The sequence below is a fragment of the Mesoplodon bidens genome, assembly GCF_964165515.1.
Source record: "Mesoplodon bidens genome assembly, chromosome: 8".
NCBI classification, from domain to species: Eukaryota; Metazoa; Chordata; class Mammalia; order Artiodactyla; family Ziphiidae; genus Mesoplodon; species Mesoplodon bidens.
This window is the reverse complement of record NC_138165.1, coordinates 86,421,910-86,559,567: the sequence shown is the minus strand read 5'-3', so window position 1 is coordinate 86,559,567 and position 137,658 is coordinate 86,421,910. Positions and strand designations below refer to the sequence as shown.

Below are 137,658 nucleotides of genomic sequence, written 5' to 3'. Positions count from 1 at the left end.
ATAAACTCCTACCCCCAACATCTTCTTTAAAAAAAAAAAAAGAAAAAGAAAATATGGCAAGAATATATACCCCACAGGATTGACTTAAGGATTCAATAAATTAAAGGTTGAAAATGCTTCGTAAATCTGAAAGCATCAGACAAATGCAAAGGAATAATTACTTCAATGGACCAGAATGTCAGGTTAATTACTACTGTAAGTAAGGCAGTGCAAGGCGACGGCTTATGAATAAATATCAGCTTGGCTGTCTATTTTAACTCATGTATCCAATATATTAATGTAATACCTCATGTGTGAATTTTCCAAAACACTGAAGAATGAATACTGGCCATTACTTAACTTCTTTCACATGAATTAAGGGCATGATGTGGATGATTCCAACTTCATTATAAGTGAGGAAAAGCTGACGTTCAGAGATGCTAAGTTGCTTAAGTCCACACTGGTGGTAAATTACAGAGCAGGGTTTGAAGTCATTTTGGACTGTGGGAGGGGGCAGCTCTTTCCTTAAGACTAAAGGGCACCAGTCTCTTCAACCAGTTGACCTCCGATCTATGTTGTCTCCTCCCTTGTCTTTGTTACATGAAAATCAGGCAGCATGAATCACATGTAATCACATTATATCTATTCAAATTGGGGTCTGCAAATGACAGCCTAGGCCAAATCCAGTCCTCTGTGTGGGCTAATAATGGTTTTTACATTTTTAAATGAAAAGAAAATTGAAATAAGAATAAAATTATGATAAGTGAAAATTATATGAAATTCAAATTTCCAAGTTGATCATTTGTTTACATGTTGTTCGTGGCTGTTTTCACATTACCAAGCAGAGTTGAGGGGACAGAGAAGGTATGGCTTGCAAAAACCTAAAATATTTATTATCTGGCTCTCTACAGAACAAGTTTACAGACTCCTGATCTCAATTGCTGGTTGCTTTTCATTTGCTTTCTTGTTAATAAGAAAATAGTGTCTCATCAATTGTTATCAAAAGCATTTAAAGTGAAAAACTAATGGATGTAAAACAAATTGGCAAAGATAAAAAAATTACAGTGGGGAAAATCCCTCTATTGTGGGAATAAAAAGTAGCACATGATTTCTGGAGACAATTTTGCTACATGTGTAAAAAGTTCTTATAAATCTGGATACCCTTTGACTCAATAATTCCATTTCTATAAAATTTTGCTAAGGAAATAGATATCTGTACAGAGATGTAGGAAAGGAGAATCATTTATAATAGTGAAAATTTATAAACAGACCAAGTGTCCAAGCATGTATAATTAGCTAAGTAACTTATAGTATATCCATCGAATGGAATGTAATGAAGTCATTAAAAAGAATAATGCAAACCTACATTTACTGGGTTGAAACATGTGCATAATACATGTTTAGGGGAAAACATCATGGTACACATAGTACCATGTATGTTCTTTTAGTAAAGTTATATGTTGTGGTATTTCATTAAGTGTGATCTTTAAAAATATAAAAGGTAGAACAGCAGAAAATATAGCATTTACTGAGTTTTAAGTACCCTATTAGACAAACCTAAACATTACTTCATTTAAAATTCCCAACAATCCTGTAAGCTATTCACTCATTTTTAATTTAATTATATTTTTAATGTACTTAAAATTGTCTCCATTTTATGAGTGTTGAAACTGAGGCACAAAAAATTAATTGCCCAAAGTTACATAACCAGTAAGCAGTAAGGTCAGGATTAGAAAGCTCATATTCTTGATACCCTACACCACAGTTTCCTATCAGGGATCAGGTTGAATATTTTATTTTAATAAAAATCAAACAGTAAACTTTAGTATGTTCTTTTACTATAAATGGCTAAGGCCCTTCCTGAGATACAGTCATGTTTCACGGGAAAACTGGGAATTCCAATCAGAGAGATCCATGTAATTCACTGCTTAACCATTTACTGTCTGTGTGATACTGGACGAGTTATTTAGCCCTATGAGTTCTTCTTTCCTTAAAATAAAATGGACATAATGATATTTATCTCATAGGGTTATTGTGAAGATCAAAAGAAGCAATATAAGCACATAAAAAAGCATATTAAAAAAGCATGTAGGGCCTCCCTGGTGGCGCAGTGGTTGAGAGTCCGCCTGCCGATGCAGGGGATACGGGTTCGTGCCCCGGTCTGGGAGGATCCCATATGCCGCGGAGCGGCTGGGCCCGTGAGCCATGGCCGCTGAGCCTGCGCATCCGGAGCCTGTGCTCCGCAACGGGAGAGGCCACAACAGTGAGAGGCCCGCATACCGCAAAAAGAAAAAAAAAAAAAAAAAAAAAAAAAAAAGCATGTAAGACATACTTGAAAAGCAATAAACTGATTCCCTTAAGAATGTAATAAACAATGAGTACCATAATTTACCCCTGTGTGTCTACATATGGATTTCTAAAATACTAAGCAGTGACCATGTAATTTAATTTTGCACCTTAAGACTGGTTGTCATCACTTTAGAGCTACTAATTTAGAAATCATTAGTTTGTCTTTTTGAAGGAAACGATGCTAAAGGAAGAGACTGACTTATCACAGACATAGCAATCATTCTCTGAGTCCTTGATGTAAAATTTATACAGCCCTTCCATTACAAACAAGCATACTTTACATCTAGAGATATTACTTAGCATGCCTAAGAATGACATTCGTCTGCTCAAAAAAATATGTTAGCTGGCAAGAAAAATATCTAATTCTTCAAAAGAATGACTTGGGGAATTTCCTTTCTGATAGTGTTAGGACTACAACTTAGCAAGTTAGAAAAATACCAAAAATAGAGGAATGGTTGCTATGGGATCCTCTTGTAGGTGTCATGGCTGGGGTACAGAAATAGCTGAGTACAGTCCTAGCCATTGGTTCAAACACAAGAAAACAGATTCAGTCAAGTGTCTTGAATAGGGAAAGTGGCACCTGTGATTGATACACCTTTAAAACAAGGGAGTTTCATCTTGTTCCATGATTTGTGCTGTGCCACATCTGGTAATTTTCATCTCTATTTTTCTAGCATTTTTTAAAACAAGCCAAAAGACTTCTCTTGATGTTTACTTCTTTTACTGATATCACACCTAGAATCTTCCTCTCCAGTGTATGAAACTGATTCTGTGAAACTTTGATGTCTCTGTAGAAAATTGGTGAGAAATTTCACTATAAAAATGGAATGACATTGGATGTGGCTGTGAAATTCAGGAGGAAGTATTCTACTTCCTCTCTTATATTTAATACATGTTCCATAAAGAGTGGAAGGCCCATTTATGCTCTGATATTTAATATGATTTCATTTTTTATTGGTAAAATTTTTCCTTACAAAGCATAGATAAATGCCCCATCTCCTCTTGGATTTTTCTTGAAGTTGTGTTGCTGCTAATGTGCTTCTCCAATTAAGCACCATGGTGCTTGATCCAGATGATTCCTCTGACATCAGGAATGAAAGAAAGCACAGGCAACATAATTGGGAAGAACTGCAACCCTGCTGTAAGAGCTGGCTGCAGACTGAGCCCCCTTTTTATTCCAGAGTCATCAGAAATTCTTCTCATTTCCCCAAAAATTGAAAACTAACTTAATTTTAGAATGGGCATGTCATAGAATATTTAAAGTGTGCTCACATACATATATGTGCAAAACCAGGAATGAGATCAAAATATCAATAGAATATAATTCAAAGGCGATTATGTACAAATGATTTCATGATTGTATAATGCAGTCAAGTCTATCTAGAGAAGAAATCACAATAAATTATATAGCCAAAATTAATCTAGTGTGGTTTTCCAGACTGGTCCTGAAAGCAGAGGTTTTTAAATTCATCAACTCATCATCTATTACAGTTCTAATGTTTAAATGAGAAAACTCAGTAATCTTCATCTGAGAATCACAAATCACTCTGCAAATCTAATTGGCTAAAACACAAGGACATAAAGAATTATTATCTTAATTTTTGTGGCTGAAAGGTTTGGTTAAAAGATTTAATCTAAGACCAACAAATGAAGCAGTTATGAAACAGACATTAATCTCTTCCTTTTAACCCCTGAGATCCTATTGAGATGCTTCATATACTTACAAAGTCTGTTTACTCTTTTTAAAAATTTTATTCATGCTATTATATAAGAAATAAATCTACTTATATTCATTTAGAAGCCAGTATAGAGTGAGCAGTCATGTGCCAGCAAGATAGGAAATGCAAGTGTTTGTGAATCAGGGGAAATACAAACTAGTTTTCAAAAATAGTCATCGGGACTGATAGGGTGAGTTGCCAAAGTGAAGAGAGATTGCCTTTTCACCCTTGACAATGCTGACAAATACTGTGTGCCCTGGATGAAGGGTGTTTCCAGAAGAAAACATTTATATTCAAAGTTCCCCAAGCTACGAGTGGGAAATACATTGCAGATTGCCCTTTCCGAGCTGGAGAAGATATTTCTTTGCCAATGGTTCAGTTATGTAATTTGCCCCAGGTCATATGTAAGTGAAATGAAGAAGTACAGCCCAAGAAGCCTGTTCTATCTTCAGCATCCACCATCATTCTGCAAAGTCACTGATCTATTCTAGAATTCAACAGCTTCTCATTTCTCACGTTTGGCAGCCTCCCTGCAGATTTTAACCCTATGCAACATCTACTCCTGTGGTTTCTGTGACATTTTCTCTTAGTCCCATCCCTCAAATGGCTGGTCCTCAGTTTTTATGATTACCCCCCTTTTTTTTCCTCTCTGCTTGTCCCTTAAGTATAGGAATTACACTGTTTCATTTTGGATTTTTTAACTCCTGTCTTTTGTGAGCCCAGCCTACATGAGCTCATCCATTCTCCAGGACTAATATCATCATTCGTATGTTAGGAATTTTTCAAAGCCCTGTTTCAGATTATGAGGAAAGGAGAACAAATGTCAAGCATTATGGGAACACAGCAAAATTAATAACACTGCACTGGTCCTTGCTGACATGAAGAATGTTATTTCTAGATGACTTGATGTTTCATCCCTAACAAAATAAATGGAGCCAAGGTAACTGATGTTTAATGAGTGGATATCAAGAACAAATAAAGAAGTGGAAAAAAAGACCTTTTCTCTGCTTAAGATCAAACAGTCTTAGGAGCAATGGACAAAATAAGAATTAGCATTGATGATGACACAGGAAAAGTATAAAATCACTGAACCAAGGAGGGACTGTTGCAGCCTGCATCCTACCGACTCATGATGTTTTGAAACTTAGCGTCTCTAACTTTCCTTAAAACTAGGAACATCTTCAGAGATTTACAACAGGGAAGTTGTGGACCTAGGGTGGTCACCAACACTGCATTCGTGTCAACGAAATTCACTCAACCTAAGGGATGATGCCTGAACTAAGAGAGAATCACACTCTGGGATGAATGGTGAGAGCATTGCTCATTATTGAGCAGTAAGGTCGGGTTAGAAATGATTGGGGCAAGCCACCCCCTTCCTCTTATTTACTCCCCCTGGCTTGGAACCATCTGGAAACGGGGGGGGTACTCATACACCCATCTTTGGTCATGATTCTACTTCTAAGATCCAGGTATGAATTGACAAATTTCTGAGATTTCCTAATGAATACTCCACTGACACCACGTCTTCTCCACCTGCCTACTTCATTTTTGTTGATGGCGTTATCATCCACTTGGTTACCCAAGTTATAAACCTCAAGTTTATTTCTCCTTCTCTATTAACCAATTCACATCCTGTGGTCTCCAAGTTCTGTCCCTTTTATGTTGAGAGTCTTAAGCAGCTTTCTTCCTCTAGATCTTCACTGCTGTTCTCCTAGCTCAGGCTCTTAGTCCCCTCTCCCTGGTTTTCCCAGCTCTAGCCCCTTCTTTCCAGTCCAATCTCCACACTGCTGCCAAAATTACTCTTCTAAAACTCAGATCTGATCACATGATTTCTCCTCCTCACCTGTAATGACTGCTCTAGCTTACACAATAGAATCCCCAAGCTTGTGAATAGGATAGAAGACCCAATATCTATCTCCAAGCTTTTTTTTTTTCTTGGCCTCATTTCCTCTGACCCACCTTACGCTCCAGGTACACCAAACAGTTTCATGTTCTCAGAATGTGTCCTCCACTCATGCCTTTATGCATTGCTTTAGAAATCCCCTTCTATTCCCTGCCCCTGCTGGACTCCTTTTTCCCCATAGGTTTTGTGTAAAGTTGAGTTTCTACCACTTATCACTGTTTATCCTGGGCTGTGGTGTGTCATATATGATCTGCCTCCCTCACTTGACTCTCAATGCCTTGAGGCCATTGGACCAGATGAGGATGTAGCATTCAGTAAGTGTTTGTGGCATTTATTCATTTCCTATTTAAAAAGGTATACACATTTTGAGACTACTCTAGCCGAAAGTGCAGAAAAGACAGAAGAATGTTAGAATTGGATTTTTTTTTTTTTTTTTTTGGTCTGAGAATCTACAGCGGGGCTGGCCTGACTGACAGCAGGACACAAAAGTGAGAGTGAAAAATTGTCCCTGTCCATGTGCAGATTTATAAAGGAAATGGTCTCCAGGACTTTGTTTCTGTCTGATTAAGGACACAAAAAGGGGATAGAGAGATGGATTGGATACAGGAGGTTGATGAGGGGATTTCTTTGGACAGAGATGCCATGCTGTCTGTCACACTTCTGGGGGAGGTCTGGGGAGCTGTTGCCTTCTAACCCTAAGTTTAATAAAAAGAGGATTTAAATGCTTGCAGAACATTGAAATGTGTTCCCTGATGTTGGGAGACACAGATGTTGGGAGACACTAGATTTCTACAGGCTGGAGAAATCCAGCAGCCAGAGAAGGGCTGATGGCTCTGGTTCTGGTACCCTTCAGTGTTTTTGTTTTTTTTTTAACCCTATGCAACATCTACCTTATGTGATCCCACCTCGTGGCCTGTGGGATCCTACTTCCCCGACCAGGGATTGAACCTGGGCCCTGGGCAGTGAAAGCATGGAGTCCTAACCACTGGACCACCAGGGAATTCCCTAGAAGTGCTTCTGAGTTGGGATTTGCCTCGATTCCCAGAGTAAGGAGGGTTGGTAATACAAGAGGGCCAGGCGAGGGCTGGGCGGGAGAGGGAGCTGGAGAAAGCTGTCTTAGGTCCTGTCCAGTAAGGCTGCCTGGATGGGAGAGAAGCCTCAGCAGAAAGAGGCTGGAGGTACACCACAGCCCACAGAGAAAGAGAAAAAAATCCGCTAAACCACCTGCCTGTCATGGGATGCCCAGTCTCCAATCAAGTAAGACATCTCCTATTCCCATATTTTTCCTTATTCCCCCAGCTTTATCCCTAGAGGGAGCAAAAGCAGCTTTGTCAGGAAGAAGAGAAAGTGAGTCCACAGAGAAGAAAGCAGGCTTGATGCCTGAGGCAAATCTGTGCTATAAATCTTGTAACATCAGCTTCAGAGTTCTGACTATTCCATGGGCTGTGTATTTAATTCCTGAATTGAGACTTTTTAAAAATTGAGATTCTTTTTATAGCCAGAAGAATGTTATTATCTGAGAGTGACTAAAACGTCACGAGTCCAAGTCTCCAGCTTGAGGCAGGGGAAGATTTCTTTCACTGCATAATGTTTAAAGGAATGGCGAGAGACAAAACTAAATTTGTGTTTTGATCACAACTTACACGCGTCATGCTTGTTCAACACATTGGTTACATAGGAAAAGACAAAATATTAATACTTGGGTGTCCACATAATGAATGCTTTCTGATTTTTCTACAGTTGAAGCAAACAAAATGGCTGAGGAGTTCCTCTTAGTATCTATGTGTCTTAGTTTTCTGATGTTAATGAAAATAATTTTTTTTGCTTACTCATATTAAAAGTCAGACTATCAGAAGTGTGTATTCCACATCTAAAGCTTGATCAGGCATTCTTACATTTTATGCTATGAATTGTAGGTACTTGTTTTATAAGGAAAATCTAAGTGACGTGCCATGCTTGCAATGAAAGCAAGAAATTTAATTCAGTTATTGGTGTCATAATAGAGAAAGAAAAACAGCCTTTAAGAAAGCTGCATGGCGCTGGAAGCAAGAGTAATGTTAAAATACAGTCATCCCGGGCTTCCCTGGTGGCGCAGTGGTTGAGAGTCTGCCTGCCGATGCAGGGGAAACGGGTTCGTGCCCTGGTCCGGGAGGATCCCACATCCCACGGAGCGGCTGGGCTGGTGAGCCATGGCCTCTAGCCTGCGCGTCCGGAGCCTGTGCTCCGCAACGGGAGAGGCCACAACAGTGAGAGGCTTGTGTACAGCAAAAAAAAAAAAAAAAAAATACAGTCATCCCTCAGTATCTGCTGGGGACTGGTTCCAGGACTGGCCTCGCTGCAGATATCAAAATCTGGGGATGGGCTTCCCTGGTGGCGCAGTGGTTGGGAGTCCGCCTGCCGATGCAGGGAACACGGGTTCGTGCCCCGGTCTGGGAGGATCCCACATGCCACGGAGCGGCTGAGCCCATGAGCCATGGCCGCTGAGCCTGCGCGTCCGGAGCCTCCGCAACGGGAGAGGCCACAACAGTGAGAGGCCCACGTACCACACACAAAAAAAAAACCTCAAAAAAAAAAAAAAATCTGGGGATGCTTAAATCCTCTATGTAAAATGTTCTGGTACAGTCGGCCCTCTGCACCCGCAGATTCTGAATCTGCAGGTTCTGTGGTTGGTTGGATCCAGGGATGCAGGACACATGGAAACGAAGAGCCAACAGTATTTAGCGCCTGGCACATCATAATAAATTAATATATACAATAGAAATAATGCTTTTATTCTCTAAACAATATGAATTATGAAATTGCTTGTCAAGTGATGTGTGTTTTGGCACAAATAGCTCATCCAATTTTCCTAATAATTTCCAAATATATTGGTGATTTTCAGAAATGTCTGGTTGAACTTTGCTTGGCATAGGAGTCACTCGCTAAATGATGCCTTTGTACAAGCCATGACTTGACATAGAGACGGGCAGAAAATTGTTCCAATAGTTCCCATTTAAATGTCATTGAATGACTTGCATTTATTTTTTTAAAAAAAGAAAATTTCTCTTTACATGCATGATATTGTTTAAGATCCACAATCCTGTCATTGTTTGCTGAATTAACAGCAAAATACAAACATTTTTATAGCCCTCATAATGCTGAGATTTTTACATAATATCTATTTGGTATCTTTATCATTGTCCGGAAAATTGTTTATTAGAATATTTAATTGGATCAAACCTAATCCATTAGACCAGATGAGACATCTTGGGCTGCTTAGGTTCAAATTCCAGCTTTGCCCATTAACTTTTAAACAACCTCTCTATTTTTCTCATCTGTTAAATGGGGACGCTGATAATTACAGTACTCATAGGAGTTAACATGTTTATAAGGATGCCTGTAAGAGGCAATCACTAAATAAGTATAAAATTAATGTTAAGGCCTACTCCATTTGGGCTTTTGGTGGGTTTTAGATGGAGATGAATTTCAACAGGGACCCTAAAAGGCTTTCCCTTAGGCACTGTTAACCCTGCATGGTCCCATGGGGCCTAAATGTTGCTCACAACCTCCTGCTGTTGGCCTCAGGAGCCCCCATCACCTCCTCAGTGCCTGTTGTCCGTCCCTATACTCTGGTGAGAGTTAGAAGTCTTGTGGTGACTGCAGTTCCTACGGGCAACTGTAGGAGAGGAGTCTGGGGAAAAATGAAGACTGGTACCAGCTGGCCATAGCCGAAGTATGGTTATATGAGCACCAGGTAGTCGCCTACCAGGAAGTCCAAAAGTGCTGTCTCCCCTGTAGGGTTCCAGTCTTCTTCTGACTTGGAGGACAATGCATGCATAGCAGTAGTTGAGAAAAAGCTGTGGCAGGCTGGCTGGCAGCCAGCAGGTTGGTAGAAGCCAGCGTAGACAATCTGGACTTCCTTGAACTGGCATGCACAGGCCAGTCCTCCAGAGGCCCTGAGGGGATCATAGCAACTGGTGATGCCTGGAAGGCAGGACTTTTGGGGGCACTGGAACAGGATCTTGGAAGCTCTCTGCTGTACCAAGCATTAACTTCATAGAGGCTAGGAACTGGAGGTGTCTATGACATGTGTGGGAATAGGCCTGGGTGGCAAAGGGCAGGCACTGATGAGGAGGAGGCTTGGAAAGCAAGTCCTTTAATATTATAACAACTTATTCAACTGAATAAGGTCTATGTTGACTGAAGATCAGCCCTGGGTTTAAGAACATGTCACTCGCTTGACTAGGTTAGAACATCTTTCCGCTATGCCTTTCTTCTACTTCTAAAAGTAAGAGGCAAGTATCCCATAAGTTCAGGCCTACTAAGTAAGATGATCATTTTTGCCATTTCTCACTTGACAAGGAGATTTTTATTTATCATAGCGTGGGGAAACAAATATACTCCACTGCATTCTTCTTTTTTCTCTGTTTTATGATAAAGGTGGGAGCAGGATCTTAAATGTGTTTATTACGAGCATGAAATTACCAGTTTATTTGATGGTAAATAATTACCAATTAGTTATTGTCAAATAAACATACTAGTTAAAAGGGTGTTTTTAATCTTTTTTCTTGAGACAGGGCAAAATCTATTAAATATTGATTTCTCAGGCTCCCAGTCTCCCTGAGGATTCTGATCTGACCTACCCACCTGACCTTTTCCTTCTCCCACTCTAGGATTGGGGCTTATGCTTTTGGGTTTTTGTTTCACAGAATGAGGAAGAAATTGGTAGGGAGAAACAAGTGAGTTTAGGCCAGAGGTTACAAACTCTAAATCCCACAGTAATAAGTGAAAGGGAATAATGTGGGCTGGGAGGAATAATAGGCACAGATGGGTGCTGTGGCCGAGTGGAGGCCACACGATTTTATCTCATCGTTCATGGACCAGCTCCAGCTAATTACCATGAATGCGGGCCTACTGTTGCCAAATCTTTTAACTTTTCAAAGGTCCAAATCTGGGATTTAGTGTGTATGTGTGTGTGTGAACCTTCTTTAGTTTGAAAACACCAAGGAACCAAACAAAGCACAGCTGGAGGCCACAGGTCTATTACCTCAAGGAGGCCTGGGGGTAGGAGATTTTAATGGAATTTGAGGGCAAAGTGGGAACAGCTGTGGTGTGTTTGGGATGGAAAAGGCATGAGAGGAAAAAAGGCGGCTTTAAGGGTGTGTCTGTGATGTTTCTTTAAGGTACTTAAGAAAACCTAGTGAAGGACAGTATTTTGAAACAATTTTAGGTTGCTGGAAAAAGTACTTTTGACAGGGACAACATTCTAACCTTGAATTATTTGGGTCATAGTTCTACAAGAAGGGCCACATCACAAAAGAGGAAAATTCCCCCCCCCATAAGCTACATAGAGGGTTTTCCTGCCCTCCTACATTATATCTGAGTTAATTTGTCTCTTCTTTGCCTTGTTAATTAATCATAAAAAAAGACTTTCATTGTGTCACATAGCTAATTATTAGAGAAATGCAAATCAAAACCTCAATGAGGTATCACCTCACACCTGTCAGAATGGCCGTCATTAAAAAGTCTACAAACAGCAAACGTTGGAGAGGACGTTGGGAAAAGGGAACCCTTGTACACTGTTGGTAGGAATGTAAATTGGTGCAGCCACTCTGAAAGACAGTATGGAGGTTCCTTAAAAACTAAAAATAGAACCACCATATGACCCAGCAATCTCGCTCCTGGGTATATATCTGAAAAAATTGAAAACACTAATTCAAAAAGATACATGCACCCCAAATGTTCATAGCAGCACTAGTTATAATAGCCAAGACATGGAAGAAATCCCAGCGCCTATCAACAGATGACTGGATTAAAAAGCTGTGGTATATATACAATGGAATATTCCTCAGCCACAAAAAAGAATAAGATATTGCCATTTGCAGCAACATGATTGGACCTAGAGTTCTATGCTTAGTGGAATAAGTTAGACAGAGAAAGACAAATACTGTATCATATCGCTTATATGTGGAATCTAAAATATGCTACAAATGAATATATTTACAAGACAGCAAAAGACTCACAGACATAGAAAACAAACTTACGGTTACCAAAGGGGAGAAGGAGGTGGGGAGGGACAAATTAGAACTACAGTATTAACAGATACGAACTACTATACCTAAAATAGATAAGCAACAAGGATTTACTGTATGGCACAGGGAATTATATCCAATATTTTATAATAACCTATAATGGAATATAATCTGCAAAAATACTTAATTATACTGTACACCTGAAACACAATATTGTAAATCTACTTCAATTAGCAAAAAAAAAGACTTTTATCGTGATTCCTGCTATCAGACAGATGTCTTAATCCCTTGTGGTTAAAAGACTTCCTTTAGGAAGTATAACACAGATGCTAATCTTAAAAAATTATTAAAGAAAAACTCTAATGTTTTTGGCTACATTGCTCCAAATCTGTATTATTATCAAAGGAAGAGTAAATAGAAGGTGATGACACTACTGGTAGAAGAAGTAGGTTTCAGTCAAGTGAGAATATGAGCCTGGAAAACCTTCAGTACAAAAGTAATTCTTCCACCAGTCACACGTTTCTACCACTTGAAAACTAACCTCTTCGATGTCAGAGCTGGCGACATTGTCTAAACAGTTTTAGGGGTGATTTTTACCTGTAAGTGGTCTCTGCCATAGAGCTCTTTCTCCTTAGACATGTTAGCAGCGACTGGAGGAGCTGACGCTTCTCAAGCTTTAACATGCGGATGAAATCACCTAGGGGAATGTTGTAAATTGGCCTGGGTGGAGCCTGAGGATTTGCATTTTGAACAAGCTCCCAGGTGAAGCTGGGCACAATCTAAGCAGCAAGGAGCTAAAGGATGAATAAAGATAGAGAGTGGGGCTTGTGGATGTCGAGGATGGCTGTTTTCACGGCCTGCACAGCACTGATTTCTCTCTCTTCTGGCAGTAGCAGACTGACTTGACTTTGGAGGAAATAGTTTCTCTCCATGGTTAGTTTATGGAGTTCAGACGAGGCCACTTCTCCCTTTACTCTCCACCTACCCCAACCACCTGCGATAGAGGTAGGTCTGTGACCCACCCTCGCCAATCAGCATAAGTGAGCAGGTGACCCATGTAATGCAATGATTTCCAGAGCCTGGGTTTTGGCTAATGCTGTTGGGAGAGAGGCTTCCTTTGGGAGGCTGTGAAACCTGGAACTCCCAGTAATCATAGGGAGAGAGGTGCTTGCCTGAGGATGAAGACAACATAGAGGAAGCAGAATGAAAATTTGGAAAAAGAAAAATTCCTGATGACATCTTTTGAGAGCCTAGATCCAGAGTTGAAAAAAGAAAGAGTCTTTTTTATTTTATATATTTTTTTAAATTTTCTTTTATTTATTTTTTGCTGCATTGGGTCTTCATTGCTGCGCGCAGTCCCCCTCCAGCTGCCGTGAGGAGTGGCCTCTCCCGCCGCAGAGCACAGGCTCCAGGTGCGCGGGCTTCAGCAGTCGTAGCACGCCGGCTCAGTGCTCGTGGTTCGTGGGCTCCAGAGCGCAGGCTCAGTAGTCATGGCGCAGGGGCCCAGTTGCTCCATGGCACGTGGGATCTTCCCTGACCAGGGCTCAAACCCGTGTCCCCTGCATTGGCAGACGGGCTCCCAACCACTGAGCCACCAGGGAAGCACCGAGAAAGAGTCTAAACGACATTTTTTGAGTGCCTGGATACATCCTTGCCTGAGGCAGATATTCCTGCCTAGTTGGATACTTGAGCCAGTAAATTTGCTTTTATGCTTAGGCCAATTCGAGTTTCTGTCACTTGCAACAGATAGCATCCTGTTAATACAGTAGTGATAGGGCCTGACACATAGTAGGCATTCAGCAGATAACTGTAGCCTTCTCTTCATAATTTTTCTTTGGTTGGATTGAGCAATTTGTATTAGATTAGATTAGATCATATTATATTGTATATTATGTTTTTTTCCAGAGAAGAAGAAACAATCTGAAACTATCAGTTAGGTGACAAGCAACTTTATTTTGCAAAACAATCACTATACAGCAACAAATACATTTGCAAATTTTGCTTGAAAAACATGAACTAACTACAATCAGCCATTGAAGAAATGCCTTTCTATGGTAACAGGCTCTAGAATTATCAGAAGAAAGAAACCCCCCACAGATTTGTAGCGGCATGTTGGAACCTTGGAATCCCAGCATACAGAGTATACTTTTTGTTGATTTTTTTTTCTTTTTGCTAAAGTTGAAGTAGATCTTCATGATTGACATTTTAGGAGTCTAAAAATAAGGTTTTTCCTGCTAGGGACTTGGCCTCAACCTACATACCCAGGCTAAAAATCCTAGGTGTTAAAAAACAAACATCAAAGCTGATTTTAGCACATCAGTCTTTGAAGGAATGTCTAGAATTTGCCTTTCCAAGCCATGGATCTATCTTTTCTGGCCACTTAGACCATGAATAGTTTATTTTCTTCCTTTCTGTGGCATGAAAAATAGGAGAAAATACTATACTTGCAGCTATGTCAGAATCAACCACATTGAGATTATTTCTTTAATAATATTGACATGATATTATATTTTGGCTGATGATCCCATTTCCTGCTCTATAACTATATGAGTGTGTGGAGAAGGTCAGCTACCATCAGTACATTTTTCCATTTAACCAAGTTCTCTCTTCAGCCTTCTTCAGCTATACCTAGTTAGTGTTACACAGGTGTCTTGCTTGTGGGTGGGAATTTAGCCCATCACCCTGCTGGAACTCAGCAGGAGAATCCAGAGAGAGTTGGTTCCTAAATGAACATGGCCTTCGAGACTCATCATGAACTCGGATCTCTCCTGCATCATTGTAACGTACCCAATTATTGGTTGCAGGTGACCCAGAGAGAGTGCGTGGGCCTTTTAACTCTTCACAGCTCTGGATTACTTATGTTTGCTTAAACAGGTTCTCAAAGGCTAAAGCCAGAGAGAAACTGGCATTAATAGATCTAGAATTGGAACTATGAAGCCTTAATTTCTAGATCAGCGTATGGATGTCCCCACAAGAGTGGTGTTCAAAAAGCTTAATTTGTGTCGTTAATCTTGAGTGTAAAGGCAAGATGGGTTCCACCCCTTATCCCCATAAGAAGACATTTAGCCTGTGTTTCTTTCTTTTACTTGTACAAATTATCAGGTTCATTTTGTTAACTTTTTATAAAGAATTGTATTTCCATACAAAGCAAGGGCATTTATTCATTATAATTTTGCTGTGATTTGAAGTAAACTTTTGTTTTAATGCCAAATCTAATAACTTGGTACTTTATATAATCTTTATTTTAGACATGTATTTGTAAGAAACAATTTTAATATGTAGATCATGTTTACTTATTCTTAATGCTTATAAAAAGTTTAAACCAGGTTGAAAAAAATACTTGTTTCACAGGTTAAAACTGTTCTAACCAGCTGTTAACTTCAGCTTTAATCACTATCTAACACTACCAAACACATAAGAAAATACCATAAGTTTCCACACTCCTATTCTTTCTTCTCCTATTTCTGGTGCAATTCAAGGGAAGCTGATGAATAAAATGCCCAGATGGGACAAATGAAACCTCACAGCAATAATTAGGCAGAAAACAGACACATCCACAGTCCTAATCAGTCATTTCTAAATCTTTGTCCTATAAAATAAGTGATCTATAAATAGTTTCAGAAATGTTTGCCTATGTAAAACCTCTTAGTTGAGAATGAATGGTGCACTTTTGCTCCTAGAGTTTCTTTTATGGAAGTCGCATTGGTTGTAATTTCCAACGGGTCACAAAATGGCACCCGCATCTCTGTCTTTGCATCCCTTGGCTTCTTTCTTAGATGCTACTATACTAGCTTGTTGCCTCAGTCCATGTTCATCATTTCCTCCTTTATATTCAAGAACTGATTTGGCTCAAAGGAATCAAATGCCTACTGGACCATTTGCCTTTAACTGTTCAGATCCAGCCTACCATCCCTGAGCAAGAAAAAGAACAGATAAAATACTAAAAAGCATCCATCTAGCCTGGCAACCCACTGCCTTATTCAGGCTATTGACTATTTCATTGCTTATTCATAAATCTAAGATGAATGATTTGTAAAGTGAATTAATTAACAGATTTGTGATTTCTAGACCGTATCTAAAGTCAGAATGGTATTATCTACTGACAAACAATAGTGTTCCTTTACAGAGTACAATGTTGGAGTTATGAAAAAACTGATTTAGATATCTGCACCTCCAATGTTTTATAGCTATAGCTTCTCAAAATACCGTATTTTCCCCTTCTGATCAAGGGATCTTTGCGCATGGAGGTCAAACATTTTCTATCAGATAATTTAATAAACAGGTACTATTTGGAAGAATGGGATAACATGCCCCCAAATCCCACTGTTAGTTTCAACTTTAGCAAATGGAAAAAAAGAAAAAGAAAAAGAAATCTTAAGAAGTCTGTTTCATGAATGATTACAGGAATAAAACCCAAACTATCCTGTGATTCAAAATAAGATAAATCCATAATCTTACACCAACAATCTGTAAACCCTTTTATGTATAACTGGACCCACCCCCACAAACTCCATGTTGGTGAAAGCAAAGAAAAACAAATTTTTTCTAGCATCACGGGAGAGACTTGTATCTGGCACTAAAACAGGGTTACAGCTTTGAGTTGTTACAGAAAGCAACTTCATGCTAAAACTTTTTGTGTTTTTAAACTTTTTTTTAATAGGGAAAGAACCCTGCTAACACCTACTTTCACATACCTAAAACTGCAACACCAAAGGGTGCAGGAGACACAGATGCTGTGAATAAGGAAGTATAATATTCAAGTATATGAGGAAGTATCACAAATGGCCACAGAGAAATATATATATATTTATATCTATAATACTGTATCAAACAGATGGAAAGGGAGTGTGAAACTGGTAGTGTGTACACAAATCTAGCTGATCAACCAACGTTCTAATCAGACACGAGTCCACCCTAATGAAAGTGCTTCATTCCTAAGAGATGCACTTTATACCACTTCCTCAACCACAGCTCGAATGCGTCGTAACTATTTCTTAATTAGTTAAATAATTTATTGGATTGACTTATACTCTGATATAATTATCCAGGTCCCAAATGTTAATAACTTAATTGAATCTTTCTTCCCATTTATACAAAATAACGCTTTTAAAAAAACTTATTTCTTACATGCTCTTCCCTTCCTGCAATCAGACTCCTTGATTTAATTTAACCTGTAATAAGTTACAATGGGCAGCTTTTTACCTTTTCACCCAGCAACAAAATAGTGAAATGAGCAGCTTGGATTTTAACAAGGCCTTTCAGGATGTAGTGGATAGCCTTCAGGCACATGAAAGGTAGAAATGCAATTTTTAAAATAATATTACTCCATGCAAAACAGAGCAGAGCAAAAATAATTGTCCAATTGTACTCATGTAAAGCCAGTATCTTCCTGTTACAAATGGAAATCAAGTCAATTTCTGCGTATACTATTCTTTTTTTTAATATAAAATTGTAACAATTACTACAGTTTGGGAATGAGATTATTTATTTTATGGTTTGTAAAGAATGAATATAACACCTGCTCAGAGCCCACTCCTGCCAAGAGCTCATGCCTAAATAGTATTACTTCAATGCTAAATGAGAAATATTCACAAGCCCTGCTTAGCGAGTGCGGCAGTGACGTCCTCGGCCAGGGTGGCAAGCTGGGGGGATTCGAGCAGGTTGATGCTTCCAGAAGAGGAGACGTTGCTGAGTCGTCGGGGGGATGCCACGCTGGATCTGCCTGGGGACTGTGTAATGATCTCAGCCCCGTGGTCCACACGGGCCTTAGCATGCTCTCTGAAGTTCAACTTTTGGCTGTCAATCTGTTTAAGACAAGCATCAGTCCTCGTTAACTCAAGCATCTTAACTGTCGCTTAGCTCCTCTATATCCCAGAGCTGACACTCATGTCACTTCTATTCAGCTCTTAACATCCCTACTTCTAGATGTCCAGGCCTTCAATTTGGGACCCATTTTGATGAAGAGTATTTCAGAAGGATTTTTTAAAAAGGCAAGATCGGCTCACGATCTTGTTTCTTACCTTGACATTACCACCTCCAGGTACGTGGTGAGCATTGTCAAGTGAACCAACTTTAGCTTGGGCCTTTTCTTTGAAATCCAGTTTCACACTCTCAATTTTCACACGCCCACCACCTACGTAGGAGAGGAGAAAGGCTTTTAAATGCCTTGCTAAAATTAAATCTTATATTTGTGGTGACTAGTTCCCCAAAATGATTATAGTAGGTAGACCATGGCAAACGACAAACTTAATGACCTCTACTACCCCTCCGACCATGGATGTGAAAGGAATCTTTTAGAATTTCTAGTCTATACCATTTTCCCCACACCATCTATGGTAGTGACATCCTTTTTGTACCATTACGTGGATTGCTCTACATGTTAATTCCTTTCTCCTCTACTCATGTCTAACCTAAAATATCAGAGGGGTTGTTCTTGTCTGTGTGATAAAAACTCTAAAAATAACACAATGAAAGTATCTTATGTATCCTTTCTCAAACTTGGCACATTTAGTCTCTTATTTCTAAGGGAGCAAATTAAATTGCAATGAAACTCTTCTTTATTTTTCTTAATGGTAATAGGTCACTTGTTCAAAGAACTATTAGGCTAGCAATGGAGTGCATGTGGGTAATATTACCATTTGTCAATTTTCAGCATTGATAGCTTGACTGATGAAACTGGAGTCAGGGGCTAAGTTGCTTAAGAGCTTCCATTTTAATTAGCAGATGGAGTGACAGGAAGAGACTCTTAGGAGATCCCATTCTTTTCCAGATGCCATAGGACCAATGTGACTCTGACTTTGATCTGATAATACTGAGACGGAGTTTTGACCATGCCATTTCCTTAAATGCTAATTAGTCTGAAACTCAAGGATCTGCTGATAGATGAGAGTGCCATGAGCCACACTTCTGTGGCACTCCCAATTCTGCACACCTTTCTCAGGCTTATGAATGTAAGGAGTTCTACATTGAGTAGGTATCTGTTGTCCTTTAGCCTGTTCTTGAGCCTGTCTGCTGATGTCTTTGACCTGGAAGGAAGCTGGATTAGACACCTTTACCTGTCTCCACCTAAGAGATTAGCTTTGACTTGCATTATTAACTTGGTTTTGGCTCTATGCATTTTTTTGTAAGGCCAGTGGTAAGCAATGTGACCCTCTACTATCATTGCATCTCTCTTGGGATTTTGATTTGGGAAAAATACCTGAGGGACTCTATGGAAACATGGAAGAGATTTTTTAGTTTTGGACTCTTGCTGCTTATTTATCTCTGTAGACGAGAGAAAGGTCTGTTAAAACTTTACAGGTCTCTTAGGCCTGTGGTGTTTTTCTCATGTGATACCTGGACATTTATATTAACACCCAATTACCTGGCCAGGGGCCCCTTGAAATTGTATGGTGTTACTGGATTAAATTTTGAAGATTCATTCATTCTCCTCCTGAAGGCTTAGGATGTGCATGATGTTATTTAACTCATGCTTACAGAAGACATGTAGTTGTCCTTCCCTCAAAAGATGCATAACTGCAGGAGTGTTATCCTTCCAACATTTTACTTGGCCCCATGGGTCTCACTTGTTGGTTGTTACAGGATTAGTGTGAGTCATAAAACATAATTATATTGGTTAGAGTCTAGAAGATGTTGAGCTTTCAGCTACATGAGATCAACTTTCTTAGGATCTTACTTTTCTATTTTTTGGTGGCCTCTGATAGAAATTGTCTTTTCAAGTTTTCTTTTATGGTTATATACTGTGTCTATGTAACCTTGTTAAAAGTTTTTTGAACTGTATTTTGAGAGAGAGAGAAAAAAAATAACAATGTAACATTGACCCAAAATATATTCAGAAAAGGAAGATTGAGGAGTCTATTTCTGTTGAAGTCCTACTAGGTATTTTTACGTAACTCTTAGAGAAGTCCATTTGAATTCAGACATCTCTGCCTTTGGTTCTGAAAAATTCTGGCCCCATCAGGAGCAGTAACTGCAGAAGACTATAATCCCCATCAAACTTCATATGTCCCGAAGTGAAGTCCACAAGACTGGATATTTCAATTTGTGGCTCCAGGTGTCAAATTGTTTCCTTTATTTTCTCCTTAGATATTCCACAATCCAAAGTAACTTTGTGAAAAGCTTGCTATTGTCAAGGATCATTGTGCTAATACATCTTTATGAACTTAGTCATCTGGTTCATTTATTACGAAGTAAGAGCTAGATTTAGAAAAAGGTGGGAGTCCATGACAGTAGCCTTTTATGACCAGTAAAACATACACAGAATATTTTCTTATCTATATAAGATTTTTCTGTGCATCAAGACCCCAGGTTAATTTAACTAAATGTATACTTACTGTCTGGAATGAAAGAATCCAATATTGTCTTTTGTATTCTGGAAGAAAGTAGGCAGTGTAGCCAAATACTTCTATCATACTGTTGACACAGTACAAAGTCAACTAAATGTTTGTAGACTTAAGTAATAAATGGGGGGTTGTGAAGATACCCACATGGGAACATATCCCTGCTGTTTCCTAAATGACAGAGAGCTAATTCCAGGGTAGCAATTCTGAAACCAGGAATGGAGATTCCTTACTCATAGTTTCTAACTCCTTGACTTGCCTTATGAACACCCTTTGCCAAAGAGAAGCCTGATCTCTAGATATGTTTCCAATTCATTTATCTATTTTGAAACATATCCTATCTACCTTTGTTTTTCAACTAATAAATTCTTCTTAACAATCTCCTGGTCAGAAATCTCATTGGGCTCAATTGTTTTTATACCTTGTTTTGATAACATTTGAGACAATGATTAATAGGAATAACGTATTACCTGGTTTAATTAAGATGCCAAGCATAGATGGTTAAAACCAATTGCTTCCTCTTGTTCTTCAATGGTATATATAAATTGTCAAAATATTCTCAAGAAAATTTACAAATTTGACAGTTGTCCATTATTTACATATGCACGAAGGTGGAATTTAGCAAAAATATAATACATGATACTCAGAAAAAGTGACTCATAATACATTAGAGGGAATTAAGGAGGGAAAAATCCCCAGCAAGATGAGTAGAAATTCTACCTTAGTGCATCAGTCTTATGAGATATTCTAGAAAAACAAGAAGTCCATGGTCAAATAAGTTGGGGGAAACATTGCATTCTGAGGATTCACAATACTTATTGATCTGGATCTGAGAAATTCAGCAGAAAAGTTAACTTTTTCAGCTTTGCTTAAGCACAATCTTTTTTTCACATAATGTAGAAAAACAATTTCTTGAAAACTCTTTGGAAATGCTTCTTTCAGTGCATGTATTATGTATAAATACATGGCTCAATGTATTTTATAGACTATATATTTCCAACGAGCTCCAACATGCATGTTGAGTACATAGAGATAAACGCATCTCATGTACCTTTTAATTTTTATTTATTTATTAATTTTTATTTTTTTGTCTTTTTCTCTTTTTTTTTGTACCTTTTAATTTTTAACATGTCCTATGATACGTGGCCTGTTTGTGGTAACTAAGTTTACTTGTCCAAGTGAAGATGCCTTGAAATTTCTAATGTAAATTTCTATTAATAAAAGCATGAAGTATCAGGATTTGGAAAAGTCCTTCCAATTAGATATTTCACAGCAACACAAATCTTGCTTGTCAATTTCTTGAATCCAATCTAATATCTCTCAGACTACTAAAAAGTACCGATTTACCTGGCCTGTGGCGGATGTTTTTCAGAGAGCCGCATTTGGATGTCACGTGGCTTAGGTCTATCTTCTTGGTGACAATCTGTACCTGTGTGAACCACATAAAATGTGCTTAAAATAGTTTAGACATAAACAACCCCCAAGACCATACGTCAAATCTAGAAATCCAAACTCACAACATACAACAACACATGCACACAAATGAGAAAACACAATCTTCCATAGATCCTCCCACATGTTTGGTTGGAAAGAAAAACCAAAGTGAAGGAAAATCCTAGAATAGAAGATTTTGTTAGCAGAAAACAGATCATGCCACAAGGGGATAGAAACACCTGGATTCATAAGGCAAGCTTCCACCCAGAGAACGAAGCCACATCGTGTCAAACCTTTCCATAAGCAAAGAGCCAAGTGAAGAGAGAAATTATTCTTTAAAAAGTGATTTTTACATAAAAGTGACCAACTTTGCTCATAGAAACAAGAAGCCCTACACTGCTTTAAGATAACAAGAAGAAGAAAGCTCTAAACATGCTTTTCTAAAATACTATTGTCATGTCTTGGCTAAATGGAATTTTTATTGCACACCAGATTATCAATATAAAATGACAGCATTTTTTCTTCTTTGTGTCTTACTGAAATTATTTCATCTCCCAATATTTGAAACAGTGCTTTCCAAGTGTGATTCCTGGTCCATTTGCATCAGAAATACATGGGAATTACTTAATTGAACACTGGAAATGGCGTCAGGGAATCTGCACATTTGAACAAGTGATTCTTCTCTAGGGGGAAATTTCAGGTTACTGTTTTGGAGGTTGGAAGCTCCCTTACTTACTTTAGAGATCATCAGTTATCTCAATTTATCCTTTTCCATGTAGGCGTTTTGACCAGCAGCACCCGTAGTAGAGGGCAGCTGGGTCTACCCTCTGATACCCTCAAATTATTTACTAGGACCAAGATTGCTTCTGTGAGAGTACCACATGGTGTGAGCTTACAGTCAGGGCAACAGGAAGGAGGGCAACCTTGTCAGTGTAAATGCTGAGCCTGAGGCTTAGCCCTGCACCCTGGAAAGAGCCCAGAAAACCTTGCTGTGGTCCTCCCACATGGCATATTTTCACGCCCAGTGGAGCTACTTTGAACATCAGGTGACAGCTCCTGCTAGAAGGCACTTGCTTGTCTCTCCTTTCACTGCTTGACTCCATCTCTGCCCAGTTGAGGAGCAAGGAACCAAGAGTCATTAGATAGGTGAGAATTCTGGATTTGATAATCTATAAATTACTTGAGTCACAGATGGCCAGAATCTGAAGTTTAGGTGACAGGATCTGTAGTATAGAGAGTCACCCAGTTCGTCTTTTTTGTTATTCTAATTTTACAAAGAACCATGCTTTCTTTAGCTTGAGTTTGCCTGTTTCAACTCTTCCTCAACTACATTTGAGAAACATGGATTCATCTTTCCCTTTCTCTCATAGGATGTTATTTTCACTCAATTTAAGAGACAGGAAAAAAATTCCATCATGACAGAGTATACCGGGACTTGAATCTTTTCACTGAATTACAGATGAGCCATGCTTCACCAGTTTTGTATTATTCCAAATGATAACCCAACTCTTGTGAATAATGAAGCACAAAATATTGACATTATACAGTTTGGGTACTTTCAAGTACATCAGTCTTTGCCTCAAGAGTAACTTAAATGGAGCTAGAAAAGTGTGTGCACAGCTGACTTTTGCAGGGGAGTAGAGACAGCATGAGAAAATACCTTGAAGCCAAAGGCCAGCAAACAAATTGGCAAGTGAAGTGGGTTTTCCATCTCCCCGAAAACCATGGTGTACCCCATTAGAAAAGCAAGAAATTCGCCAGTGATCTTAGAGGGAAGGATGGGAAGGCCATCACCAAAAATGCAAGGCTAACAAGCCCTCAAACCAGGGGGACGTGTGGAGCAGCAACAAGAAGGGGGGAGTGGGTTGGGAGGGAGGCAGGAAAGGAGACCAAGTGCCTGCTGTGCAGATGGCTCCACACAGTCAGGACGGCTCCTAACAGAAGCTTCTACTTACATTTCCGCCCCCAGCAGAATGTTTGATGTTATCCTTGGAACCACATCTGGACTGAACCTTGCTAAAATCAATCTTCTTGTTTAAAATCCTAACCTAAAAGGAATTGGAAGTAACTTCACTGTGCATTTTTCTTTCAGTATGCTGGGTATAGGGAACCAGAAATGGGCAGCACCAAAGAGGCTCCAAACTCCCTTCCACCTACGTAATCATTTAAGAGAAAAAACTAACACTGAAACTGAAGAGCAGATCTATCATATGAATATGAGCCCCTTTTCTCCTGCACCCTCCCCCACAAGGGCCAAATGCTTGAGAGCCTTAGATATCCCAGCTGTAGGCTGCTATAATCTGGAAACAATATAGGAAAAGAATAAAACTTGAATTTTCTGTGAGGAGGAGGCTTCTGATATTGTGGGCAATGCTGGGACTCAGGTCCACTCTATGGAAGGGCCAATAGTGTAGTGCAGCCCAGGATCCTGAAGGATACACCAGTGCCCCCTCCTCCCCCTTAACCCCTAAAGTGTCACCCATCACAATTGTGAATCACCTGGTACACTTGACTTGACTATGACTGGTCCACATAGAACAGGTGAGGTTCACATTGGTCTGGCTGAATGCTACAGGTGAGGGTTCTCATTCATCCAGGGGAAGAAGCCCTGGTTTCCCAAGATGGTCAACAAGGAGGCTCTGGGCCTCCTCTGCTGAAAGGATTTATGACTCCCTTGCTGGTTTGGCTTGGTAGCCTTTTGAAAGGCCTCTCTCTGACAACTGCTCATAAATAGCCATTATTCTTGGATTTGGTGTGAAAGCATTATTTCCATTTTTAGAGGGGAGAAGACCAAGGACCACTAGCTAGCCGACTTGTACTGAGTCATGAACAGTTAGTCCAGGCCTTGGTTGGGCCCAACAGATATGAGGTTAGGTGTTCTATTTCTATTTTCAGCAAGTCCAGTACTCACCTTGAAGGTAATAGCAAATCCAGATAACAGTAACTCCAGATCTGGAAAGATATTACTCTGGTGTAATGTAATGTGCAAAGTAATAACTCTTGTAGCTTCTTTCATGTGTTTTTGAATTGTGCATGTTTTGGAGGGCCAACAAGCAATGTAAGAATGGAAGGAAAGGTTTATTTTTGTTTGTTTTATCTTACTTTGGCTACAACTACCCGCCAATAGCTAAAGGGAAATCATGTATTTAGTGCTTTAGTGGACAATTTATCGCCTTATATATGATAAAAAAAGCTTAATAAAATTATCCTAAGGGCTTCCCTGGTGGCGCAGTGGTGGAGAGTCCGCCTGCCGATGCAGGGGACACAGGTTCATGCCCAGGTTCGGGAGGATCCCACATGCCGCGGAGCGGCTGGGCCTGTGAGCCATGGCCACTGAGACTGCGTGTCTGGAGCCTGTGCTCCGCAGCGGGAGAGGCCACAGCAGTGAGAGGCCCGCGTACAGCAAAAAAAAAAAAAAAAAAAAAAAAAAATCTATCTATCTATCTATCTATCTATCTATCTATCTAAGAATGGTATCACATCTCCTTGTATTCTCAAAAAAAAGTAAAAAATTCAAGAGCACGTTGAATCCTGACTATTTTTAACTAGACAAAGCTTAAATTGCAGCATCTGCCTAACATTGACAAGATAGCTTGCTCCTTACAGGGAAGTATCATTGACAGCTCTCATCGGCAGCCCAAGGGAAGGGCCTCTCGTCAAAATCTGAATTCAGAAGACATGATGATTGTGCCACTCTTTAGGGCATAATAAAAATTCCTATTAAAAAAACGGGGGCTATCACAGAGTCTGTATCTAGCCATATGTGTAGTTGCACTATAAGAGTTTCACATAAATTGTAGATGCAGATAAGGAAGTCAATAAGGGCCACTACATTTCAAACCTCACAGGTAAGTTAATTTTAGAAAGCAAATAATTTTGATTTGTTATTTCTAATAATAATACTTTAAATTATTCTCCATAAGGATCTATTTATTTTGGCAATGAAATAGAATTCATCTAAGCCATTTTTCTAATCCTTGGGGATATACAGAGTCTCATATTTCATTTACAAATTTTAATTTAGAGATCATAAGAGTACCAATCAAGTGACATTACCAAGTGATCAAAAGCCAAATGTTAAATCTGACTCATTTGTTGCAAAAATGGAAATTCCAAATTCAGTTACATAAATTTGTTTGACTCTAACTTTTAATCAATTGTTTGACAATTTTTATGATTTCCAAAACAAATGATTCAAACCCAAAGGGGACACATTGCTTGCATTATTTAGAGATGATTCAAATCTTAAATTCTAAAACTTCAAGGCCAACTTCAAAGTTGATTTTCCTGAGAATCATAGATTTTCTACTGAAAAAACTAGCTGGCCTTTTTTTTTTTTTTTGCGGTACACAGGCCTCTTACTGTTGTGGCCTCTCCCGGACGCGCAGGTTCAGCGGCCATGGCTCACGGGCCCAGCCGCTCCGTGGCATGTGGGATCTTCCCGGACCGGAGCACGAACCCGTGTCCCCTGCATCGGCAGGAGGACTCTCAACCACTGCGCCACCAGAGAAGCCCCTAGCTGGCCTTTTTTGATGGTAGACTATATTAACATTAACCCACGTTTGCTCAATCTGACATGCATTAATAGCACATTCTTTACATATTTCCATAATTGCAAAAACATTTTTTTTAAGAAGATGTTGGGGGTAGGAGTTTTAATTAATTAATTAATTAATTTTTGCTTTGTTGGGTCTTCATTTCTGTACGAGGGCTTTCTCTAGTTGTGGCAAGCGGGAGCCACTCTTCACCGCGGTGCGCGGGCCTTTCACTGTCGCGGCCTCTCTTGTTGCAGAGCACAGGCTCCACACGCGCAGGCTCACGCACAGGCTCCAGACGCGTGAGTTGTGGCTCACGGGCCTAGTTGCTCCGCAGCATGTGGGATCCTCCCAGACCAGGGCTCAAACCCGTGTCCCTTGCATTAGCAGGCAGATTCTCAACCACTGCGCCACCAGGGAAGCCCCATGGTATATTGCTTTTGTCTAAAATGAGGCAAAGTATGACATTCATCATGCTTAATGGTTGAGTGGACAGAAATAAAACCACTCTGGGCAGTGAATGTTTGATGTTCAGTAAGTTTTACACTCTAGCTTGACAACTTGTATCTGAGCCATGTGACTCACATTTATGCCTTAGCAAAATTACAAAATACTTCATGCCAAATATCTCTAGGATCATTGGCAAATAACATCTTAGAGAGTTAATTCCACAAATACAGGCAGTCCTCAGAAACCATCCCATAAAATAGAAAAATAGATGACTGCTCTGAAGGATAAGGCTTTATTTCAGATTAGTTTTTTTTTTTTTTTTTATCAGAGTTGAGTTTAACTTTCTGTTCTCTGTGGATAGATGAAATAAAAACTACTTTCTTTGGGAAGAAATTTTCATTGGACTTTTGTTTTCCTTAAAGCCTATGCCAAGAAAAATTATTTTAACATCTTAGAGACTGTCTAGAAAAAATATAATGAACTTCTATTTTACAAATGAACTAATTTTCTATTTGAATGATATGAAGGAAAAATTATTTCAATAACCATTATCCAACATTAACTCTAAATCACATTTTAATCTTTGTTAATTTTTTTCAATCAAAATTTTTACTTGCTCTATTAATGCAAAGAACATGACAACCTTTCCTTCTGCATACTCCATAGTGGAAGTGAAATGTATTATTGTATCAATCAACTGGATCATCCTCCTAAAATTCTGCCTTATTCAAAATTCTACCAAACTCCCTATTTCCTATTAAATACAACAAAACTTTTAGCCAGGCAACCAGGGTTTGTAGCAATTCTGATTTTTGAGTCCTCTCTTAATACTTTACATTTCATCTAGACTGTATTCTAGTCCATATTAAGGGCCTTGTTACATTTTCAGGTTCACCCCCATGCTTTCTTCATGTTATTATCTCTTGACAGAATGTCCTCTTTCCAAGTTTAGTCTGTCACAGTTCATCCTTCAAGGCTCAGCCAAATGAGTCCCTAGAAGTGGGAGGCTGGCAAAAAGGATTTTATTCTCATGCGCATACATTGATTACTTGTATGCACACACCACTGATTTTTCATTCATATAAGGGTCCTATAAGCATGAAGAGTTATAAAGAATAGGTTAATGTAATTGAATAATTAATCAGAATTATTTAATTTTAATTTAAATTAATTCTATGTATTCCTCCACAATGCTAGGAAAGAACAGAATAGTTACTTTCTGGATATTCTTGATGCGACTCTAGTTGAATTTTACCATAATGGTTCAATTGAAGTGATCTGCCACTGTACTCTCTCTGCATATAAGTTTAATTGCTCCTTTAGAGAAATGAGCTTTTTGTTTTCCCCCCCAATATGGGGTTACTCTAAGAAGGGGCAGGAATGCAAAATGCAGGCTATGCCTGTAGACAGGAAAAGATCTCTCTTACTAGAGATTAGCTGGAAATATGAAACATGAGAAATGAAAGAAAATACAATCCTAACATAGTTTTTAGTAAAACAGTTTATAAACCAGAGGCATTAATCACAGTGTCAACTTGGATTTCTTGAGCAACAGAAACTTGATTTTTTTGACACTCTCTGCTGCTGCTTATTTAAGTAAAAATATCCCCATGTCAGCTCAAGATAGCAAGATATGGAAAGTAACTGGGAGTCCAAAAGTTTGGATTCTGTTCTCAGCTTCTTTACAATCTGGTCTTCAGGTATCTTCTAGGTATGAACCTCAATTACAAGAAATTTCTTTCTTTCTCCATCCAAGGTTGTCTTAGAAAGAAATTCTTTTTGAAAGGTAGTGGACAGTGACACTCAATTGACTTCCCTTCAACTTTATGGGGAATTAAGCTTTTCCTTTGGGTTTGCATCATTTCTCAGGAAGGCTTATTAAGCTTTTCTTTATACTTGCATTATAAAAACACTCCTCTGTCTTTCTCAAAAGTACCTCCTATTCCATAACATTCAATTTTAATGAAAACTATTTAGCCTCTACCGAGTCCAGAGGTATCATATATTAAAACAAAAATGTTATTATATCATATATTCCTGAAGATTGAAAGTTCTCTGGAACAGATGATGTTCATCAAATATTCATCTGTTAACAACACTGTGCTCTGGTCAAAATGCATACAGGTATACAAACATTATAGTCCATTCTGAATTTTAATTAACTCTACCGACACTGATCAATAACTTCTTCAAAACTAAGTATATAAATATAAACAATAAGTATACTTCGATACACATTAATAGAAATAATAGTTTATGTCAAAACATACAATTCCACAGATCTCTAAGGAAAATAATATGGAAGAGGACCTATTAAGGCATCAGCCCAATTTTCCTGTGCAGACTGTCAAAAAGCACAGAAGGTAAAACCTTGTTGAGAAACCCTGGGGTGAATGCATAATGCTGAAAATTTTAGAAAGAACTTTTTGGTGAAACAGACATTGAGTTTAGCCATTAGAACCACTGTTAAATATTTTAAGTGGTCTGTCCATGGGCACTGGAAGGAAAGTTATGAATATAGCAGTCATTGTGACTCATGAAAATTAACAGATAATGAGCTTTATCTAGTTCATATGCCAAAATCTTGACATTACATTTTTTTCTTTAGTTTAAAATTTTAAGATATTTTTAAGGAATACTGGACCAAGTTGGTAAGAAAGTAACTTTTTGAGAGTCTGTTCAGTTGTTTGAAAACAACCCGAGATTCAATGCTGTTCCCATGTCCCTGCTTGGTTTGTAAGTGAACAGCAAACAAAAACAGACTCTACAGGCCGCAACTTTGTAAACCCAAAGTAATAATTTTTCCATAGTTTTTAATAATTAATATTTATGAAGCTTAGCTCAATAACTTTTCATTACCTTAGAAAAGATACCTGAATTACAGTTATAAAATTCTATTGCATAAAGACAGGGTCCCTGATCTCAAGGAGCTTTCATTTTGAGATAATGATGAATTTGATAGCAAAAAAATGCCTTGTAATGTATTTTGGTGAACAGTTTTTCTTCATGCTGGGTTGTATTTTACAGTTAATGGGGTATTTTATTACACTTCTTATTTAGCATTTATTTGGAGGCCTAAGGAGATGGAAAGAATGGCTTGGAAAAAACTTAAAATTAAATAAAGGCAGGGCACTAGGGGAGGACAAGAAAAAACAAACAAACAAACAAACAAACACTTTTTTTCTGCCTAGATTGTAGAGGCCAGTGGATGTTATTGTCATCCATTCCCCCTTTATCGTATAGTGCCCAGCATAGTCTTTGTAAATGATGAAAGAATAAATATACAAATGAGAAAAAAGATCTAAATAAGTTTCAGTCTTTCTCTCTCTTTTTTTTTTTTTTTTTTGCGGTAGGCAGGCCTCTCACTGTTGTGGCCTCTCCCGTTGCGGAGCGCAGGCTCCGGACGCGTAGGCTCTGCGGCCATGGCTCACGGGCCCAGCTGCTCTGCAGCATGTGGGATCCTCCCAGACTGGGGCACGAACCCGTGTCCCCTGTATCGGCAGGCAGACTCTCAACCACTGCACCACCAGGGAAGCCCAGTCTTTCTCTTTTTTTAATAAAATTTATAATTTGTAAATTTGACTATATATTAATAGCACTCAGTAGACCTTCACAGTGGTTAGCATCATAATTTTATATAATGAGAAAAAAATCCTGTTTTACTATAACTTATCAGTTGCCTCCAGAATTAATTCCATTTTTTCATTTGAAGATAAAATTGAAAGCAACTCATTCAAGTTAGCATGTGAAAGGCCAAAAAAGTCTCAGGATAATGCCTAAAACTTTATAAGAAAATATAAAAAAAGATTCCACTCTACGTTTCGCACATTTCATTCTCTCCTTCCTCCTTCCCATTGCTCCCCCTTCCTCAATTACACTCCTATTTCAGAAACACTGCTTTTTCACTCAACTTCAGCTGGCCCTTTGTGGCACAAATATTTATGGAGTCTATTAGAGTACCTAAATGAATGTTTTTTGATGAGCTGCAATGCAAAAACACTGTAGAATCATGGATTTGAGAGCTTAATGTATCAACATAGTCTATTTAAATGAGGTGGTACTATATACAGAAACAAGTATTATTTTGTTGTTTCTATCCTACAAATAAGAAAGTCGAGGGGTTCCCTGGTGGTGCAGTGGTTAAGAATCCGCCTGCCAACGCAGGGGACACGGGTTCAAGCCCTGGTCCGGGAAGATCCCACAAGATCCCACATGCCGCGGTGCAGCTAAGCCTGTGCACCACAACTACTGAGCCTGCGTGCGCTCTAGAGCCCACGAGCCACAACTACTGAAGCCTGTGTGCCTAGAGCCTGTGCTCCACGACAAGAGAAGCCACCACAAGGAGAAGCCTGTGCACTGCAACTAGAGAAAGCCCATGCACAGCAACGAAGACCCAACACAGCCAAAAATAAATAAATAATTTAAAAAAATAATAATAAACTATTAAAAAAAAAAAGTCGAGGACTAGAGAGGTTAGTATCTAAGGCCACACAATAATTTAGTAAAAAAGCTGGACCAAGAACTCAGCTCTTACATTCTGATCCAATATTCTCTCAGCCAAAATTCACTGTGGTCTCAGCGTGGGGTGTTTCTTTGGGAAATAACTGTAACAGCTTTAGGCAGTCACACTCATTCAACAAGTCACTAGAAAGAATGCATCTCTCGATGCATATAGTATACTACATTCATTCAACTTTCACTCAACAAATATGCCAAATACCTACCATATACTGAACACTGAGGACAAAACAGACCTCATCCCTGATTTTATGTAGCTTATGGTCTAGTAGGTGAGACAAGATAGACATTAAATAATCAATTATACAATGGAATTTATAAATATGGTGAGAAGCCCTGGCTACAGTATCGAGAGTATATCAGATAGAGAAAAGAACAGAAATATTCTACTCAATATTCTGTAATAACCTATATGGGAAAAGACTCTGAAATATATGGATATATGTATATGTATAACTGAGTCACTTTGCTGTACACCTGCTACTAGGATAACATTTTAAGTCAACTATACTCCAATATAAAATAAAAATTAAAAAAAAGAGAAAAGAACAGATGAAGGGAGACTAGTTAACAACTATTGCAGTGATATCAACAAGATATAACATATCCTGTGCTAGGGTGGTGGAGAGTGGACTGCAAGAAATGGGTAGAATAAGTGCTGTTTGGGGCACAAAATCATTAGCACCTAAAGATGGCCAGGATATGGAATGAAGGAAAGGGAGATGAAAAGAAAACTCGTTGTTCTGATTTGTGAAACCACCTCATTAGTATCTTTCAACTATCACAAGGTGCTTTGTATACTGATCTTCATAAAGCTGACGGAGAAAAAACAAGAAACCTGTCAAAACATGTAGGAGTATTCCATATAAATCAAAGTACCTATAAAAAAAACATCTGATTCACAGATAGAAAAAGTACCATTCACTGAGTTTTTGCTTAAATTTTTTATGCCTCACATTTAGAGAAATTGTTTATTTTCTTATCTTTGTTTAAATCAAGCAGCCTAGTCCTTAAAAAGCTAACACTATTTATTCTAAAATTTAGCTTTAGATTTAATGTAGATTAGGGAGCTAGGTACATTGAGATAGTTTTAAATTAATACACTTAATAAGATAGCTTTACCTATGCCTTGAGTTAAATCAACCAAGCTTACTATCTATAGTAAATCCGAGATTGCATATGTTCCTTACAGTAGAATGAATTTATATTTTAGCTGAAAAGATTAACTTTATTGCTTTCTGTAAAGCTCCTCATATCTTCAGCTAGCTTATCTATTCCATTAGGCATTGATTTGCCTCACTGAACTGAGACCTGAGCTGAGCCTCTTTGCCAATAGAAAATTGGACTTCAACAGAAGAGATAATAGCCATAAGCACAAAACTTATACATATGGAAGAGCAATAAATGTTCAAAATGGGGCAAATAATAAAGCTTCCCAACTTGGAAAGTTGTTGAATTCCTAAGACACTATATCTTTCATTATACATTTCCTCTCCCTAATATTAGTGATTGCACAAACTTTAAAACAACAATAATAAATCTTTTAAAATTAAATTATTTACATACAATTAAACCACTCTGAATTTTATGACAATAGAGTCTGTGCAGATGGTTTGAATTAATTAAATTAAGGTTACATCTACCAATTTACTCCCATCTTCACCAATAAGAGTTGTGTGACTTTTTTTCTCAATAACTATAGATGACATATGTCTATTACAAAACAGGGCTCCTACAGAAGGTATAATATTGTTTTGGTCCTCTTCAGTGATTCTGGGTTGGTCACTGTCCATTCAAATATCCTAGTATATACAATTACTATTGGGGACAACATGCCACTGGCTTCAACTTCCCCAACAGGGTGCATTTATGGATTCTCTGTCAGATAACAAGGGTCTTTAGCATATCATCTTGACAATTTCTAAGAAGCTTTAACATAAAAATTTCTCTTAGTCATTTTATAAGGTTGAACCTTTAAAATCCAATCAAAATCCCCAGTTTAACATGTACAGAAAAAGACCCTTTCCTCACTCCCTGTATTTGAGAAGATCATACACTATAAGGAGGCTTTTACGGGGATAAAGTGTTGAGTGAAATACTTTTCCTACAAAAACAGTTCAACTGTAGTGCATCTCAATTTCCCAATTCATTTTCCTGTCCAATTTAAATGCACTGATGCTATCTATCACAAAATAGAAGGCAAATATATTCCCTCCATCTATTTCTTATCTTGGTGAGGAAATACCTCCTGCTTCTCCAACGAAAGTCACTTCATAACTCCACTGTTGTAGATTTTTTCCAAGTTATCTGAAGATGCAATAGGATAATTTTGCATCAGGTTACCACTTGCCTCACGGAACAAGAGATTTTCTTCAAATGACATGCTGATTTGAGGCTATTTTTGTTCCTTCTGTAATTTTTTGTGTCATATCTTTACTAACCCTTAATTACCATAATCTCTAGGGCAGCATTAGTTCAGCTCAAACGAGTGAGACATCTTTATATCAACTTTATCAATTAACAAATATAGTAGAAGTCAATTAAAATTAGACATAGAAATATTCACAGCCAGATATCATAATGAAGTAGAAAGAGAAAATAAATAAGTCTTCATATTTTGGGCTTCGTTTAACTTAATGATTCTAGCAAAGCTGAGGCCAAAACAACTTTTTGTCTGTCTTGAAAAGTCCTTTGAATAAAATCATTTATTGTCAAATTATATCAATAATTATTCCCTTATTAGATTTTCTTTTTAGTTTCAATAAAATATCTTTGAGGTACTTAATATTCACTTGTGATACTAAGAAGAAACAGGTTCTTTTAAGTATCAATATTTTCCAGAAGATAAGCAAGTAAACCTCGCATTTAGTTAAGGACAATACCAGGACACTGGGATAGTTATAAAAAGAGAATTGATTTTAAATACACATGATAATTACCCTACTTTAGGGGGTAGATCAAAAGAGCTAAAATAATAAACTTGCAAATTGGTACTAAATTTATTTTATTCAACTACTCTTTTCAATTATTTATGTATAAATATAAAAATAATATGACATTTGGATATTTCCAAAAGGCTCAAAATATTTCCCTCTCTTGGATGTGAAAAACTATGATAAAGGCAAGAGTATGAGATTTTTCGAATTACAGGCTTAAACTTGGTAGAACTATTTTTGTTTTATGCTTAAAAAGGGTTTCTTGTAGCTCATATTTTAATGACATTTTTCTATGAAAAAGCATCTTTCTGTGACTATATTATTATAGAATGTTATAATTGTTCTGAAAATGGCACACTGAGTCCTTCGTCCTTTCTTTGGTTGATTTTTGCTTAACTCTTTGGACTTCCTTGAACAGAATCACAATGAGAAAGCAAAGAAGTCTGTTGCTAAAGGAAGAAGCAATATTTTTTGTTTCATCACTGAGTAGGAGTCTTCGACAGCCTCACGTTTTGGCAAGACGTTTCTTCTAAACCTGCTGAAAATACATTTTCTTTGGCATGAGAGAGGGATACCAGAAATCAGTGGCAGGAAATATAAGAGAAAAGAAAAAGAGTCAAAGAAAATAATATTGAGGTTAAAAAGAAAAGCTTTTTTGGTATATTGAAAGGGCATTACAAGTTTGCTAATGTATAAAGGAAATTATTGCTTTCTCTCTTCTTTCACTAATGGATGGGTGTTTTATCTCTTCATTGACAATACAAGTCAAACTATGGGTATATCAATATCACAAGGGAAATATTAAATGATATTTGTATTTGTATTGTATTAGCCCTAATTGCTTTGTCCAAACACATAGTGTAAAAGCAAGGTTCAGGTTAAGGTAGAACTCAAAGCCCTCTGGTTGGAAAAAAAATGTGAATGTTTGCTCTGAAGCTGAAGTTAAGAGTTAGTAGTAGAATTTTACTAAGAACCCTATTCAATACAATTAATCTGAAATAGATTTTCCAATAGAACCATATAGAACTGTCTATTAATTATCAACATGAATATTTGCCCTTTGCAATGTTTAGGCAATAGCAGCCAGAGAAGAAACTTGGGGAACCATGCTCTGATTTGGAAGGAACATGGGAAAATGGTAGAAGATGTCATAGGAAATCCTTGGGGAGAAGGAAAGAGATAAAAGTGGAATTACTAAAAGATGGTCAAAGGAACTCACAGTCAGGATCTAAAATAGATCACTCAAATTCATATCAGAAATGTAACTTTAATCTCTTAAGTTAAAATCCACAAGGCAATAGAGATACATTTAGAAAAGATCTGTTAGGTAGTCAACTAAAAGATTCCCTTATATGGTTAAATCAATTTTTATCTAGTAATAACCACAAGGAATGGACATGCCATATGATTTCCATCATATTTCATAAGCTATCTTTCTCAGATAAGATCCATACTCTCAGCAATAAATCATAACCTGTAACGCTTTAAAACCTCAATCTCCCTTTTGTTTTAAGAACCGTTAGCTTATAATATGAGGATGACAACATAATAAGTAATGGGATTTTACTTTGGCAGCAAATACGTGTGTTCATGTGATTCTTACCTGACCCCCTTTAGGTTGGTATTTGATGTTGTCTGTCGATCCAATTTTGGATTTGACGTTCTTCAGATCTGGCAGTGGTTGGTTGATAAGCCGAAGTTGCTTGGGAGTAGCAGGAGATTTTGGAGGCGTACGTATAATGGCAACTTTCTTCTCACTGGGCACCAAGATGGCAGACTTGGGGGTTCCTGGTGTGTGAGGGGTCCTGGGGTAGCTAGGGGTTCCAGGAGTGCCTGGTGTGCGTGAAGAATAGCTTGGTGGGGTCCCAGGAGTGATGGCGGTTGATCCGGGGGTAGTGGGTGTTGAAGTGCCACTCTTTCCTGGTCTGCGAATTGGCTCTGACCCTATATTAACAGACAAAACAGAACCCAAACCACAGTGTCAGAAAGTTCTCCTGGAGACACCCCCCTTCCCATCCATTGTTAGAACTCATAATTCATTAAATTTCTAAAGGGTTTAGAATATTTATGAATTACAACAATGCTCAAAAAGGTGAGAACCTCCTATTTTTAGGCCCATAAACTGGTGACATTCTTTTGATTCTATCAATGTGAAGATAATACTTGGGTTTTCCTGATTTATTCTTTTTTTTTTTTTTTCAGTACGCAGGCCTCTCACTGTTGTGGCCTCTCCAGTTGCGGAGCACAGGCTCCGGACGCACAGGCTCAGCGGCCATGGCTCACGGGCCCAGGCGCTCCGCGGCATGTGGGATCCTCCCGGACCGGGACACGAACCCGCGTCCCCTGCATTGGCAGGCGGACTCTCAACCACTGTGCCACCAGGGAAGCCCCTGATTTATTCTTAATTCTCATTATGAATGTGTCAAAAGTGTTTTCTTCTTGTGTGATCATTTAGGCATATGGATCTGCCTTTAGTTGGAAAAAGAGTCTGCACTTAACGTTCTTTGTGGACTCATATTTACTGAAGAGTCCTTAAATGACATGCAGACCACGCGTTCTTTTGTGTAGTAAGTTTATTCCGAGATCCAGGTGGATACACAACATAAAATTGTATATTTAGATCACATGCTTTTGGCCTGCATAGAAAATTATTTAACTCTAAAAAAAAAAAATCTAGTTCTCTCCTTAGAAAAGTGGGATGTTATAAAAATTAATTCACATTGAATCTTGTACCTGACTGTGTTTGCAATTATTTCCTTTATAAGGAAATATATCTTAGCTCTTATTAGAAAAAAACAAAACAAAACAATTTCTTTCCTTAGAAAAGTAGGGTGTTGTAGCAATATGTTCACAGTGAATCTTGTACCAGATTGTGTTTTCTCCCATACGTTCATTATTAGTTTGCAGTTTGGAGTCAAATCAATAATCCTTCACTGTCTATTAATAATAAAGATATTGTGAGGTGTATTTCTTTGCCTCAACTTGATGTTAACCTCATTTTATCACTTAACTCATTTCCCCTCATTTTCCTATGCTATGTTTCTCACATTATTTTTTTAATGTGGGTTTAAATGCCATTTCAAATGCTTTTTTGAAAGAATAATGATATAAATGAGTATATACACCTTAACAGATTTCAAAGCACTTTTGTGAATACCGAACATTTGATAACCAAACATACACACATGCAGTAGAGGCAGCTCTTATTATGTCTAATTTAACAGTAAGGACATTGAGGTTCATTTACCCAGATGATACTAAATGCTAAGCCAGATATGATATTTAGCTTCTTAATAGTTGTTGAACTTTCTCTTAACTCTAAAAATCTTTCATCTAAAATAATACATTGATTCCAATAATAGAACACTGATTTACATTGTTTACATTTATTATACAAATTGTTTCACTTTTTAAAATATTTTATAGAAGGGCATGATTTTTATTTTTTACTACTGAGTATGTAACTTTGTAAAATCAATGAATCTTCTGGAAATTTTGTAGAGGATAAAGATATAACTCATTAATTTTAAAATCAATGAAGTAAAAGGGATCGTAGAGTCATCTGATGTAATTCATCATCAGTGCAGAAAGTTCTTCCTGAGAAAGGAGACAATTAATCTTTGCTTAAATATTTACAAGGAGTGAGCTCAAGAGCGCTTCTGAGATAATTGTAGTCTGCAGACAAAGTAAATCTACCCATTGGTCTAGACTCAGTCTCCTGGATAACCAGAATAATTTTACTTCCTCTCTCAGTGAACAGTTTTCACATATCAAGGCAAAGTTGCCCTGTGTCCTTTTGGTCTTTTAGTAGAAGGGCAAGACATGGGTAGACTATTCAACTGGCAATATGAAATGGGATTTGAGAAGAGTAAAGTGATAAATTAGTGATTTTTATTGCTTTCCACAAATATGACATTTCAAGACCAGGATAATACAACCACATTCAACTTGTCTTTTTGTAGATTCCTGGCTATAACATTTGTTTATGGCAAGGTTTTGATGTTGGTTTGAGTCAGTCACTATGTCCTGAAAAATCTCTTCAGAAACTTTATTTCTTCTTCAAATGTATTCTCCATCACGTCATCACTTTTAAATAGCTCAGGTCTTTTGGGGAGAGAGATCATCTCTGTATTATTTGCCACTCTACCTAACACTGGTGTCTTTTATGGGGCCTGAACACAGCAGGAGATCAACATATTTTTTTTTAATGGTATGAATTTGATTCAGAATTTATCCAAGTGTGCTGAGGTATTTTTCACTTCATGGAGACTGAGTTAAAGCAATAATCTGGATGTGCATAACAATATTTACTAAAAGAAACATTTGTGTAAAAGTAAGAGTTATTTCTATACCCCTAGAAAATGGCTTTAAGTTTTGAAAAAGTAAAGGAGGAAGGTTCTGTGTTATATCTGGAGAATGAGAAAAAAACACAAGTATTAAGAAGCTCTTAATGCTGCTGTTCAATAGATACTATCAATTTTCATTGTAATAAATTATGTTCTAGTCATCAAAAATGACAAATTTGAGTGTTTCTTATTAGTTCTGAAATAGAAAAGATTAAATCTAAATTACTAAAATGATTTAAAAAAGATTTATGAGTTACTCTATGACACTATGTTCTTATTTATCTTGTCAACTCTTCAGTGACAATGTCTTTCCCTCCTCTTGGGCTGAATGAACTTCCTGCATAGCACTTTCTTTCAAATCTTTTCAATAGCTGTACAAAATACTAGAATATTCCTGTGTGCAGTTAAGGAGATGATAGGCAAATAGGAGGAGGCAAACTGCTTGTTCTGCTAATTGTCCCTATGCCTTTTAGCTATTGCTATGTAGAGCTAAAATAGACCCTATGTCCTAGATTATCAGAGTATCCGTTATGTTCATTACCAAATAATACAATGTCATATGCTTATGAGCATAAGTAAAGGTAAAAAGTCAAAACAGAATTGGCTCAGAACATAAAAAGCAATTTGTATACAGATACATTTTAAAAGGCAGAGTACAGTGACTCAAAGATGTGGATTTATGTAAGAAAGTGTCATTTTGCTTCCATGGCAACAAATACAAGCATAATTCAAGGTGTGCCTTTGGGAAGCACTGGGGCCTTTGTGTTGGCTCAACATCCCTGGGGTAATTGCTGATGCCCAATTCCAACTCCAGGTATTTGGAGTTAAATTCTCCTCTCTGGAGATTACTAACTCTTAAGCGTCTTCTTTGCTAGTTTGCATACTTTACATGTGTTAAGGTGAAAAAGAGTTTTAGTCATTTCAAAGTGTTCCTAGCATGTATTTCAAAGGATGTTAATGCTTTATGAATCCAAACGGTGTGAGACACAATGACTTTAATTATAATAAACACTTTCACCATAGGCAAAAAACACTGTTTAAGTGTCACACAAAATAGTCACATTTGAAGTGGGGCAATTATTATTAAATACTTAGAAAATAAGTGGTGAAATCAACTATAATGTGATAGTAGTAGCAATTTCCAACACTTTTGTAATGGATTTTAAATGACAGAGATGTTATTCTCCAAATGTTTCCACCATTTTGTAATAGTTTTTAAATGACAGGGATACTATTCTCTGAGTGATTCTACAGAACAGTTCCCTAATACTATTTCTTCTAAATAAATATAGAGAAGACATTAAGAGGACAGGTTGTGAACTTATCAGTGGGCTGAAAACCAAATTCAACCATTTACTAGCTGTGTAGTATTGAACAAGTTACTGTCTTTAAAAGGTCAGTTTTCTCATCGGTAGATTTAATGAGGTTATTAATACCTAACCATCAGCATTGTTAATTAAACTGATTGAAAAATGTGTCTTAAGATTTTAGCACATATATGTGATTAATAAATGGTAGTATTTTTGTGGTAATAGAAACACGTTTATGAAAATAATTTAAATTACTAGATAGTCTTGGTAGCAACATAGCACATAAGTGGGTAATGATTGGAACTTTTTATATTCTTTACATAAACTGTGATAATTGCTGACCATTACATTATGAAATCAAAAGAAACTGAAGCTATTGCACAGAACATGCTATGTTTATAGCCTCATTGGAACACAAATTCTTACCAAATTGAGCAGGATCCTTAATTTTGATTGTTGATTTTCTAGTTAGATTTTAGGACTTGGAATTCTAATAAAGGTTAAGCTTTTATATTTAAAAAGTCCCTGGACTTCCCTGGTGGTCCAGTGGTTAAGACTCGGAGCTTTCACTGCAGACGGCGCGGGTTCCATCCCTGGTCGGGGAAGTTCGGTACGCCGTGCGGTGTGGCCAAAAAAAAAAAATCCCTGACTATGGGTTTTCTCTACTAATTAGTTCTTTCGAATTTTCTTTTTTTTTTTTTTTTTTTGCGGTACGCGGGCCTCTCACTGTTGTGGCCTCTCCCATTGCGGAGCACAAGCTCCGGACGCGCAGGCCCTGCGGCCATGGCTCACGGGCCTAGCTGCTCCGCGGCATGTGGGATCTTCCCGGACCGGGGCATGAACCCGTGTCCCCTAGCATTGGCAGGCGGACTCTCAACCACTGCACCACCAGGGAAGCCCTCGAGTTTTCTTTTTTACTTTAAACTTGAAGAGAGAAAATATATTCTGAAAATGACTTTATTTCAATCCTATTTAATGGATAATGAGGTAGTATGTACTCATCTCCTCCATCAGTTGTTTTGACTCAAATAATTGTTTTGGACCCATTGATAGCCTGGGTCTCTGATTCTTAGGACAAATATAATCTGACTTTAATGCATATTTTATTTGCAAATGTAAAATATAAGTACATTATAAGCTACTCCACTTAAGGGATTTTTAAAAAATGAATGAACACGAAGCCAAAGCAAAATAAACCTACTAGTGGTCCGCCGTGCAGAAGAGGAGATAGAACTGTTGAGAGAGAAGGAGTTCTCATCTCTGTCTCCTGATACGCCTCGTCGAGGAGGGAGAATGGAGGACGGTCTCGGCAGAGAAGAGCGCTTTTCTGGGCTCTTGGTTACTCCATCCTGATTGGGGAAAATAAAACGACGTTGCGTTCCTGTGAATCTTCGTTTTAATTATGCAAAGTAATTACATTGCTCTGGCTAAGTTTCCTCCTGTGCTGATAGATGAATTTCTTTTAATCCACACTACTGACTTTTATATACTTATAAGAATTTCTGCTTCAAAACTTAGAAAGAATTCAGATTTGCCTAGAGGTTTTATAAAAATATATTATTTTGGAGTTAGTGCTAAAAATCGATTGTGAAATTCAAACTCTAAATGATAACATGGATAAAAATAATGTGCTCAAGTAGTCTCCAGGTAATTAATAATTTTAACTGAGAAGTCTTCATCAGCATGATAATGTATTAATCAGAAAGGACTGGCAGAAAGGCACTGCATGCGCAGTATTTAGCAATTATCACCACCATATACTGTGCACTTACATGACAGGAATGCTAAGTACTTTACATCCATTTATGATTTAATTTTTACAAAAAATGTTATATGCATTTTAGAGCTGAGGAAACAGCTTTCATCAGTTTATGTAATTTTTTCAAAAATCACTGAGTTGAGAGGTAGCAGAGTTAGTATTAAATCTTGATGTGTCTGATACTGAGCCCATACTGTCTATTATATTATATATAATATAATTTGGTACAATATTATATATAATATGTCACATGTAACATCATATATAGTATATTTTGTATTTGAAATTTTATTAAATATCAAATAAATAATAAATTAATTATGCATATATCTTACAAAAAGACATCTATTTTTTAATGATTGGACTATTTATAACTACGAAACACTTAATTTGTACTTGTTTTTAATAAGGTCTATTATTTATATGTCAAACACTTCAGAACTGAAAGTCTTTGCTTTCATACATTTACTGAATTGTGTCCTTCTCCCAAATTATGTTCCTTTCTGCACCTTTGATTGGTTTGCTGCCTTACCTTGTTCCCTGATTCTGAGTATGGTAAACGGTCTGAGGAGCCCGCTGAGGTGGGCTGTATGAATAAACTGTCAGAAAATGTAGCCCTTTTAGTCGTACTAGGGCAGGCTGAGCTGCATCGTGGGGACTTTGTGCTACCCTGTAAGGCAGGAATCTTTGACAAGGTAGAATTCTAGCCATGAAAGAAAACAAACAAAAGCACAAAATAAACCAAACTATGAAGTAAAAGGAAAATTTAAAAAAATATATGTAAACGTATAAGAAATTAAATGTCTGCTTTTAATAAGAACACATGATAAATGGTTTAATCAATGATAGAGATGTATATTATGTGAGAACGAGAGATTTTCATTGAACACATCTTTTTAACTGGAACTAACTTAAGAATACATATATAATGAGAATATAGATTAAAATATTATTTATAAATTCTATGTATAAGGTCTCTGATTAAGCCATAAACCTTATAATGATACCATATTTGGAAAATATCTTGAGAGTCTGTTGGAATTGTTCCTTTAATAAACACAGCCCTTAAATGGTATATATAATCAACATTTTGATCACATTTCACGAACTTTAGAACAAAGTATATTTAAGGCCTAATAATGGAAAATAGTTCTTTTTTAAGTTGAGAAAATGTATTTTCAGATTATCTACACTGATTTCATCAGAAAATTGCAGATTTTATATATAATGAGTTCATTTCATGAGTCAAATGCATACCAGGGGCCAAGTTATACCATAGAATTAATAACATTTTTATGCAGAGACCACAGTTTGTATGATGTGCTATAAATTCTAAAAATGAAAGTCAACACTGACTAGATTGCCCATAAAAATCACAAGACTTATTTCACAGGTGTTGATAATCCCTGGGAAGATTGTCAGAAAGAGCAAGTGTAAGTGGTTGTACATATATATACAGCTTTTGGAGAAAGCTATGCTGGCATGCCACATGTCTCAGGGGAGACTGTTAAAAATACAGACAAGTATGACAAAGCCGAGGAGATTTTTATCTTCAAATAATTAATATGATTTAGCCGATAAAAAAACAGCAGTTGAAACTAAGATTTTTATCTCAAGTTGTAACCTCGGTAGACACTTCGAAGAGGCATAAGTATTCACAGATTGCACGAATCACTTCTTGTTTTAAAGACCCAGCACCTTGAGTGGGAAGTATAACTGGGTCAGCACAAGTCATTCTTTTTTGACTGATGCTACCCACAAATCAGTGAATTTCAAAAGTGTGGAATAGGAAAGAAAATGGAGTAATTGGATTGCCTCAAATTATGAAAGACATCTACTAATCTCCTGCTAAAAACAAAAACAAAATAAAATGAACAAACAAACAAAAAAACTCAAATGAAATGAAAGATTATAGGTTAGGTTCACAATAAAGATCAATTGAAAAATCGGAGAGAACTGTTCTGATGGATGTACTGAGTTAATCTTGAGGTTTTAGGAAACATAGGAAGAGGATGAGGTTACAAGGAAAAAGGAGGATTTTAAATGAGAAAAAGTTAGAAAGAATGGTGGTCTAATCTCCCTTCTTCAGAAGGATGAGATGGGCATTTACAAGGAAAAAGGTTAGTTTTTGTGTCAGTTGTATATGTTCTCTGTCCAAGTGTAAGCATTGAATGCTAATTCTTGTTGAGTTACTTGAAGACCAACGGACTTGAAAATTTCTTTTTTTTTTTTTTTTTTTTTTTTGCTGTACACGGGCCTCTCGCTGTTGTGGCCTCTCCCGTTGCGGATGGAGCACAGGCTGCAGACGCACAGACTCAGCGGCCATGGCTCACGGGCCCAGCCGCTCCGCGGCATGTGGGATCTTCCCGGACCTGGGCACGAACCCACGTCCCCTGCATCGGCAAGCGGACTCTCAACCACTGCGCCACCAGGGAAGTCCTTGAATTGTCTTTCACACTCTTTTTTTTTTGGTTTTTTTTTGTTTGTTTGTTTGTTTTTTTTGCGGTACGCGGGCCTCTCACTGTTGTGGCCTCTCCTATTGCGGAGCACAGGCTCCGGACGCGCAGGCTCAGCGGCCATGGCTCACGGACCCAGCCGCTCCGCGGCATGTGGGATCTTCCCGGACCGGGGCACGAACTCGTGTCCCCTGCATCGGCAGGCGGACTCTCAACCACTGCGCCACCAGGGAAGCCCTTGAAAATTTCTGAAAGATTTTGCAAACAATGTAATCTTAAAAATTATTTTCATAATTATTCATAATATTTCACAAATATTATGAAATTAATAATTTCATAATAATTATTTACATAATTATTTTATGTAATCTTAAAATTATTTTATAATCTTAAAAAATATTTTACCAAGAGAAAGCTCAGACTTACTTTCTGTATCTGCTCCTAAAGACTTCCACTTTTAAAATAATAATAATAATAATAATAATACTTATTGCTGTTTATTGAATAAATACTATGTTCTAAGCACTATAGAATGTATTATTTCATAAAATTACTTACTTAGTGTTTACAACTCACTTATGATATAGGAATTTTTACTCCTCCCTTTATTTTTGGAAAATTAAGACACAGGAAGAAAAAGACCATATAGTTAATAAACATTCAAAACTTGGATCTGGCCTGTTTCATGGTCCTGCTCTTAACCAACATAACCCACTAGTTCCCCATCAGAAACAAGGTAAAGAGATACAAATCTTGAAATAGCAGTGTGTTCAAAATAAGGACTAAAATTACCAAAGTGCTAAATGGATTCTATTGCTTGCCATAAGTTCAGGAATATGTCTGAAAACATTTATATAATAATCAATATACATATATTTTTTAATCAACATAAAGTCCCTTGGCTTCAATATGATATAAAATGTTTGGCTGTCATTGAAAATGAATTCCTATTTTTCACAATAAATAAAAAGAAGTCTAAAATTTTATTAGTTTTTAGAAAGCTAAACTAAGAATTGTGATTTACATATCATACATGATGGCTAAGACCCAGAACATTGTGATACATTACTAATTATCATCACTCAAATTATTTGTTGTAATTTTAGGATTCCATGATAAGTCTTTTAACTTTTTTCTTTCAATAAGAAAGAAGTAAAATACTTTGCGTTGGTTTTGGTCTTTTGAAAATTTAAAAAACATGATTAATAATATAAAAATAAAATTTGCAAAATAAGAAATATAAAAGATTTATAAACATAGAAGAAGCTAAACATCATTAATACAACCAAATTAAAACAACAAAATATTTCATCTCCATAACTTGGTAAATATAGAAAAAGTATAGAGATATCTAGTAATAACGAATACAAGCATGTTCATATACAGCTGGAGGACATATAAGCTGTAGAACCTTTCTGGAGGACAATTTGACAATATGCAGCAAAAAGTTTAAATGTGGACTTTCTTTTTGAAACAATGATTTTGCTACTACAAAATTATCCTAAGGACATACATTCATAGATGTAGCCAAAAAGATTTCTACATTAATACTGCTAAAATAAAAGAAAACTGGTTTGAATGTCAAGTAATGGGAAATTGATTAAGAACATCACAGTAAAAATACAAAATGAAATATTATGTAGTCATTAAAATGATGTACAAGAATGTTTAATGACATGGAAATCTGTTTATTGTTTAATTAAAAAACTGATATGTGGTGTTTCCATCTTTGTTATTAAACATATAAGTGTGTAAAAAAAATTAAGATTTTATGTCAAAATGGTAACTGCAGTTATCTTTAGATAAGGAGATAATATATTTTTACTTATTTTTCTCATCTACTTTAATTTTCTCATATTCTTATTTTGTAAAACAATAATGAAAATGTGTTGTAAAATACAGTTTAGTGTTGATTATAATGGTTTATCTTGATTCTGTGAAAAGTAAATAAATTGGGCTCCCCCACTTTTGCCAGATCATTATGGTGTTTCACATGTTTTTGTCTTACTAAAAAAGAGGCAGCCTAAATGCCAGCTCTGCCCTCACCAGCTACCATCACATTCCAGAAGACATTCGGACATGCTTGAATGCCATCAAGAATCAATCTGGGTGAGTTGAATGATCTAAAATGTTTTAAAAGAGTAAACATCTAAAGTCTAAATTTTATCTAAAATTATTAAAACATTGCCACTAATACCAAAGGGAATGTTGAATGAAGAGCAAGGAAAAAGTTATTTTACTCACAGACACTTTGTCCTTTGTCTGTTTAAATACACTGGGAGCCTGAGCTGATTCAGCACCTGCTGCTGTTGAGAGAGGAGACAAAAACAACCCCACACTTAGTGGCTAAAGACCACGTAAATGCATTTTTAATGCCTTTTGGATATTCAGTTGTGTCAACAGACTAATGCAAAGTGAATTTTGTTTATATTGAGACTCAAATTCAGTAACTGAAGAAACCCGAATAATAAGAACATTATAGCATGTGGCTCCCACTATAGAGTGTGCTAATTACTATAACCCAGTGTTTACCAAAGCACAGGTAAGCACACCAAGTAATTTTCTATCTGTTACCAATGTACCCTTAAATTACAATTGATCCTTCAGAATGGAAATCATAGGACAGTAATCCGAATGCTGCAGAATTTAAGGAAAAGGGGAGTGACTGGTTTCTAGGGTGGGCATCACATAAGAATATTCACAGAGATTCCCAAACCTTCTTTATGTAGCCACTGTCATATCTACAGACATTTCTGCATTTTATATTTTAAACTGTCATGGTCTGCCAACCCCTTTCCCTCTGCACCCCTTCATTTCACAATATGAATGACACACTTGTTTGACGTGAAACGGACCACATGAGAAGGGAAGGGAAGAAAAATGGCTTGTCAAGAAGAGAAAACATGAGAAGAAATTTAAGTTCAGTAAAATAGACCATGTTCTACACATGCACTTCCTGTATGAAATTATTACCACATCTGTTACTGTTGTTTCTCTTGCTGCTGTTTTATACTTCTGGTTTCAATTTTAAACTCCATCATCTCTAGCATAATTTCTGCTGATGACTTACCTGACTTGACTTAAATATCTTTCATGATTGAACACAACCCTTTGTGTTTGGGGAAACTGTCCCTATTTAACAATTGGGCTAAGAAAATAAAAGGCATAAACTTGTGTGTTTACTTCCACCTTAATTTTCTTTCACAAGAGAGAAATCCTCTGGAAAAAAAATACTTATCCTTATAAGCGCTCCAAATGAGTTTCAAAAAGGTTTCTTGTGCCATGTGCAGTTCTAACACAAAAACAGTAACGGCCTACAATATGTTCTATGCTATTTAGGACTGGCTAGTAAGATTATTCGCAGACTCTGAAACTATTTTTTTTTAAAAGAATCAGTGCAAATTATGCCTCTTTACTATTTCTACAATATAGCTCATTTTTTCTGTGACATATATACTTTGCTTTAAGTCAATGAAACTCATGTTTGGTATATGCTTTCTGTTTGAGTATCTTAATATTTGAATAAAAAAGGAAGATCCTAATGAGTCCAAAGATCTTAAATTTCCTTTAATGAATGAAATAAAAAGGTAAGTTATTCTCAGTGTGGCGTATTGAATACTAATGACATGCAGGTACTTCACCAAACCATTTGACATTTCCTCTGAAATTGTACGATCCTAATATATTTTTCATCTTTTTAGGTGGCATATAGGGCTTTTATGCCCCAACCAAGAGATTCTGCCTGTGCAAGCATTTTTCTAACTAGAAGAAAAATTCCAAGTTTAATGAAAATGTACTAAGTAAGATGCACTATAAGATTTAGAGATGTCATGTTAATTCCTAACTCTTAACTTAGAGGAACCCCTCATTCTAAACCTTCATCATCAAGGTGTGTGTATAATTATGTCTTCTACTTTCAAATCCTGACTTACATACTAGTTCTTGAAGGATGCTCATGAGATATTTTCTATATGAAGAACACAAATTAAAAATACTTGAAATTTTTAGTGGTTATCATGAAACCATTAACCTTGATTTTTTTTTCTTACAAGGGTTAATGCTGCTCCTAACCCTTTAAAGCCATCCGAAGATTCATATAAAGGCACTTCTAATGTATAATGGATTGGGAAATATTCCTTTCTGACTTAAGAACTCTGATGTCTTCTTTTGTAGACTGCAAGTGTGCCATTTAATCAATGCTAAAATAAAATATATTCTAAATGAAGAGTATCCTAATACAATTATACATTTAAAATAAATACTTTGCACTGAAATTTAGGAATAGAGTTTACATTATAGATATTATGTATGGTCTTTTGTGATGATTTGTAACATGTTTCACTCCTTCATGTTCACTCTTTCACTCCTTTTTAAACAGTAAAAAACAAGTATATCTGAAGGAGACAGAACAATAAGAAGGTAGGAAAATAGAAATAAACCTAAATTCTAAGATATTGGGAGGGAAGGGGTTCATTAAATTTTAAATTTATTAAATTTTTGAATGCTACCTTATGTAGGGGAATTTAGCAGTTTGGATCCAACACATTTAAGAAAATCCCAAGGACAAAATGTCAGCTAAGAGATGTAGTATTACCAGAAAGCCTGGCTAATTTTGGATATGAAAAATAAAATCTGATAGGATTACCAGACAATTTCCTTCTCCATTTTTTCTTCCATCCAAAAGCAAAGTAATTTTTCAACCACAATTTCACCCCAGATTTGCCTTTCATTTTCCATCTCAAAATCACTATGCATTCTTGGTGGTTCTCAGTAAATTCATCAACATCAGTAACAGATTTGGCAATAACAATATAGAAAATAGGACAAATACATATGGGTTTTTAAGCATGAGGGAGATAAATAAGCAAAATAATGAGAATGCATACCACGGTTATATTCATCGCCATCGTCTAACCAAAAACACAGAATGAAAATAGGAATCCCCAGAACGTGACACTAGAGCACAATGCCAAGATACAATCACTGTTAAGTCTGAGCATGACAAAGAAACAGATGGTCATGACCTCTTCTGCAGGGAGGGAAAAAAAAAAGAATAATGATACAAGACACTTAATAGCGAAATTGTTCATGACTGCTGAGATTCTTGGAAGAAAAACAAAACGAAGCTGCTACGGTAATGAGATAAAAAAAATACATGTCCATGTTTGCCAGCCACATTGCAGAATTGAACAGTCACCTGTCGTTTTCCGCTTAACACAGGAGAGATGAGTTGGTCTAGTATATTTGATAGCAGGTTTTAAAATGAATTTCCTGGAGGGAGAGTGGGCCTGAACTTCTGTTTTTTTAGCAAGTTCAGCCTTCTTATAAACTGCTATGAATAAGAAAACACAAAAAGCATACCATCAGGAAAAAATAAACACTTGGAGCAAAACCGAATGAAATTTCATCAATAATTAGTTACCATGGTTAGGCAGTTTCTTCTACAAAAGAGTAATAATGAATTACTTCAAAAACATTTTTAAAGAAGTGATTGTTAAATGAACCTTTTTTCCTTCTCACTTCATCTCTGGAGACTGTGCTAGGTTCCTTTTTAGCTATTTTTCTTTCAGGAGTGGAAATTCTGCCTCTCCCGGTTTTAAAAGGCTTTTCTTTTCTATGTTTCTCAAGAGATGGTCTCCGAGCTTCCTTTTCAGCTTTCTCCTCTTTAGGAATAGTTTCTAACTGTTCTGTCATGATGCTCCTATCATCATCTGTGGATCAAAGCAAACCATGACAACAACAACAACGAAAACATTAGTAACAAATGTACAAAATCCTTCATCTATTAAAAAAAATGCAAAATCAAGAGATAAAGGGTCATTTTAAAATGTTTTAAAATGAAAAAAAAATTCCACTAGGTTACTGGATTTTATTTGGGAGTAGAAAATTAAAAAAAAATATAATGCACACCTTGAGTGTCCACCCAGAGGCTGTCAGCATCCATGATGGAGTCATCAATGGTGGTCTCGTCTTTGTAATCATCATAGGTTTCTGTCTTATATTCTGAGAGTCCAACCTCTTCTCTCTCAGGGGAAGCCGGAGCTTCTGGGGAGCCATCCTTGGGTTCAGCCTGGGCTTCAGCTGCCTCTTCTACTTCAAGCTCTTCTTCAGCATGGGGGGATGGTCTCCTTTCTACCTCAGGCTGCTCTAAGGCTGCAAAACGCACACTGTGGGAACCCGACTCCCCTTCATCAGTTGTGGTTTGCACGACAGTGATGAAATCATCCTCGATAGTTACAACGGACTCAATCACTCCCTTGTGTTCACCAGGGCAGGTCTCCACATATTCCTCCCTGACACCTGGGACACCCAGGTCAGTAATCTGAAGGGTGTCTGAGCGGAAGAGCAGTTTATCATAATCTCCCTGGGCTTCTATCTCTTCTTCCTCATCCTCAGCCTCTGCTGGTTCAGCTCCAGTGGCTTCAGGCAATGGTTCTGTAACATCAGAGGGCGTGATAGATATATCTGGGGTCTCCTTGTTTTCTTCTTTTGGCAGCTGAATAAATTCCATCTGGACGTCAGCTCTCTCATCTGCGGCTAAATCAGCCTCCGAAACAGCAGGTGCACAGGGTATTTCCACAGACAATTTGATGGCAATCTCGTCTTGAATTAGAGAAGATTCTGGGGAAATTTCCTTCTTGCCCTCATCAGCTTTCAAGGACTCCATGGTGAGGCTTTCATGCTCACCGCTGGACTCATAGGACTCCTCTTTGTCTACAGCCTCCTGGTGCACCAGGTCAGGCTTGGCCACCTTCTCCTTGACTTCTGTTTCACTAACTTTTGTGCCTTCTTTCACGTGGCCAGACTCAACACCCATAAACACATCTGCCTCCTGAGGTGCTGTGGATGAAGGGGCGAGGTCCTGGGTAGCCTTGAGTTTAAGCTCTGCTGCGTTTCCAGCATCTATGTGTAGCCCTGAAGCCATCTGTCCAAAGTCACTGATTTTAATATCTAACTGACCCTGGTCAGCTTTCTTTGCAGCAGAATCGAGTTCCGGTTCAGCTTTTTGGGATGGTTCTACTTCAGCTACCTCTGGCACGGAACTAAGACCTTTCTCTGCTTTCTCAGCCATGAGAGGTGATGCATCTTTTGAGACTGTCAGTTCTTTGGCTGAAGCTTGCTCATGGGTTACTCCTAATCCAAAAGTTTCAACTTTATCACCAGCCTCTTCTGTTTCCTCAGCATGTTCTTTTGAATCGGCATGTTCTTCACTTTTTTCTAGTAAAGTATCCAGCTTATCATTCGCTTTCTTCTCCTGATCAAACTCCCTACTCAGTCCTGATTTGTCACCAGAGATAGGCGGGGATACTTCTTTCTCAGCACTGAGTTCATCTTTGACTCTTCCAGCAGCTGCCAGTTTGACTTCAATCAATGAAAGATCCGTGACCAAATCTCTTCGTGCTTTATCATCAGTGCCTTCATAAAAGGAACCACTCTCCCCAGATAAATTTTCACTGTCTTGAACAGGTGATGGGAGTGGGACTGTGTATTTATTGAACACACAGTAGCCCAGGTCTTCGAGTTGACTGTCAGTTTTAACAATGACGTGGTTTTCATCAGTGACAGGGGGGAAGCCAGTACTACTCTCCTCCACCAGAGTCTCTGATGTGACTGATTTTCTCCTGGCAACCTCAGCATCTGCACTCACGGAAGCTAATCTTGACCTTGTGCCTGCCAGGTCTAGCATCTCAGGCAGGTCAGGTGCCATGACAGTACCATTTTTGTAATAATCTTTGGCTAGGAAAGGTGACTCACACGATGTCTCGACTTGGGTGTTTTCCTCTCCAGTAGCTTTTTCCCCCTTGATCTGTTCTTTTTCTTCTTTGCTTTCTGTTGGGAAGCAAGGGGCTTTGTCCACTGCAGGTGTTGTGGCTGGAAGGTAATCATCTCCTTCGTCCATACTTCCACTAGTGTTGGTTAGAATATCAGAAGCAAGGGGAGAAAGATCATGCCCCCGGCCAAAGTTAAATCCAAGGGCTATGGAATCCAGGCAAGACATGGGCAAATTGATTGACATGCTTCTTTGCTCTATTGCAGACCTACCACCAAGTCCTAAACTCCTGCTTAGTGTCAAATCATCCTTATTCTTACTGTGGAGATCCCTTTTCTCCCCATACACTTTTGGATCAATAGTGAACATTCTTTCTTGAGGAGAACTGGGCTCTTCAGGTAAGTCAGATGGATAACTCTGTGCGAGAGTGCTATACCCTGCTTCTTGTGCTGGAGCACTGGGCTGGGAATCTTTCTCTGCCATAAGTGCCTTGTCGCCGTTTTTATACATGGAAGATACAGTATCAAAAGACTCTTGGGCACTTTCTCTTGTGTCACTCAGTTCATAGTAATCACTGCCTGGCTGGATACTTTTTGTCACTTCTTCTTTCAAGGCAGATGTTTCAAAGTACTTGGACATTCCTGACTTATCTTCATAAAATGGCATGTCAAGCTCAGCTGACGTTACAGCTCCAACTCCTTCAACCTTATTATCTTTGTCAGCAACTTTTTCTTCAAAAAGCTCCTGGGTGGCACTCTTTTCACTTAGTGCAGCTGGTTCAGTCATGACTTTTTCTGGTGTCTTAGAGGTCACGGCTGAATCAGTAACTGCTTGCTCCAAACTTACAGGGAATGAGTCCTGTTTTAATATATCTGTGGGAAGCTCCTGGCCTTTCGGTTCTTCTTTGGAGTAAGCGTGCTCTGTGGAGGGCTGAATTACACCAATTTCTTCATCTGTCAATTTTGGGGCTTCACTCTCTTTTGACACAGCTTCTTCATCAGAAATGGTTGTTTGTTCTTCAAGCTTTAGGTGAGGTTCCTTTTCAGTAAGCATAGACTCCTGTTCACTGAAGGTGGGAGTCTCTTTTATCTGCACACTTTCTTGCTTTATTGCCCCTTTCTCTTCTCCTAAACCTTTCTCCGGAACATATTCTTCCACAATCGAAATGTGAGCATCTTTGGGTGATGTAACTGCCTCTGAGGCTGGTGCTTCTGCCATTTTGTCAGGTTGATCCTTATGGGGCTCTTCACCTTTAGAACTATCTTTGGCAGTCGCTGGGCTACCAGTTTCTTCCAAAGATTTTTTGTCATCTGGCTGTAGTAGGGCAGGGGCAAAGGGTGATGTTGCTGCAACAATGTCATTCTTTGTGATATCTAAAGGAAGAGTGAAGCTTCCACCCTGAAAGGGACTTGGCATGGGAGAATCAAATTGTTTCCCTTCCCATTTTGGGATGTCCTCAAGTACGTCTTTTTCCTTCATGGGTGTTAGGGGGCCAGGAGATACTGGAGCAACTAAACCCCACTCATCCTTTTTTTCTTCCACTGGCATTTGGATGAACCAGTCCTTTTGCTCTTTTGCAGCTGAGGGCTCTGCGGGAAGGCCAATATCAGGTACCACTAGGCTCGGTTCTGTCTTCTGTTTTGTGTCTTCTAGGCTGGCACCCAGAGTATGCCCAAACAGAGTGGGAGGTACTTTTTCTTCTTCTGTGTCTTGCATATCCTTTTTATCAGGGGAAGTTTTAGTTGTCTCAGGCTGAGAAACTAAGGCAGCATGTTTAAGGTCTTCACCAGGCTTACTTTCTTTCTCTGACTCCTTTTCCTTCTTGTCTAATGGCTCGGCTGGAGAGGGAGTCAATTCCTGTTGATCATGAAACTCCATCTTCGAGGCTGTAAGCAAACCTGAAGTAATTGGGTTGATTTTTAAACAAATAATAGGCAAGTGCTTTCAGGCAGTAAGCTTAAAATTATATTTTGAAATGGCAAATGAATGGTAGGGTATAAAGAAAAACTATGAAACATGCAAGCATGCTACTCATTTAAAAATCAATATGAAAATGTCAGGACTGAGATATATTTGTACGATTGCTAAAATGAACTCCCATTGTGAATTAATATGTACATAAATTGTAATAAGAGTATATTTTGAATACTCTTTTTTCCTTTGTTTGGTCTCTCTAAACAGTATGTGATGTGTACTGAAGTAGAAAAAAATTTTCATGTGCCTTCGACAGATATAATTACAAATTGAATAAGTAACTAACATTAAGGTACAAAAGAATCTATATAGTAATCTAAATATGGGAAAGAATTGATTTCTACTGACCTTTTTCTTTGTTTTCTAATTTGTAAGTGAATTGGCAGGCCATGGGCAGAAGGCCAATTAAGTTATAGTTATATGTGTTAAATAAATTCAGTTAACTGGATTGACAAGTTCCAGGACCAATTTTGGGGGCACTGAAAGGTTACTAGAATAAATTTTTAGAAGTCATCTGAGAATAAATTTCGGTAATACAAATAAATGATTACTACTGACTTTATATGATATGACCTAAATATTGACAAGTCAATTTCTACCACATATCAAAATTCTTAAGTTCTAATCATTACTTACTCTGTATGGTAGAGGTAAGAAAATCTGAATTATACTGATAATACTGGGAAGTCATGTGACTAACAAAATTTTAAAGAGTCAACTATTAAAATTCTTTCTCTCCTTGGTCATGACCTCATTCTCTGGAATGTGACCAATGGGCAAAGCACTGACCAGTATTGGCTTTAGAGATGCTTCACAGAGATTAAATGACTCTTTTTAATTTTTATTTGTTCAGCATTCCAAAAGGTTTCAGAGTTTCAATTGTATTTTAAGGTCAAAGTTATTCACTGTGGTGAATAGGGCTAAATGTAATTATCTGGAAAATAAAACTCAGTCATCTCCTGAAGAGCAAGTGTATGGATCATTATTACCTTATATACTTGTGTGTCTTGTTGTCACAATAGAAAAGAAATACTACACGAACCTTTCTAATAAAGGTTAGATGAATGAAAACTCAAGAGATATGGTGATTATCAAAGGGGTTGGCTGCCATGGAAAGGAAATGATATGAGAAGCATCAGCAGGCGCTTTTAAGGAAACCAAACCAGTATTCACTGAAGCATAAAAAAAATATAGCACACTGCGGTTGCAAACAAAAACGATTCTACTATTTAAGCCTGTATGTGCCAAAATCCATCTCTACAGTTTGAAAGAAAAGCATATGAATTGCTGTCCCCCAAAATAAAAATAAAAATATACATGTATTAGCAATGTGACTGGCAAACATTTGAGATGAAGAGCGGGGGCGGAAAAAAGCTCACATAGTGTCATCAGCCTGGCTGCAAAGCGTATTGTATCATGGCAAAGTAAAACCAGGAATCAGCTGCAGCAGTGGAAAATCAAGCTGCCACACAGCACCTGCACAAGCCACACTCTCTGCTCATTAAGTCTCAAACAGTGGTTTTGGGATCATGAGAAGACCCAGCGATGGAATACCATTGGAAAGGCATCAGGTTGGTAAGCTGCTGGAGAGATCTATCTTTTGCAACAAAACACATGCAAATCCTAAGAAAGACACACCTTCCCCGGCAGAGGAAGGGGTTTTTACTTCTGGAGACACCTCCGCGACCTCTTTTATACTTTTCTCCTGTGGGGTCCCTGCTGGGGCGCTCTCTTCAGGAGCTATTTGGGCCTCCGCACTAGACTCCACTTGGCCTTCACTGAGGCCCTTGGGCTGGTCTGAGGCCTTGGCAGCCTCACACTCTTTCCCAGGAAGAGTGGCAGGTTTCTCTTCCTCAGCCATTGGACTCGCTAGCATTTCTTCTTCTTAGGGAGGAAAAAGATGTTGACATCATGACCACAGAAACATACATGAAACAACAGAAATATTATTCAAGGAACACTTTCAGCTCGATTATATTGACCTCACAAGAACCTCTTTTACCATTTGGATGAGCAAATTAATATCCTAATGCAATGGACATTATGTATTGCTTGGAAAATTATTATGCATAATCTGCAAATCATGATGCCTTTTACAGTCTCATGAAAAGGCTCTTTATTTTAAAACTTGAGAGCTGAAAGGGTTTTATTGCTCTATTACCCTCAGTGGAAATGGCAGTAAGTTGTACACAATGTGGAAAGCTGGCTGGAAATAAGAGATGGTACTGCCAGATAACAGATGGCTGTGAAAAGATAGAAGCATTGATGTGCTGAAACAGACCTTTAAATTTGTTAGACATGTGCTGTTTTCTCCAATGCAGGAAGCCCCTACATACGAATTTCTGATTACTTAATTTAAAACACGCAAACTTCGCTAAAAAAATCTTTGGGAATAAAAAGCCTGGTCTCAAAATAATATCCAATCAACTACCTTATTATCAGCTTTATCATGAAATCCATCAAAACTCTTTAAAATATAATTTATTTAGTATTTTTAAGGCCAAAGACTACCAAACTTAATTTTACATTCATTGCATTATATGATTGGAGAATGTAAAAGTTTTCAAGAAGTAAGTAAAATATTTTGAAAAACAAGGTCCAGGTAAGAGTTAATTTCACTACTATTTAGAAAAGTCTACCTCTGGGACATGACTGTTATCAGATTGTTCAAACCACTGAAATATCACTAATATAGTTCTTGTATAGTCCTCTTTGACACTGAAGAAAGAAAATGTGCATATTATAAAGCCTCATTTCTGCAATTCAAAACAAAACCACCAAGGAAAGATAATTGAGTGGCAACAAAACTGCCAAAATATCCTCCCCAAAGATGTATATCACACAGAAAAATGTTAACAAGTAAAATGTAAAAAACAAATTTATGAAGGCCATGAATTATCGTGTTCATTTGTTTCTCATTTACACTTCAAATGTCAGTAAAATAAATCCCATTTTATTGCTTAAGAAATTACAGGGAGGGATTTCCTTGGTGGCGCAGTGGTTAAGAATCCGCCTGCCGATGCAGGGGACACGGGTTCGAGCCCTGGTCCGGGAAGATCCCACATGCCGTGGAGCAACTAAGCCCATGCACCACAACTACTGAGCCTGCTATCTAGAATCTGCGAGCCACAACTGCCAAGCCAAGGGGCTCTCTAGAGCCCATGGGCCACAACTACTGAGCCCATGTGCCATAACTACTGAAGCCTGCACGCCTAGAACCTGTGCTTCACAAGAGAAGCCACCACAATGAGAAGCCTGCGCACTGCATAGAAGAGTAGCCCCCACTCGCCACAACAAGAAAAAGCCTACACGCAGCAACGGAGACCCAATGCAGCCAAAAATAATAAATAAATAAAATTATATATACAAAAAAGAGAAAGTAGAGGGAAATATATAAGCTGTTTTCTAGTTCTGCAAATGAATGTCTCTTATGAAATTCCTAGGAAATTCTTACGAGATTCCTATAATTTAAACAATTATACATTGTTTAAACGGACTTGTGAGAAAGACTACAGATGGAAAGAAATTTTTTGAGAAATATTAAAACCTTTAGAGGGGGGAAAAAAGAGGACTACTTCTATTTTCTCACATTTAGCACTCAGAAACTTTCATTGTTGTAATTTAATTATGTCAGTAACATTTTAAGCATTCAGATTCTAACTCATTATTAAGGCAATTTTTATAATGCCATAGAATTAGAGATTTTGATTAAAGCTAAGAGACTTAATATAGCTGCTTTAATATAGCACCTTATTGGATGAAATCTTATGAAATTAATTTACATGTTTTCCAAATCCATGTAATTTTTTAGCTTTCCATTTTCTCATTTTGTCTAAATCATGTTTATTTCCACACCTGTTCTTTATTCAAAAATTCACATAGTTTTCTGAATTGTTTTAAGTTCACTTAGTTGTACTCAATATGGGTTATATTTCTCCATCAGAGTGTCTGAGCCACTGGTGCTCTTGCCTCGGAACTATCTGCCCTTACATTAAATATTGTGCCATATAAAAATAAACTCTTCATTTAAGCAAGTTATTTTTCCTCATTTGAAAATAACTTCTTCACCTAAGCAAAAAAAAAAAAAAAATTGAGCTCTATTTTTTTTCCTTATAAAACTACCTTGTTAGAATGAGACAAATTGCAGCCCACTGCCCACTTATTTTATCCTCACCAATGCCAACTATACATAGGGTCTCCACCTTCATGAGACTGGAATGACAAAAGCTTTGGAGCATTTCCCTCATTTTAGCCCACTTCTACTTATTTGAAGCAAGATTTAGGTCACCTGGGGAAGCCTCTGTAGTTTCTGTAGATGATTAAGTGATTTGGAGAAATAAATTCATTCCATAACATTTATTCTACCCTAAACAGACCTTTCTCTTTTAAAGAGCTATCACAACATAGCACTAAAAAGAAGCCTAACTCTGTTGAAGTCTGGTCCTAGAAATATTACGTATCCAAGAGGATAAAATTATATTAAAGTTCATCTTCTTTGGTTTGGGTAAGAGAATATATTCTTCCCCCACTGATTTATTTGCAAGGGGCAGAAAGAAGTCATACTTTATTTGAACTTTTTTTGCTTCCTTCTCAGAAGCCGTGAAAAAAAAAAGGAAGTACTCACATGTCTCAAATAAGGCTTCTTAGATATAAATTGTTGAGGCGTTTGGATGGACTGAGCTATATAGGGACTTCACTTTCATATGGAGAAAGCAGGCTCCTGTCCCTCCCACTCCACACATGAAGGCACACTTAGTATGATGCATGTGGTCAAAGCTGCAGGCAGGGGAGGGGGATCAAAAGGGGACCATGCTCGGTTCACCTTTCTCCTGGTCTAAGTGGGCCTCTGCACTCTGCGCTGGGACACTGGGGAGCACACTAGAGGTAGTCCACTGTGAACTGAACAAAGGATGCTTATAGTACTCCTCATCGGAATTGGAAGAGTCATCATCAGGCACAGACACCGAGATGGTGGAGGGGGCTAAGAGCCTACGCCTCTCCCCACTGGTGGCAGGTTTGTGGTTGGGCAAACTGTGTAGAGGACCCACTTGATCCTCAGCCCCTTCATCTACAAACAGACACACAGGAAGAAACTGCAGGGAGAACTGGACAAGACAGACACAAGATCAGACAGACGAGACAGACACCTGCGCGAGGACATGGGGCCATGGAAGCAGCAGAGCAGGATGGAGGATGGGAGACAGTGACGTCTCATGCTTCAGTAGCCGCTGCATTTCAGCTATCCCTTCAGTAATCTTGCCATTGATCTAAATGAACCAAATGCTCTGACACCCCCACTGCATAATAGAAATTATCTTTACATTCTCCTCAAACAAGTTAAAACAACAACAGGACACTGGAATAGAAACAAAGCACTATCAAACAAATACACTTGTTAGAAGAAATTCTTTCAAGTACATAAATTTTCCTCATGCTTTTATCAATATATTTATAAGTTAAAAAAGAGGAAAGCTGTTAGGATCTGATGCCTGCACAATTATGGGGGAAATCAGTCCTGATGAAGTACAACCTTAATTATCTAGTATGCTCACATGGTTAGCATTTTGGTTGATTTAATTTTTAGTTAATGACTTCAACCAGAAAGTAATTTTTAATTTCAATCCTGTTAAGAAAAATCTACAATGCATTATCTTTCTTTCCTGTCTTGCTTAGGGGAGCACAGTTGGCACAGCTTTTACTTTGGATGCAGACTCCTAGGCATCTTTTTAAACCCTGGTCCTCATTTGCATGACTGTGAAAATATTAGAAAGTTTTAGAAAGTACCTAGCAATATACAGTTGTTTTCCCGTGTTCTGCTTCTCTTCTGAAAGCTTAATAGATTACAGTTAGCTGAGAATTTCTATTGAGTTGGCTTCAGACTCATCAGTATTTTATTCAATGCAGTTTCACTTGCACTACTGGCTTCTGACTGTTTTTATATCTCAAACACCTCATTGCATATTTCTCATTGAAATGCCAAAGGAACTGCTCTCATTTCTCTTCTTTCCTGTGTCTTGGCTTAGAAATCTGCGTTATTTAAATATACTTCCTTAGTTACACGAGTGTAGATCAATCAGTTTGCTTAGCATTTGGATTCTTGCATATTTCAATGAGCCTTAAGGATGATGACAAAGAACAATATCTGGCTGCTGATGTAGTACAGACACTACACCTCAGGCCTACATGGCAGGTTACTAAATTTGCTAATCACTATTTATTTACTTATATAGAGAATAATTTTAAATTTTTGTAATTTTCAAAATGTGTACTATCTATATAATTTTTATTTCTATCAAAATTTAAGTTGACAAAATTACAGCAATAATTTGAAAATGCATGATATTTTTAGGGCAATAACTTATTTTTAGCAAACTGAGTGCTGACAACTGGAAATTAACCTGAAATCATAAGGATGCTAAAATAACATTTTGAAAGGAGAATACTTTTAATCTTTTGAGCACATTATTTACTGATTGTTCCATGGAAGTTGTTTCTGGATGGGTGCTCAGAATTTTCTCAGCCAGGATGCTTATTATAACATGGGATAGAAGAAACCTAAAATTACATTTGATATTCTTAGTTCAACTCAGCATGACTTCTCAGCTGAGCAGACAACTGGCTGAGATGTGGCCTACAATGCTGGCTGAATCCTAAGTCCTGGGCTTGTCACAAGTCCCAGCCATTCATATTTCCTCTAGTGACTCCTGAGGCTGTAGACTCCCTATGGACACAAGTTCCTCTTAAAACTTCTAATACTTTCAACAAATTGCATGGACAATCAATTAGTGAAAATGACATATTTGCCTCTCTGTTTTTCAACATGTTCTGGGGAGTAGACCAGACTACAGTTCAAAACTAAAGAATTTAAAGCTGAGAGCTGATAGTTTAAAGGCAATACCCCGTGGATGTTTTAACCTTTTGAAGATTTTGGCTTCCTCTTTCTTGTTGCTTGTTGCTCTTTTTTGCAAGTGCCAAAATGTGAAAACAGCCCAGAGTCTTGCTTCTGATCTATAATATTTCAAAGAAACAGTACTTTCTATTCTGAAAACTTTGACTAATCACAGAAAAACAAAAACAACAAAAACTTTAAGTGCTTCAGTGGAAAAATAGCTTCTCTGTAGTATTTGTCTGGCCCTTAGCCAGGCAACGCCAAAAAGAATGTCTGGCAAAGCCCAGTACTGTCTGGGTACTGTGAGCTGTATGCACTCCAAGTCTCTGTTTAGGACCTATGAGCCTGCAGTCCATCTACATTACAAGTCCCAGAGATGTGCCAGGCAAGTGACACTTAGAGCATCATGGCTGGCTAAGTTCAGATAGTGTACCAGTGCATGGGCTTCCAGTGATAATGCTAGAAGACAAGAGATCCTCTTTTGCTACAGAACTGTGTATGGCAGGTGGTCTCAGTTCATACCCAAATAGAGGTGGACACATAATAAATTGTAAATGAGTGAATTATAAATACATAATAATTATAAATAAATACATTATAAAAGAATGAATTATTTATATGGGAGTAGTTTGGATAAAAAGGAAATCAGTCCAGTGGCTTGTAACCAATAAACTCTCATTAGAAGATCATTTCACTTTCATTGTCCCACAGTAAAAGCCTAAATAACATACAACTTTAGGGATGCAGTGAGGCTGTGTTTGTAGGGAGTTAGATTTGGATTTAAATTCTGGATAAGCCACTTACTAGCCATGACATCCTGGGCAAGAGTGGAAGTGAGTATTATCTGTGTGGGTTGCTTGGAGGATTAAATGGGAAGGTATTTGAGACAGCACCAAGTATCATGCTCAATTCCATATACATTAGCATCTCTGTCTTCAGTATATCAGACAAGTTGTCATGTACCTTTGCTCTTTACTTTCATTTGACACATCAAAGCTAGACTTGAGAGATTTATGAAAAACGAATTCATAACAGTTTTGTTCTTTAAGGCCAGGATTGAATGTCTCCTTTTAACTATAAGGACACTTGCTTATGGAGTCTCTGCTTCTGCCACAAAATAGTCTGTTTCATTTAATAATGTGATATTTTAAAGGACAGGGTAGCCTTATGAACCTTGGACTTTTACATAAATTTCTTTGCATAATGATAATCTTTAAAAATGAAGTTTACCTGGTTTCAGTGGAAGAATACATTTTCCCTAATTGGCTTTCACACAAACCTTTTTTTTTTTTTTAAACCATTTGAAAATTTATATTGGGTAAAGTTTGCCACACAAAATTCAGTCTTGGTATGTCAGTGCCCTTTGGTACAAATGATAGTCACTTTTATGAGAGACTGAGTCTCTTGGGGTATCAATGACTCAGTGATTTTGCCTGTCCTGGCATCACAGCTTCTGCCCCATGCCCTGGGGCAGCTGGCTCCACTAATATTGTTTCTTACCATCTCTAAGCCCTTTCCATTCTACAAGCTTTTGATGAGGACTCCTCAGTTGGCCCGCTGTATCTGCTGCCCCAGAATGTTATGGAGGGAAACTGTTTCAAATCAGCAGTTATAATGTGGCCAAATCATTGACTCAGGAAATCATCACCCTAGGATTTGGAGCAAACCTAAGAGGGCAGAAGCATTCCTGGTTCTGTTTTCAGATGTTTCCACTGTTCGTGCACGGGCTTCCAAATTCTAACAGTTCAGTCCAAATGACAGCTATTATGGTTAGGCCAAAAAGAAAAAGGAGATTAATTTGAAAATATCATAAATAGTACAGTATTGGTTCACTGTACCTGGGTTTCCTTTCTAAATGTGCTACTAATATAATTTTTTCATTAAAATCCCTTTGTTTCCCAGAATAAGCAAGAATTCTGGGAATTATGAATATTAAATCAGTTATAATAAATGGATATTCATAAATGACAGTAATTAACATCTTAAATTATTTTTAGTGAGAGCTTTCATGCTTCCCCTTTGGGAAAGAACAGCTTTTAAAATGTTTGATAATAAAAAGTAAGTATATCCTCAAAATCAGTGAATTACTCAATTTAAGAATTCTTTTACGTTTGTATAAAAGGACTGAATTGTGACACTCACTGTGCCTTTAGATTAAAGTTGCTTTGAGAGTGTTTTGAGGAGGGTAAAAGATCTCCCAGATGAAAAAATCCACGTGCTTTCTTTCCACCCAGCATACTATGAGCAGTATATCAATGGAATTTTGGCTTGGTCTTTACAAACCAATTGGTTTGAATAATTGAAAAGCTGAATCCTGTCTTGCGGTTTTTCACTAATTTTTTCTGATAAAACAAAACAAATAAGTTATTATACGTACTTTAAAAGCAGTTTAAAATAAAAGAGAGGGACTAGTTTGATTCCCTAGATCACATATCTTTCATATATTTAAGGTGAGAATATCTGATCTTTTAAATGAATGAGGTAGAGTTTGTAAAATACATACTTTTTTTCTGTATAACTCAAAAATATGGTTATCCTTTTAAAAGCAAGTCATTAGGCCTTCGTATAGGTTAATGCTTTCGTTTGAAAAAAATAAAAAATAATAATTCAATAAAAATACAGGTTTGGTTTGAAAAATGTTAAAAATATGTTCCAATTACTTTCAGTAGGAAGTAAGTTGACATTTTCCCTAAATATACTGAAATGGCTCGAAGAAAACAATCCCGAAATGTGAAGGAACAGTTACTTTGGAAAGTGACACCTAAGTTACCAAAATGTGAAAGTGATTCTATATTTTATTTATATTTTCATTATATCCACTGTACCACCCTCCAGAAACAGACTGGGTGAATCTCGGATGGGAGGACCCTGCTGCCCTTTCGGCTCCAACTCCCATAAAAGAGTAAGAAGAATAAATTACGTGACCTCTAGCTGACTTTGGAGTCAACATCATACCCTTCTCTGGGCTAAGAGGATTCTCTGACACTTGGAAGGTTTTAAGTACGGGTTCAGAAACATTTTCAGTGACCTGAGGGAGGCACAGCTGTCACGGAAGGCTTTCTACTGCATTCAGAGTAAAATCCAGGTCCCCGAACCAAGTCGGCTGCCGCTTACTCCCAAGCTCCTTCAGTCCTCTACCCTTTCTCACACATTAGTCATAGGACTCCTTCAGTTCCTAGAGCACTTCATGCGCTTGCCCACCTGAGAGCCCTTGCACATCCTGGACCCCCTGTCCAAAATGCCCCTTTCCTCCTTCTTTGCTTGGCCAACACCTCCTCAGGCTTCTGAGATCAGCTCCCAAGTTGTCTTTTCCCCATCCAACAAACTAAGATTACTCTTCTATCTTAAAGCTCCCTGTTCTTTTCCTTCCTAGTGCTAAGCTTATTTATTGGATATCTGTTCTCCACCAGACTGCATGCTTCTTATAAGCAGAGATCATGTCTGTTTTGTTCACTAGTGTATACCTAGAATGTGAAGACTGCAAGAACCTTGGGCTTCACAGGTATGTGCCGAATGAACAGAAGAACATAAGGCCAAGAAGGATCTTTCAGATCTATGAATTAAAAGATCAAGTCACATTTTCAGGGAGTTAACTAATAATCAGTGGCTATAATGACACTGATTATATGCACTGCTTATAGTCCTCAAATTTTTGTTTACTCCTTAGACTAATTTAGTTTAACATTATATCAGGCAGCAAAATGAGAAAAAAAGGCCTCAAGTTAAGAAAAAAAGATCTTGCTAAAAAAAGGTTTAAGTTTATAAATCTGTGACAAAAATAAATTATATTTATTGATAGTTTATAGTTCAGTAATTTAGAATAATCTCCATTAAGGAATTCAGAAAGTATTTTAAACAAACCTAATTACAGATTATAAAAAGACAGTGGGTCTTTTGTGACATTATTCCATTTTTAGCACAACAAAATGAGCTCTAAAAGGGAAAACAGAAGGAAAAATAAGTGAAGAAATAAATGAATAAAATGGAGAAGTATCAACATTCTGATTTTAGTATACAAAAACTAAATTATATTGAAACAGGTAAGCTTTCAATATATTTTAAAAGCTTTCTTCTGCCTTCTCCTGTAACTCTCAAACAATAGACAAAAGTTACCTGATCTAAGTCAGAGAACCAATAATAGTTTGTTTTTAAATAGTGCCTTTCATCTCAGATTCTAAATGAATATTCTTCAAAGGCATCTGTCTGCTTCATCACTGAGAACTGAAAAGCTGACATGGCATTCCATGTTGAGTAAATGCATTAAAAAATTCATGGACAATAACAGGTCTCAGCAGGAAAGAAGCCATGATCTCAGTTTCCAGTTCACTACTCTCAATATCACATTCATTCACTGACTTCTTCATTTATTCATTAATATTTATTGAGAGTTTGCTACAGGCCATGCCCTGGGGAAGCCCTTGGCAATACAATAGTGAGCACAACAGAGACAGTTCCTGCCAACCCTTCCATAAAAATGTGTTGATTTCATCAATAAATGTATTTTGGTTCAGTCACTTATAAAATTAAATTGTATCTTCTCTGTCAAAACATTCTACATGAAGTAAACTGGTTCTCTGTAGTTATTCTAGTTAGCAATTTAAACACAAAGTTATCTTTTCCTTTATCGAGCAGATTTTTCCTTTTTTATTTTACCATATTCATCTACTTTTGATTTTGTATAGAGAAATGATAATACATTTAATTAAAGTCTTTGTTTCTTCTTGACTATTTGAAACAGAGCTCCCAAACTGGGTCACATACTAACCCATACAGAAGTCCGGCACTTATGGGTTGAGGTTTATTTACCCTTATTAGAAGACAAACCTCAAAGAGTCCAGCAAGCCTTACCTTCCTCCACTGTCACAGTCTGTTCTGAGGCTGGTGATGGGGGTGGAGAAGGAGGCAGATTAGCTGTCTCTTCAGCTGCTGAAGAGCAAACAAACGAAAAAATGAGATACAACAATTAATCCGATTAGGCCAGTAGATGTGTAGGCAGTTCTGCTATCTGTAAAAAGGACTCTTTATTAAATTCAGGGAAAGACTCAATAGCAAGCTGCATTTGACTTATTTTTAGCCCCATTACCTGGTTCACATATTTCTGAAAGCCTAAAAAAAAGAAGAGCATTTGATATTAAAAAAAAATTTTGTCCTCTCCATAAAAATGGATTAGAGATGGCTGCTAAAATTCTATCATTAATCCCATTAATTTGTGTCTGCTTGTTCAATTAATAAAATATTTCATTCTGGTCCTAATTTACTAAATTCAAACCTACCCAGGCAAGCATTTTAGTTTGGATTTGGCTTGACTGATTAAAAAAATGTTAGAGCTTTCTATTGTTCATTGTGATCTGGAAACTAATCACAGTTATTTTAGGAGATGTATTTTTTAAATAACATTTTGTCCACTGATGATAATGTTGAAACCCATCCTCTGTATGTATTCTTAGAAAAGAAAAATGAAGCTGTCACAGCTTGAGGCAACCTTAGATAGAAACATGTACTAGTGGGAGCTGAGAAATATTCTAGCCTCGGCACTACACATGAAGAAGGACCAAAGAGAGAAAGGTTCTAAAAGATGGAATTCATTCACATTTAACTCCAACGTTTCCTCTTCAAGACCCTTACCTTCTTTATGACCACTCATATGAAGGTAAGGGATTTTAAAAGGAAATATTTATCAGTCAAGGGCAGTGGTAAAATTTATTTTAAATAAGCCCTGTGGGCTTCTAAGCCATATTTTAAAGTTTAAAAAAAAATTTATTTAATTTATTTTTGGCTGCGTTGGGTCTTCATTGCTGTGTGCAGGCTTTCTCTAGTTGAGGCAAGCGGGGGCTTCTCTTCTTTGCGGTGCACGGGCTTCTCATTGCGGTGGCTTCTCTTGTTGCGGAGCATGGGATCTAGGCACGCAGGCTTAGTAGTTGTGGCATGCGGGCTCAGTAGTTGTGGCTCGCGGGCTCTAGAGCACAGGCTCAGTAGTTGTGGCGCACGGGCTTAGTTGCTCCGCGGCATGTGGGATCTTCCCAGACTAGGGCTGGAACCCGTGTCCCCTGCATTGGCAGGTGGATTCTTAACCACTGCGCCACCAGGGAAGCCCTCAATCTTTTTTTTAAAAGGGAGATTTTTCTTTTAAAAAAGAATGAAATTTTGTCATTTGTAGCACCATGGGTGGACTTGGAGGGCATTATGCTAAGTGAAAGAAGTCAGAGAAAGGCAAATGGTGTATATCACTTACACGTGGAATCTAAATAATATAGCAAACTAGTGAATGTAACAAAAAAGAAGCGACTCACAGATACAGAGGACAAACTGGTGGTTACCAGTGAGGAGGGGGAAGGGGCAACATAGGGGTGAGGGTGTGGGAGCTATAAACTACTGGGTGTAAGATAGGCTCAAGGATGTATTGTACAGTTCAGGGAATATAGCCCATATTTTGTAATAACTGTAAATGGAAAGTAACCTTTAAATTGTATTAAAAATTAAAAAAAATTAAAAAGGGGGTTTTGTTTTATTTGAAAGAATACAAGTAAACCACAGAAAGAAGGTTAATTTTTTAGATAAGATTTCCCCTCTCTGTTTTAGAAGAAAATAATCCGTGATAATCAAAGAATATTTTACTGACTATAATGAGATTATTTTTAATTATTATTCTGGGAGAGGAGAAATTTTTATTGTTTAATTTTTAGTAGACAATGGAGTGCTAATCAGAAGATCAAATATTAAGGATACATTAGGGGCTTCCCTGGTGGTGCAGTGGTTGAGAGTCTGCCTGCCGATGCAGGGGACACGGGTTTGTGCCCCGGTCTGGGAAGATCCCACATGCCGCGGAGCGGCTGGGCCCGTGAGCCATGGCCACTGAGCCTGCGCGTCTGGAGCCTGTGCTCCGCAACGGGAGAGGCCACAGCAGTGAGAGGACCACATACCGCAAAAAAAAAAAAAAAAAAAAAAAAGGATACATTAGATTGAAACACAGAAAAAATAGATATGTACTATTTTTAGGCTTTAAAAACCATACCTTTCAATGTGTTAGTTATATGCACCTGTGAAATAAACATATATGTTGAACATAAGAGAGTTTCCTTTTTTATGCATCTCTGCATGTACATACATCTACATTTAGCATCTATCTATTTATCATCTATCTATCTATCTATCTATCTATCTGTCTATCCAGAGTAGGGATAGGGAGCCTTTGGCTGAGAGTGTTTTCCTTGGTGAGCACCATTATTACCTGTTTGGCCCTGCAGGGCATTTGACTTGTGATGGAGTGAGAGGGCAAATGCTATCTCATTTTCCTTAAATGAACCAAGTGAAGACCAGTACCATATATGAGATACTATGTCACTGATGATTCTAACAATCTCTGGCTATAGGTTTTGTGTAGCCTGTTCAGGGAGACCAAAAAGAGACTATAGTATAGACAATAATTAACGAAAACTCATAACAGGAAAAAATCATTTCTAATTAAAGCATTAGAACATTTTCCTTATGAGTAGGGGCCATGACATCAAAACGAACTGGCTTTATTTTTATAATAACTATCTCCAGTGGTCTGGAAAAGGAAAATTAAGGGCAATTTAGGGGCAAAGTCTAATTATAAGTTGACTGTCCTAAAGACTACCGAAATACCATGAGTCTGTTGAGAAAGGTGAAAATAGATCCCAGTGCATCCCAACAAAGATGTTTGATGAATGTCACAGTTAGGGATGAAGTATGAGATATGGCCTATCTTTGAATGCGAAGACTTGATTCTGTGATCAGGGTGCAGCAGACACAGCCCCTGACCTGAGGCTCTTTCTCATTTACCTAAAGGCAGAGCTGCAGGCTGATCTTTATGCTGAGCTTCTTTCTCTTGTTCACCTTTCAGAACTGCTACAGCTTCCGCCGTGACTACTTGAACTATCCTTGCAGACACCTCCTCTGTAATAAATAGTAACAAAAGAAAATAAAATGATGAGCCATCCAAAACAGGTAGCAACGAGGAAAAATAATCAAACAATATAGTCAATTAGGATTTTATTTTCACTGTCTTTCTCCCAAAGAAGTATAACAATTTATTAAATTGCAGATAAATACACACACACACACACACACACACACACACACCACATATAAACAAACAAACAAGAAAAAAAGTGAGAGAGAGAGAAAATAAAAGGAGTTGGCATTCTGGGAGCTAAGCAAAATTAACACAGAACTAAAGAAAAATAATTAACCTGTATGGCAGCTTAAATTTTAAAAACTTTATACAAACAGAAACAATGTAATATTTTGTACCTAGTAAAACAAATTCTAAGAGAAGATTCATTTTAGATTTAACTTAAAATACTGTTTTATAGTTTTCTTACAGTTTTATAGAAAAGTATATTAAAATAATCTTCTATGCTAATTTGCAGAAATACCATGATTTAAAATCGAAAGATGCTTCAAAGTGTGAATTTATGATTAAACAGCACTATCTGGGATTAGTTTGAACACGAGAGATTAAGAAAAATCTGGGAAGATAAAATCTGAGTGAAATACATGGAAATGATATATCAGATGGTCTCTTTCTAAAGAGCTACTACTTTTCTAGACAGTGGATGGTTTAAAGATCTTTAAGGCCATATGATATATATTCAACCTAGTCAGTGCAATAGTTTCATTAAAAAAAAGCCAGGGTGGGAGGGAGGGTCATCATTAAAATGATCAGTCTGTGAGATGCCTGATAACTAGTTTTTGGCCTGAAATGGCATCTGCTGAACCATTAACAATGCTAACTTCATATAACCTAGTCAGAAAAAATTCAGGAAATGATGTTCCATATATCATCAACTAAAAAGGAAAGATGCCTTTTGAGATTAAAAATATTTTCTAAATTAGAAATAAATTCTACAGAATTTAACTTTTCATCATCTTTATATAAAAACATCTTCCATACTAGGAAATAAACCTTAAACTTATAGCCTTAATAGAAACAAGTTGTCCTGGATAAGGGGATGGGTAGGGACTTGTTCTCATAATTTTAATCAAGATTTTAGAATAAATATTTCATTGAAATTATGGTTCCTGATTGGAATTTACACATTCACAAGCAGGTTGGGGAAGATCTGCCTGTTTTTACCTGGCTGGCTCATTTAAACACAGCCTCCTCTAGAAAGCCTTCATCACCCCACCCAGGATGACAGAGACCATAGTGCTTGAGAAGCAGGCTTCTGGATAAGCAATCCACTTGGACAACATTTATCTGAATTTTAAAAGCTGGATTACCTGATTGAATACATTTGCGTCTATATGTTTAACTTCCTGATTTTTTAAATAGCCACTTGACACTATACCCTATGTATATAGTCTTAAGGGATGCACTGTAAACACTCTTATCTACAGCCAGTAGCAGTAATAGTAGGAGAAGCAGTATTTTAAAAATATTATAGTGCTCACTACGTGCCAAACACTTTGCTAAGGTGGTTGCTCTCATCATTCTAATGCATTATTTACTATTATTACTCCCATCTTTCAGATGATGAAACAGAGGACAGTAGGATTAGATCATATAATCAGACATTCTTATAAATATCATAGTTAGAATACCAATTTTCAAGTAATTAGTATATTATAAAATGCCTTAAATACTAAAACTAAACTAAGCGTGATTTAATATATTTTTTAAATTATCTATTTTGTTTATTTTTATTTTTGGCTGTGTTGAGTCTTCATTGCTGCGCATGGCCTTTCTCTAGTTGCAGCGAGCAGGGGCTACTCTTCGTTGCGGTGCGCGGGCTTCTCATTGCGGTGGCTTCTCTTGTTGCAGAGCACGGGCTCTAGGTGCGCGGGCTTCAGCAGTTGTGGCTCGTGAGCTCAGTAGTTGTGTCTCGCGGGCTCTAGAGCACAGGCTCCGTAATTGTGGCACATGGGCTTAGTTGTTCCGCAGCATGTGGGATCTTCCCGGACCAGGGCACAAACCCGTGTCCCCGGCATTGGCAGGCAGATTCTTAACCACTGCACCACCAGGAAAGCCCTGATTTAATATTTTTTTATGTTCGAAGTATAATTTTAAGAAGCTGGAGTCCTAATTTAAATTTCAAGTATCCAAAGAGCAAGTATAGATAGGCTACTTAAAATTATTTCTGAAAAAGCTTTAATTTCTAAGCAAGGCTCCAGCAAATTCATTTCATACATTTATATACCAAGTATTTTTCATAAAGCAATTTTTTAGACAATACACTTTGCACTCAATTTAGTTTCAACTAGGAAGGATCTTTTTTCTTTACTATTGCAAACATGTACAGAATAATTACAATATCAAACAGTATTGATACAATTCATCCTTATAAGGATGTTTTAAACTATACAATTTAATTCATAGCATCACATAATTTTAGAGCTAAAAGAGCACTGAGAGAAGATTTTGTCTAAATCCTCTCATTTTGCAGATGAGGAAACAAAGGCTGGGTATACTGATGAGATTTGCTCAAGTTCAGACAGCTGATAGAGGTAAACAGATTAGAACACAGGTTTCCTATTATGATGTTTTTTCTCTTAAATAGACGAACAGAAGGACTAATGGAGAAACAACCAGAAAATTCTCTAGCGGTCATGTGAATGGCTAATGGAAATATATGAACTTTAAAGGTATGAACCAAGGAAACATTCTCTCAGACCTGCTTATCTATTCATCTATCTAATGTACACTATTCCCATTCCTGATTATATTTTGAGACTATGTAACAAGTGATTGACCATGATTGAGTAATTACCTATCTATCTGTAATTATCTATCTATCTATCTAATCATCTACCTATCTACCTATATATCTTGTAGACCATGTTAGATACTGTAATAGATAAGTTAACTCAAGAAGATGAATACTTTATTTCTGAGACAGTACTATTTTATTAGAATTTTTGTTCTATTTTAGTGTTTGAGCAGAAATTTTCATAGTTGTTCCAGGTAAATAAATGACAATAACAATCATCAAAGCATTGTAAGGAATACTAACTGCTGTGCTATTTGGTGGGGGGGGTGGGCAGAAGAGGAGGAAGGGCTGTGTGTTTTCATGAAGCCAGGCTGTTGGGGAGGGTTTCTCTGAAAAATCCCTGAAAGGCTAGTCTCCCAAAGTGACATTTTCAATGGGAAAGAATACTGCAAAAAGGGCTACAGAAAGTTAAATCCACTTTGAGACACCTCTTTGTTGTTTACACTGCTTAATAATATTGCAAAAAGAATTATTTCATGTTTTGCGAATTGCCACTTGCATATATTAATTTTCAATGAAATTCAGACCTTTAAAAATCAAGAGTGATTTTTAGCACTTCTAACATCCAGGTGTTTTATGGAAAACTGGATATAATGGAGAGGTGGAGCAAGAATTGCAGAAAATGGGACATATATAGAACCCATGCGTCTTCTGGATCATTCCTGCATCTCCTTGTTGGCATGTATGCAAAATTTAGTATCTCTCTATGGCATATAGTAAATACATCTTGCATGGAATTGTGTCAGTACACAAGCCTTATCTCCACTACTATGTAAAGTTTCCCAAGTCAAGGACTTTCTCTCTGTCATTGCTGTAATTCTCGAAGCTTCTCTCATTGAACTTGACCCAGATTGAATGCTTAATACAAGTTTTTGAAAGGATGAAAAATTAACATGAAAGGCTTATGATGCTTACACAAATTCAGAAATAATCTGTGCTTGTTACTATATTTACTAACTTAACTCCCCCAATTTATATCATTTATTGTATTCTTGTTTAAGTTTTTGATGCATTTTAGAATACTACTTCTTAAATGGGTGTTCCAAATTCTTCTGTACCTACTGAAGAATTTTCCAGGATCTAAGAGTAGTTTACATAAATTAAATTTGTTTAAATTGGGAAAATAATCCAATAAAAATAAGTATTACTAGTTTATGTGAACAAATTACAACTGAGCTATACCACATTATTCCAGTCTTTTTGTTTGAGATTGTATTTAGAATAATTTTGAAACCACGGAGAATTAGTTTATATGCTGTTGGCTAATGAGAACAGAGGTGAACCTAATAAAGAATGCATTAGCATGAGGTGTAGGCCAAATGACATCATTAGGCACTGTACAGACTTTCAAAATATTCTAAACAGGGATAAGTAAAGGGAAAATTGAATCATTACTTATCTCCAGTCAGTATAGACACGTCCAACCTAAATAAAATGCACTGTATCAGCCGGTACCACATATTTTGTGAGTGATAATTTAGTCTTAGCAAAACAATATTATTTTTTTAGATGGGAAGAGGCAGGACATTTGAATTTTATTGGTTTTGTTGTTTCAGAGAACATTAATTTATAAATGTGTTTGAGTTTCATAGTTGAATAAGCTGATTTTGTATTTGTATGTATTTAATCAAAACTAGTAAGAAAATAATTTAGCCCATTCTTGGGATAATTGATCATTTTTTTCTTTAAAAGAATTTAACAGATTATAAGAAATGTTACTTTAGAATAATCAAACGGGCTGTATGGGAGTCAAGTTCATGACATGTTATCTTCCGTTTGGGGGAAAAATAATACTGTTAAAACTTTAAAAATAGAAAAATAACTATTTTTTAATATTAATTTCATAGTGTATTTAGGAAAACATGAGTATAGGATTGCTCTGGGTGTTTCAATTGGTCCAGTCAATTCAAAAATCTTCCTCTAAGAAAGGGCTGTCATCAGTGCAGAGATGGTAGCTTCCCCCACGGAGGATGGCCTTTTTGCAATGGAGGCCTAATCAGCAGATCTCCTGAGTGAGGCTCACCATTATAGCCTGGCTCCTGGAACAGGAGCAAATTCACTCAGGGTTCAGGTGAAGTTCAGGGAAGATTAATGGTAAACGTGTCAAACATATACAAAAGATAAAGGAAGGCAGTCACAAAATCAGACCTATAAAAATGATAACATAAGAGTTACAATGTGTGTGTGATTATATATGTATATATATATGTACTTAATTTTATAATTATATATATAATTTCTTTATTCATTCTACAAGTATTTATTAAACGCCTCCATCCATCCTCCCATCCATCCATACACCCATCTATCGTATCTTTCTATCTAGGGGATTACTGTCATTTATAGTGTGCATTAGACAAAGTCACATGGACTTTAATTCAGAGAAATGTGGGTATAAACTCTAGCATTACTACTTTCTAGTTACTTCATCCTAGGAATTTTACTCAAACTCACTGAGTTTCAATTCTTCAATCAAAAAATGGAAATGATAATAGCACCCATCTCAGAGGTTTTTGTGAGGAACTCAATTACAAAAATATATAACAGGCCTGGCACATCAAGGAACTCAAATAAAAAGAAAATCTCCCACTAGTTCTTTACCAAGATGTTTTCATTTTCTCTCAGCCATATATTGTTCTGAGTCTTCTACCTTTATATTTCTACTTTAAAGAAAGAGCAACAGTGATATGCCCTAAGGGTCCAGCCCAACTAGGCTATCATTATGATGAATATCAGATAATATGGTTAGTCTGCAATCATCTATGTTGATGGCTAAGGGCAGATTTTTGTTTTTTTCTAGACAGAGCTAGAGGGATGTTATTATTTATTCTCTGGCTTTATACCCACTTCTTTGGCTGTGTAGGTTCTGGTCTACCATCTGCTCTAGATTCCAGCCAGTAAGTCCCAATTTAGGACTGTCTTCTAGACAGCATTCTTAAAGGCATGATAACCCCTATCTACTGCTGAGGACAATTAGTAACATGAAACATTCTTTTTGTAATTAAGAGATTAGACATTTTAATTTTTCATTGCTCACTTGTTCTACCTCCTTATTGCCTTTCCTAATTTCTAGTCTAATTCTTTGTTATTTTTTCTTCCAAACATTATACGTATAAAATTTGAATAGAACTTAGCTGTTCAGAAGATTAAAGATGAATACAGATTATGCATAGATTGAAAAAGTACTATTCATTATACTTCATTGAAAGTTAGCATTGATCTTCACAGCTGTAAACATGACACATCTTACTGTAATCTGAAATTCTGAAAGGCTCGGTTATGTTTCTTTTGAACGTCTAAAATTTTCTGGAAGTGGACATTTTTAGTCTATGTTAGAAATTGTCTTAGTTAAGGAGCTTGTATAATATGTGTTTTATTCTCTCTTTTGTTAATGTCAAGGATTTCGAATTTCAGTGAAAACCTTACAACCAGTATTTGAGTATTAACTTGGTGTTACTTTATTAGCAGTGTCATTATGGTAATGAGACAGTTTTTATAAATAATACAAAAATGGCTCATGATGTGGCTGTAAAGTCCCATCATGCCTAAGCAAATGAATAACTTGGAATTGATCTGATAAATGATCTTGCTGTAAATCAGTTGGAATAAAAACAATAAAAGCCTCATTTTTTAAAAACAAATTCATCTTATAACCTCTAAATAATGTTATTGATTATCAGCTGATATAAAACAAGGGATTTAAAGACACAGCACAGGGAATAGAGCAACAGGTGTTATCATATCATCACTATATAGATAAACAGCTACAGGTAAAAAGTGAAGTCTGTCTTGTAAATGTATTCTGGATAAAAGATATGGGGTCAGTATTCACAAGAGGATCAAAGCAGTCCTCAGTAGACTGAATTGAATTCTGGAAAGAAGAATGTTTTTTCTTGTTGTTGGATAAATATATTGGTGTTAACATATACCACCAATAGGAGTAAATAGATGTAAGAAACTAATTGAGGGACTTCCCTGTTGACTAAGTGGTTAAGAATCCCCTTCATCGGATTCGAGCCCTGGTCCGGGAAGATCCCACGTGCTGCTAAGCGACTAAGCCCGTGCGCCACAATTACTGAGCCTGCACTGTAGAGTCCGTGAGCCACAAATACTGAGCCCGCGCGCCTAGAGCTTGTGCTCCGCAACAACAGAAGCCACCGCAATGAGAAGCCTGCGCACTGCAACGAAGAGTAGCCCCGGCTCGCTGCAACTAGAGAAAGTCCAACGAAGACCCAATGCAGCCAAAAATAAATAAATAAATTTATATAAAAAAAGAAGCAACTAATTGAGACATGCTCTCATCCACAGAAACCTACTTGATAATACCTCAAAGATATGATGCTAAGATACTTACATTATCATAAATAATGAATGAGCATCATACTGCAATACAAGGTTATTAAACAAGTTGCTACACTAGGCACTTTTATTTCCTGTCAATATTATTTAATCCACACAGTAACACATTTTCCAGGTTGGAAAACTGGCAAAATAATGGATAAAGGCAATTTACTGTCTCATTTGAATATCACTTTGATTTACGTCAGTGCAGTACAAATATTTTATATCATAGTAGATTCTGGAATAAAATTCTCTCTTTATCTCTTACCATCTGCAAGTAAGTGACAATCTCTCTAACCCTCAGTTTCCCTATCTGTGAAGGGGAATAGAAGTGATATTCATCTTTTGGTATGTTGTGACAATTAAATGAAATTTATGTATCAAGTGCTTATTTAAATTACATATTACTGTTTTAATCACTTTTACAGCCTTGTTATCACCAAGTCTACTATCATCATTTGATTGCAAAATGTAGGTAAAGACCTGAGAGTTTTTGTTATACATTAGGACGATTCTCTCATTTTTCCCAGTGAGTACCTTCTTGCCTGAATTTTGGGTCACTATCTAACAGACTCTATCAGGCTCCTGCCACTTATTATTTAAACTAAAATGTTAAAGTAAATTTTACTCTACCCTTGTACCATACTATTCAGCATTTACAGTTGGGTTGCAGCCCTCTGTTTTCTTCCATGATGCTGATTCATGCTACACCACTGCTATGCTCTGCTGGTCACATTATTTTATCATGTCAAATTTTGTTGCCAGTCTCAGAACCAGTTTTTAGCACCTATTTTAAATTTAGTTATTTTGTTATATTAATCTATCAATATTGTTTCATTGATTTATAATAAAAACAATGGAGTTGAAAGTTTCTAAGTGGTCCTGAGAATTCCAACTTTGTCCTGAGCAACACAGGACATTGTTGGTATGCACAGAAGTCTGATTTTGAATGTGTACCTTTTGGGTTTTCATCAGAACCAGCTGTGATTACTTGAACATGTAAAGCCTCATCAATTAGACTGTGAACAAAAAGCCAAGCAAGTTGGCATATGCCTGAGAACATATTTTTGTTGATTTCTTTCAGGTTGTTTAAGAGAAAAGTAAGAGACATCGACAATAAATTCAACCACATGGAATATAAAAGCCAGCAAGTGTTTCTGCATTTAAGAATAATGAGCATAATAGTGCTGTGTTAAAATAAATGACAAGTAAGCCTACCGTACACTTGTGAAAGAAGGAAAACAAAACAATTTTAGAACGCTCCTGTCAAGAAAAGGTTTTTCTCAGTACGGTACAGAATGGTTGCCTAGGAAACTGATGCTAATTGCTGCTGCTGATGGAAACTAGTCAACAAGGAAAGCACTGTGTTGGAAGCGCCCTGCCAAACAAATACCTTAGATAAATTCATAAAAGCAGGGAAAGAAGGAAAGTTCCTTGCTTCTACTCCTTGCTTAATTTGGAGAGTAAATATTCTCTCTGAAGCTATTTCCTGTAATCAACTGGTGATGAAGGAAATTAAAAGAGCAGATTGGATTTTTGTTGTTGTTTTGTTTGTTTCTCTGGCACCTTAGCACTTATTAAAGAGGCCAGTGTTGGCATATCCCTCGCTAGTCAGACTCCCATTGATTCCAAAGGGTCACCCTGGCCAACACTACAGCTGTAGATCTCTGCATACCAGCTTTTTCAAAGATTTCTTCCTAAAATTTATTGACTAAACCTAGGATAAATTTAATCTATGGGGGGAAATGCTTTTGCAGTAAAGTTAGTCTATGGAGATAAATGCATTTAAGATACACGATCATGATTGCACAAAGTTCATTCTGATGGGTACTTAAATTTAAGAGAATTTATATCACATCCACTATAGATGATGGAACTATGCTTAGTCATTACGGGGGCTACAAACATGAGTAAGACATGGTGTTCCTACATTTTAATTGTGCTTGAAAGCGGGGCAATCTCATTGAAGGGCATGGTTTTGCTTTTTAAGATTTTTCTAGTAATGGCCACCGATTTTAGCTGATCTCACCACAGTCACTCATATGGTCCTCTTCTGAAATGCATTTGGGCTAGGATTAGGAGTACGGTGTACGATTATAGGAGAATTTTCCCTCTTTCGCTCTCTCTTTTTCCCTATTTCAACCTGTGTGCTTAAATCCATAATCTTGTTTAGACTGACAATTTAATTTACTCAAATGAAATTTTTAGAACTTGGATAGAATTGGCCTAACATTTAAATTTAGTCAAAGGGAAAGGCTTAGTAAATTAAGATGGTTATCAGTGAAAGGATACTGCAGGTTAAGGATATTATAGTATGGAATCAAAAGTAATTAGAAAAGCAAAGCATGGATCAAAAATAGTACCTACTGGAAAATTTTACTTGTAATTTTAAGGGTACAGCAGAAGAAATATAGTAAGCAAATATGGTCTAGCTTTATATTTACATATTCTAGTTAAAGATTTGTGCTGTTGTTGGTATTGGGGATCCCAATATAGTAATGTGTGTATATTTATATTGTTGTTTGTACTTCATATATTAAACATTTACTAATTAAATCAGCTTGTAATATTCTATTGATCTTAAATTAATTTGAGAAAGAAATGTCTTGGGCAATATGTCCCTCTGAAAATTTCAAAAAGCTTAATATTAATAAATTGAATACAATAATTAAGGCACTGAGGGAATTGATAAAATGCTTTTAGAGCTTTGAAATACTCAGTTTTGCATTTTGTCAAAACCATTACAAATGTACTACTTCTTGTAGACATTGAGAATTTGGATTATCTTCTGCATTGTCTTGAACACATCACACTCTTGAAGGAATGTAGCATAAGACATTATTAATAACATTAATGAAAAGGTGAAATATCAATAAAACTAAGAGAGCTTGAAAAAATTCATCCTTAGAGTAACTGTGGGATAAACAATACAAAATGTACTGTGTGTGCAGAACAGCACTTGCGCACACACGTGCTTATGTGAGTGTGTGTGTGTGAATTTACGTATGTGCCATCATTCATGCACATAAGGGTCTCTCCATGTCTTCAAAGCTTCACCTGTATTTGGGTACCTCAAAGGACTTGGGCACCAGGCGCAAGTCTAAGATTTCACATGGGGAAATCATTGCTTCTACAGTTGCAAAACCTAGGAATGTCCGAGGCAGAGGATACAACGGAAAAATGGAAAAACATTCTAGATTCCAAAAGAAGTCACTGGGGTGAACTTTTAAAGTATAAGTGCTCCATACACGAGGAAGAGTCTTTACTAGTTACCTCTATTAATTTAAACATTTCATCTAGGGAAAAACTGTTACAATAAAATGGTAAAAATCACCAGCTTAGCTACCTTTTGTTTGCTCCTTCTAACTCATCCCCAGCATAATAACTTAAGTAAATCTTTGGAGGCCTTGTGACCTAGAAGCATATGGGATTTAGGAACTATGTGATGAGAAAATCACTTTGTTCACAATACATCACAGGGTACATTCAATCAGCAAACAGATAAACCAACGTGATTTCTGTGTAATTACAGTTTGCTTAAGCCTCTAGTCCTAACATCATTCTGAAAATGAACGTGCAAATAGCAACATAACAGCATCTACCTTATGTGCTTTCTTCTTAGCCAGTCTCTCGTGAACTGTAAATATTTTAAATAAGTGATTCTCCATCTGCTACAACTGCCTATTTTATTTTTGTCATTGGAGTTATAAAAAATATTGTCCACAAATATTCTCTTTATATCAGTCCTAAAAGAACTTGGCAGACTTTAAGTCACTAAGTGCACATGGTAATTCTTTATAATTTTCAAATTATAACTGAATATATATAACCTGAGAACAATGTTTCAATTATACTGTGGGTAAAGGGACAATGGAATTAATTACATTGTGAAATTCTGAAAACTAAAATGCTATGGTGAAAAAGAAAACAAAAAAAATGAGAAGAAAGATAATTTTCAGTCATCCTTCTTTTATCCTTTACTAATGTTTGTTAAATTAAGCTCAGTCACAACCTGAGAGAAGGAGGACTGCTTCTCTGGAAAAATTCCAAACAAGCAAAGCTGTTGATAGTTAAAGACTTTTCTCCATGGTCTCTGAGTAGCAAAATCAATAGACTTTGCAAGTGAGAAAATAATTTTTTAAAGTAAGAAAATAAGTGTTAGGTCCAATGTTATATTTGTACTATTATGATAGTATTTAAAAAGTAAAGACTTTAATATAATTTTAAAATTTCTTTATGCCAAAAATTATTCTAGAATAAAATTTTCTCTTGTGTTCTGGATTAATACATCCCATGGAAAATACTATTAAATGAATTTCTCTCCAATCATGGGATACAAAAGTTCATTATGTTAAGACAAACAAGAACAATAATAGTAATTTCAAAGTTATGTTCAGAAATTTAAAAATAACATACAAATCCTACTTTAGAAAATGTCCCTTAGGGATCTGTTGAAATAAAATTTTACATTGATGATTTTGCTTCAATGTTGTTTACTTATTTCAGTCTATACCTCTTCTCTGTGTAGTGGGTCTCATTGTTACCAAGCACATCTCTAGAAATACTTGCCAATTGTGGGTGCCAAGGGTGATATATCACACTTAAAACTGTCAAAATATTCATTCTTTATTTGAAGACACTGACACTTTATATCAGAAAGCAAATGATATCTAGGAAGCATAAAATTGTAACTCATTATGGCAATAGCTCTGGTTGTTCTACTGTAGGAATGCAGCAGAAAGAGAAAGGTAGATCAATTTTGATGGAGTGGCAGTGTTGAGAAAAATGCAAGAATGTAATGCTAGCTAGGTAGGTAGCCTAACATGGGGCAAGGCAACTGCGCTTTGCAAATGGCATTGAGAGTGGGATCCTGGGCATATGTGGTATCTGCAGGTGACTGCTGACAACCTGAAGAAAATGAAGAAATAGGATTCAGGAAGCAAATGGAAAGGTGCTCAAGGCAAGTTCTATTTACTTCATAATTTAGCTTCGGATTGGCAGATGCTACTGTAATCATATGCTATGCACAGTCAAAAAACACAGAGCTTCATTTGGCATAAAAAACACAGTTCTAGGGAAGAGTTATAAGGGGCTTCCTGATGATATGAAAATTCAAATTTCCTAAAAAGGTCCTGAATTTTTCTTAGTAAAATATGGCAATGAAAATTCAATTTACTGTGAAAATATCTATTATTTTCTTCCTGACATATAAAAAAGAATTCTAAATCAGGACTTTTATGTTTTCAAAATGAAATTACAATTTCAATATTTCATATACAATAGCCCTGATTATGAAGAGGCTGACCAAGTTTTGGTTCTAAGAATATGACCAAAAATAGCTGGGTTTCTCTGATTCATTTTCATTCCCCTGCTACATTATCAGTCACTCCTTTCCAACTTTTACAGAGGTCCTCCACCCTTAAAAAATGTTTTATTTGAGCTTGTATTTGGGTCTGATTTCCTAAAGAGCAATTTGTTGTATAAGTAAGAACTCTTATGAAACCAGGGAACTTTGTGGTTTCTGCTCTTTTTTTTCTTGGATAATTCTGAAATGCAACATGAAATGCAGAAGCAGGGCTGACTTGGTCTGACAGTAACAAGGTGATCAAAAGCTGTGGGAAGAGAAGTGCAGTTTTAATGCAATCATTATATTATTTGAAGCATTATAGTTAAAATTTTATAGGAAAAAATAAACACCTTGACATTTTAATCAAATAGATATTAAAAATACTTCCTAAAATTTTCCACAGACCTAATGAAGAAAGGCATTTTGTATTTATAGTTTTTTTCACACCCATTTGCATCAGAGAACATAAGGGAGAGTTGAAACACCATTATTTGAGCATAGGAGACTCAAGCATTTCTAGTTAGAATTGAAGCAATGCTCATTATTTTAAAATTTACTTTAAAAAAGTTAAACATAATTTGGGAGGTTTTTATTCCTTCACTTAAAAAAAATAAATCAACCTTCTCTGGTGATTCCAGTCCTAAGACACTAAATTATCAGCTAGGGTAGCTTCAATTCACTCATAAACAGTGAAATCCAACTAGAAAGGAAACGTGTGTCACCGAAACAGCCAAACCCTTGAGCAGTGTTTTCAATACAGCATTCAGATCATATGTGCAAGTTCACTGTGGTCCAAAAGCATTTCAAGTACTAAATTTTTCTTAGGTCAGAGAGCAGATATTTTCACGAGGTCAGAAATCACTGTTACCTTGATTGAATGAACTTCCTCTCCTAAAATGTGACTTTTGAAAGTGGCATCTGTATTTGCTTCAAACCCATTTCTCTGTTTCTTGTTTTACTACGATCAAGACATAAGAATTGGGTGAGAACTGGCCTGGAGGAACTATCTTACATGCTTTGTGACTTAGGCCAAATTAGTGCAATTTTTTTTTTGAGAAAAGGCAATTCTGGTAAAGCTCTCAGGGGAGGTTTATTCCAATCTTTTCAGTGCATTAGTCACAAACCTTGGTTTTTCAAGCTGATGAGAAAAACAGGTAATTTTTAAAGAAAGAGAAAAATATAATTTGGCTTTAAGAAAAAGAATAGCAACATGCAAAATGCAACAAGGAGAAAAAGTATCCAATGAATTGATTCATTTCAAAAATTGCTTATAAAAGTAAGAGTAGTTGTTTTTCTTGTCATTTTATTATTTTCCTCCTTGGAGAAAAAGAAAGTCCTTTAAATACTGAAAAACTTAATGATTAGAATTAGAAAGTGTAAATGGGAGCATCTTTGATTTTAATATGTCAAAAAGAAAAAAAATTATCGATTACAAACAGCTTTTATCATTTTTAAAAATAACAAAACTAGAGAGGTATATCTAAATGAAATTGAAACATTTTCCCTAAAGTTAGTGAATAAATATCCCTGTTATTCAATAGGGAAATGCTGTTTATTACCTAAGAACTTATCATTTTCAAATAATTTTATAGACTCACAGATGAAGTAGAGTAAAAAAGAACATTGGTGATATTTTATTCAGGTTAACCTTCAAAAGCAGGATACATAACATCTTTCCAAGCCAATACTGGTATATTCCTTTACAGAAGTATAATTAAGTCTATGATTTAGAACATCAATTTGCTTTAAGATTCAGTTTGTCCATTTGTCAGAAATGAAATTTATGTGACCTCCTGATCTACAGCAGTGAGGCAATCCTTACCTTACAGCCAGAGGATAGGATCAACAAAGACGTTCATTTTAGAGTTCTGTTTGCAGGATATTTCGTTTCTATCGTTTTCTATCGAGGCCAACTCTATTACATGAGGCTCAATTTTGCAGGCATGAACAAGAAAAGTTGTTCAATATCTGTATACTTCTTAGCTGTTAGATTATTGATGTCTCTTAGAAAGGTCATTTATCCTGTTTTTTCATATTCTTCCCAGTTCAGCTGTTTTCATCATGCAGACAATATTTCTAATCAAATGTCTTACTGCTATCTTAAGTCAAAGATATATTGTCTTTCTTTGCTTCAAACCTTCACTCTTATTTTCAGAACATATCAGAACATACCAAGTCTTCTTCTATATCCCTCCATGACATTCCCTTTATAACCATATTTCAGAGTTCCTACTTGATTGTCCTAATCAAGTTCTATAGTCTTTACTTTTTTTTTTTTTAAGATGTTGGGGGTAGGAGTTTATTAATTAATTAATTTATTTTTGCTGTGTTGGGTCTTCATTTCTGTGCGAGGGCTTTCTCTAGTTGTGGCAAGCGGGGGCCACTCTTCATCGCGGTGTGCGGGCTTCTCACTATCGCATCCTCTCCTGTTGCGGAGCACAGGCTCCAGACACGCAGGCTCAGTAGTTGTGGCTCACGGGCCTAGTTGCTCTGAGGCATGTGGGATCCTCCCAGACCAGGGCTCGAACCCATGTCTCCTGCATTAGCAGGCAGATTCTCAACCACTGCACCACCAGAGAAGCACCTATAGTCTTTACTTTGAATCTAGCCTCCTCTCATGTTCCTCCATCTGCCTCTTTAGTTCCAGTATTCCTTTCTAACATCATCTTTTCCAAAAATGTATTGCTTACACTGTGGTGTAATTTTTGTAGCCCCATTTTGTTGATGTGATTTCCATTCTCAAAACCGAACATGGATACTAACGCTCTCTTTCTTTATCTCACTTCAAAAAATGTTTATTAGCACCTACTATGGAACGTAAGCCTTGCATTATATATCAGAAGGAACACAAAGATGAATGAGGCACAGCTTCTACCTCAAAACACTTAAAACCTAGTGATGGGGATTAAAACAAGTAACAAGTAACCTCAGTAAAATGTTTTGATATGATCAGTGCTATTATTAGCAAGATATAAACATGGTACATGGGGATGTTTGAAAGAAGAAGAGATTCATTTGAGAGAATAAAATGAGTCAGCTCTGGATCTTTGATCATGGACTTCTGATAATCTCTTCTGTTGTATGTACCCTTTCAAAATATTTTTCCATCACTTGTTTCATGATGCTGCACACGAATGAAACCATAACAGATTGCTTGGGCAAATTATCTTTGCTTGCAAAAGAGAAGATTGTTAGTTAAATCAAAAGACCGACCATTCATGCTAGAGTCACTTATGCAAGAATCAGAGGTGCTCAGCTCCCAGCACCGCTTTGACCTATGTTTCCAAAAACAAACTCTGGACTGAAAATATTGAGTCTAATTTTCAGGCTGCTGAGGCTGAATCATCTCTATTACACATGATTTTTCTCTGAACCTTGATTCCTCCCTTGGTATCCATTTTGCCTAATATCTTCTGAAGTTTGAGTTTTGCTGAAATCAACTGTAAAAGTGGATATTTAACTCTCATTTCTGTGTTCTAATAACCACCTACCATTTGCATATTTGTTAAAAGTTGCCATGAGAGCCTAGGACATATGCTCTCTTCTTTCTCTGCTTATCAGCTTGGCTGGTTTTAGAACTGTATTTTCTCGGAGGGTTGTTGAACGGTGACTCATCCTGTGAGGCGAGTAACACAGTGAGAGGGCAGCGAGCATTCAGTGTCCTTTTCCCCCGGGGACTCATGATGCCAAGTCAGATCATGCTTAAACTACCAGGTCTGCAATGCAGCACCAGTTGTTCTGTTCACTGCTCCTGGTATGAATTTCCAGGCTCCCCAGACAGTCAAAGCAGTGTTTTACGTAACATGCTAAGGTGCAGTGAAGTGTGAGAGAGCAAGAGGGCTTGATACACTGAAGCAGAAAGTCAGTTCATCTCAAGTAGCTCGGAGAGAAAAGAGGGAGGTGTGATGACTGTTAGGTACTCCCCGGCCTACTAACCTCCCAACAGCAATAAAATCAAACCTGAAGCCAACCCTCAAGGGGGTATTTGGTATACAGAGACAGATATTTTTCTCAGGTATATACAAGCAATATAATCAATTTATATATACATCATACATTTCAAAAAACACATTATTGATTGATGATGAATATATTCCCCAGATATTAGGGTAATTTATTTGTTCCAAATTAGTATTAAAGTTTTTCTCATTTTTTTTTTTTTCTTTTCTCTTTTGTGAGGAGAGAATGCTTAGAAATTGAACAAGGGACAGACAAAGGCTGTGCATAACCCTAACCAAAACACGGGCTTAGAGGGTTGAAAAATGAATCAAGGAAAACTTGTTTCCATGACTGATTAGTGTCATCTACTCACTACAAATAAAAAAGATTTTATGAACTGCTTAGAGATCTTCTCTTAGTGGAGATTTTAAAAACCTCAAATAATTGGAATATATTAAAAGAAAAATATGATGACCCACCATGACAGCAAATTAGGAGAAAATTTGATAAGGTCTGAAAAATACAGGATTAGGAGAAAGGCTCAAGTAAAAACTACAATGGTATTAAATTATATCTACATCTAGAAACAAGCGAGACAATAATTTTTACAAGTAGTTCTGAATTATTCTTAGCTCAAATCTGTTGCATTGATTAAGATTCAAAGTCAACACAATTTTTCAAAGTGCCAGTAGACCAAACAAAATGATAAAATAGGTTTTTTTTTGCTTGTGATTCTGACATTTAACACAAAACAAGACAATAAAGAAAAGAGAATGATTTCTGCAAGTGCATGGGAGGAATTTTCTGGAGGACCATACATGGGAGTAAATGTGTATGCAAATTAATCTTAATTTTAAAATATCATATTATATTGTGTTACACCGAGCCTTGCTTTTCACAACTCGAAGTGTTTGTAGGCAATTAAAATTCCAAGGAATAAAATCATGTTTTATTTGTTGCATCATTGGGGTTAGTTAAAAGGAGTCTAGAGAAACCAAGTTTTCCTTAAATTTTGATACTTAATTACCGGCTTAAGACAATCACATTCTACTCTAAGACTTCAGCTGAAGAGCAAAGAAAGATACAAGGTAATTTTTTATAGGAAGAACTACCCTCTAACTGCACATTTAAATAAACAACTGTATCTGGTACCTGTCTTTTCTTCTAATTTGTAAAACATTATAAGCTCTAGTTAGCAATACCTGCTATAAACAAGCTCATACCTTACCAAGATTAAGAGAGGCAGTTCTTTATTACAATGTCCATGCAAGCTAGCCCCCAGTTAGGTTCAGATCCTTCTATTTACCAACAAGACAAGTCACATATGATTGAAGCCAATTCTCCAAACCTGCCTTCAAATAGTATAGAGACCACATAGGACAAAGCAAACGTGACAAATACAAACCTCATGTCTTTTCTATCAATCCTTGTCTTTCTCACTCTTTCTAGCCCCCGATGCCTAACCTTTCAAAGGAAAACATTGAAAAGATCCCCATTCTCTGTCCTCATCCATCGGCGCCGCCAGGCCAGCCACTCTGCAGCGAGGCTGTGTGCTTTTCTGCAGATCCGCCCTGAATGCTAAATAACTGCTCAGCACACTCCTCTCTGTGGAGCTCAGGGAAATGGCAGCCAGAGCAATGAGTGGTTGGCATGACAACAAGGAAAGGAAAATCTGCAACCTCTTGTATTGTTAGGCCAGCTTGTTTATTTGCCTTGGGGGTCGTACGGATGGCTTCAGTCATTTCACAGGAGAAATGGTCCTGTACTATTTCGCTCTGCCTACATTAATATATATTATATACCATATGCCACAATTTAAATGGGATGGTGACTCCTACCAGTAACTCTCAAATCTGGGGATGGAGGAGGGGAGAATGGGGAGGTAAGAAAACGCTGAATTTTCCAAGATCGAAAAGGGAAAGAGAGAAGTTTAAAGGTATGTTCAGATTTTTGCTTGTGAGTGATGACAACATTTTTCTCCACTGTGCATTTTCAAGCTTAAATTTATAATTTCAGCAACAATAAACTTAGATATCTGACTATGTTCATGACTTGGCTGCTTCAGTCATGCAGATGTGAAAGGGCAGGCCAGGCTTTAGAAGGCGCATCTCCATTAGAAAGCTCTAGAAAAACTGACCATGGATAACCCAGAAGAGCTTTTACAGATCTCACTGCTTTGACAGGGAGTAGACCTGGAAAGAATCCAGGGAAATGTTGGGGAAACACAGCAGCCCTGGGAAATCAAGGGGCAGTTACTGAAGGAATGCCCTTTAATCTTTAAATTTACTCAAAGAGATACCTGATGCTGGCTTTTGATGATCACGAAGGCACTTTATACTGTGACTGGTGTTTTTACTAGTATTCAAAGCACTGTACCTTAAAACAGTCAAAATCATGAAAGCATGATTTTAAATACTTCAAAGTTTTGGTATCTGTAAACTTCTCAGAATTGCCTCCTTTCTTTCTCCATTCATGCTGAAAACTGGGAATAAAGGTCTCATTTTCTGTCATGCTTCAAGGTACATGGACATGACCGTTCTGCAATGGAAGAAGAATTGCCTTCTTTGGCTATGACTGGTAACAGCCACAGCTGGGCGTGTGCCTATGAATCAGGCTGCGTGGGGCAGTGGAAAGAGCACTTGTCTATAAAGCAGGAGACCTGCATGTTGGCTGTAGCCATGTGATCTTGGATGGGTCGCTAAACCCATAAAGAGGAGTGTGAAAGGTCATCTTACAAGCTAACATCCAGTTATCTTGATGTTATCATGATATAAATTCTCATATGAGTTTGGGCCCCACCCACGAATAAGAAGCTTAAAGATGAGGCTTCTAATTTTCACTCAGGGTTCAAACTCTATAGGGACCAAAATGCATTCTGCTTGCTTTCTTCAATGAAGATAAGGTGGAAAAGAGAGGAAGGGTTTATTACAAGACTTTACTCTTATTATTCATGTAGGGAAAACAATTTAAAAATGACTGCTTCAGTCACATGTTTTATTCACTTATCAATAATAATAACTTTACTAAATGGCCTGATTCTCAATGTTTTCTCACTTCTTTTGTTAGGCTTCTGTGGCATGGCTTCTAAAAAGGACACGTCAAAAAACAAATGTAAGAAACATTCTTAAAGTAATAGGTGAGCATTTAATACTATCTACCTTTCTATGGATTAGCTTTAAATTGGAAGGAAAGAGACAAAAATCTAGAAGGGTAAGCTGTAAAGAAATATAATGTAAAGTACAATTTCCTTCCAGCTTTTCCTGTGCAACTCCTACTCTCCTGCTGCCTCCCCCACCACCTCAGGGCATAAGATCAACGATAAGCTGACTATGGCCTTGCACCTTTAAAAATTAAAAGTTATTATGGCCCAGAAATGAAGGTGCACATTGAAAAGGGCAGATGAGAGACCATGAGGTAGACCTTTGGGTGAAGTAAGCCCACTCTGATAAAGGAAGGAAGAAGGAGGGAGAACTGATGATTACAATTCATTTGTTATGTGATCTTGTTTATAGAGATAAATAAAAATAAACAATGTTGAGGAAAAGATTTATTTGTAAGAATGAAGAGAAGACTACAGCAAAGAAGGGAAGTAGAAGAAAGATCTTCGGCTTTCACCAGGAATGGTCTGGACACTATAGCACAGAGCTGAGGATGTCACTGGGAAATGTTTCATGTTCACAATGTCCTGAGAAATATCCATTATAGGGGAAATTGCAATATACAAATACATTATATGGAATGATAAAAGAGTGGGCTAATATATAGCCTGGTCCTCTTCCAAATAATCACCTCAAATTATTGATATAATGCCAGCTCGTATCAATGGTCTCCATCATCAGAAGATAGCATTTTTAAAGAACATATCTAAGATTTGAGAACATTTCTTTTTACTGGGGATAATTTTTGTTTGTGATTTGTGAAACAGTTATATATAAACCATCAATAATATAATTTATTCTTTTATTAAGCTAAAATTTGGAGAGAAATTTAATTGCACATTAACTTATCACTGGGAAATCCTCTGTAGGTATGAGAAGACAATATTTTACACTTTTTCCTCTCCTACTGCTTTCCACATGTGGATAATTGATGGATTCAATACTTGGCCTGTTCTTTCTGGAGGGACATTGATTTAAAATCACATCATAATTTGGACTGAAACATCTCTGGTAACTGGTAACTCTGGTAACTCTGGTAACCTAGAGCAGACTGTTTACACAGCCTTTGTCACTTTGAATATACATATAAAACTTACATAATTAGTCTCCCAAAGGTAATGTAATATTCATTTGATATATATTAAGCTGAATTCAAACTTGTCTCTGGATGGTCCTGAACCCACAATTTAAAGAAACATCTGTTAGTCTTTTTTTCATTTATATTATTTTCTCAAAGAAGCTGGCAAGGACACACTGACCTGGCAAATAGATTTTTCTGATGCTCTTAAATAATTAAGACCATTGAAAAAATGAAATAGTGAATGATGTTGATCAACCATGCTACAGTGATTTTTTACTTGAGTATGTAATAAGCCTCCATAATAGTCAGTGAGAGTCATCTAGGGAGAGTTCAAGAGACAAAATAAGACTTTCCAATAGTTTTCACCATTAATTTGAAAAGGACTTTCTTCTTTTTGCATCATTCATTCAACCACTCACTCAACACACATTTATTGAGTCCTCGAGGTATAATGTCAAGTGCTGCAGGGAACTATGATGAGAAAAGTCTTGGTCTCACGTTATCTCTTTCCTTCCCACAACCATTTTGTTCTAACATGTCCTCAACTCTTGATGCCTCAATCCCTTCAAAAGTTTCCCAGTTAGTGCTCCTGACACCCAAGTCCCACCCTCTTCAAGTTGAATTACACTCAGCTGTAGAAAAATATTCCTAGACCCAGAGTGCCCTGTTGTCCATATAGATACAACTACCACCACTGATAATCCTAATAACAATAATGGTAATTAATAGACTATTTCTTAAGTCATTCATTTTACATACTCTACTATCTCTTTCAATCCTCCTTGTAACCATGAAAAGTAAAAATAATATTTTTATTTCATTCTTAACCACAATTTCTTCCTAATGTGACATTTGTGCCTATAGGGCATTGCACAGCTTTTCAAATCTTTGAATTAGATTGGACACTGCCACCCTCTTTTTCCATTCCACATACATCTCTGCAGGGTATTTGTTTTTTATCACAGCAACTGCCAACATGCAGCTTCACAAAGACAGGGCATCTTGAAAAGGAAGGTGGTGTGATCTAGTAGTGAAATGGAACTATCTTGAACTAATAGTTCATGTAGTATTTGAAAGCTATTGAGTATCACAGTGTTCCTTCTGAGTATTTCGAACACTCTGCCATACTCTTGTGCCTTTGCTGTGGCACCTCAAGATGCTTCTGTGCACAACTTGGGAATTTTGTTTGGAAACAATCCCTCTTTAGCTTTGTCCTCCTATACTGCTTATTTGATACTTAACACGCTGTGCTCTGTATCTGAATTAATTGTACGCACATGTCTAATGTCTGCTACTAGATCATCCGCTCTGTGAAGTTCAGAGTCCATTCCTTGCACACGCTCTGGCACAGCTTGTACATAGAAAATGCCCAATAGTAGTTTGTTGAATGAGTGGATTTTAAAAAAAATCATAGAATATTTGAAATGCCTTTCATACTTGCCCATTAAAATTTAAATATATTTTTTGAACTGAGTGTACAGTGCACATGTTGTTAACTAATTGAGTATAGAAAACCAATCTTTGAATAAGTAAGGGATGATTTTGAAGGCAGTATAGCCTTTCTAACTAGTAGTTTACTTACTCTCTTTGGAGTAGCATGTCAGCAAGTTGCTGTGTTCAAATGCATTAAATTCTGAATTATGGAAAAAAGGGAAATAATGGTGTAGAATATTATAGGGCAGGCTAGTGTTTCTCTAAGCCATTAATGACAATATCATCAACAGTAAAGAGGACTATTGGTAGAAATTACACTTTGAAAGGAAGTACTTAAGATTAAATTACATTATGTTCTCCTTTAAGCATCTGTATATTAGTTCTTAAAAAGCTATCTGAGGAAGTATTAAATGGTTCCTGTGTATGTATGTGTGTGTTTGTTTTCTTTGCTTTTTCTCTTTTATTTTTTAAAGGCTGGGAGATAGACTCTACATTCCTTTCTGCCCTAAAAAGTAAATATGTTTCTTATCAATTAATCGATTTAAGTCCAGTATCATTCAAGAGTATCAATAAGAAACTATTCGTGAAGTTTTCTTTCAGTAAGTTACAGTGCTGACAGTTACTAGCAAAACATGCATATATCAAGCCATTTGTCTACTAAAATTAAAGTGGTAAAAACTAGGGAGATGAGATTGAGCACACAACTAATTTGGGGGAAATGTCAGGCTAGTTCCCATGATTTTTCTCTCCTTTTGGTGTCTATTTCCCCTGACCGACTGGAATTTCAGTCCTAGCACTAGTGAAAGATCAGTGCTGTAAATTAATTCACTTTCAGCCTAAACAGACTTCAAAGCACAAAGCAAGCCCTGGTGACAGAAGAGCCGTTAGTTACCTGCTGTTTCTCTGTCAGCTGAGGTCAGCTCTCCATTGATCCCATTCTCTTTGGTATTTGAGTAGGTGTCCTGTGACCCATGTTCTCCAAAGGCACCCTCTTCATCCTCCCTGTATGGGAATCCATTGGCGCTTCTGACAAGTCCTTCCCCTGCCCCACCTTGATCCTTGATCTCAGGTGGATGTGGGTGGGCGGATGCCTCTGTTAGTTGAGCTGAGGTCCAGTGAGGCGCCTTTGCTTCATCTTTCCGATCATCTGCCATTCTTCAACGTCCTGTGACTTCTCCTGTGATTGGAAGAGGAAAAACGGCAGCCATGACTTTGGAGAAAGCTTATCAGATAGTAGTAGTAGTACTAAGATAGGGAAAATTTATAGCAAGCTCACTAGTTAGCTATGGTCAAAAAACATATTCGGGCTTCCCTGGTGGCGCAGTGGTTGAGAGTCCGCCTGCCGATGCAGGGGACACGGGTTCGTGCCCCTATCCCGGAAGATCCCACATGCCGCGCAGCGGCTGGGCCCGCGAGCCATGGCCGCGGAGCCTGTGTGTCCGGAGCCTGTGCTCCGCAACGGGAGAGGCCACAGCAGTGAGAGGCCCACGTACAGCAAAAAAAAAAAAATAAAAAAATAAAATAAAATAAAATAAAATAAAAAAAAAAATAAAAAAACATATTCGACAACCCACTTTTAATATCAAGAGGTTTTTACAGATCTTTTCTGGAATATCTATTCTTTTAATATAAGATCACCATCAGTTTACATATCCTCTTTGTTTTTTTTAAACCAGTGCTTGGCATTTAAGGACATACTTGAGCTAACTTTCATTGACATGTGACATTGTACAGTAAAGGAATTCTTTAGTATAGGGAAAATCTGTAGGGTGACAAAACTGGATAGAAAAGAGTGGGGAAAATAATGGCTGAGGGGAAATGCTGGATTATGGCAAATTATCCCAAATACTCTTTTAAACCACAACTCTCTGTGAAACCTAGAAAAGACAATGGCCAATATATTAGCCCTTTCAGTTTCAAAGATGATCAATTCAAACCAGGTAGATATGTTCTTCTGGATACTGTGTATTAAGAGAAAGATAGTTTTGACAATTTTTCAGCAAACTTTTCTAAGCCCTATGTATAGATTACAAGGGAATGAAATTTTCTCCGTATAAATCTTACATAGAGAATAAAAATTATAATATCAGGCCTATGTCATAACTTACAGTTTTATTTCACAATTAAGTCAATTAAGTTAAATCACTAACATATATTAGGTGGCCGTAAATTATAGTAAAGTTTGAATAAGTCGTGGAGTAGGTGTTCTGTACGTGTTAAGCAAATGGCAGATACTGCACAGCCTTTACTTATATGCCGATGCCACTAAATTTAGAGATGTAGTTGATGAGAGGTGATAAATCACTCAGTTTTGAAAAGCTGTTGCCGGCAATGTAGCTTTGTTGATGGTCTATTGTCCCCACACTCATGATGACACAAACAATGAGAGTCTCTGATGGAAACTAAGAACACTTTCCTTTCTTTCAAAAACAGTAACTCAAGCAAAACCCTCGAAACAAGGAAACAAAAACTGTATTAAAACAAATCTACTTTTGGCTACCAAGCTCTGTTTAGAGACATCAAAAATAAATTAAGCTGTAAAGAAAGTAAGGTTCCTATCAGATTCCTAGTAAGGATCTGTCTGTTTTTTACTGAATTTCAATCTATTCTCAGGTCCCTATTCTAATTTTCTGTTCATACCAGGAAGAACTAGATGAATCAACTCATTTAAACTAATTTGATAATAACACACCCCTAACTCCAGCAATTGTTTCCCATAAGGATTCTGTTTATTGTCTCTATGAGCATATTTAAATAGAAGATAAGAAGTTTAACTTCTAAAACATTGATTGAGGGGCTTGTGAATAAACCAAAGAGCATCTGCACAGCCCTGATGATGTACAAAGAACTGTATGCATGGAAGAGTTTCCTCATATATAAAATGAGGACAAGGCTGACTAGTTTATTGGTTTGTTGCGAAGTTTAAACAGAATAAAATAAAGGACTCAGCACAAGTCCCTGGCAAGCTCAATAAATAGTAGTTACTACCTTTGTTATTATTATTATAATTATACTAACAGTCATCATACCACCAGTCATTACATATAAAATATTTTCAGTAGTTTTTCTGGAATTGCTGGCATAGGAAGAAGAGCCTGAAAACTTGGTAAGTCCAATAATAAAGGGTTACTTGCAAATCTGCTCCCAGATATCACAGAGAACTGAATGAACGTTCCAAGACAGACACGGCAAGTATCTGGGACATGAGAACCTGATGGGAGGAGTGTGTCCTCAGAACTAACTGCTCCATATGTACACCTGAAAACTCAGCTACATCTTTTATAAAGACAGTTCTAGACTCCACTCTGCCACTGTCTTCTAGTCAACTATCAAAGGACCTAAATTGGGAGTCTGAAGATTATGTTTCTTCTGAGAAACATAATCTTGTTTCAGCATCTTCATATATCTAATGGACTGAATAAATTATTTACATTCAAACCGTGACTTTGATCATAATATTTTATTGCTAGCGAGGCTGTTGGCTCAGCACCCTTATCTTTTTCTTTTTCTTTTTTTTTTTTTTTTTGCGGTACCCGGGCCTCTCACTGTTGTGGCCTCTCCCGTTGTGGAGCACAGGCTCTGGACGCGCAGGCTCAGCGGCCATGGCTCACGGGCCCAGCCGCTCCGCGGCATGTGGGATCTTCCCGGTCTGGGGCACGAACCCGTGTCCTCTGCATAAGCAGGCCGACTCTCAACCACTGCGCCACCAGGGAAGCCCAGCATCCTTATCTTTACATGCCTTGATTTCTTTACTTTTCCTTTACCAGAACAGCTTAAATAAAATTTCCATATTCTTATACGGTCCAAAATAATTTTTGTGCAGAGTGAACACCTGTAAATAGAAAGAGTTTTCCACAAAAAAAGCACATGCCTGGCTAATACTGTTTTTAAAAAATTTTATATTTTTAGAACAGTTTTAGATTTACAGAAAAATTGAGCAGACAGTACAGAGATTTCCTATGTATCCCCATGCACGCAATTCTCTGTTATTAATATCTTACATTAGTATGAATACATTTGTTATAATTAATGAAACAATACTGATGCATTATTATTAACTAAAGTCCATAGTTTATTTAGATTATCTTAGTTTTTTCCTAATGTCCTCTTTTGCTTCTAGAACCCCCATCCAGGATTTTACATTACATTTAGTTTTCCTGTCTCTTCAGGTTCTTCTTGGCTGTGAGAAGTTCTCAGACTTCTCTTGTTTTTGATGACCTTGAGAAATACTGGTCAGGTAAATTATAGATGCCCCTCTACTGAAATTTGTCTGATATTTTTTCATGAATAGTCTTTGATTATGTGCTTTGGGGAGGAAGATCATCAGCAGTAAAGTGCTCAAATAAGTTTGAGAGATGCTGAGTTACATGGGCATGTATAACACAAGCTTTCTGAGAGCTTTTGCTATTCTACTGCACATGGGAATCTCAGGGAAGGCAAGTGGTGTGCAAAGCATCTCAAGCAATTGGCTATAGAACCTTCATCTGATGCCATGTTTATTAACATCTCCAAAAGGATTTGGAAAATACTTAGGTTTGCACTTTAGCCCATGTTTAACTCTGGGCATTCTAGCCATAGATATTCAAAGGAAATAAAATAATATGAGCACCCATAACTCCCAGCTAAAATTGGCAATTCTTCCCCTAGGGCTACCTGGAAAAGATTTTTCAATGACTAAAAATCTTCATTTTGAACCTAAAAATCCAACATGAAAATGAGCAGTGTGTTACTTGGTAATCATCCATTTAAAAATGTTATGATAGGGCTTCCCAGGTGGCGCAGTGGTTGAGAGTCCGCCTGCCGATGCAAGGGACACGGGTTCGTGCCCCGGTCTGGGAAGGTCCCACATGCTGTGGAGCAGCTGGGCCCGTGAGCCATGGCCGCTGAGCCTGCACGTCCGGAGCCTGTGCTCCGCAACGGGAGAGGCCTCAACAGTGAGAGGCCCGCGTACCGCAAAAAAAAAAAAAAAAAAAGTTATGATAATTTGTTTTCAAGAGACCAGGCATTCAAAAAGTGAATTCCTTAGTGTTTAATACTTTAGAGTTTTTAATTCTTTCTTTTTAAGTAATCAATAAAAACTAATGTTGGAAGAAGAAAGGGCAGGCTGGCTACACTGATTTCACTTACTATCAGAGGCACAAATAAAGTGAATTTATTATCTAAAATGTATCATCTGGCTTCCTGATAAGACTACTTAGATAATACTCCTTAAAATGTATACAGATCAGTCAGATATCACTTTCTAATTTGTTGGACTTTTGAAATGTATATAGTTTAACTCTCTATTAAGTGACAATCATTTTAGGAGATTTCAAGCTAGAACTGGACTGCTGACAAGACTACTTTGACAGAAAATATGATTTGGAAAGATTTCCTTAGGTTTTACTGAGAAGCAGCTGGAAAAAGAGGAGACACTATTTAGCTTCTCTCACTTAAAATCACAACATGGTATTATTAAAATACCACTCATTCATGGTAAATTTCACTTAAACTCCCAATCAATGTTTTGGGGTCACAGATTATCTCTACTCTTCAAAATGGTGTTAAAACATAGTTAAAAGTGATCACAGCTTCCTTTAATTTCTTCTTCCTGATGTATAATATTACTTTTACCTGAATCTCTCTGAAAATTGTGCTTGTGGAATTAAAGAAGATAAGAAAACTGAGATAAAGGCAAATTTTCTCCAACTCTATTAAAGAAAACTTGTGAGGTACCAGGAATTGTAGCATTCCATTCCTACTGTGTAATGGAAAAGACTCCTCTGTCCATATTGCAAAAGATCACATATCCTCTTTGCTCCTAACTGCTGGACAGCTGGGCATCTGCCATACAATCTTCTGGATGGATAAAGGAAGCTGAGAAGCTACCTACACTCTTCTCCTTCCCAAAAGCCTAGCTTGATAATGTGAGCAAGGAAATTCCTGAGTTTTTAAAAAAAGGTACTAAGTCCAAGACATTGACCTACAATTCATAATAAGTTGCAATGGAATCTTAGCTGTTAGGGCTAAACACAAATGCCAGTATGAATGAGGCTACAGATACCTGTAATATGGATTTTTAAAAAGAAATCCAAGAAGTTCAAATTTCTATTTATTTGATTTGAGAATGAGATATTTCACTTGACTCTATCATGTCATGGCTATTATGCTACATAAAACAGGGCCCCAGTCTTCTTCCCAATTAAGATATACAGTTGGAAAGAAAAGCTAAGAGAAGGTCTTGTGCCACAACAAACGTTAGTTATAGACTTGAGTGGTGAGCTTCAATCTTTGCCACCATTTGTTATTAAACAATTTCCTTCTGATATTTGAAAGTTCTCTAAGGACAGACATTTCTTCTTTCATCAAAATCCCAGCTTCTAAAATTCCAGTTCTTCCAGTTTTTCCCTTAATAAGCCTTAGAACTGGCTCTCTCCATCTAGTGCTCCTTGGTAAGAGCATGCAGGTTTTTTTCACACCAGCTGTTGAACCTACTGATCATGGCTACACTCCGATTCATATCACTGATGGATAATTATGAAAAAATGTAAGATTCTTTAGTGTTTGGCAACCTGTCATTATCCTTTGATTACAATGACATGAGCCAGACATTATGACATGGCATTGATCAGATTTCTAACTTGCTGAAGATTCAACCTGTATCCTCTTGTATCATAATAAAACTGCTATAACCTGAATGAAAACAGTCTTTCTACAGAGTAATTTCTAAGTTGAAATGGTATACAAACTAATTTCTTGTCTATTTAATATATGTAAAATTCATCAGTTTTGTTTTTAGGTAGATTTAATGCATACATGTTTAATGTTGCAGAGTAAAAAATAAGTACCTTCCCACACGTTGATTAGAAGGTTTTTATTTCTATGGATCAGGAGCCTTAGCCAAGGCCCTTAGATGATTCTAAGTAAGAAATACTGAGAGAGAGAGAAAAAGCAAATAAAAGAGTGGAAGAAACAACAACAAAGAGCAAAAGAAAGAACAGAAAAAAAAAGGAAATATCCAGCTCAACATCAAACAAGGCTATGATGGCAAAACTCAATTCATGGTTTGGGATAGACATATTCTAATTTTCAATTACTTAATAGAAAATGTTTATCTTATATGATAATTAATGTAGGTTCTTGGAGACCCATTTTGTAGCTTATGGGTAGGTCTGTCAGTCAGTACTGCTATTACTTAGATTTCTAGAATATTGACTACAACATCCATAATTAGATTTCTACTATATTGAGAATCACTTGTATTTAAATGCATCTGCTTTAAAAATTTTCCAGGCCTAAGACTATAATGTTCTATGTTTCAAAACTCTGAGACTTTACTTGAGTACCTGTCCAGATACTTAAATAAATTCATATTTTTGTGTGTGTAAGAAAAAATTTGGATTTGCTCACAAGCAACCTAAAAATCTGCCTCCAAATCTGTAAAATCACTCTTGAAAACAGTCTTTTGTGATATGATTGTTTGTTGCATAAGGATACGTCCAATAAGTTAATTTATATTAGAATTTAGAAATAAGATGAGATAATGTATATTTTGCTGATTTCTGATATTTCTTAGTCAGGTAATATATCTGTTCCCACATTTCCCCTTAATTACCAGGAACTCTTTTAATGCTTAACTGCATTATTTACCACATTCTAAGTCTTCGTTACTGTGTCTTTTTATAGAAATAAATTATATATAAATATAATTTATATATAATTTAATTGTAAAACTTATCAAATCTTTCCTTAAGTCAGGCAGGATATATATTATAAATAAATAATAACTGTATCTGTTGCCTTCTGACATTTTATTTTAGGGTATCATTCTTTTGAGCAAATTACATAATATTATTTAGCACACAATAGCTCTGATATTATCCTTCATGTATATAAAGTGAATAAAATACAAAACAGACATCAATCTTTTTCATACAACATGTTTTATAAAACTTCACTTAATATTCTAGATCTTTCAGACAGGTTATAAGTTAAATTCTAATGAAAATATAATTTCTTAGAAAAAATAACATTACATGGCTTTTTAAAAAAGTATCTCTCTTTATTCATTTTCCCTAGAATACTCTTTTAATTACCATCCAAGCAAATGTTGCTAATAAGTGAATGATAACTTTAGAATGACAAAGTATTTATTATTTTGAAGGTGGCCAAATAATACAGTTTTGTTGGTTCTCCCTAACGGTTACAAAACCATATGTGTACATTAAAACTTAATGTGTTTAAAGCCTAGTTTAAAAAGAGAAGCATTTTCATCTGGACCTTGATCTATCATTGAACTGCCTGCATATTGTACATTAAAACAAATTTGACATGCTTTGATAGTTCCTGTATTTTTTGTTCTTTAAAGCAAGTGGTGAATGTATTTAAGTGAAGCAAACAGTAGTTCCTGAGCATATATGTCCCAAGGGCTTGCAGATACAAAGAAATAAAATAAAATAAGGTACATCTGTCACATTTCCTCCACTGTAAAGAGAAGAAATAAGAACTAAACAGAAACACTCAGAAGAAAATGTCCCTGACAGCTCTGCTGTCTGAGCTACCAATGAATTTCATTTCTCAGAGGAAATCCAGGACTAAGAATGCAAATCAGAGATACATTTTTACTAAAAAAGAAACCATTCTCTAATTTTCTGCCTACTTAGTTGGAGCTTTTCATATTTTTCCTTCAAAGTATGAAAAGGGTTATGTAAAAGTAAGATGCACACAAGCAAACCATGACAGTAATATTCAAACCTACCAAAGGGCCATTTAGTCATAAGCTGGGCTTCAAACATTTGTTGAATATTGAATTAATTAATACATTCAGATAAACGCAGGGAAAAAGGTTCTGTCAGCTATAGCTATTTGGCCAACATTAGCTCAATCAGTGAGAGAAGAATGGTTTTGAAACCTAATTTTCAGGCATGGTAGAAGAAGTGAGACTCAAGTTCTAACTCCACTGAGAGTGTATGAAAAATAATGCTTAGTAGAACAAACTTCCAGACCTGAATATGACCTAGCATACATAATAGTGACCATGCAACATACAGGTTTAGAAATATCTTTAAGATAAACAGTTTCATCCCTCTCAGAAAAAGGCTTTAAAACATGAAACTAAAACACTCTTTGGGGATCTATTCCAATGTAACTTAAAGTGTCTTCAGCCAATCACCTCCAGCATCCATCCAATAAATGAGAATTTCTGGGTATAGGGCTTGGAAATTGGTATTTTAACAGGTTTAACAGATGACTCTGAAACACTGAAGTTTGAAGATTGGTGCTTTCAGGCAAGCCTGCTGCACAGGACCTCAGGAAAGAATGGGGAGTGATAGAAATGCACACACGAAATATCCCTGTAGAATAACTGGAGTAAGGGGTTAAGGCAATTATCTTGATAGGTCAGGCAGTCATTCTCAAAAATAGAAGCTGAATCTTTCATTGCTTTAGTCCAGGACATTTATGATGATGGGATGGAGTCCAATCACTGCTTTCAGTCAGCTTCCTGGGAACACGCCAGTTCTTTGTTGTGTCTAATCCTACTTGAGGGAAGCAGAAATGTCTCAGAAGAATGTTTAAAGTTACCCATTTTCTGTGGTAAAAAACCTACTGCACACTGTGAAAACAGTGACTAGTTCTTGGTCAGTTTAACATCATCTTCAAGATGTCTTTAGAATATTTATTTCAGATACTTCTTGGCACTTGTTAACGGTTTAGGACAAAAATACACTTTGCCTAAAATACCTCAAATCTAGTTATAATCTTCTTTATCTGTTAGATCACTTTGGAGATGGATGTGGGGTAATAGCCATGGTGTGAATATGTGATATTCTGAACTAGCAAAGCCCTCAAAGGAGTAACTGAAGGATTTAATATCTAGATAGTTGAGATGTGTGCCGAAAATATCATTTAGTCAAGAAGAACTTTTTTCTCTTGGGATTCCCATAAAACCACAAACCTCACTGTTTTTCTTTGGATTACAACATTAGAAAGATCACAAAACACAGAAAGAGTCACTGATTATAGTTATTACCAGGCAACATTAAATAGTCTCAAAAATTGGCAAAAGGAGAAACAATGAAAGCTTGGAAAATCTAAAGGAAAAATACACTGTGTGCTAGATAAGCATGTCTCCATTTTTATAATGCACTTGGCATTAGCAATTCTAGAATGTTTTCTGTGATATGCTCTGCCCTGTCACCATGTAATGTGCCAGTTCAATAAAAACACTGGGATCCTAATTTTGTACTGATACATATCCAAGGATGAACAAAAGAATACAACAACAAGTTATATAATACAATTAAGCATATGAATATTGTTTCCCTTTTCCATGTAGGCTCAATTATGCTTTATACTACTAACTATCCATATCAGTACTACAAAACAGAAACTTTTGTTTTGGTCCCTAACAATATAAGAAATTTATGCAGAATCTGTATCTTTCCTAACAAATGCTGAGGAGTTCTAAGCTTAAATAGCTGTTGACTAACAAATTACAGCCCTACGTATTTTCTCTTTGTCTCTATACAAAACTGAGGAAAAGTTCTTGATGACATGAAATTTGAAAATCCAGGTATTTGTTTCATGTCTTTTCTGCTCTTTTCAGGCTGATTGTAAAATACCGATAAGGATGATTCATTCTTCACCACACACCATGACTAATAAACAATTCACATCAAGAGAGTTGTTGAGTGCATTATTTATGATGATAATGGACACAGAGTCTACAACAAGCCAATGCTATGTTATTGATAGAATTAGATAAGGCAATACAAATAAAGCATAATTCCAGGCAAGTTGGAAGTGCTCAACAAATGTTACCTATTATTTGTTATTATTTTGTGGCTTTTATTTGAACATTTTTAGCAATAGGATTCAATGTATGGTTTGCCACATATTGAAAAACTGAGGCCAGACAGAGTAAACTATTTGACAAAGTTAGACACTTCCAGGGAGATCTGGAATGAGAAGCCAAATCTACTAATATCCATTCCATTGCTTGCTCTTTCACCAAGGAGTTGGTGGAATGGGGTAGGAACTAGGAGAATCCAGTCCAGATGAGGACACTAACTTCATGCACCCATTCCACTGATAACAGTTTATCATATTAAACTGGGTAAGGAGCTTTATGTGACCATGGCATACAACCTGTACTTCACAGTTGTATATTATTTCTGGCCCTTTTTCATATTATATAAGAGAACTAATAAATACAGTATACATACCAGAAATAAATAATATTTAAATGCTCTAAAGCTTTAGTCTCTACTGATGATATTTCACTAAGGACCTGGAGATATAGTGTAATAAGTAATAGATTTCTAACAAGAAAATTAGGGTTGAATACTGGTTCTCCCATTTACTAGGTGTACAGACTTAGACATGAACAAAACCTGAGTGTGTTTCATAAGCAAGGGAACTATTGAATGGCTAAATTTTGACCCTTACATCAATACTTTTCTTTTACCATATAAAGAGAAATTCATAGTAATTTTAATACAATTTTATTTAAGCATAAATAAAAAGGATAAAAAGTGTAGGAGGGAAATTGTAATTTGGATTTTGACAATTAATACTTTTGTTTTAAACTTTTTCCAGTTTGAAATCTGATTCCAGATTTGTCAGACTTTGTCCAGTATCACATAATAAAGCACTGTAAAAATAAATCTCCTTTGGGTACAAAGCTAAGGCCTATTCTATAGAATTACAGGTTTTCCAAACAAAAAAGTATGTCCTAAGTATTTACTGGCACCACCATCAAATGAAGATCCTTTAGTTCCAGACACCTGAGAACCACCTTATAGGGAACTGGTTGGGTGTTAAAGGGGCTACAACGTAAAAACAGCAATCAGTGCTTGAGGACAAGATGCTTCAGAGATTTCTTTACAGGAGGTGGGAGCAGGGTCATGACCCAGTTAAACTTGGAGACTGTGCTATATATCACAAAATAAGATGCTAGAATTAAAGACAAACAAAAAAATGTGAAAAGTTGGAGAAGAAAATAGGAGTTATGAAAAGAAAAAAAAAGGATGGAGAGTTGGAAGTGAAGGATTTAAAAACTAAATACTTTATGGTTTTCCATGAATAGGATCTGCTTTTAGCTATTTAAGGACAAGAAAGGATGAAGTCCTGGGAAGTTATAAACAAGATGCCACTTGTGCTCTTTTCTGCCACTTTATCTGATCTGCTCAGTCCCTTTATCTTTTGATGAACAATTCCTCTTTCACAAACACAAGCCATGCGACTGAAGCTCTGCCTCTGAACATGTTCAGATTAAAATCTTGTTCTAAATATAGTAAGTGTATATGGACTTCTAGGATAATCAGTTGCCGCATTTGTTTTCTGCACTTCTTTGAACTTAATGCACTCCTTGTCAGTGGATGTGTTCAAGCACAAGTTGAATGCCCATCCTGTCATGAACGTTATAGAATCAAGGAGATGTTGGCCTATATGACTTCTAAAATGCCTTCCAACTGAGGTTACAAATCTTAATTCATTAACCAATTAATTGTTTGAGAAATGTCTCCCAAACATTAATGGAAAGGCTCTATGTATCATAGGGAATGCACTGGGGATACAAGAAAAAATGTATAGCACTTATGCTGAAGGAGCTCACAGACAAACCAACAACAGAAAGTCATGTGGTCCATGCTGTGACGCAGATAAGGACAGGAAATTGTGGAGGCACACAGGCAGTTCTCACCACACTGGGAAGTCAATACTTTCCGGAGGAGGTAACATCGAGTTGAATTTAAAGGACAAGTAGGAGTTAGCCAAAGAAAGGAGGGGAAGCTTTCTAGGAAGAAAGAGTCTGGGTGACCACATCCTATGCTATTTTTGACTTGGGCTAGGCAACACCTTCCAGGAAGATACCATAATGAGCACTATTTTGGCATCCTTAACTCCAGTTTTCACTCTGTGTTGGATGTTCCTCCCTATTCTGTCTTCCTCAAGAAGCTGTGAGCTCTTGGAGGGGGAGGGTTTCATATCTGCATCACCTGCATCTAGTACAGTGTGTCGCACAGAGTAAGCTCAACAACACAAGTTTACTACACAAATGAATGAGGAACATGTGTAGAGCACAGGATTGTTCCCTGTGGTCCAGAAGTGAAGTAGGACATGGGGAAAGGAGGCTGACAGGCAGGCAAGGGTGGAATCATAAAGGGGTATAGTGAGCCATACTTAGACTCTCCTGAAGGCCAGAGGGCACCCACAAAAGATGTGACATAATCAAGTTTATTTTTTCGAATGATTGATCCAGCAGTGGTATTAAAAGTGAATTGGAAGGATGCATGATTAAATATGGAAGCAACTCTTATGAGAAAGCTACTTTAGAAAAGGAGCACATAGAACTGAACTTGGTGATGAGATCAGGATTGAAATGAGAGGCTAGATTCCATGTTCAAAAACTTAATTAATTAAAATAAAACCTGTCTTTTACCAGACTGCTTATAAATTAAAGTTTCTCTATTTTACCTATCCATCTATCTACCTATCTATCATCTACCTATTTACAAACCTTACTACCAATCTGTTTGTTGTGAGAAGTATCATGTTTTATACTATTTTGACAGACATTTACTTTATTATTTTCTTGAGGTCAGTTTGTAACTCAAGTTCAGATTTCTTAAGTTCAGTCACATACCATGTTCTGAAGAGTGCTCTTTCATTAAACTACACAGTGTTAGGGAATATTTTGCTTGATTTTTGATGAACACTGTAAGGTGGAATTTTTTTTTTTTTTTTGGTTTGGTTTTGTTCAGTGTGAGTCTCATGAGGTTCTTTTAGATACCACTTTTAAAATTTTATTTATCTTGCTGTTATTTGAAATGTGATAGTGGGTTACAGAGACACATGAGCCCGGTCAGATCTGGATTCATCTGATGAGACACTGAAGCAAGAAAATGGAGAATGCTGAGAAATAGAGAGCCTGAACAGACTGAAGAACTAGACTTTTCCTTAAGAGGCACTATTTATAAATTGCTTTAACAAAGCATGTATTGAGCCTTCATTTAACTTTCAGATTGTCATCAATTATCAATTTATTTATTGTGCTTTCTAGAATCTTATTCAATAAACATTTATTAAGTACCAGCTTCATACCAAGCTATTAGGCGCTAGGAATACAATGATGATTAAATTATGGATTCTGGCCACGAACAGCTCACACTATACTGAAGAGGTCAGATGTGTTTGAAGTATATATGTTACAAGATAACACAGTTAATGCAATGATAGAGGCCATCACAGGTGCTACATGAATATAGGCCTTCTAAGTCATATACATTTAGAAAGAAAAATGGATAGATGCAAAATATTTGTATAACATCCATTTTTAAATATACTAAACTACTGCATCCAGGGAGAGTCCAAAATCTAGTCAATTATAATAAATACTAATTTTCTTCTAGGGAAAGGTAAAATACGAGTCATATAAAAGTAAAGTATGAGTCATATAAAGAAGATCAACTTTTTTCTATTTTCTTTCTTTTTGGATTTGGGTCAGGCTGTGTGCCATGTTGCACAGTGCATCTGCTGGCTGTAATTGTGATTCAGGAGAATTCTGAGTTAAGCTGAAAGTGGCCTTGTTCACTCCATCAGCTGAGTTGGGCCAAAAACAAAACAAAACAAAAAAAACCACCTCACAGAATCCTTATCATTTGGAATTCCCTCACAACTCATGTCTGATCCAAGTGGGTCAGTCAGTCCTCATATACTGTTTGAGATATTTCTTTGAGCTGACATATCTTTATGTACCCTGGAGTGAATTCTAGAAATCAGTTCAACTTTTATGGCTTGTGACTAGTATTCTGCTAACCTTCTGGAGTGATATGATGTGACATAAAATTGCTAAATCCTCCAGGCCTGAAATATATGTAATTAGACTATGTTTATGAGATGATTAAAAACTGAGCTGAAAAAAATATTCAAGTAAAGAAATATCCACAATAATTAATTTTTCTACAAAGACAAATATTCCATTCTTACATGTAGAAGTCTTAATGCATGTATAGGCATTGATGTGGCAAAATTATATGGTGAGCTCACAGATAAAAACATTTTGATATAAAAACAGACCCATCTTAGGCAATTAAGGCAAATGGGACCTGGCCAAGAACAAATAAAAACATGGTTTGGAATGTAAAAAATGCTAAATTAATTTTTAAATGAAACACATTTCTATGAAAGTCACAAGAATTTTGAGGAAGCACGTTAATTTTTTAAATATATTCTTTAGGTGGTGCTTACTTTTTTAAATTAAACCCAATACGTTTTTAACACTTCATTATAACCATTGCATTGTTAAAGGATAGGAACTTTAAGCTTTTTTAATGGCAGTAGGAGAAGGGGAGAAAAGGGGACAGATAAGGTTGATGATAAACCTCTGGGCAGGTTAGAAGTGTTGCTGGTGATAACATCTCTGAAAAGGAAAGAGAAAAAGGGCTGCTGTGGACTGTGCCTCGTCTGCCTGGGATTGCAGATGACCTGAGGTAACAGGAACACAGTAGCAGTAAACCTGCTTTATTCAGGTAGGTTGTGTCTGAGCTTTTGGTTGGCACTCTTTGATTTTTAGATTTCTAATCTATACATCCAAGAATTCACCTTAGTGTTCTTATAGAAGCAATAAATAGGCAAATCTGGAGAATCTTTCTGTCTCTCCCACCGTTAATCTCTAAAACATTTTTTGAAATTCTTTTCAGTTCCATGCTGAAGAACTTGGGTACCACAAGTAAATCTATAGATTAAGAATTGGCTTCTCAGCAAGAAGCAAGCATATGGATTATTTCTACATTGTTTTCTTTTTAAATGCTTAGAACCTATTGTATTAGAACCTATTGTTTCAATACAATAGGTTTTTTTTCAAAACGAAGAAAAGTTCACAAAATTTCTACTTAGGTTTCTCAAAACCCTTAGACATTGATCATTACAATGAGAATTTTTTTAAAATTATTTCTGGAAGCCTATAAAGAAAGTGACGTACTATTATAAAAGAGAAATATCAGACTGTGGCATCAGATAAGAGGACATGGGTGATGGGACTTTCAGAGCATGGCTTATGGGTCTCCATTTTGGTCAAACCAAGTACTAATAGACCACTCATTTCCACTTGGCAGTTCTCTTGACACTAGATGAGACTATTGAAAAGTGTCAGACAGAAATAGATGGAAAAAGCACTACCCTCACCCACTGAAGTATGGGACCAAAAGAATTTGCTTCTTTTATTTTTTAAAAATCTTTTACTTTAACCAAACTAAGAGGTAAACCAAGGAGAGGAAATACTCCAAATTTAGGTTAGAAAGTCAGCGTTAAGCTATGTAAAAAATGAGAACTCAGGATGGGATCAAGAAATTCAGTGAAATAAGGTAACTGCATTACTCCAAGAAAATGGCCATAAACAATTGTCATTTAGCTTCACATGAGATCCGTATTTCCAGTAGGCATTTTGGTTGAGAATTTCTAAGCAGCAAGATTTAATTTTACCTTTGTTACCTTTTTCTCTCTGTTTTATCTTTAAAAAATTAGAATGAATAGTTTAGTTTTTAAAACTAAAACTATATACCATGTCTGGCATTTTAATTGTAAAGGCCAAGGGAAACAGACATTTCAGTTAAACATAAATATTTTCTTGGTAAGGTCAGGATAATGCAAATTAAGATGCACAGATATATCTCCTTTGAGGAACCACAGACCTCAAATGTAAAGGAAACCAAAATTTCTTAGGAAAAAATGAAAGTCTTTTCAGAAATAATTTGTAAATAAGAAAGAGACTGCCTCACTCATTCTTAACTAAAAGAAAAAAAAGTGACACAAGTGCCTTAATCATGAGCAGTAGATGAGAGACATATGAGGTCAGAAAATGTTCTCTTCTGGTGAAATTTAACAATATTTATTAAACATCTATTATGTCACAGGCATGTTTCTAGATGCTCAGGATATGTAAGTACTAGCAAAACTCAGCTTTTGGTCTTAAGAAGCTATTGAGAGAAATCAGTATGACATAATACAGTTAAGTGATGAAATGATAAGTGTTTTAATACAGGTATACAGGGATTCTGTGGAAGTACCTATGAAATTAAAAAATTTGTGGGAGACTTCATAATGGCAAAATGTGCTTTCAGTCTTGAAGGGCATTCATGGTGGACAAGGGCATAATTATAATCACAAAATCAGCAACACTAAGACATGGGGGTAGAAGAGAACTGGCAACATGCTAGAAAACATCAAGGATGTCTCAGAATGCCAGAAATAGGAGAGTGGATGTGCTTCAGAGAAGCAAGTGTCCAGATGATGAAGCATCTTGTCAGCCTGTGTAGGATAAATTTAAGCATTATTAACGGTACCTCACTGAGAAACTTTAAGCCAATGATGAATGAGAAAATGAGCCATAGGAAGGGTTATAGAAGGTTATGATCAGAAACAGGAAAAGTAAATAGATGGTCAATAATGTGATAATCAATGAGAGTGCATATAAGAATTTGAATTAAATTAGTGCTGGTGGGATTGGAGATGGGGGAAGGATATAAGATATTTATTTTGAAACACAGGTAGGTCACTCAGTGCCCCACAGTTCATGAAAAATTCCCATCCTCATGAAAGTTACATTTTAATGAGGTAATCATATAGTTACCAAACACCTAATTAAAATATTAAATTTCATATGATTAAATATTAATTTATATTAAATTATTAAATCTTGCATTTCATATATGAAATAGCCAAAATAATCTTGAGAAAGAAGAACAGAGCTGGAAGACTCACACTCTCTGACTTCAGACTATACTACAAAGCTACAGTAATCAAAACAGTATAATACTGGCACAAAAACAGACACAGATCAGTGGAACAGAATAGAGAAGCCAGAAATAAACCCACACACTTACGGTCAATCAATCCATGACAAAGGACACAAGAATATACAATGGAGAAAAGACAGTCTCTTCAATAAGTGGTGCTGGGAAAACTGGACAGCTACATGTAAAAAAATGAAATTAGAACATTCTCTAACACCAGATACAAAAATAAACCCAAAGTGGATTAAAGACCAAAATGTAAGACCAGATACTATAAAACTCCTAGAGGAAAACAGGCAGAACACTCTGACATAAATTGCAGCAATACTGTTTTGGATCCGTCTCCTAAAGTAAAGAAAATAAAAGCAAAAACAAACAAATGGGATCTAAATTACGTAATATAGTTACTCAGGTCTGTAATGAGAAAATTATATAAAAATTATACATCAGTATGTTACTTCCCTACAGAGCTTCATTGTAGAACTTCCCTGCCCTCGTGCTCCATTCAAATAACACTTTTTTAGTGTATATTTAAATGATCCGTAGATATATGTCTATATATTATAGTTAAGTGTGCATGTATGTTATGTTATATTATCTTAAATTACTCTATTTTTCAATTCCTCTTCCTTTTTTTTTTTTTTTTTTTTTTTTTGCGTTACGAGGGCCCCTCACTGTTGTGGCCTCTCCTGTTGCGGAGCACAGGCTCCGGACCTGCAGGCTCAGCGGCCATGGCTCATGGGCCCAGCCACTCCGTGGCATGTGGGATCTTCCCGGACCGGGGCACGAACCCGTGTCCCCTGCATCGCAGGCGGACTCCCAACCACTGCGCCACCAGGGAAGCCCTCCTCTTCCTTTTAAAACAAACTTTCCTTTAGAATTCTTAGGTTTCAAAAGCAAGACCTGCTCCAGTTGTAAACATATGCTAAAAAGGAATACACAAGCCTGAAACAAAGAGGCTTACACACTGTTTCCCAGTAGCAAGAACTTTCTAGTACCACAGCAGTCTGTCTTGGAAAAAGATCTTTTTGATTGTTTTGGTCCTTTGCTCTTTATTCAAGATTGATTACTACCGGATCTTTCCTAGGGTGCTGTTCACAATGGTTTTAAATGACTCAAGCTTTGGCAACCCCTCACTAAAGTATTTGCTTTAGTGAATTCTAAATTTCTCTTACAGAGACTACAACTGTCTCAGAATCAAACTGCCTTCTGTAGTAATTACTGAGCACATGGTACAATGGGAGTCCTTGACATTCGTTAAAAAAAGTGCAGGGGGTGGGTGAGGAAAAAAAAGAGTAAGAAAAATTAATCACAAGAAATTAGCATGTTTAAGTAAATCATTATAGTGCTCAGGAAGAAAGATCTGACAGAGACACTCAGAAGGAATCAGCCTCCAGTTTCAACCAAGTTGGAGTTTTGCTTATCACTTCTCATTCTTCTTACACAGGCTGATGCACTGAACCATTTTTCCTTATATACTTGCAGGAAGGGCCATTTTTATTAGGGTTCCTTCATTTTAAAATGCTCTCTGATGCCATGAGAACTTGATTAAATTGCTACCCATTCTTAAAGGGAAAAGGAGTTTTAATCTTCAAGGAAAAAACAGTGATCATACACTTACTGCAATGTAATATGCTTACAAAAACCCAAGCGTTCCACAGTCACAGGAACCTGAAGCTTTGTGACAGAATTATTAGCAGGTAAGTTGATTTTGCAGAATGTTTACCTGAATGAATGGCTTTTAAACAACACTGTAACACAATATTCTGGTCACATAAAATTATATGCACAGCTACCCTCCATATAAACAGCAATATTTACTACTCTCCAAATAAATGGCACTGATAAAACAAATAAAAAATATAATATGGGGCCTATATTAGTTGTGAATTCATCCAAAAATCAAAATTATTTAAAAATGTTTGCAGAAGTATAAACTGTGGGTTTTTTCCTCAATATTTTACCTTTACTTATTTTTCTTTAAAAGGGCACCTCTTTTTTTTGTTTTGTTTTGTTTTTTTTTGTGCGGTACGCGGGCCTCTCACTGCCGTGGCCTCCCTCGCTGCGAAGCACAGGCTCCGGACACGCAGGCCCAGCGGCCATGGCTCACGGGCCCAGCCGCTCCGCGGCACATGGGATCCTCCCAGACCGGGGCACGAACCCACGCCCCCCGCATCGGCAGGCAGACTCTCAACCACTGCGCCACCAGGGAAGCCCATGGGGCACCTCTTTTTTCAGTTCAAAATGAGTTTTTATTTTACCAGCCCAACTCATGTCTTTTTATAATGAATTTTAGAAACACATCAGAGTACAAATATTTATTTTGTTCTACAATGATGCTTTCTACATTTATCAATTAATAATTTGATCCTTTTAGCAAGCAGTTATTGAAGAAAACCAAGAGCAGTACCAGGCACTATGCTTTTTGAGCCATTATCCTTTTGGATACAACATTTATTTCTATAAGGGGCATTTAAAAAAATATCTTGTTTGTGTACTACTGTATGAATTAACTTTGATAAACTGAAGTATCTAGTATATTTACTATTTTAACATGATACTGAGATTATGATTCATAGTTTTATCTCTATGGTATGAATGGCATCTATTCTTGTCAGGGCTTGAACTATTTGATCCATATGTTCAAATATATTAATTCCATAGACAGATTTTCTTTTGGTATAACAGAGACTGCTAGCAGTTTATCAAAATCTCTGTCTTCTTTTTCCTCAGCACACAGCAGGATTACATCTCCTAACCTCCCTTGCAGTTAGATGTGGTCACATGACCCAGCTCTAATGGAATGTGAGAAGACGTCACATGTTCACTGCCAAGTTTCACTCATACACATTTCCATGTGCTCCTCCTTGGTCTTTGCCCTTCTACCAGCTGGATGGAGACAATAACAAAGCCACAAATAAAAGGAGTCTGGATACCTAGTTGACTATGAAGAGGGAAGACAGCTTCCCAACCCAAACACTAAGCTAGGACTGTTACATGAGCAAGAAATAAAGTGATAACACACTTCTGAATCTACTTGTCTTAGCAACTAGCCAATCCTAACTAATATACTTGGAGAAAAGTTTGAAGAACTATATAATGAGATTAGAAAAAAAAAAAGGATGAGACTAATAGAAGCAACAGGGTTAAATGAAACAAATTTCAGTAACTCTCCTCCATCTGTTGCCCACACAGCAAATCCCGACAGCACTAGGACAGTCCATGGGTGTTGGAATGGGAGAAGGGAGAGAGTCAATGGGAGGCAAGAGCATGTCCTGCTGCTCTTCCTAAATTACCTTCTTCATGCCCCTCACCTTTTCTGGTATGGATGGTGCAAAGAGCCCAGCCTTCAGGTTGATCCTATTCTAATGCCTGCCTTGAGGCCAAGGTGGAGACAGAATTTGCAATCATTTTCAGAGAATCTTAGGATAGTTTGATGTTTGCCAAGGACAAAGTGAAAGCACTGCCTTTCCTGAGATGATAGAAGACTTTACACCTGGTCTATTTCCTGTCTCCACAGTCCTTCTTCATCCTCCCTTACTGTCTTCACTTTATCTTAGAACAGGTGGCCCTTGCTTTTGTTAATATTAATATCTCCACTTTTTCTTTAGCAGACCTTCTCCCGCCTCCTCCAAAGCTTTGTTTCCTTAAATATTCCCTTTTGGAATCAGTGTCAGCTTCCTCCTTCCTTCTGACTATAAACATACTCTTTTTTCTTATCCACAACAAACAAACAATCACACACACAAGAGAAATGACAATTAAAAAACAACTACCATCATAAAACCTATTTTGTAAATCTGCTACCTTGGGCTAGAGCTCATTTGTTTTTCACCTCTTTAACCCCTCATTTACATACCACCTACTCACTCTTTCAATCATTATTTACTCATTACTTATTGTTGTTATTAGCTATTGACAATTTATTAAATATTCATTTGTTTCACACCGAATAACACGTTTCTGGAGGCACAAATATGATGAAGACAAAACTTTTGCCTTTGAGGACTTCACAGAGCTGGGGAGAAAGACAGATGAAAATAAGTACACAGCAAGGTGATTTTTCTGTAGTCTAGATATACCTAAAGGGCTATGAAAGTGCCTCCTGCCTCAAAAGGTACAATTAATACTACTTTTCAGGCTGGAGAAGAAAGCTTCATAGAAGGAATGACATTTGAATTGAAAAGATGTAAGCTTTTGTAAGCCAGACAAGAGGAAAAAGAGTATTTAGGCAGGAGCTGCAGAAATAGCAAAGGCAATAAGTAATATGAGAAAAACATGGTGTACAAAGAAATAATTAAGTTGAAGAAACAACAAGTAGTCTACTGTGGTTAGAATGAAGGAAAGGCAATTGAGTAAGAGACAGGGATTGAAGATTGTCCAGAAGTGGCTACTTAGAGCCCTAGTTTGAAGGGTCTTTAGTGAGTTTGGACCTTTATATTATAGAAAAGTTTTAAATAGGGAAAAGAAGCGATATGATCTATATGAAAAAGTCACATGATGGAGAGTCAGGTTATACAAGAGTCAGGAAGAGGGAAGCTCATCAAAGACCATTAAAAGCTTCAGGTAAATGTACTGGAGGCCCATACTGAGGGTTAAGAGAGTCCGGCACTTGCATTATGAAGTACCTCAGGGACCATAAAATAATTTTCCCTCTTCTGCTTAAGCAAAAAGTAGACTTATTGACTTTGACTCCTTCCCCAAATTGACTGAGAAAAGGCTACAGCAACAGGTCTACAGAATTTTCTAAAGGCAAACATCCAACAAGATTTGGCTTTTTAGACCTCCCACAGTAAGCCTCCCTTATTAAGTGACTTGTAGTCATGGCCAAATAAAAGAACTAAATGCATAATAACTATTACTTATTCTAAGCATTAGAAAAAGTGCTCATCAGCACCCAAGTTTTGTCTTTTCCTATCTCCATCTGGCCAAACTGTTAAAAGGCAAGACTTAATAACAGCACCCTCATGAACGAGAACTAGAGCCTTTTGGAGCAGGTGGTGCCCACCTCTGCCTACAGAACTGCAGCCCAAACAATCTGCTCGGAATTGCAGAGAACTCAGTAGAATGTGCTTATGACTCAGCCTGTTAAGTAGGAGGACTGTTATTGTTATTTTAACTCCTGCCAGAGTATGTGGGCAATTCTCCCTCTTTCTGTCTTGAGTTAACCAAGAGACATCCCTCTTTCAAAACCTCACCCCAGAATAGGTTCTTGCTCAGTTAGAGCCAGAACAGTTTGGGGTCTGGGTATGACTGCCAGCTGATAGTGCAGATTAGAAAAGGCTTTCATGAAGGGAACATCTGATATCCTAATTTACCAATAGAATTTTATTTTTAGAATGTTTAATCTGCCTTTAAAATTATTCACACAGAGTGCCATAGACCAGAGCTGAATGCTGATGAGACAGTAATCAGCACAAGTCAAGGTACTTATTTTCGGAAAGGATGGTGAAAATACCAGGGTTTCTTTCTTTTTCCCTTAACTCTTAGGGTATTGTGGTCCTACTGTTTGTCTTTCTCTTGCCAAATGTTCTCAACAGTGTAAACATTCATCAAGGGCTGCTCCTAAGGAATACTGTAAAAATGAAACAAAAAAATCAGCCTATTTTACAGAACACTGTCTTAAAGGATAAACTTCACCCATCGACGTACGATGAAAAGATGTAAATCTATTCTGAAGATAAAGCAAAATCTAAGCAATGTCAGGTTGTGGGAAGTCTTATTATTATGTAGACAAAAGATGGTGTGGAAAAGGAAAATAGATATGTTCTGCTTTCAAAATGGTTTTCTCATTTCCACTCAGCTAATTTTTCTGTTTCTGGTGCTATAAATTAAGATTCAAGATTACGTATCAGTAGAATAAAATTTTGTCATAATGCTATAAAATCATGTGTCAAAAAGATGCAGGAAAGCTCCTCAGCATTCCAGAAGCGAGGGACTCTATTAAGACAAACTGAAAGAATCCTGAAAAGGGCAACAACCATCACTAGTGTGCGTGAAAGATAGCATGCGTATTCCAAAGTAATCTTTGCATACCTCTCTAGTCCTTCAAAAAGTGAGGGTCCACCAAGGTAGAGATACCATTCTAGACACAGCTCAGAACATCACACAGTCTCTGCCCTCAGGGGGGAAAGAGAGGATGTTGAGATGACATGAGGGAGGTAGAAGATGTCAGCTTATATAGCACCTTGCTGGCCACAACAGGAGTGTGGGTTTTCTTCTGACTATTAAGGGCAGTCATTGGTGGATTCTGAACAAAAGAGTCATATCAACTGATTTATAAAAGATCAGACTATGTGAACAATACATTATACAAGAGCAATATTGAGCACAGGAGGCTACTGCATTCACTAAAATGAGAGAGAGTAGATTCCAATGATACAGGTAAAGACAATGAGAAATGATTAGTTCTGGACAGAGATGAGCTTGTTACTGTTATTATCTGAAATGAGGCTTAAGAAGGTTAAATAATATGCCTCTAATAGGTAGTGGAGGCCAGAAATAAAGCAACCGTCAGGGTCGTTTACTACGCTTTAAATGTCTACATGGGACTTTTGTGTCAAAAAGATGCTGATATTATATGAAGTAGTCAGACTTAAATGTTAGAGAGATATAACAACCTTTATACTAAGAACTACACGTATTAGGTTTGAAAAATTCAATCCTAAATTTTACAGAATTAGTAATATTAGCACATGATTATAAAGATTTTGTCATTTACAAAGCATTTTCACTCCTATTATCCCATTCAATGTTAGCATAGCAAAATAGAGATATCTAATAGTCATATTTATGATATCACTGAAGTGTCAACTACAAATTGGCACTTGCCATTGGCACTTGTTATCTACCTCTACAAGGATTAGATCAGGTACTGCAGCTGCTGATTTTCAACACCCCCTGAAAGGAGTTCAGGGTGGACAGCAGAAATGAGGCACTCTGTGCTCCAGGGCGGGTGGCATAAACAGGCAGAACAGGTCTTCAGATAGTTAGATATTCTCAGGAGCCAATTTTATGAGCCCAATTCCTATATCTTCTCAGATCTAGAAAAGCAGTAAAATCCTTCATGGTGACTTCTGCTTCCCGTGACTAGCAGTAACCTGCACAAGACTAGCAGAAACCTTCTGTAAAAAAATATGTGCTTGATTGCATATATTCCCCCTTCACCAAAATCACATATATACTGAACTTCCCCGCTGCCTCCTTGGAGCAGTTTTTCAGAGCTATATGAAATGCTGCCTCCCAGGCTGCAGTCCTCATTTTGCCCCAAATAAAACTTAACTTGCAACTCTCATGTTGTGCATTTTTTAAGTCGACAGAAGGAATCTTTGCCATTCTCAATAGTTTGTTTTCTTTTTTTAACATCTTTACTGGAGTATAATTGCTTTAAAATGGGGTGTTAGTTTCTGCTGTATAACAGAGTGGATCAGCTATACGTATACATATATCTCCATATATCCTCCCTCTTGCATCTCCCTCCCACCCTCCCTATCCCACCCTTCTAGTTGGACACAAAGCACCAAGCTGATCTCCCTGTGCTATGTGGCTGCTTCCCACTAGCTATCTATTTTACATTTGGTAGTTTATATATAAGTCCATGCCACTCTCTCACTTCGTCCCAGCTTACCCTTCCCCCTCCCCGTGTCCTCAAGTCCATGCTCTATGTCTGCGTCTTTTTTCTGTCCTGCCACTAGGTTCTTCAGAGGCATTCTTTTTGATTCCATATATATGTGTTAGCATACGGTATTTGTTTTTCTCTCTCTGACTTACTTCACTCTGCTTGACAGTCTCTAGGTCCAACCACCTTGCTACAAATAACTCAGTTTCATTTCTTTTTATGGCTGAGTAATATTCCATTGTGTATATGTGCCACATCTTCTTTATCCATTCATCTGTCAATGGACACTTAGGTTGCTTCCATGTCCTGACTATTGTAAACAGAGCTGCAATGAACATTGTGGTACGTGACTGTTTTTGAATTATGGTTTTCTCAGGGTATATGCCCAGTAGTGGGATTGCTGGGTCATATGGTAGTTCTATTTTTAGTTTCTTTAAGGAACCTCCATACTGTTGTCCATAGTGGCTGTATCAACTTACACTCTCACCAAGAGTGCAAGAGGGTTCCCTTTTCTCCACACCCACTCCAGCATTTATTGTTTGTAGATTTTTTTGATGATGGCTATTCTGACTGGTGTAAGGTGATATCTCATTATAGTTTTTTTTTTTTTTTTTTTGCTGTATGCGGGCCTCTCACTGCTGTGGCCTCTGCTGTTGTGGAGCACAGGCTCTGGACGCGCAGGCTCAGCGGCCATGGCTCACGGGCCCAGCCACTCCGCATCATGTGGCATCTTCCCAGACCGGGGCACGAACCCGTGTCTCCTGCATCGGCAGGCGGACTCTCAACCACTGCGCCACCAGGGAAGCCCCCTCATTATAGTTTTGATTTGCATTTCTCTAATGATTAGTGATGTTGAGCATCCTTTCATGTGTTTGTTGGCAATCTGTATATCTTCTTTGGAGAAATGTCTATTTAGATCTTCTGCCCATTTTTGGATTGGGTTGTTTGTTTTTTTGATATTGAGCTGCATGAGCTGCTTGTAAATTTTGGAGGTTAATCCTTTGTCAGTTGCTTCATTTGCAAATATTTTCTCCCATTCTGAGGGTTGTCTTTTCGTCTTGTTTATGGTTTCCTTTGCTGTGCAAAAGCTTTTAAGTTTCATTATGTCCCATTTGTTTCTTTTTGTTTTTGTTTCCATTTCTCTAGGAGGTGGGTCAAAAAGGATCTTGCTGTGATTTACATCATAGAGTATTCTGCCTATGATTTCCTCTAAGAGTTTTATAGGGTCTGGCCTTACATTTAGGTCTTTAATCCATTTTGAGTTTACTTTTGTGTGTGGTGTTAGGGAGTGTTCTAATTTCATTCTTTTACATGTAGCTGTCCAGTTTGTAGCTGTCCAGTTTTCCCAGCACCACTTATTGAAGATGCTATCTTTTCTCCATATTCTTGCCTCCTTTATCAAAGATAAGGTGACCATATGTGCGTGGGTTTATCTCTGGGCTTTCTATCCTGTTCCATTGATCTATATTTCTGTTTTTGTGCCAGTACCATACTGTCTTGGTTACTGTAGCTTTGTAGTATAGTCTGAAGTCAGGGAGCCTGATTCCTCCAGCTCCGTTTTTCTTTCTCAAGATTGCTTGGGCTATCAGGGTCTTTTGTGTTTCCATACAAATTGTGAAAGTTTTTGTTCTAGTTCTGTGAAAAATGCCATTGGTAGTTTGATAGGGATTGCACTGAATCTGTAGATTGCTTTGGGTAGTATAGCCATTTTCACAATGTTGATTCTTCCAATTCAAGAACATGGTATATCTCTCCATCACTTTGTATCATCTTTAATTTCTTTCATCAGTGTCTTATAGTTTTCTGCATACAGGTCTTTTTTCTCCTTAGGTAGGTTTATTCCTAAGTATTTTATTCTTTTTGTTGCAATGGTAAATGGGAGTGCTTCTTTAATTTCTCTTCCAGATTTTTCATCATTAGTATATAGGCATGCAAGAGATTTCTGTGCATTAATTTTGAATTCTGCTACTTTACCAAATTCATTGATTAGTTCTAGTAGTTTTCTGGTAGCATCTTTAGGATTCTCTATGTATAGTATCATGTCATCTGCAAACAGTGACAGTTTTACTTCTTCTTTTCCGATTTGTATTCCTTTTATTTCTTTTTCTTCTCTGATTGCTGTGGCTAAAAATTCCAAAACTATATTGAATAATAGTGGTGAGGGCTTCCCTGGTGGCGCGGTGGTTGAGAGTCCACCTGCCAATGCAGGGGACACGGGTTCGTGTCCCGGTCCAGGAAGGTCCCACATGCCACGGAGAGGCTGGCCCCATGAGCCATGGCCACTGAGCCTGCGTGTCTGGAGCCTGTGCTCCACAGCAGGAGAAACCACAACAGTGAGAGGCCCACATACCGCAAAAAAAAAAAAAAAAAAGTGGTAAGAGTGGGCAACCTTGTCTTCTTCCTGATCTTAGTGGAAATGATTTCCATTTTTCACCATTGAGAATGATGTTGAATAGCTTGTTTTCTCTCTCTGGGTAGATATTGTGCCTTCCTTCCTTTTCTAACACCAGTCCCCTCAACTCTCATAAATGAATCCTAATAATATTGGTGGAATAAATGAAACTGCAATTTAGGTATCAAACAGGTTAAGTTTTCCCCATTCTTTTTCTGGTAGGAGTATAGCTTTGAAGTCTGAGAGAGATGAATTTGAATCTGGGCTCTGCAATCACTATATGATGTTAGTAAGTTACCCAACATATGTTGGCCTTGATTTCCCATCTGCAAAATTGCATTGCACTTTTGACCTGCAAGGCTTGCATCAAATCTTACATGTACTCATATTTGCTCAGCAAGGGTTAGTTTATCTCTTCTTTCTCTCCCAACTCCGTCAGAGTAGTAATTTACTCCCTTCAGAAAATAAAATGGTTATGAAATATTCTATGTCTATAAATATTATTATATATTGATATTTCTTTTACCTTAAATGAATTGTAAAATTAAATGTAGTGATAGAGAAAATTAGAAAAAAAATCCTTTTATAAAGTTTCTTTCATGATTTTTGAAGGGCATATGAACAGCTAACATGGGCCAAACAAGAGTGTTTTTCTTTTATGTATCTTTCAAATTTCAAGGGTAGTATTTACATTGTGTTTGGGAATAGTCAGTATTTCAACTATGGGGAAATAAAACAAATTTCAATATTGTGTTATGGCAAAAGCAGTAAAAAATATGAGTACCATTAGTTAGCAACATCCTTACAGCCAAAAAAACAAAACAACAACAAAAAATCTTTTCTAATAGGAAAAAATGAAACAAACAGAATTGGCATGATATCACATATTAAGATATTTGGATCTCTTATATAGAAATCTGGGAGATGCTTTGAAAGCCATACTTAAACCATTTTAGCATTAAATCTTCAAAATGCTGTAAGTTATTTAGAAATAATAGTTAATAATACTGAGCACCGGATGACTGAAACACTACAATGAGTCAACTTTACCACAGAGTGAGTCAACCAGATCTTTATGTATCAATATGGATGAATCTCTAAATATAATGTTGGGTGAAGGCAAGGTGCAAAAGAATATCTGCAGTATGATGCCATTTATACAAACTTTCAAAATGTAAATGATTATATGGGATATTGTTTCATACATATGTCATTAAATTTAGGACATCATTAAACATAGGAAGGTTATATCATCTTCAGGATTATGACACATTTTAGGAAGAAGGGAAAGGTTTATTTCTTTAGAAAATATTTCAACAAAGCTGAATGTTAGCATTTTTTTCAAATTCATGTGGCTGATACTCAGGTATTTCTTATAATATTTTCCATATTTCACTTCGGAAATTTTGTAAGCTTTCTTGATTAAAAATAAAATAATAAAGAAATAATGAAAAGAGAAAAGTGCTTACTGCTACAGAGGATTTAAGACTGAATATTCAGTACTTCCAGTAACAAGAGATTACATGAAAATGCAGCCTTTGGGGCTTCCCTGGTGGCGCAGTGGTTGAGAGTCCGCCTGCAGATGCAGGGGACACGGGTTCGTGCCCCGGTCCAGGAGGATCCCACATGCCGCGGAGCAGCTAGGCCCATGAGCCATGGCCGCTGAGCCTGTGCGTCCGGAGCCTGTGCGTCCGGAGCCTGCGCTCCGCAAGGGGAGAGGCCACAACAGTGAGAGGCCCGCATAACGCAAAAAAAAAAAAAAAAGAAAATACAGCCTTCATTTCCTAGAATAAGAAATCATTCATCTGTACTTTTTCTGTAATATTGTTCTGCTTTTATCAGAGGAATTTTGAGTTCATAGATGTAATATGAAAGAAAATATTCTTTCTGCTTGTAAACTGAGCTAAAGTGTACACACTCCTTTATTTACTCATGCAACAACTGTAAAGTAACAAGTACAAACCTAAAATAAATGGTTCCCTGCCATCTCTTTGGGTAAGTGCATTGTCTTTTTTTCTTCCTTAATTAGAGAGAACCAACTCAACACAAACAAGAATCTCATGACTAGGCATTTCTACCACAACTAGCCTCACAATAACAGCTGGGCTGACGTTCTTTCCAGTGCCTTGATCCCAGATCCCAGGATACAGCCTTGGATGAACTTCTATACCTACCTACCTCCTCTCTCTCTGCCTCATGCCCTTAATCTATAAAAGGAGCACCCTTATATCTACTCACAGGGTTGTTATACAGAATAAGTGGTTTAGTTTATGTGAAGTAAGTCATGTAGGACCACAAATGGCACATAGTAAGTGTTGAGGAGACACTATTGGTATTGTTAACCATAGCAGGAGAGACAGGCTTAGTTCAATCCTCATTTCAGAGAAAGATTTTTTTCATTCATTTACTATGAAATCATTCAAAACATTATGAAATGCTATTTTAATAATCCTAAATCTATTAGCTGTAGAATGCATGTATATTTCTCCCTTATCAAAATGAATTGATACTTATTTAATAAAGAGTTTTTAAAAAATGTGGTTAACAAAGGTTTAGTTTCCACAATTGTGGGTAAACTCTTTTATTGTAGAGAGGATAGGGTCTTACCTATTCAAAGAAGTGGTAAAATGGTAAAGTTTGTTATATTGTGTTCTCAAAGGGTTGATAATATGTTCTCGTTTCTTTCTGTAAAAAAAAGAAGTTAGGAAATTAATAATTTAATCTCTGATCCATGTATATCAATTACATCATGTAGGTCAATACTAAATTCAACCCATGGCTTTATTCTTATATTGGGTAACTGAGACTATGAGATGAATTTCATGATGGTTCCTTATAGTCATACACTGAGCATTTACAAACAGCTAGGTCCTTTTCTGAGTGTTTCGGATAGAGAAGTGAAAATGCTAACTGTTGCAGACTTTTTCTTACTTTTTAGCTTCACTCCAGTGAAGCTTTTATAAAGAAAAAATAATATTTTAAATTGTTTAAATTGTTTTCATCTAATAAATAGTAGGCAATTGTATTCTCCCTCAAGAGAATATATTTGTCCTGGTAAATTGTTAATTACATCCAGTAAGCTTTAAAGGACTGGGCCTCTAGCCCAGTCTGCACTGATTCTGTACAGCACAGGATGGAAGGGAATTTTTAAACAACTAATTACATTTTCTGTCTAGAGTACTAAACTTATTTTGACATTCAGAATCCTAAAAGTCATTCTGGATTAGTAGTTCTGCTTAGAAATTCCACTAAAACAATACAAATTATTTCTTACTGAAATAAACACAATTACTAGAAAGCACTAGCTTTGTTTTGTACCTTAGAAGCCATTCAGGTGTACTTGCCCTCAATACATGAGTGTCCTTAAATGCAAGGGGCAGAGCTGAGGTTCATTTTCAAGTCCTCCTCTCTTACAATAGATGTCTAAATCTACACATCACTATGTGTCTCCACCAAGGCCTGTGTGATTTTCACATCTGGTAAAACAGACCCCATCCTGTTCTCAAGGAAGATGTTGCTCTACTAGTAAGGAGCCCTAAGAGTTAAACTGAGAGCTGTTAATTCTTCTTCAACGCCCAGAAGGAAACTTGGAAAGACATAAAGCAGGTGTCTCAGTTCTTCTCTGTGCTCCTTCAAAGAAAAATGTGTATATGGATATGAGCAGACAAGGTTTTGATTCAAAAGTGACAAACACTGACTGGGCCAGGACCTGTATTAAGTGCTTTTACATGTATTAGCTCACTTAATCTGTGAGCATTCACATACAATGTACAGTAGCAAACAAATCTATTAACGCATATTAAAGACAGAAAGGCTTAACATTTAAAAAAAAAAAAGAAAATTCTGCAGGCATGAAGAAACACAGTAGAATTTTCCATTCCCTCAAATAACTTGATAGATACTTTAGGGAAAAAAAAATTGACTACCCAGACCTCTGTACACAGCTATTTTCTCCTTTAGTCCAGCTCAGTGGTTCTCAAATTTGGAATATATATAACATTATTATACAGAGTGCTATACACAATAACAAGACTCTATAATATAGAGTTCTATGCACAATAACAAGACTAAAGAACTTTTTTTCTTTTGCAAATCCTCAATAACTTTTATTAAATTGTTAATGATTTCAATAATTGGAAACAACATCAATAAATTAGTTAAATAAATGACAATACATTTGAAGACTAGAATATTTTGCAGCTTTTAAACAGTATCAACTAGCGTTATGAGTACTGGTATGAAAAGATAACCAAAATATAAAACAAATGTTTAAACAGAATGTAAAGTGAAAATAGCAAGCTGGAGAATACTATACATATAGTAAGACTAAAGAATTTTTAAGGGTAGTTTTGATCAAAAGGAAATTAAACCTTACAGGTTGATTTCAGAACAAAAAGAAAATGGTAAATCCTCTCTGGACCTTGTTCAGAAAGAAAGAGTTTTGGGGTAATTAATCAATGAATACTGAATAAAATATCATCCTTTATTTCTTCTTTAAGCTCCTTCTTTTTGTTAAATTCTTTAACGTGCATAGTTTTTTCACTTCATCTTCATGATTTTCAAATTAATGTGCACACACATATATGTGTGCAAGTACAAAATTATATATGTGTGCATGTATATTTTACTCTAGTAAAAATAAGAAAAATAGGAATTCTCTAAGAACAGGGTCAGCTAACTATGGCCCATGGACCCAGTCCATCCTGATGCTGCCTGTTTTTCCAAATACAGCGTTCTGGGCACACAGCCACGTCCATTCATTTCCTTGTTGTCTATGACTGCATTCATGCTCCACTGCCAGAGCGGAGTAGTTGTGACAGAGACCGTGTGGTCCTTTATATATTTATGTATCACCCCAAATATTTACTATCTGGTCCTTTACAGAAAATGTTTGTTTACACCTGCTATCAAGGAACATGTTCGTCATTTGAGTAACACTAAAAACAATATTGAAAAATAATCCCGTCTTTTAAAGTTTTTCCAAAAATTAACTCAATAGTTATATATGAATGAGAGAAATTCCAGCCTTAAACACTTAAAAACTAATTTCATTCCAACAGAACTGGAGAATTATTGGCCAAAGGATGAGATGATTATTTGAAAGTTGACCGTGCCCAGTACCTATTAGTCATAAAAATAATGGTAAACACCCATCATCCAGACTTTTGTGTGTTTTTTTTGTTTGTTATAAAATTAAAATGACTATCTTTTTTCTAGGCTTTATTTTATGAGAAAAAGATAAATGCCATCTGGGAATTATTATTATTATTATTATTATTATTATTTTAGTTAATTTTTTATTTGTTTTATTTTGGGCTATTTTGGGTCTTCGTTGCTGTGCGCAGGCTTTCTCTGATTGTGGTGAGCAGGGGCTACTCTTCGTTGCAGTGTGCGGGCTTCTCATTGTGGTGGCTTCTCTTGTTGTGGAGCATGGGCTCTAGGCATGCGGGCTTCAGTAGTTGTGGCACACGGGCTATGGAGCACAGGCTCAGTAGTTGTGGCACACAGACTTAGTTGTTCTGCAGCATGTGGGATCTTCCCAGATGAGGGCTCGAACCCGTGTCCCCTGCATTGGCAGGTGGATTCTTGACCACTGCACCACCAGGGAAGTCCCTGGGAATTATTCTTAAAAAGCAATTTATGACCTATTCCATAAGGCACATAAAATCGAATAGTCATTTTAAATTAACACAGTGCAGTTAGAGGTGATCATTTTTATTCCATACCAAAAGTTTTAAATTAACACAGTTTTTGTTAAGAATATTGTTTGGCATAATTTTAGTATTTGATATATTATATAGACAGGCTGCAACACCCCTAAAATAATATTAGCAAACACTTACACAGCACTTATTATGTGCCAGACAATGTTCCAAGCACTTCATATACATTAATTCACTTATTCCTCACAATCACCCTCTAAGGAGGCAACTGCTATTATCCCCATTTTACAGGTGAGAAAACTGAGGTCAAGAGACTTTAAATGCCCTTTTCAGCATGACACAGCTAGAAAGTAGTCAAGCCTTTCAGCCTTTATAGACCCTGAGAGTTGGTTTTAGATCTTCAACTCTGGTTAACGACAAGTTCAGACAAAGGCTTTGTGGCTTCTCTGAGAAGTGGTATTTCACCAATGGAAAATTGCAGCTTACTGGAAATACTTAGCACATCTATTATTCAGTATATTCAGCTTCTTGAACAAATTGAAATTTACTCAGCTGCTCCATTATTTCTATCAGGTTTGCTTATGCCACTTTCCAGAACTTCTTAGAGCTGGGTCTGAACATTGTCGAGAATCATGACTGACACCTGACAAAATCAACTGGTTGACAATGATGTTTAAGGGCTGCTTATCCATGATAGAGAACCGGATGTGCACTGGCATCAGAAAGTAAGATGTGTGAATCATTTAAGGAGGAACCCAAGACAAACATTCGTTCAGCTATAAACAAAATCAGCTTCTATCAGTTGGTTACTCAGATAAATAGGATGTGCAGTCAATGCACTTAGGCTGCATATAATACATGTCTGGCTGTGGTATATTTATATGCAAGTTATGTGACACCTACAGGATTGACGTTAGAATGATAAATTCATGCAGACTTTCAGAATCTCATTAAGAAAATATTGCCAAGGCGTGGTTTTCCCGACTGATATAAGAACCCAAGTTTCATTAAGCAACAAAGTAATGATGAAACCTTTCCTGGATTGCCAGACCAGGATATACTTTTCATTAACCTTTGAAATACATTCTAGCATTAGGTATCATTTGGTTATTTTTCACATTTTGACAGTCTTTGTTAGGTAACCTAAACGCTGAGATGCTTGAAGTTGCTGGAATCCTGAATAGCATTTCTGCCGGCTAAGCTTAACCTCACTGGCTAGCGTTAGCCTACTCGGTTAGCTCTCAAATAAACAATATTAACATCGTTGTCCACCTCTATCAATCTGCTTTATGAGGTTTTGAACAGTTCATGTAATTCAGTGCACTTGTCCAGGATAACAAGATTTCAACTAAATTGCCAATACCGCTGGGAAAATATCCACAGTCCAAGCAGTCTTTAAATAGGAGAGCAGCTACCAACATAAGCCATTTAGTCGAACATACTACTAAACCATTTCTATTCCCTAAAGGTTCAAAAGCAGTTCATTAGCACTGGTTATTTGTGAGGAGCTGAAAGTCACGGTGAACCAAACTCACTGATAGTTGGACAGATCAGAGAAAAGATCTTCCTTTCTTAGTGCTTTTGCCAAAGTTCTTTTAGGAGCACAATATGTTTCTTGCAAAGGAAACATGCTTAAAAATATACATTGGGAAGAACTAAGGACAGTTAACACAAACCCTATTCAGAACATATGGTCTCCAGTTGACCAGAGAATCTAGGTAAGATAGACAGTAAGAATTTCCCCTTTTAATCCCCAAACCTGCTACTCTAGGCTATTGCCAAGGACTAGCTGACTGCATGAAGGTGACAACAGAAATTATCTAGTCTTGCCCAAAGAATCTCAACATAATTCAGGGCAGTAAAAATAGGCTACAAATAGGTGAAGGGTAAAGGACTAGATTAGTCAGAAAAGTCAGTCAAGTTTCTGAGTCTTCACAAAATAAAGGTTTATATACTGTTCATACAAATCCTGATGTGAGCAGGGTAACTCTCCTGGTGGAGACCCAGTAACCTGACTGTATTCTTCTCATTGCTCAACTAACTCATGGCCTCAAGATTGCTGCAGCAGGAGAGGAAGCCATCTGGAGGGCTGTGCATTGGTTCCTCCATGCTTTAACATGGAAGGGACACACTTCACTGCCTCTCACAGCCTCCTGGACTGAACCAACAACACGGCTCTGCCTCAGTGCAAGGCACTGAGAAACAGGGAAGACACATGGAGGTTTGCTGAGCACTTCGAGTCTCCATTGCACGAGGGAAAAAGGCACGATGAGATGCCCAGTGGCTGTTTTAGGGCCCTGTTTAGATTCCTTCCTTGTTGAGAAGTGTTGAAAAGAAATAATGCTCAGTGATATCAGCTAAAACCTTGTTTTGCTAAATTAACACATGCTGACCCTCACTGTGTGTGTGTGTGTGTGTGTGTGTAAATAAATAAATAAGTAAATATTTTATTTTCTTAACATGAATTGGCACTGCAATATAGAGAACGTTGGGGAACAGGAGGGCACCTGTCAGTGTTTTCACTTGCTGAGGTATTGCACTGATGTTTTCTGCTCAGAATCAGATGCAGCTGAAGAACTAACTAACTTCTTTGCTTGACAGAAAGCCACCTGTTCATTTGTTTCTAATTTTTATGCAAACACTAACCATTTTTAAAATGGTAGAATAAGTTAATGCAGATGCTCAGGTTCATGAGGTGTAAGGGAAGGGACTGGGTGGGGAGGGGCACAAAGGAAACAAGGTTGCCACGAAGCTTATCGTGCCAGATGTCACATAATGATTTTACTCTCATGTTCAAAACTTTTCTGTCAAAGTGATAAAGACTAAGTTTCTTGGCCTGGCCTCAAGAGCTTCCATACTGTGACTATACATTACTTTTTCAAGGTTATCCCCAACTTTCTACCATCACAAGCGCTCACAGCTTCTTAGACTAGTTATTTTGTAGACCTATTAATTGCCCTTTTCATTGCAGCTTCATATTTTTCTTCTTCCCTTCTGCAAAGTCCTCTTCTTTCTCTTTTCCGTGTCTTCTTGCCTCCCTGCCTCCCTCTCTTCTCTCCCTTCCTTATGCCCTCTAGGTTTGGCAACACCTTGTGGAACTGAAGCCCTCTTCTCTAAGATCCCCCCGACCCCATCACCTCCAAGAATGCCCACTGCTGCCTGGTTCTTGTTTTTATCACTTATTTGGCATACATATGAACTACTTTGTGTTGTTACTTAAGCTTATTGAAATGGAAACAAGTTCACATCCCCACCCTTTTTTCTGCTTTATTTCAATTCTAGAAGTCATTGGTTTCTATCAAATATACGAATTCTTTTGAGTTCAAAACAAATACAAATGAAGGACAAAAAATATTAAGCCATATAAGAATATACAATGCACTTCAAGTAAGGCTGCCATATTATTAAATTGTCTCAAGAGGTATTAGCAATTTACACTTCTATTTCCTTACACCATCAGCAGCACTGTGTCCTATTAATTTGTTTAATGTCTGTCCCACCTCACCTCAACTAATCTGTTAGCTCTAGATGGCCAGAGGCCATTTTCTTTTGTATGTACTCTCTTTTGTATTACTGTACTCCCTGGTTGGGAGCAAGTACTTAATAACTATTCATCAAATGAATGAAAAATTGAAGTATGTACTCCCAAAATGGAAAAGTATGCTGATACTTTAATTGTGAGTATATGAACTCCTCTGTTTCAAGCAATGAAATCTCCTTATCTACCTGGCTTACTGTTTCCCTGATTTGAAAGTGGGTTCAATGAATGAAAGAATGATGGCAGTTTATTTCCCTAAACATTCTGGTTAGAACTTGGTTAAATTAGATCTTTGAAATAAAAATAACACAGACTTTAGATACGGAAGCTGTTTTGGAACCCTGGCCTATCACCTACTGGCTGTGGAATACTGGGCAGAACTTCTGACTTTTTGGATCCTCAGTTTTATCATCAGTAAAATAGAGATTATCAATGCTATTTCCCTTACAGAGCTGCTGCAAGAATTAAATAAAATCATCTGTAGAAAAGTGCTCTGACAATTGTAGGAAATTGTGATGTGTCAATATCAGTCTTCAAATAGTATTTCTTCACCCCTTAGCACAACTACATACACTTGCGAAGAGATTATGTATTAACTTGAACAAACTTCATGCCAATACAAGATTTCTTAGCTTCAACTCTTCTCTTTACTTTTGCTTAGCTGCCAAATCCCTTTTGTAAGTTCCTAGGACACAGGATGTCTTTGGGAAGGACTGTGTCAGATAAAGAAAGAATCTCATTCACTAACAGCCCCAAGCTCACCTGCTGGGAGCCATCTGTCAACCTGCAGCAGCGTATAGAGATTTCACCAGGAAGGCATTTGGCTGAACCCGGGTGACAGCGCACCAGGCTATTTTTGAGGTCACACTGAGCACTCAAGTTCCAGCTGTGGCCTAAAGAAATAAGAATTCAGCCCACTGATGATGTTCTTTGCCTGAGCTTCTGCACTCTCTGAGGATGACATTCTTGACTGCTGTTATCATTTTAAAAGGCATGCATTTAGAAAAGAAGACTCCACCGGAGAGAGGAAAATACATGCTGTGCTATAGTCATCTGACCAGAAAAATAAAATTCTGGCAAATCTACTTTTCATCCGAAGAGCTGAAAGCTCTGGAAGCAGAGGGATCTCATCAACTTACTGGAGTGTTGGGGAGGAGTTTACAATTAAGGGTGATCTCCAGCTGATTCAGGTCCTTCATCTTTTGCTGCATATTGTTCAAGAGGCAACCTGTGATAACTTAATGAGCACAGAGGAGACTATGTTGCCACCCACCCCTCCCCCTTCTGTAATGCTAATTTGAAATATCTTCTTTTCCTCCTCAAGTTATTTTCTTAACAGTGGCAGCCAAAGTTTTATTACTAAAGAAATTGCCAGTAATGACCTATTTTAAAAAGTGAAGATTTCTTAATGGAGTGAGAATATTACTTGCTTGCTGAGAAAATGTATCAAAATAAAAGCTAGCCTTGAAAGGTATCTGGATCTACTATATTAGCACTCCAAGGTGTTCTGGAAATTCTATAACCATATTTATTCATGCATGATATGTCCCATCAATAATCTTAAAATTATTAAAACACACAAGGATAAATCATTAAGATTTCACCAAACAAAAGGGGAGGACTTGGCATGGAGATGCTATTTAAAAAAAAAAAAAAGAGTTTCGGGGCTTCCCTGGTGGCACAGTGGTTAGGAATCCTCCTGCCAATGCAGGGGACATGGGTTCAAGCCCTGGTCCGGGAAGATCCCACATGCCGCGGAGCAATGAAGCCCGTGTGACCCAACTACTGAGCCTGTGCTCTAGAGCCCACGAGCCACAACTACTGAGCCCAGATGCTACAACTACCAAAGCCCACGTGCCTAGAGCCTGTGCTCTGCAACAAGAGAAGCCACTGCAATAAGAAGCCCATGCACCGCAACGAAGAGTAGCCCCCGCTCGCCGCAGCTAGAGAAAGCCCGCATGCAGCAATGAAGAACCAATGCAGCCAAAAATAAATAAATATATTGAAAAGAAAAAAAAGAGTTTGCCTCCCTATAAATAGGAGGCAAAGGAGGAGGCAGATCATCTGCTGGGGAGCTCTTTGAAGTGTTTTCTCCCCCTCTTCTATTATTCTGTTGGTGGCCATGTAATTTCTCTCCTTTCTGCTCTTTTCAGGAGGGTGTTCTATTATTAAGCTTTATTTAATTGGCTTAGATTTAAGTAAATAAATAGACACCACTGAGTTGAAGGGCAGTGGAATGGAGGGAAGAGGAGAGCAGAGATCAACACAGGAGGAGGGACACAGAGAGATAGGGACTGCAGGACTGGAGCCAGATAGCAGAGAACCCAAGCACTGCATGTTAGTGAAAGGCTTTTATCTAAAGCTCCTAGTGGCCACTTAACATTTATAATCAAGCCATATGTGTCTGATTTATACAGAAACATATGAAAATAAGATTAAAGTCTAAGCATTAAAAAAAACAGCAAGTGAGCCGATGAGATTGCAAATATTCCAGCTGCTCTGATTACTGTTGTTCCAAAGGAAATGTGAGGGCTGCTGATGCCTTGCTTGGGCTCTCCTGGGACCACATCAGCCATCTTTGGTATTTGCAGGCACAGAAGTCTGCTTCAGAGGTAAGGTTTTACCCTCACACTCTGAGAGTGGTTTTTAGAGCTACTCTAGGCCAATGAAGAGGCAATAGTCTTTAAACAAAATTATTGCAACTTTAAAGGTGTATAACTGGATCACTTTGCTGTATACCTGAAACTAACACAACACTGTTAATCAACTATACTCTGATATAAAATAAAAATGTTTTTAATTTATTATCTTTTTAAAATTGTGGCTTACCATAAGTACACTAAGAAGTCTTGGAGTCTTAGGGTGGTCTAACTCCACGTGCCAGTCTACTCTCCGCCCAATTCCACTGACCACCCCCATCTCTCAGGATCTTCCTAACACAGTGAAGTCCAGCAGCCTGTCCTGTGAGTACCCCCTGCACCTAGTGACTGGCATTATGTCATCTTTAGCAGAGGCTTGACTTCAAAGACTTTAGAAGTACCTTCTTAATGAAGGAGCCCAGATCCTACAGGACAGTGGTTTTGTTTAATTTATTAATGATTTTACTTTTCCCATCTCACATCCATCCTATTTTTAATGTAATGCCAAGCTGAAATTCATTCAGCTAAAAGAAAACTCATGCAGCTAAAGAAAAACAAAAAAATAAAATAAAAACAGATAATAAAGAGTCTGGAAGCCATTTGTGACCTTCTCTTTGCTTCAGTTTTGGATGCTCTATCTGGTTAGCATGAACTTGAAATTTTTCACCAGGCACAGCAAGTCTGTTCCAAGTTCTCCACTAGTTCTTTGGAGATTTCCTAGTGACCACAGAGGGGGATTAGGCCCTGATCTAATGAAAGGTAATCCTACCAACAGCCTCCAGAAATTCACTGAAAGCCATTATAGTAGAGCACAGACATGAAGGAGTGAGGACTCATTAGATCCAGATATAACTTTAAAATAATACTAAAATCTGGAATACAGATTTCTACTAAATTGTTTGTAAGAAAATACATATACCTCGACTGCAGGAACAAAAGATACAGAACTTTAAGCGTCAGAAGGAAGTTATAAGCTTCGCTGTCCTCAAGATTCCCTTGGAAACTTGTTCCAATATGATTTTATGTCTTACAGGAGCCCATGCACAATTGCAAAAGGCCCTTCATTTCTCACCATGGTCTTGAATCTTTTTTTTGTTTGTTTGTTTGGTTTTTTTTTTTTGCAGTATGTGGGCCTCTCACTGCTGTGGCCTCTCCCATCGCGGAGCACAGGCTCCGGACACGCAGGTTCAGTAGCCATAGCTCACGGGCCCAGCCGCTCCGCGGCACGTGGGATCCTCCCGGACCGGGGCACGAACCCGTATCCCCTGCATTGGCAGGCGGACTCTCAACCACTGCGCCACCAGGGAAGCCCGGTCTTGAATCTTATATTGACTGAGTGTAGCATAACCTAACAGTTTCTAAAGTTTCAGTGTAAATATAAATGTGTATTTAATAGTTTTCTCATTCATTTAACTACTTGCCATAGGCGGCTACTGAACAGCAAAGTTTCCAGTGGGGACCATAAGGAATAGCATTTATGCCATTATAGGGCTGGTGATAAGCCCAGTCATAACAGACCCAGGTGAAATTTCTGGTTTCCAGTTTCCCAGAGAATTCATTTTGAACATTATACAAACCAACAGTCATTTCTCTTAAATAATTAATTAAATAATTATAATTATTTTCACCCCAAAGAAATAGTCTGTGAAGGTATCTTCAAATAAATCATTGTCATTGTAAGAAAATCTCCTTAAAAGTCAAATTAAATTTTTTAATCTGATGATTTCATAACTGAAATGCCAACATTTTAAAGATTACAACTGAAATAATAATTAGAAAATTTTTTTGTCACTCTCAAAATTTCAAGAATTGATTAAATTATATTTATTATATTAGCAAAGAGATTTGAACTCTTCTCAAGTAAAAGCCTATAAAATAGATGATTGTGAGGATTTTAAAAATTTGAGTAATTTAATTATTAATGCCCAGTGAAGGTGTTGAATGAAATAAAGCATACTTCAGGTGATATAGCACACACATATCACTGATTGATCAACCTTAGGCAAAAATCTGATAAAAGCTCATGTTTTTTTTGTTGTTGTTGTTGCGGGCCTCTCACTGTTGTGGCCTCTCCAGTTGCGGAGCACAGGCTTCGGACGCGCAGGCTCAGCGGCCATGGCTCATGGGCCCAGCCGCTCCGTGGCATGTGGGATCTTCCCGGACCGGGGCACAAACCTGTGTCCCCTGCATCGGCAGGCAGACTCCCAACCACTGCGCCACCAGGGAAGCCCAAAAGCTCATGTTTTAAAGAAGCCCCACAGACCTCTCCTCTAGCACCTTTACTGGGTTACACAGAGCTTTCTTCCTTTTTTTTTTTTTTTTTGTTCGATGGTGATACATGCTAGTAGATTTTAAGGTCACTTTACATGATGTAAGGCTTGGTTTTCCTGTATATTTTCTGCTTGTTAAATTGTTACAACTGGAAGCAATTTTCTTATATTCACACTATTCCTGCCTATAAAGTGTTACCTCTGGAAGCTTCTTTTAGACATGTGTCAGCCAGTTGTACTTAGCAAAAGAGGCTCATGTGTTATACTTTGTTTATTACAAATCTGCAATTTTGTTGATGACCGTGGATTTCAGTGGATGTTGACTGGGGTTGTGAGACTCATATATAACTCCATTCATTTTCTTTTTTCTGGATACTTCTTGCAGTGGGTCACTATTATAGCAGTTACAGCAAGAGGCTACTTGACAGAGTGGTAAAAAAGGCTTTGGAGCCAGCAAGACTCCTATGTAGCAAGTTATTTAATTTCTTCATCTATATATTGTGGATAATAATATCCACTTTCCTGCAGAATGGTTTTAAGAACTAGGGGTAGGTTAGGGAAAGTTTCTGATACATATTCAGTGTTTGTTACATGGTAGTAGTATTGGGTACTAGTACCATTACTACTACACCTAATGAATTGGGTAAGGCTGGTTTATCACAACACTGAACAGAGAAAGGGTATTGCTACTTACTATGTTTTTTAGCACTTTACAAACATGGGTAGACATCACAATCACCTGGGATCCTGGTTAAAAATTCAGATTCTTGGCTTCCATTCTAGGGATTCTGACTCCAGAGGTCTGGAGTGGGTCCAGGAATCTATATCCCCTCACAAGTGCTCAATACAATCCCTAGGAGGGTGATCTGGGGATCACAATTTGAGAATAACTGCTATATAACAGAGAATTAATTCTATTGGTATAATCATGAGTATTTTGACTGTCACTATATCAGTTTTAAAAAAATAAGAATATTGTTCTCAAGATATTAGCTTAGTTTAAATGTTGTTGTTATTGTTGTTTTTTAACTGTACAGGCTTTAGCTTCTATAAGTGATACAAAATAAGCCCCAATATTTTTCCTAATAATTTATGGAATGTTTCTCTTGTTAAAAAGCCTGATTTTTAGCTTTTTAGCTAAAAATGCATGATAGACTCTAAAATTTAATGAAAGCTTTGGATTCACACCCATGTAGGCATGACCCTTATTTGTATAAAGGCTTCCTGGGTCCCATTCATATAATTCCTGGGAGGCAATGGACCCCAAGTTAAAAGTATTTAGGCTAAAGAATTTGGTATTAACCATTTGCTGTTTAGAGAACTATTTCTGTACTCTTTAGATTTTACAGGTCTAAAACATGGTTATTGTGCAATGGAAAAATAAATGTGACCTTTAAATATCTATTTACTCTCTCTCAAGTAGCTTTGATTGCTTATCCTGTAGGAGGATTGGAAAGAATAGTTCTTTACAAAATTGAATTGGAAAATTCTAATAAGGAGGCTGTTCATTCTGTGAAAAGAACACAAGTTTCTACTTTGGATAACAAGGAATTCGGTAAAAGCAAACTTTAAATGCTACCACATTAAATTCTACCACAAGTTTTGGCAAAGCAGATATGTATTACCCAGCAAGTTTGATAGTCTGTAATGCAACTAAGCCCTAGGAAAGAAATGTAGGCAATGCCCAGTTTCTTTTTGTTTGCATTACCTGGGGGATTAAAATACTTCAATGGTCCAGTGCTCTTAGGAAAAATACCAAAACCATTTCCTTGTCTTGGAATACCTGGCTTTATTTATTGCTCCAGCCTCATTTTATACCATGCTCCCCTTCCCCTCAGTTCTCCTGTTACACTGGCCTCCTGGCATCCCCCCCTTATATGCCATGTTCCTATAGCCACAAGGCCTTTGCATGTGCTTTTGCTCCACTTGGAATGCTCTTTTCTGCCCTCTTTGCCTACTTAATTATCACTTACTCAAAGATCACAGCTAAATTATCCTCCCTGACAAGGTCAATTCATGAATCTCTCCTACACAGCCCTCATCATATTTCTAATTTTGCATTTATTTATGATTATTTGATTATAAGCTTATTCCCCACTAGACTGTAAGCTTCATAAGGACAAGGACCATAACTGTTTTTGCTACGCAGACTGTAAGGACTTGGTGTTCTGAGACTATTAACTATATGGAAGAATGAATAAAAGAATGAATGAATGCTTGCATCATATTGTATCAACCTAGCATCTAAAATAATAAGAAACAATAAGTATCTAGATAAAGGTCTAGGAGTACCTCTTTGAACTTTAGTTTCACGTGCATAAAAGGAGAGCATTTGAGTAAATAATCACTGGGTTCCTTTTCAGTTTAAAAATCAGTGTTTTAACAAACAGATGTTCATCAACTGATGAACTAATTAACAAAATGAGGCAGATCCATTTGGTGGAATATTATTCAGTCAGGAAAAGGAATAAGTACTGATACTTGCTACATCATGAATGACCCCTGGAAATATTATGCTGAGTAAAAGAAGCCTCTCACAAAAAACTATATTGTATTACTTTATTTATATGAAATGTCCAGAAGAAGAGGCAAATCCACAGAGACAGAAACTAGATTAGCAATTTCCAAGAGTACATGGGAGGTAGAAATGGGGACTGACTGCTAATAGGTATGGGGTTTCTATGGGGGTGATGAAAATGTTCTAAAATTAGATAGTAGCAATGATTACATAACTCTGAATATACTAAAATCACTGAATTGTGTATTTAAAAGGCTGGATTTTATATGTGAATTATGTCTCAATATAGCTATTATTAAAAAATCAATGACCCAGTGGCTACATTAATTCATAGCTTTAATATTAAAATCTAAAATAATTCAGTAAATATTAATTTTTTAAAACATTTGCTTTCAAAGAGTTAAGCCTATCTTCCCATAATAGAACAAAACATTCAGAATATCCATTCTGAATATTTCTTCATTTGTTACTATATATTAGACACTGAATTATACCCCCTCTACTTAGACCTTATCAAAAAATGCATGCAACACCCTCACTGATTTCAAGGAGATTATATAATCATATCTGGGATGGTAATTAACTATAACACAAAACACTGGGTTGAGAGTTTTGTACAGAAGAAAAAGTACAAATCAGGGATTATGCTGAGCCAAAGGAAAGATTATACTGAATTCCAATTATTCAGGAGAGCCTGGTATTTCAGATGAGCTTAATAAAGTTACATATGATTTGGGCAATCAGAGGATGAGGGATAGAAGAAGAAGAAACTGAGAAAATAGCAGAAGCAAAAGAATAGAAGCAGAAGAGAATGAGGAAAGTAGTTCTCATTAGAACTACAAGTGATTGGTGACACAAGGAATTTGGGGAGATAGAATGGGAAATATAGGCTGGGGCCATATGACAGGGAGCTTGGAATTCTAGTTGGAAGACTGTATATCCATTCTGTAGTAATAGGGTTTTAACTGGAGGTTTTAGGTAAAATATCATAAATTAGTTGCCTTTTAGGAAGATTAATCTTGAATTGAAATGGATGAGTTCATCAACCATGTGTGGAATGAGTGTCTTGGGATGGACCAACAGTCTTGGGATAGACCAACAGTCTTGGGATAGACCAATGGTAGGGTGGCAGGGTGAGGAAAGCTAGTAAAGACAATAATGAAGGAATAAGACAAATCAACATTGCAGAATCTAATGAAAAAAAGATTTCAAGGAGAAATGGATGGCCATGAATAATATATTTTATGTACATGTACAGTATTTAATCTTTAACAGTCTTCTGATGTATTATAACCTGTCTGAGTTCTCACCGTCAGTTGTGGGTGGCACAGTCAAGATTGAAATCAAGTTTTCAGTATTCTTTTCGCGGTATCATTGCTGCAACAAAGAGAAGTCATTCAGCATAAAGGCTAAGAGGCAACCATTCAGGATTTTAATAAGATTCAGGGGATCTCTCAAAAAGTGTTTCACCAAGCAGTAGGGTGAGAAAAAGAACCATTTAGCAAAATGCTAAGAAGAGAATGGGACAGATAAACGAGGCAGTAAGTGGAGTGGCCATGTTACAGGAGTTTGGATAGCAAAAGGAATGAGAAGACGGTAGCGAGAAATATTAGCAGGTTTAAGAAGTACGCTTTTGGGCTTCCCTGGTGGCACAGTGGTTGAGAGTCCACCTGCCGATGCAGGGGACACGGGTTCGAGCCCCGGTCCGGGAAGATCCCACATGCCGCGGAGCGGCTGGGCCCGTGAGCCATGGCCGCTGAGCCTGCGCGTCCGGAGCCTGCGCTCCGCAACGGGAGAGGCCACAACAGTCAGAGGCCCATGTACCACAAAAAAAAAAAAAAAAAGTATGCTTTTAGTCTGGGACATTCAGAATAAGGATTCTGGAGTAAAAAGGTACCAGACTAGTCAGGATCCAGAAATGAAGCACATTCACAGGAGTAAGGCAGCCATATGATATTACATTGAAGACCACTGAAAGGGAGGGAATAATTTACCTTATTTCCAAAATCTGTTTGATATGGACTACTGACCCTGATATCAAATTTTATATTTTCTCTTCATTAATTCATCTTAGTCAGTGGTACAGTTGTTTCTCCTTGTATTTAACTATATCTCTTAGGACAGTGGAAGGAAAAAAATTAAATATTCAGACATCCCTCAACTTTTGAAAACATTTTAAATGTTAAATTGGATCCAATGTTTATACAGTTCCCAACTCTATTTGAAAGTGGAATGCCACCTACTGGAAATGTATCTTGAATATGTATACTATAACACAAAAAGTGTTGGAGATTAGATGAGTTTTGTTATCATTTCATTATACTAACTGGCAGATGCTATTAGTTTTTCTGATCATTAAAAATAGAACAACTTCAAAATACATTTAAGGTTAACACATATTTCTGCTGGAGTTTAACAGGAACACAACAGCAAATGATACATTTAATGTCATTAATGCTATAAGTTAACTGTGGAGTCCTCTTAAAATAAAAATATCAGTCCTGCTTTACCACATATCATTTGAGTCTCTTGAGCATTT

The 137,658-nt window shown here is 37.0% G+C and overlaps 1 protein-coding gene across 22 annotated transcripts; it reads right to left on the bottom strand.

Moving 5' to 3' along the window:
- Window positions 1–16,794: 16,794 nt before the first annotated feature.
- On the bottom strand, window positions 16,795–91,864 carry MAP2 (microtubule associated protein 2; the record flags this gene model as incomplete). Of its 22 annotated transcripts, XM_081242789.1 has the most annotated exons (15): window positions 16,795–17,764; window positions 17,981–18,093; window positions 21,647–21,728; window positions 23,689–23,781; window positions 35,776–36,116; window positions 41,030–41,177; window positions 42,120–42,290; window positions 46,288–46,349; window positions 49,241–49,375; window positions 49,548–49,754; window positions 49,954–53,712; window positions 55,427–55,672; window positions 65,526–65,603; window positions 68,481–68,594; window positions 91,603–91,864. In XM_081242789.1, 15 exons carry the CDS (start codon window positions 91,862–91,864, stop codon window positions 17,549–17,551), a joined length of 6,027 nt encoding a protein of 2,008 aa, XP_081098915.1. In that variant the 3' UTR covers window positions 16,795–17,548. The 22 variants fall into 22 exon arrangements, with proteins under 22 accessions (XP_081098915.1, XP_081098930.1, XP_081098926.1 ...); XM_081242804.1 differs by lacking the exon at window positions 55,427–55,672; XM_081242800.1 differs by lacking the exons at window positions 23,689–23,781; window positions 42,120–42,290.
- Between the last annotated feature and the right edge of the window lie 45,794 nt (window positions 91,865–137,658).